Below are 144,179 nucleotides of genomic sequence, written 5' to 3'. Positions count from 1 at the left end.
GAATTAGATAATATTGGTTTGAGTGTTCAAAAATCAGAACTGATGCCCACATTTCTGTCATTGTGTCTGTTCTGAAAGCAGCAGCTGATCTTTGCCACTGGACCAGAGCTGGTGCAGGTTGCTCTGGCAACAGGAGGCACAGGCAACAAGATTCCACTCCAGGCAAAAAGTTTAAGAGGGAAATTTCCCCTCTGATATTTATAGCTGAAAAGTTGAGCACATACTTAACTTTAAGCACCTCAGGAGTCACCATTGATTTTAGCTGTCCCTTCTCACATTTACTTTGACTACAACAGAATAAAAATTGCCAATAAGAAAAATGTGTTCCTGTGACTCCAAAGAGAGTCCCTCTGCTCAGGTTAAATGGGAGGAAAATTGCTGGTGGAATTTTTTATGGATTAGTGCTAGGGCCCATTTTATTTAACATTTTAATTACTAAGCTGACACAAAAGTTTGGGACAATGCTTGTGACATTTGGTTCTGAAAGGTGGTTGGGAGACATCAGCAATGTAAAGGAAGAGTGGAATACCCTACAGGACAATTTGGATGACATTTGGAACTGGAGTAATGGAAATAGGATGAAATGTAAGAGCACAAAATGCACAACCATTCACTCAGGAATGAGTAACAAGGATTTCTGGTACAACCAGGGAGCTCATTAGCTTGGAAATGACAGAGGGTGAGAAGGACCTGGCTCTATTACCTGATCACAGAACAGCTGTGAACCACCAGTATGGCTGAGACCATGAAATGGCAAAGGTTATGTCAAGACATGGCAGGAAAATATCTCTGCTGGAGTTTGAAAATGGAACTTTTTATGAATAAAATATTAACTGTAGGGAGGAGATCTACCAGAACCTGCTCTTTTGTCCACGCTTTTTTGTTATTTTTCATCATTTAAAGATACTTTTCTTTGTCATGGGCACGGATATTTATAAAAGCATTATACTAGAGTAAAGCTACAAAAAAGTTAGCTGAGAAGTTTTACACATGGATCTCAGAGCAATGGAAAATCTGAAATAAATGCTGGTTACCATTGGCCCAGTCAGGCCATTCTCAGGGCTGCTGTGGTGTGAGAGAGCATGCAGTCAGTCATTCCTTAAATCACAGCTGGTTGCTTGAAAATAAGATGAGGATTACAGGTTAACACATGGCAAATTAGACATTCCAATACCTTCCCTGCCTTCCAGAAGGAGCAAAGATGATACTAATGCATGGCTGGGCCTTGAGTTCCCTGGTTAAATTGCTTTATCAGAGCCCCCCTGCACCCCCTGCACACACATCATTCCAGACTTCCAACAGGACTTGCATTTTGAGGACAGAAATTTCAAAGCAGATTTCATCACCACAGGAAAAGTGATATTGGAGTTGGTCCAGCCTTGCCAGAGAAAGCTCTATTCCCACATGTTTCCCAGTGACACACTGAGCATAAATATGAAGTGCTGAGTACATGAGCCAAGCAAATGATTACACCTCTGCAAATGAAAATGGTGTCTGAGAGCTGCTTTTCCCAACCCTGGCCTTCCAATTCTTGACTGTTTCAGGCTTTTATTGACACAGAAAAATGATGAACTTGGAACCAAACTAGAAGTTTGTTCTGCGCAATGTTCATGCGCTTTGAAACACAGCCCTGGTGATTATTCATTCTTAGTTTTCAGTCACAGTATTAATTTCTTTCTTTAATCTTTACAGTCTGTGTGGTGAACTTAACAAAAAACAACCATAATTGCTGAGAAATACATACTCTAGGACATATCCTGGGAAAATAAGACCACAATGAAAATAATGAAGGGAGAGCTAAAAGGTTTAATGATACAGATTCTGGGCTAGACTTCTGGAACATTAGAAGATTTCCCTACATGTGAATGCATGTAGCACTTAATTAAAGAAATGCCAGTAGATGGCAGTCAGAAGTGTGTTGCATGCTTCAATTTTGTCACATCACTAAAAGCTGCTGTTGCTGCTCATGGCCAATCTCTTCTTTATGCATTTCTTAGCATCAGAGTTAATAAAAGATTTGCTATTTAGGTTCATTCCGTGTAGCCAGAGAGCAATCAAGCATTCAGAGTGTTCTACTCAGTATTTCTATAATGACATTACTGTTCACATTAGAAACATTTAGGGCTACACATACAAACAAGTTATCTATATTTTCTTTACTCTGCTCCCTCAATTCTCACCTAGTGGCCCAAAAGTTAATGTGATTTGCCATTTCTCTAGGCTTGGGTTAATCTTGATGGATGTGTTATGGTTATATCAAGTATAACATAAACCAAATTACCAAAGCCTTCAGATCTCCTTCAGTAATTCAGTTTTCTGCAAGAAGGCATTTTATCCCCTTTGTGCATGCCATTTTTCTCAATCTCTCTCCTTTTTTTAAAAAAATAAATAACATTGGCAATGCAGCAAATGTTGACTTTGATCATTAAATTGCATTACATGCTTGTTGCCATGTATTAAGCAGCAAGATTCAGGATTGGAAACTGCTTTAAATGATGTAGAGTCACATCCAGGGGTGGATAATCCCATTGTTCCTAACCATGATTAGGGTTACAGATCCAGCTTCCAGGTAACTGGAGCCATAGAAATCTTTACAGGGCACTGCAATAACTTTGCTACTGGATTCAGAGGAGAGGCACTGCAGAAAGTGCAGCCCCAGGGCTCCATTCTCATGGCTACTGCTGCACTGGAAGAGGATTAGGGGATAAAATCCACCTCCAGAAAGATAAACCATGTAGAATACCAAATTAAATAAAGTCTTTTTGGGGCACCACCACTGCCATGACCCCCAACACAAAAATCTACCGTAGAATTAAAAGCTAAATGCTGAAGAAAAATAAAAATAATGCACTAACAGACATTAACAGATGATAATGCCTACATGCTAAACTGAAGAAGGATTTAAAGCTTGCATATTGTTCTTCTAAAAGCTGCTTGGAATGTTAACTAAACCCTTTATCACATCGACGCCTATAAAAATGTTTTCCCCCTTAAAAAATGCAGCATGAAAAGAATTTTGCTTCCTATTCACAAGTGGGGGTGTAATACAATAGGCAAAGGAAAGCCACAATATGTTCTGAATTTTTGTTGAAGAGGATCTGGGTTTTCAAAAGCTGGATCCAACATTCTGTGTGTAATGGGATCCTGCATTTCCTGGGGCTTCACCTTGTCCCAGAATTGCAGAGGCTGGAGCTGCACCCAGATCTTTGTGTAGATTGCTGACAAAACACATCAGATCCAGCTTTAATCCGGGACAGCCAGAGCACAGCAGTTCAAATATTTGGGAATCAAATAAATAAATATCCAGGGTGTTGAGTGCTGAAGCTCACATCTCTCTCAGCAGTGAAGGAGGACAAGCATGGACCTTTTTATATTTGCTGCACACAAACCCCATACCCCTAACACTAACATATAAACACCAACATGTAAGGGGAAAAAAGCCATTCTTGGGGTATCTTGAGATTCCAATCTTGTAAACCATGCAGAACTCAGCTGCAATAGAGGTTTAAAAATTATATGTTGAACAGGTATTTGAATTTGGAGATCTCAGTAATGGCTTTCACCTTGACATTCATGTAATTTTGAGATATCTTTATTGATTTGGATGATGAGTACACAAACCACCTTGTCCTGCCCTCACAGAAGGAATCTAAAGGATGGGTGGGTCCAAGAGCTCTGTGCCTGTGCTGCTGCACTGGTGGGGCTTTGTGTCCTTGCTTGGAGGGCAGCAGGAATGGGGATTACAGCAGTGCCATGGAGGGAACACCCAGCTCCGTTTTCACTGGCTGCTTCCAAAAGAGCTCTGTTCTGCACAGGGCTGTGTGCTCTGATTCCATTTCTCCTTGAATAGGTATTAAATAATAAACCTGAGCCCTCACATCCTGTAGGATTGTGCAGATATATAATATTTGAAAATATTGGTCAATTGTTCTTCTTTTAGTCAAGCTCTTGCACAAAATTTAAAGCAATTTTGCGTAATTGATTCCAGCCACAGTTTGATTTCTGCAGGTTTCAGTCAGGTAAAATATTTAGATCCTCCGTCCTCAGTTAACAAAGGAGTGAAGACAAAATAACTTCTGTTCCACAGCAGAACAAACCCATCAGCTGCTCTCAGCTCAGCTCTTAATGTGGCTTTGAAAATCATTTGTGTTATGCTGTGGTTGGATGTTGTTTCCTGATCTTGAATTGGGACCTCCCTTTGCTCCTAGTGTGCAGACACTGCAAAAAAGACTTTGTCTTTGCCCCAGATGATGCCAGCATAAATTAACCTTCCATAAAAGCCCTTTTCCTGTAATTTTATGAGCTTCAGCTCTACTTAGTCTCTTCATCATGATCATCTCAGGGTGTCTAGAATGGAGAAATGACATCAATATATCAGCTTATGTTTTGGAAGAATGCACTGAGAGGTTGTACTGGGGATATGAGGATATGAAAGAATGAGTGTGGGAGATAACTTTAAATTTTAGAGACAAGAACTGATCATATTTGTACACAAATATTGGAATAAATGTGAGTGAATATCTCAAGTACTCCATCCTAGTCATTTTAACTCAGAGAAATTGACTGGAAAATCAGCTCGTGTAGGAAATTGGGTTAGCAGCTAATAACAATGCAGATTTTAAATGTGTTTCATCATTCTGAACATGTCTAGATTACAGCAATTCTGGTTTCTCTGTAATTATAAAACTGCATTTTACCATGTTGCACATTGTATTCTGGATTCTGCACTCAGAATTCAATTCCCTCAGAACAGTGTCCATGGAAGGTGGTGTGCTAATTTGTTTTCCTCTCTCCTGAATACTGCTGATAGTGCTAAAGTTGGGGGTTGAAGCTCTGCCTTCCCCACAGCCCAGGAGGTAATGGTGTGAATATTCAGAGGGCATCAGGTCTGGCGAGACAAAATTTAATCCCAAATCCAAAATTTAGTCCAAATCACAGATTCCATTTTACCAGATGAAATTTAAGCCCCCAAAAGCTGGGATACAGGACAGAAATGTACACAAATAAATAGAACCACATAATAGAAAAGAATGACACATATTTTTTTGTGACCAGCTCCTTATTTCAGCAACTTTTTCTTTCCAGTATCCCTTCTATAGTGGAATAATTTTGCATTCAGCAGTAATCTTTATGAATTCACTTGGTATTCATGTAGGTGTCACATGTATTTGCACTGATTTTCCACCACTGTTTAGGATTAGTTAATGGGCACTTCAAACAGAGTGTTGCCCCTATGGGAGTAAAATAATTTCAGTCTTGGTGCACACATTTCCAAGTCAAAATATAAATGATGAAATTATATTGAGAACAGATCAGGCAGTTGTTGGCTTTTCAAATAACCTACCAACAGGCTGTTTAAAAAAATCTGGGGAGGGCAAGTAGAAAGATAGCCTTTTGTCTCTGAGAAAAAAAGTGCTTAGGAGTAAAATAATTGCTCAGTCTCTAAATACAGAGAGACAGATGCTGCTGTAAATCTGGCTGGCTGCACTGTGGGCAATGAGGCTGTGTTAATTTACAGCTCTTTGTGAGGAGATGTTTGCTCAGTCACTTTCTGATGGGGATGGCTGGTCTACAAGCTATTCTATTTTATGGAGAGTTCAGTAATTTCATTTGTTTTCTACCTTTCTGATTGGTGTGCATTACAGTGGTAGCAAATACACTTTACAGCCAAGGAAAATGCTCTCTCTTGTGATTCACTGATTACTTGCTATAATCTGAATTCATGTGTGATGAAAAATTCTTTTCAGGCAATGCAAAATAACTAAGGAACACAAATTTGTCTCCCACATTTTCTTAATAAATACTGTACATGACTAATAACTACCTCAAGAGTCTTGCTTTTCTATTGAATGTTACAGCAGAAAATTCATACAAAAAGTGAAACAATTCTAATGTTCTTTTGTAAAAGATTTTAAAGCTAGTTGCTTTAAGCACTGCAGATGCAGTCTTTAAATAGGTTCTCATTAGTTTTGTCAAGTACCATTTGAGACATCAATATGAATTCTGAAATAACCTTTTTAATTTACAGATTGAATTCCCTGGTGAATAGTCCAGCACTCATGATAGTAAAGGGAGAAGATGCTGGGCACTGAGACCTGCCTGAATGTGCAACCCCACCATCCTGGGCACTGAGACTTGCCTGGTGTAACCCCACCATGCTGGGCACTGAGACCTGCCTGGTGTAACCCCACCATCCTGGCACTGAGACCTGCCTGGTGTAACTCCACCATCCTGGCACTGAGACCTGCCTGAATGTGCTACCCCACCATCCTGGCACTGAGACCTGCCTGGTGTAACTCCACCATCCTGGGACTGAGACCTGCCTGGTGTAACCCCACCATCCTGGCACTGAGACCTGCCTGAATGTGCTACCCCACCATCCTGGCACTGAGACCTGCCTGGTGTAACCCCACCATCCTGGCACTGAGACCTGCCTGGAGGTGCTTCTTCCTTGTGTTGCTGTGGGCTCAGGAAAGGTTCCCCCTTGCCAAGCTCAGGGGATGCTCCAGAAAAAGAGATCAGCTTCTACTCAATTCCCCTTCCCAGCACAGGGAAAGGAATGCTGCCATGATTAGACTACACAAGTTGCTCATGGCACAAGAAGGCATCCCCAAAACTCTCCTGGGCACTCCCTGTACCCTCCCTTTGACCAGCTTCTGGGTTTAGTTTGCACATCAGGAGTCCCCACTGATGGGAATAAGGACAGGGGGAATACAAGCATTTATTAATGCTTTGTGCTGAATCTCAAACCATCCCAAGGAATCTGGCTGCTAGATGCCCATTAAAATTAATAGGAACTGGCATGCAGCAGGTCCCTGTGGTTTTGATATCTCAGCTGTAACACTGTGTTTGTTTGTTGGCTGTTTGAAGTGTGCAGACCGTGAGCTGCAGATGCTGCTGAGATCTGACATTGTTTTCACTGAGACACGAGAGCTGTTTCTCTATTTGCACTGATCTTTTCTTTATTATCACCCTGCACACCTTGGGTCAATCCTACTGCCAGAGTTCATTTCAGACCACAGACCTTTTAAGCTGACTCTGTTTTTTGACCCTTAATAGAGCAACCTGGGGATGTCATTGTCCCAGTGTTTGTTACTCGGGTCCTGTCATCACTTTAAACATTTGATAGATGAAGCTATGGAGAATTGAAATATTATTTATATTCACACCCCTGAGAGTTACAAACTGTAAATTGAGAAAGGAAACTATGAAAGCTCTCCCAAGAGGCAAAATCACTTCTTTTTACTGCTGATTATAAAGAAGATTGGCTGGCAGATGTTAATATTGGCAGTTACTCTCTGACAAATTTTCTCTGGGTACGGCTAATCAATTTTTGCTGCATGGAATGAGAAATGGAGCTTGAATATTCAGATGTCTAGACATGTAAATATATTACCTTTATAAATAGGTTTAAATGATTAATATATTTGAAAAAAAACAAACATGAAAAATGGATAAACTAGAAGTGTAGGGTGAAGATTGATAGATTATTTAGATGATAGATAACAAAATTTTTTCTATGCATTAGGAGGATGAAATTACCTATGCAGTTACCATATATGTATTTCTAGACAACACTGGTCTTTCTGTAAAATCTCTCTCAACTCAAAAACTCTTCATCCCTTGAGACAGTTTAAGTGCTGTTATTTGAAACGGACCTGTTCTAGACAGAGATATTATCAATGTAATAAGGATAATGCAATTTGATCCATTTACACTGCAGGAGTAGATGCTTTCTCTGCGCAGGGTCCTGCAAACACTCCAGGTAATTTAATAGACCCCAATGGGATGCTCTGAAGGTGAAGGTTTCAGGAAGTGACAGGAGTGATCCCATAATTGCAACATGATTATTTAATTCATAAATGTTCTTACTTCATGGCGATTGAGTACAGATCTCTGGAGGAAAAGGATGACATTTCCTCCCTGGAGATGAGCTGTGACCATTCCCTGGGGTGTTCTCAGCTCCTTTGCTCTGCCCAAGGGAGCAGCTTACAGCTCTGTGATGCATCCCCAGCCCAGCTGCCCTGGTAGTTTCACACAGCAAATCCCAGCAGCTCTGGAAGTGCGTTTGACAATCCCTGGAGAGCTGCCACAGAGCAGTTGTATTATCCAGGTACCACAGAAGACACTCCCTGCTTTCCCAGCAAATCTGCTCACTTAGCTATGGTAATGTGATTAATCTGATTATTTCTGAATCAGTCCACTGTGGCAAATGATGAAGTGCCATATGGCTTTTGGAGAATGAAAGCGACGTGTCTGTGTGGTGCAAGAAATGTTTCTGGATGGGTGAGTGAATTATGTATCATGATTCATAGTCAAATACCAACCTAAAAGAAAATTCTTTCTATGGAGACTATTTAGACTATTTCTATATTTTATAAAAGGCAATGGATCAAAGAAGAAGTCTAAAGCAGCAATGCGTACTTAATGACCTGTTCCAAGGAGTAAATTATGGCTGGAATTGTCAGGGTATTAAACTTAGTAGAGCAGAGCTTAGGCAACAGGGATGGAAATTTTCAAAATATAGTTCATTCTTTTACAGTGACACAATAGCAAAATAAAGGAACCTCTGTCAATATGATTTATTGAAGAAACTAAACAAAATATGTTGGAGTTACTGCGTCCCAAAGTCATTTAGCTGTTCTATTACTTTTAATGAATAGCCAAGATCAGGGAATATATTCAGTGAGATAAGGCTCAGTGCATTTCTGATAAGGGGAGAAAGGTAAAAAAAGAAAACCTGCATCAATTTTTCATTCAGAGGTTTATTTACTGGAGGTTTATATATATAAAATCCCAAACAAGCACCAAAATGAAACATCCTATTTTCTCTCTGGTCCTTTTATCCATTTAAAACCAAGGCTTGACTAGAGAAATATATTTGTGTGATAATGTTTCAGGAAAAGGTCAGATAAAAATCAGATGAGAGTTTCAGAAATTCACAGGTGTTTGTGATACATTTCTCTGTTCTCAATGGGACATGAGGCTGAGACAAATCATGGCCTCTTGCTTGTAGCAAATGGCCAAGAAAGACATTTTAAACAGCTTTACCTGAGCAATGACCTATGGCTTAATCAGGAAAGGACCATCAGGTTTTTTTGGGCTAAGCCTTCAGTGCCTGAACAAGCCTGACTAAGTGGTCTTGCTGCCCCCAGGTTGTGCTGTAGATAACGACCATGACAACATTCACAATCTGGGTTTATTCTGCCAGTTTAATCACTTGTCGCTTTCCCAGTGTTAATGAGGGTGAGGACATGACTTTACTCTTTCCCAGTGATGAAGGACTCCACAATTTTTTGTTACCCTAACTGAAAGGGAAATTCGTTTCCTCGTGGTGTATTTCCTTGTTTTCCTGTGTCCCAGGGAAAGGTTTGTTGCAGGTGCCCGGGAGAATATCAGGAATGAAGCATTCCTGTTGCTCTCAGGTGCACAGGTGTACTAGATGTTTCTTAAGCTGACTCAGGAATTATTAACAATGAGGTTTTTGGTGGTAAAATAAAGCTGTTAGCACTCATTTGGGTCTCCTTAAAACTACATGTGTGAATAAACACAGGACACCAATAACTGCTTTAGAACTGTTCAAAGATATGGAATAGCTCATTGATGATTAGCTTAATAAACTATGACATACTATTAATTCGATGACTAAAATCAGCACTGACCACAATTTTAGGAAGGTGGAATGGTTCTCCTTCAGACTGAAACCACCCAGTCCCTCATGTAATGACAAGTTGATCTTTGCACAAAGAGTGATGGGTTTAGTAACAGCAATGACAGCATTGTTGAGCTCTTTAGGTGGAATCAGAGTAGGGCATTACAGAAACTTCATTCACTTCCACAGGGATCACATTCCAGGCATGCAAGGAATCAAGACACTTATGGGAAATTCTGCTAAAAATCTCTTCAAGCTGGCATTGTTGGTGAAACAAAGGGAGAATATGATGACAACATGAAGATCTGAATAGACTTTATTAATAATCCATTTTAAAGCCTCATAAATATATAAAGAGCTCTGTAAGATCTAGATTAATAGACTCCTTCCTCCAAAGAGATCATTCAAGTACCTTAATTCTTCTCCTGACTGCAGCAAATGGCAAAGCTCTCTTGAGTTCATGCCCACTCTGAGACATAAAAGCCAAAGCAAGAAATGATGTTTTAGAAGAAGAAAATCCTTTCTTACCAAGAAAAAAAAAAGAGGGGCAAAAAGAATTCTGGGAAGTCAGAATACTTCAAAAAATATCTGATGCAAGGAAAGAGAGCACGAGGAAGAGTTTCTGAATCACAGGTTGACATGAAAGACAGATCGAAGGGGTAATGTGAAAGAGTTTAGGAGGCTACATAGTTTAGAAATTCCAAGCACTCTGATGCCTTTCAAGTTCACTGTTAAAATCTTGGCTAACATTTGTACTGGCAGAGTTTTTTCCTGTCACTGTGAGACCCAAGGTCACATGTTGACCAGTGTGATACAGGCTCTGACTGTATTAATGCTGTCTACTTAGAGCAGTTCATCTCCTTCAGCCCTCCAAGCCCCAGGGAGCAGACACTGTGATTATTCCAGCAGAGCTGGGACCCTGGGGCTGTTTTGCTATTGATCCTGAGCTCTCACTGTCATTAATGGGAGCTTCTGTTCATCATGGATGGACTACAGCACTCGTCTTTGGAAAATCTTGCCAATGACTGTAAAACCTTTTAAAAACTACAATGAAATAACAATAAATAATGTATTTAAGAGGCTATAAAACAAAGAAACATGACCTAAGCAGGTGAATCTTTGATCATTTATATTTCTGTGTAATGGATTACCTGTAGCTTTACAATTAATCTTAATTCTCCGTTGAGAATTGACACTGTCAGCTTGAGCCAGTCAAATGGAAGAACAGAGTATCCTGTCTGTTTAGGAAAGGGCTGGTACAGACAGTGAGGAAGGAAAGGTGTAAAAGATGTGCAGTGGGGAACAACTGACTGTGGTAATGACCTTGTAACACTGCAAGGCAGAGGCTTGAAGGGTCCTTCACTTTTCAGACACTGAAAGTTCAGTGCCTGTGCTCTTGTCAGAAGCCAGGGGTTCAATGGGTGACAATTTTGGGATCAAGGGACTTGTCCAAGTCTGTTCTGTTTGAGTGTGATTCTGTGACACTGAACAGGAGACTCCACTTCTCAGTGAAGAGCCTCCCTGGTCTGGGGCCAGCTGGGAACACACAATCTGAGAGCTCAACAAACAAGGAACATGCAGCTTCTTGTCACCTTTCCTTTAGAAAAGGCTGATTTGACTCAAACATCTGGTGGTATCTTTGGGAGAATTTGGGGTATTTCTGCAATTGGACCAAGCAGGTCCATTGCTCTGACTGATGCTGTGGTTCTTCAGCTTTTGGCCCTGGCAATGTCCTCTCAGCTCATCTGTCTTTGTACAACTGCCTGAACTGTTGCCACCAATTAATGATAGCTAATAGGTCCCTGACTACTGAGAACACTTGAAGCCAGTAATTACAGCCTGTTCACACTCCTCTGCCCTGTAGGAGCAGAGCTGCTGCTGACTCTGCTGAATAACATTTTATGACCCCTTTTAGAGACTTGGAAAGGCTGATTGAGTATCTGAGAAAATATTGATCCAGTATTTATAAAAAGTTATTTGGTAGGAGTGTGTAAAACATGTTTTGTGTCCATTTATACTCCTGCATAGTACGCAGGCTTGCCAAGATTTTACAGTTTTATTTTTAAGAAAAGGTCTGGCATATCTAAACTATGACTCTTTTCCTCCCTCTCCCAATGCATCAAAACCAAGCAGTGGTGTCTTTAAAAGGAGAGAAGAGGAAGCTCTGTTTTTTTTCCTGGGTTCTATATGTTCTATCTCCTTTCTCACGTCAGAAAGAAACATTTCAATTTTACTTTTGGTCTCGTGGGCATGCAGTATATTTTGGATTATGGATTTTGCAGTATGGATCTGAAATACAAAAAATAGAACTGTTGGATTGAAGGTCAGGGAATTTGGTGAAAAAGGAATTCACAGACAAATTCTCCCTCTGTTCTTGGTTTTACGAAACTTTCCTGTTTGCCCAGCACAATGACACACAGTTTTCTCTCCAACTTCCCTTCTAGAACAAAGAGACCAGGGTGTACTGACATTACTCCACTGCTGGTTTTCTTCCCTTTTCCCTGCCACCACTTATCCTCTCTGGAACTTCAAAACAGCATTGCCCAGCTTCATCCTCTGAATATTACACACTTTCATTCTCAGTTGCACCGTTATTATAGCCATAGTTTTGTACAAATTATAACATGTTGCCTTTGTTTTCCCTTTCTCTGGAGATCAGAACTTTGTGGGCATAAGGAAAATACTGCCAATATGCATTTATTTTACATAGGTACAGTCAGCCTAATGAAAGCAGTAGGTGTTCCTTTTCCAATTACCCAAACATGTTCTGCTACAGAGGGCTTTGCTTCCCAACCACAGACAGAGAATTAGGAGTCCTGAGGCTTTGACAACCTTTCACTGCGTGCTCTTTCCCCCCTCCATGTAATTACATGCTCCAGCAGCCCCAGTTGTAGTGGCTGTGCAGTGAAGCTGTTTCCTTCAGGGTTATTTTCTCCTGCCTCTGGGTTCTGTGAGAAGAGGCAAAAGGAAAAAACACATTTTCTCCTGTGGTACATCCTTGGTTTCTACCTCTGTGCTGGTCATAAACTCTGGTGCCCAACACTACCACTGTTCTCAGAGAAAACAAATTCTTTCTCACCTTCTGCACAGGGAATTTTTTAACCCCTGGGTACGAAATCTTCAGGAGATTACAGGCAGTAGTTCCTACTCAGTAAGTACTCTTGTAGAAGGAGAAAGTTCACAAAAGTCACTTCCAGTTAACCAGAAGAATTAACAAAGATATTCGCAATAAAAAAGTGATCTGCACTGAGGATACATTCCTTACTGCCTCAGTGCACATATTTCATTTTCTTGATTTACAAACATAGAACTTGGGGTAATGCTATGTACAGACCAGGCTGCCTCTGATTCAAACAGTTTTGGCAGATATATGCTGACTTGTAGAGACATAAACTTCAGAGAGTGGTTCATAGGTGAAAAGGCTTTTAGAAGGTCAGGGTGTTCTTGGAAAGGGCTAGAAAAGTAGATAAAAACTGGAAATAATTTTCCTGGAAGGCTGAATGGAAAGGTGCCTCAAGGTGAGCAGGCTGAGGATACTTCTCCTGTCCAGAGAGAAAAGCTATCCCCCACCAGGCTGTGACCCTATTTTTAACAGAGACAACTTTATTAAGAAATCACTAACAACTTAATTACCACTTGATCACCTCTGCTTTGCACTTACAGGAAGGATGATCAAAATGTGCTCTAGTCTGAGCTACACAAGCTCTCTAAAAGTAACAATTTATGCAGCAGTTCTGTGTGTTTTGGTGGTGTTGGGCACCACTTGGGAAGCAGCTGTATCAGCCCAAATTTACAGCATCACCAAAGCTAAAATTTCACCCTTCTCCAGAAATCCACCCTGGTTTAGGACAGGGTACTGAGCCAAGCCAGAGTTCCACACTTATAAATGATTTTCCTGCCTTCTGTCTAACTCTGCTGGGGCTCCTAAAGGCCAGCTGGGACATGAGGGACTGTGAGAACCCACCCTGAAGCCTTGTCCAAAATTCAGTGTTTCTCAAAACCAGGCAAGAACAATGTCCACAAGCCAAAGAACAAACCAGCTGTTGTACACTGCTGAAATATTTGATTTGACCTAGAAATGTGTCTCGAGTGAGGAAGAGAGAAAAGCGTCCTCTGGATTTATTATTTCTGTTCCTTAACAAAAAAGAAAGAAAAAAAGTGAGTAATGAGTACCCAAAAATCCCCATCAGTGTAGTAAAACGAAGCATGAAATGGTGTTCAGAGATGAAATCCATCTCATGAAAGGCTTTTGATGGATGTGAATTAACTGTTTAAGTTAAAAAGGATAAAACTTTGGAAGTAGTTCCTCTCATTGGATTTCTCAGTTTACCAGGTTTACCATTAAGTGTTTTTCTGGTTTTTTTAATTCTCTGAGGATCTGGTCACAACAAAACAAGAATGAAATGCCTTGTTGCCAATTCATTTCTTTCAAAGAACAGACAGACATCACCAACTACTTTATTTTACTCTCTAGAAGCCTAGTGCCAAATCAGAAGCATGTCTTTCCAAATCACCACAAGCTGAACTTTCTCTGCAAAATTCATATTTTGAATTGGGAGGTTATTTTGAGATCATATTTTCCAAAATAGCTTTATCAGCTTTGCTGCCCTTCACTCCCTTGCACGCTTGCGTTGCTGAATTGGTGCCACAGAACCCGTTAGCACCTGAAGTGTCAGGATTTTTCCCTCACATTCCCACATTTATCCAAATCCTTGGTTTTGCTAAAACACTTCTACACCCAGCTTCTATTCTGGGGAAACTGTTTCTTTCCTCCTACTATTAATAGCATTTCTATGCTGCTTATTCTAGAAATATCTGTGATATTATAAGTAGAGGGTAAAAACTGCTCTCTGAGCCTGCCAATTTAGAGCTTTTAAAGTGTCTCCATAATTCCATGGAGCTGTGTGTGCTCTGGCTGGTGCTGAGAGCAGAGAGGCAATGGCTCCACAAGGGCAGCAACTGAAATCATATTTACATCTTCAACTTCTTTAAGCTAAAACCATCAAATTCTGCTTTACAATAAATTTCCTTTGACAAGCCTTTTGATGATTATTTTGCAATTAATTTCAAGCATGTAATAAAACCTCAAGGAAGGATAGTTTTACATCATTTAGCCCACAGAGAAGGCACAATACAAATATTTTACACAGCTCTCCTCCCAGTCCTTACTGCTAGATTTTTATAAATGCAACATGTAGGATTTTTCTATGGAACCTGTGAGAACAGACAGACAAGATGAATCACAAGTATTTTCCTGGGATATTAAAATGTGTGTATCTTTCTGAAGCTCATTTAATAAATGATGTGAAAAACATCAGCTTGACTTGCTAAATGCAAATGAAAGTGGGTCTCAAGTTGTCTCTTATCCAACAGTTACTTATTTCAATGATGTGCAAATGAGTAGTTCCCATATACAAAAATTATGGATTGGCAGAAAAACTTAATAAATCAAACTGCTCCAATAAGATGTCTAGGTAGTGTCATTTGTGATAAAACTGTTGATCTGATTTACCCTTTTTAGTAAAGATTTTATGCTAATGAAATGGTAACTAAATTTGAGAAGTTCTATCTTTGCCACAAACAGGTCTCACTTTCTTGGTTGGAATCAAATTCATCCACTCAGTAATCCCAGTGTAAAGCAGTTGGAGAATCAATCCTATCAATATATTTTGAAATCCCTCTCTAGTTTATTCCCATATTAAAGTCTATACCTTACCCTGGGGAGGGGGTGTTTTCAGAGAGAAAAAAAATCTTCAGTGATTAAAGAATTATTTACTTTGTGGCACAAATTCTAACCAGGACCCCAGAATAACCTATGGAAGGAAGTAGCTCAGGCCATGACAAGGTTTTAATCCTCTTGCATTGGCAGTAAGTCACTTTCTCTTTTCCTACACATGTCCAAATTCACCTGTCACTATGGCCACTCTGCTCTGCAATGGGAAAATGCTCCCCCTGTTCCTCATTGGTACAAACCAAGGATTGGTGCCTGGAAAATCCAAAATGTGCATGACCCCCACAGCTTCTGTTGGGAAAACACAATGGGAATTCTTTGTTTCAGTAAGACATTGGGTAAGTTTGAAGCACTCTGTTTTATTTTGTTTGGAAACCAGAACATCAGCACTTTCTAATAAGCAAGGCTTTTATCTGGACGTTCTTTATTTCAGCCCAGGAGGAACATAAAAATCCTGATTTGAAGTTCCACAATGTAATCTTGCCTACAATAAAACCCTCATTAGGGCAGTGTGGGTGCACAGCAGACACAGGAACACACAGCTTCCCAGGCTGCCTGTCTGCCACAGCACCAACCATTGCCTGCTGAAGGATGTGTGACACAGGGTCATCCCGAATCTCCCTCCATTTCTGTGCAGCAGTTTTTCCACAGGGTTGGTTGTGATCTCTTACTTTGTTTTAGAAAGAAAACCCCTCTCTGAAATATTGCTTGCTGTGGGAGCTCATGTCACCTTGTCAATGCATTAATCACCATTATCATACTCCACGAGAAGATTGGCAAATTTGTTCAGCTGTGTAAGACAGATGTTATGGCATTTGACAGATGATTTCAGCACTGAGATGAATTTTTTTGCATGTGCTGTATGCTTTGGCACTCCATTATGCAGCACAAGAGTGAATTTTCTCATTGTTATCAGCCAAACAAGCCTTGAAAAGTGGGAATCATCAGGGAAGAATTATTCCTAAAGCCTGAAAATGGATTTTCCAAACACTGTGGTTTCAGTTCTAATTCCCTAATTATGATATGGCTTTGGTCACTGATTGGTCACATTCCTATTCTGACTGGCTGAAATGGGTTTAAGATGATATCTTTCCCTCTCTAGCTCTCCAGAGAAGATGGTGTTTGGGGAGGATGTCTCCTAGATCACAACTCATTTCCATAATGGGATTAGGATGCCTAATGCAGCTAATGAGGATCAAGGAGAGAAGCAGAACAGCACAGAGAAAAGCTTGTGAAGGATTCCTGCTCACAAGGAAACACCTTTCCACAGTCTCTTCTGTGTGAGACCTGAGAGAGAATCCCAGCTTTCAATTAACTAAAACAGTTTTTATGATTAAAATCTCGGCAGTGGAACCTCAGGTTCTGCAGGTTGATCCAGTGATTGGAGTGACAGCTCTGAGACCTCAGAATTCCAGCTTTGATCCAGTGCAGGATTTTTTAAACCTCAATTACCTCTGCACTGCTTTCAGCACTGCTCCCCTGCCTCACCAGGGATGTGTGATGGGGAATGCATCCAGCATTAAGTGCTGCACAGACACTGCAGGATGGACAAAAGATGGCAAAAGGACTGAAAACCTTCCCAGCAATCCTGTGAGGAAAACTGATTTGATGGTTCCTGTAAATTTGATAATCACTGTGGTGTGAAAACCAGACTATCTGGCAGTGAGAAATGACTGTCAGCTTTAGGAACGTGAAATTTGGCATTCATAAGCTTTTCATGGCTTCACAAAAACTGCTGGAGTGGGGAGAGGCAACACCTCCTCATGTTTTGTCTTTAGCTGAGAAAAATGAAAGTGCTAAATATTCCTGTTTGGCGTTGGATGATGGAGGGTGAACTCAGTTTTAGGACACCAGCTCTGGGGAAAATAGGAAGTGTATGAAAGAAAGGTCCATGTGGCTGAGCCACTCATCACAGAAATGACCTCTTAATGGTACAGTTCATTATTACAATTTCAAAATTAGAAATATCATTAATTTTTTACTGATAAGTAGCATTTTTCAGAAGCAGGATGTATTTGGAGGTAGGCAGCACCTATAATATCTGCTCATTGACATGTTTTTTTAACAGGAGGTTGTCACATTGATGGCAGATGTTCAGCCTGCTTGTTTGTACCTTACATTTTCCAGTGCAGGGTGCTCTGGCTCAAGTGATTCTTCAATTATTTTCAAGACAGAGTGTTTTGTTTTGTTTGGTGTTTTCAGCGTTCCAGTAATTAACAAACGTGGCAGAACGTTTGTCTTAATTGCACAATGAAAGCCCCTCACAATAGTAATTACTCTAGAAAAGTCCCATAAAAAAATCTACTTGGCTCGTGAAAAAGCACTTTCCAATTTAAAAAAATGATTCAAAAAATAAAAAAAAAGAAAGCCCAATGTCCATGTCAGAAAATTTCTGCGTGTGCACAACCAACTCTGTCAAAGCTCACAAATAAAAAGTGATCATGAAAGAGTGGGGGTAGGAGGTCACAACCTGAATCATAATTGGGATTCATTTTAAAAAGCTTTATGGGACTTTTGTAGCCAGAAAATGAGTATGCAGATGGACAAAATATGAAAACTAATCACAAACCACATCCCAAAAATGCAACATTACCTCAAACGTATCTGGAAGTCAAAAATTACCCCCAAATATTTTAGCTGCTTTAAGGAGTGATGCATATCACAGAGTCACTAAGGCCTCAGCCCAGAATCCTGATCTGTACTGGGGAGCTCCTGTGCTCTCCCTTATCTTGGTGAATTTTTTATCAAGAAAAATGCTAGGGCTGAACAGATAACATAATCTGTCCTGTTTACAGAAGAAATGAGGTTTTTTTAATGGATTAACTGCAAGTCTACCAGGCCTATGTGGCTTTATATTTTCAGGTAAAGGAATTTCTTTAGGTTCTGGAAAATCTTATTATTGATTAGGTAGCTGCAAGGCCTGTAACCTGAGCTGGGTTAGAAGTATTTTCCAGAATGCTGTTTCACATAATTAGATGTGATTTCAAAACAATTATTTGATATAATCTGCACATAGATCTATGATACAATCATACCTGATTATGATAATACCTAACTCTAGGTTATCAAGTGTCATGAGTCATGATTAAGATGTTTGACACACAGAATTGAAGGCTCATAACAGACTTCATCTGTACTAAACCTGTTTATCAAGTCAATTTTCCACTTTCAGAAGGCACTGTGTGTTATGTACTGAGATTATGGAGGGTGGAGATGGAATGAGCAAAACGTATTTTGAGCATGAATTATATGTGTGAGTAATTTATTCAAAGTTTTTCACTCAGCTGAAAGCCTCAGAAATCTTGTGCCAAAGATTTTTCAGCTGGCTCAAAGGAGTTACCCAGGAATATTCTCTGGGAGGGGGAGAGGTGGTCACTGAGCACTCACAGCTCTCAGCATCCTGGAAATTGGACCTGCAGATTGTTGCCTGCTGACTGTACAAGGCACTGTAGAACTCAATGGAGGTGCCATCAAAATTCATGGAACCATTCTGTTCAACTCAGTGCACTGCAGATCCGGCTGACAAGGTAGTTAAAAACTCACTGAAATTTGTAGGGCTAAAGCTACAATTTTGCATTTTTTAAGAAATGAAAATGTTGACCTGCCTGCCATGATTTTACCTCAATGTCTGGTTTTAGCAACAGAACAGTAATTACATTTTCTCTCAGAGACTGAATTTTTTCTATTAAATAATCCAAATTAACAGGTTATTCTGCATGCTCTGCCTTAACTAGCCAAGATTTGGTTCTTTTGAATGTCATGTAAACAACATAATTAACAAATCCAATACCCAAGCCCTACTAAATTGTGTTTATTATTATGTATTATTGTATTTGAGCATTGTTCATGTGCTTCCAGTCACTCAGTGCACCCAAAATCACAAAGCTTGATACATATACCTGGAGGCTAACTGGTTAAAGAGGATGGCTGTAGGTACAAATAAAAGAAGTGTTTGCCTGGGCCACACTGGCACTGGGTTTGTATGGAGCTGAGACAGAACACTCAGCAGAACTCAGAGACCCTGAAGGAGTAAGAGAGAAGAAATAACACAAAACCACTCCACACTGGTTAGAGCTCAGCTGTGTGGCCTGCCCAGGAGGAGCCCAGGAAACAGCATCAGCAGAGATATTGGGAAACCAGCAACAAACATGAAAATGGGCAAGAAATGGAAGGGATGCTGGATACTGGGAATCTGCACGGCAGCCTCTTGCCAACAGCTGCATTAGAAACACAAATTGCACAGCAAATCCCACTTCCAGCAGGATGGATCCCAGAGTGCCACAGCCTATAAGGCACAAGAAGATGAAGTTTGCAATCATGTTGATTTGTTCAGTTTGGGAGTTGCAGGGGAATGGGAAACTGCATCAGATACTGTCATGTTAATGTGGGTTTTTTCTTCTCTATAATGAACTATTAGAATTTGTCTTTTAAATAGACCTACTCTTATCAAGTGAGCACATCTGTGTTGGCTTGCAGTTGATTGCTGGCCCTTTATTAGTTCTTTCACTGTAAGGTTCTGTTCTTCACAAGCTAATCCCCAGGATGACAATATTCCAGGAGTAATGTCTGTTCGATGAGTGTGGATGTTGACTCGTACTCTCCTCGTGAGCCCTGCTTTAAGCATTTGTAGGCCTTAATGATCCATATGGTGCTGTAAAGTAGGAGGCAGGAGGATAAAATACCCTATTTTTACCAATAACTTTGCCTGAAAAGAAAACTGATTTCCAAGGGAGACAGGTGAGGAAAATGGGTAAATGATTTTAAAAGTGTTTGTCACATTGTTGAGAAACAGCAATCACAAACCCAGCTTTGGGCCACAGAGCTGTAGTTAAAATTTGTTTATGTTCCTACCAGACCTCAAAACTAGCTGCAAGAGACAACATATTTCAGTGTGCAGAAATCACAATTACAGCCCCATCCAGCAATAAAGAAAAGTTCTCCTGCCTCTGTTCCATACCTCACAACTATTCACAGCCTTAGACAAATTCCAAACCAAGAACTATTCACACATCCCAAACCAAGAACTATTCACACATTAGGTCTTGCATTATTTTTCAGGCATAACTCACAGTTTTGAAGGAGACAGAGGTAAAATTTCAGCACCTTAAGCTATGAAAGCAAAGCATTTCAATATTAGAGAAAAATATCCCCGGAACTCAGGCTGTAAATTGATATTTTGTGGTGGAAGTTAACACCTGCCCACGTTCTGTACCCAGACATTTGTTCTGCTTTGTGACACACACTACCATCTAAACAGCAATCCTGACTGTTCCTCTCCTACTTTGTGACTCTTGCATCCCTGCTGTCACAGATCCCATCTCTGTGCAAGGAAACCCTGCCAAATTCCTGGTGTTGCTTCTATGCTGCTGTGTTTCCAACCTGGCTGTAAATAGTGCCTGGTGTAGCCTGGGAGGATCAAAGTCTGCTGGTAACCGTAGCACCAGCTTCAGTGGGTCACCCTTCAGAGAGGAAACCCAAAATATTTCATGGTACCCTCAAACTGGGAGTCCTTCTCCACAACCCGTGGGGGAGCAGAGCTCAGATCTCAAGTGAGTTCAACACTTGAGCTGAAATGGAGCACAGAACAACAATCCAGAGTTATGTCAACATAACTTCCACCACAAAGTCAGAAACCAAACAAATCTGGTTGACTTCTAAAGATTAATATTAAAGTAGGTTACATTGATTTAACTGTCTTGGCATGATGGCTCTTCAGAAACATCAAATTCTTGAAAAGTTGATGGAGGGTAAGAATAAAACACAATTCTATAGCTATTTTAGCTGTTGTAAGCATGTCCTGAAGTATAGTTTTCTTTAAAAAAACCTTTTTTAATATTTATGGAGATGTGTATTCAGCACTGTAATCCCTTCCTAGACCATCAGCAAATTATTCATACTTAAAAGCCTTGCAGCTTTTTCATGGCTGATTTTCTTTTTTCTTTTTTTTTTTTCTGTGACAGAAGGAATTAATCATGGCTCTAATGGCTCTCTGGCAAGTGCCACTTAAAAGCAACAAATGCATTTGAAAAATCATTAGCTTTGCCTGTCCCATTTAGAGTTAAAAAAAAAAAGAAACCAACAAAAAAAAGGAGTAAAAAAAGCTCTTGAGTCCTAAAGTGTTTGAGAGATGGAAAACAAAAACATGGAAGGAGGGGCAGAGGAAAAGAAACTAAATTGTCCCTAACAAAAAATTCCCAGCAACTTGTGCTGTCTCTTTAGGAGTATCAGGTTCTGCTGCAGGAACAGAAAAGTTGCCTGGTTGGGGAACAGACTGACAGTGAGGTCTCCAAACAGGGTGAAATTGTCCCTACCTAAATACCAGCAATATTTGCATTTCCAGTGCTTCAGCTTCTGGTCTGTAAAATGGTACTGATGATATTTTCTGTATGAGATGTACTGATAAAAATCTCAGTATAAGGGGAAAATTCAGTGGTTTTGCTTCTGCTATTTGCTCTTACTTGCTTGTATTGCAAAAAATAAGAACCAATATTGATGTGTTTTTCTGTAGCTAAACTCCTTCAGTATTCACCAGCATTAATACAGGCAAAAGACTTCAAATAAATCTCCTTTTCTTAAAGTTTAATTCTGATGCTCCTAAATAATTCTATTCAAATGAAAGGAATATGAGGTACCAGATTTTATTTGATTAATATGGTTCTTAGAAGCCTTTACACTAACATGCCACATGAGGGAAGTGTAGATACTCTAGACTTCTCCCTCTGAAAATCAGCACCCAATTTTATTTTTGTGTTGTTAATGGATTATGAATGACATGTAATTATTTTCCCTCTGAAAATCATGTTAATTTTCGAGAGAAAAGGCCCAGCGATAGAATTAGCTATTGAAATGTGATAATGTAACACTGTTTATTGGGAAAACAGAACAGCATTTCCTAATCCTCTGTAAATCATTTCCATCAATCCAGTCCTAGGTGACACTGCTGGATTAATGAGGATGGGCTCTGCCCTCCAGGCACCACGAGCACCGAGGAGCACTGAGGCTTCTGTGTGGGCAGCTCCAGTCAGAGGGGTTCACAAATGAGTCATTTTGGATGAGCCCTTTGACTTGAGACTGGCTTCAGGAGTGGAACAACCACCTCCCCAAACTGGTTTTGTTTCTTCTGATGTGCACCTGCCACTGAAGGGCTCAACAGAACAAGGATGTGCAAATTATGGCTCAGTCTTCCTACACTGCAAATCCACACACAACAGCCAATAATAATGATAATTATAGCTAGCATCATCATCATCTGTATGTAAATCCTGCTGTACTTCTGGATCTTCAAATTTCTTGTATTTGAGCACAATGACCTGTCCAGCCCCTCACCAGAAGATTATGAAAGGAAGGTTTTAATGTTCTATCTTCAGTTACACTTGTTCACTGCCGCCTTGGTGTGTGGAAATCTCCACTGATCTTCATTTAATGTTTTGGATAAGGCATTGAAGACATGTTTTGGAAACTATTCCTTCCGAATGATTGCATGCAGTAACATTTCACAATAGCACAAATAGTTAGAAAACTAATTTCCTGTGAAGTACAGTATGTTTTCTTTATTAATAATGGTTAGTTAGACAGACTAGTGTTCTGTTTCTTTATTTTTAGATTTCAATAAACTTGACATTATTGAAGAGGATTCATAAATTTTCCTGAAATTCAATTACTATAACAATTGGTTCTTACACAGTGTCCTGACTGAGCCACTGGTAGAAGTATGAGGATTATATATTCTCACCTCATTTCACAGGCAATAATGAAAGAAGATGAGACTCAATTCCTCCTATCTAGGTCTTTATTTAAAAAAATAACTAGGGCTTGGGAAGATTTTCCTTTCCACCCACAGTTGTTTCTCTGCTTTCAGAACAATGAAAACAATTAAAAGAGCTGATTGATTAATTAGGAAAACAAATCCCAAAGGAAATTTCTTCCTATAGGAACTTTAGCTCATTTTTAAAAACTTGAAAAAATGAAAATCATAAGCAGATGGTTCAACATGTGAATTTCTACCTTTCAGAGGTAGGAAACATCTTTAAAAAACGATAATATTTTTATGCTAAATCTAAAAATTGACATCCCTCCAAACCCTTTTCTTTGTTCCCCGAGGCCCAGGCAGGACACTGAGGGCAGCTGAGCCTCCTCACTGCAGTGGGGTTCCCAGCACTGCCCCCTGAAAAGGACCTGAAATTTGCCTGCAAATTTGAGAATCACTCATTGAGCTACTCCCAGCTTGGAATGGTGACTCAATTAACCTAAACTGAGTTAATGGTGTGCTGAACAAGGGTGAGCTTGAACCTTGGCAAGAGCAGTGCCTTGTTAGCACCCAACCCCAGAGAGTGAGAGACTGGAGACAGAACGGGGCCTGACTTCCCAGCTGCTCACAGTCTGCTCCTCTTGGTAACTTGGCTCTTATTTATTTGTTCAGAGCAGAGGTTATGATCATGAACACAGTGGTTCAGTCTAGGAGGATTATTTCAAAGAGAACTGTTACTCAGTACACAGAAAAACATGCCCCAAGCATGTTAGCAACGAGGAAGAGTTAAAAAACAATAAAATAAAATCACAGTACAGTTCATCCCTAGGTATAGAAAATTCAGGCCATTATAATGTAACTATAGAGAACAGCAGCTAAATTTGCTGATTATGACCCATTTTGTCAAGGAAGAATGAGAGTCTCAGCTTTTTACCAGAAATAACTGTGGACCCCCTTAAGAAAGCCCTGAACCAAAATCTTTTGGGGTTATCTTACACTGAACTTCATCTTTACTTATTCTTACCATACAGACTAAATAAAATCAAACAAAGCTCTAGCTCTAGCATTACTAAGTGAGAGAATATTGCCTACTCTCAGCTATTGAATTAAATATTAATTTACTGTTCTTATTTTTGACATTAGATTTCATTTTCTGGGACATGTAGGTCAGAGGACAATTGTATTAATCTTTCTGTCCCCAAATGATAACTTCCCATTATAATCACAGGGCACAATAGAGCTCAGGATTGAAAAAAAAATCATTGTATTTATTATTAGGAAGCCCAGTATAATTTTTTTTTTAGAAGAACTCAAAATCTATGAGATGCTCTGTGGTACCAAAACTCTAAGGGAAGTTCATCTTTAACAACACATCTGTGTGAGACATCATTTTCTGTTTTATTAAATAAAATCTATTAACTTAGCTTTATTTTATTTGATATGGCAAAGAAGGTCTGACCTTTCAAAGCTTTTCATTTGCTGCAGTTTAAGAGAAACATTAGAAATGCCATAAGATACTGCTGCATGGGAAACACCAAGGATTCAAAGAAATTAAAGTTGGGTGTGAATACAAAAGACAACTCCAAATGTCCCCACTCCTTGCCATGGTATTCGTTTCCTATCAGAAAGCTGACATTCAGAACATTCAAGAAATATGACTGCCCTTTCAGACTTGAAATTCAGATTTATTTCCTTCCCATGCAATGTTTATTTGACCCTGTATTAATGTCAGACACAAAACTCATGTTGTGATGAAAATGAAATATGTTGTTTGACTTTTTGATTCACACATACAGCACAAATGTCATTAGAAGGAAATGATATTCCAGGTTGGCTGTTTTTCTACAGCTGTTCTAAATATTCTGGGAGTCCTTTGGAATCTAAAGTTTAGTAGCCACAGCAGTTTGGAGGAGATGCTTCGGGAGATAAATGCTACCAAATGATGATAAAATACAGAATACTAAATTAATTTCCTTTAGAGGTCTCCAAATACTTTAGGACAGAATGTTAAATCCCTGCTGGGAAAGATCCCACCAAGCATAGAGAGGAGCTCAGGTGTGGCCCATTCTGGACTCTTTGCTTGACATTTTCTCCTTGAAAATCTCTTTGAGATTTTGAAAAATCTCCTAGAGATTTTAAATCAAATTTATTATTAGAATTCCAGCTTCAGGTATTCAATGCTCTAAAAGCTCTGCGATTATGGAGCTGGCTTTTTCACATCCTACTAACCCAGGGAGAAGTATTTCAGTGAAAATATTTATTGCAAGCATCACCTTGACTCAGAAGGCTTTCAGTTCTTCATTCTGGTTTTCATTTATTATTGCTTAATAATTTACGTTACAACATTCCATTGGCATTTTTCACTATATTAATGTTCTCATCCCAAATATATGTACTGATATTTCTGTTAAGGCTACTACATTGTCACGCAATTGTTAACCACCAGCAACTAAATTCTGATAGAATAAATAAAATTACAATTTTCACAATTGCCGTGGAGGAAAAAAGACTCCTAGAAACTAGATTAAGTGTTGAATTTGCCAATTCCATCACTGTGGGAAATAAAATGCTATTCCAGCATTCCTGCTGGTATAGGAACTCTGCATTTAGATGGCTGGAATATAATATTCCAACTCATTTAGAATTTAGAATTTCTCCATGAATGGTAATACATTGAATTTTTTTCTGCATGTAACCTGAATTTTGAACCGTTTTAAACACAGGATGTGCCACTTTAAATTAACTTCTTGCTGCTGCATTTGTTGGTTTGTCAGCTGATTCTTCTTCCCCTCTTTGCCAGGTGTTTCAGCTGCCCAAATCCCAAGAAACTCCACAGAAAGCATTTGAGGTGCATAGCACAAAAGATTATAAATGGAAAACTCCTATTTTGGTGTTCTTAAATGGATAATTTACACATGCAAGCTGATGTGAATTGCACATGTTTAAAAGTGTTAATTATTACACTCTGCAAGGCAGGCAGTGCTCAGGAGATGTTGTGTGAGCCATTCTTTCCTTCCTTGAAATTACAAATTCCAACAAATAATTACCTCATAATAAATTATTATGACAAAAAAATAGTATAAATGCCATTGTGATGTCAAAATTTGCATCCAGATTAACAGCAAATGACACAAGTCATTTGCTCTGCTGCTGGAAGGGCACCAGGACTTCCCTGAGCCCTTGGTGCCCCACTCTGAGGAGTTTCATTAAAGCCATGCAGCAGCTGCTGTTCCATGTTCTGTTGATCACCCTCGGTTCCTCCCAGCAAGCTCATCAGTTATTTATGGGTGAGTGTGTGCCATGCAGATTCCTGCCTGACACCTGGCAGCAGCACTCAGCACAGGAGACTCCTGTCAGGGAGCTCGAGCACGGCTCAGACCCCAGAGCAAATCTGGGCAGTGCAGCTCCTCCAAAACTCAGCTCGTTACTTGTTCCTGTGTGGCACTTAAAAGTTCTGATTTTTGGAGTTAAATGAGCATCCCTTGCCTCCCCTCTGCCTTGACAACACATCAAATATGGGCCCAGGCTGCTGGACACGCCACACAGATAAAATTGTGCAAAAACCACAGAAGGCAGAAGAGGCACAGGGCTGAGATCTGCCCTTGTCTCCACGTCTGACAAAACTCCATCCTGCCCATTTATTTCAGCTGAGCCCCACTTTCCCAGAGCTCCTGAGATAGGCTGGAAAGCTCAAATTGTCCACCAAACTCAGGGCCAGTGCCTGTTGCCAATCTCCCCAAGCACTCATGCCCAGGTGCTGTTCCCTTCCACATTCACAAAGGTCCATGGCTGAGCTCTGCACTCTGGGATTTGGCACCTCAGCTAAGATATTTGCTTTGCTGTAGTTTGCTTAGCTAATCCCAGGGTGTAGAAATAACATCTATGCAAAAACCATGTTCCTGGGACTAAGAACTTGCTCAACTGGAAATCTCCAGGAATGCTGTGGGAAAGAGATGAAGCTTTCACTTTGCTTCAGTCCTGAGTTCTAGTGCTGGTCTCTTCATCTTCAGGCATTCTGATTTACAACTAATAATTACTCCATCATTAGTTTTGAACTGAGAGAATAAAGAAAAGGTAATTAAAAAATCTCTGGAGAAGAATAAAATAAAGAGACAGAGTGACGTTAACTGAGTGGGAGGCAGAGATACTGAGCTGCTGCAAATTAATATATCCTGAGCAACTGTCTGCTCTCCCTCCCTGGCCTGCAGTTAATAGATGGTTAATCTTCCATATAGAAAGTTCATTTTCCTTCTCTAATGAAAAATTCACTTTGTTTGTGGCAATTTCTCCAGACAACCTTTTCTTCTATCCTTTTATAAAATAACTCCAACCTTGCTGATTTTCCAGTCTCATGTTCAGAGATAAAACACTGCAGAGGGCTGCACCAGGGCTATGACAACTGCAGGAAAACTCCCAACAGCTTCAAAATATATCCAGATACAGATAAAATCCACCTTAAAACTTTAGGTGCACAACTTCAGCATGGCTATCTAAAATATCATGCTGACAAGCTTTAGTGAAAGTGGGTCCAAAATGACAAAAATCTTCAGGCTTTGCCCCAAAAGGATGGATAGAATAGAAAGTACTGCAGGAAAAAAAACCAAAACTTGATCAACTAGCAGATCAAGGAACCTGAGACTGCAAATACATTTTTTTTCTCATTGTTAACCACCATTCCCCTGAAAGATAAGTTCAAAAAGAAATGTATAATAAAAGAGTAACAGATAAATTATTTAAATGGCTAGCTTTGAAAGAAGAGAACTTCTAACCTTAAGAGCTTCAGGATCAATTAAAATGGCTTGAGGACTTTGGAACAATGACATCAATTTAACTATAAACATAAAAAGAAAGCCCTTTACTTACAGAGATGCTTACAAAGTTACTCTTTGGGTCACTAACTGCTCAGTGGTGCAATGTTTATTTAAGAAAAAGGACAATGATCATGCGGTGAGAGAAACAGTGTGATACACAAAGAACTAACAGGATGGGATATCATAATCAACCACAGCATTCTTGGCTAGCTCTTAAAACACAGGAAATCATTCACTGAAGCCAAATTAGGCCCAGGCTGCTGTTCAGCTGGGGGTGCTGATGGAGGCAGACTGAAGCCTGGGGCCAGCCCTGAGCTCAGGGTGAAGAGGAGAGCAGCCTTCAGGAGGAGAAGGTGACTCGGAGGGAAACGAGCAGCAGCAAATGGGAAAAAGCCCAGCTCGTGCATGACACAGTTCTGGAGGTGGCAGTTCCTGCACAAGAGAGGGATCTTACAGCAGAACTGACTCCTCCTATCCAAACTAATCTTTCCTTGGCACTTCTGCCCTATTAGAGCTGGCATTTCACCTTGAGCAGGAGCAGTGCCATGGTAACAGATGGGAGCAGCACAGCCTCGCAGAGCTAAGTCTGAGCATCAACTGTTTGTTGGAGACAAGATCCCCAGCCAGCACTGCCAAACACGGAGACTCAGAATCTCCCTGTGATGGAGCAAAACCAGCCTCCAGCCATGAGCCACTTCAGCAGAGTGTGACTCCAGTGACTCAGATGAAGTCACACTACTGATGGAGGGAGCCCAGTGCCTTCTTTTAGTTCCCACTGTAAAAAAATTCTCTAAATAAACTCAGAACTATGTTGCAGAGAGAGAAAGAAATTAATTTTCTTGTTCTTGGAAAAGGAGGTAAGAATTCCAATGGGAAAAAACCCCTTAACCTCCCCCAAAATATTCCTTCATCTCTGTCCCCCCAGAAAGAACCCAGCAAAACCCAAGCAATCAAAAAAACAAGCAAATGAAGTTACCAAGGAATGAAGTTACATGGATGGACACACAAATGGGACAACACTTTATAGACTGGTGGAATAAAAAACCAAAGGGACACAAAATATTGAAAATAAAAAGGATTTTAAAGTTTTCTGCTACCAGAGCTGTACAAAGTTAGATCCAACTCAATCTTAGTGGTGGGCAAGAAATTCCCCAGTGTTACACATAATCTGGTGCAATTCAGCTGTGAAAGGCAAATGCACAGCCTTGTAGTGCAGTACTGTTGCACTCCCTGTGACAGAAGTTGTTGATGTTCCAGATGTTTTTGAATTCTTTCTGCAGAAGAGCAGTGATAAACCAATCCTCCTGGCGGGTGTTGCTCTCTGGTTTGTGCAGGAGAGGTTGAGAGCAGTTTTAAAGAGGAAGAAACTGAGGAACAGTTTCCAATCCACAAATACTTGGCAGGTTTGGAAGCAAATGTGTTCCTTTGAACTGCTGGGGAGCACTCAGACCCCCAGACTGCACAGCCTGATCTTTTCGCTGACAAGAACATGGCTCTGAGAACCAACAAGAGTAAAGACAGCCAGGGAGCTTTTGTGGGAGTGAATTTTCCTCCAGCATCCTGCAGGAGAGCAGCCAGCAATGCAGTTTTTATCCACTGCAGTCCCATGGAAGTTGCTGGCTGGTTTTGTGCATAAGCTGGAGAAATGTGACATCTTTCCAGAATCAGGGCCTTGGTTTGCACGTCATCTTCCCAATGCCAGTGGGAATCATGCAGTCCTTGACAGGGTGATGACTGAATAATTTCTGCTCTACTCATTGCTTAGGCAACACATTTCAAAAGATAACCTTATTGGACAACCTGACAACATATTTTTATCATAAAATGCAAAACCAAGTTTAGGTGAGACTTTGATTCATTTTTTACCAAAACCTGCAGCAGTCTTTTAGCTGTCTGTCTAAAGTTATTTTGACCAAAAGAATCTCCTCCCTCCTCAAAATGCATAACATGAAATCATTTTGATTCCACATCTTTAAATCATGGTATTAATTCACCATTTGTAAAATGTATTTCCTTATGAATTTTATATTATTTAGATTTTTAGTTATCCTTTAGGAAACCCATATTTCATTTGATCCTTTTTCACATTGGGTTTAGATTGAAAATTCAATTATTTGCCAAGTAACTCAATCATAAAATGGTTTGGAAGGGACCTTGAAGGTCATCTAGTTCCAACTCCCCTAGAACAGACAAGGAAACAGAATTTCTACAAAAAGTGGAAGCAAAAATCTATAATTTTATGGGACAGAAAAGATAAAAAGGGAGTGAAGGTAACTGATCACCAGAAAAGTAATCAAAAATCAAAACAGCTGCATGTTTTGCAAAGATCATCACGTGATAAAACACCCATGAAGATGCCCAGCAGGATGCACAGATCAACTTTTAGAAGCAGCAGTGGTGGTGTGAGTGATACCCTTGACCTTAACTCTAGAGTTACAAGATTAGCTATTCCTTGACCAGTTTCCAGTTGAGCTTGACAACTTGGAGATAAAATTTGGTATAAAGTGTACCAGTAAAACCTTTCAAAGTTCACCAGGTGACCCAAATATCCATCCATGTACATCATGTAACTCATCCCACTGTCACCAAAGTGGCTTTTGCTCAGGATCTGCTTCTCCACAAAAAAATTAGAGCTAATCCAAATTGGACGAAGGGTGGACATGAGAAGGTCCTTTGAACAGTTTTCAGTCACAGTGAGGATTTTTCTGGTTGATGGAACAATAAAGGTAGTATCCAAAGATTGCTCCTGGATTTCTCAGCAATCCTAGGCTGAATTCCTTCCATCCCTCCCTAATCAATAACTGGTGCAGCAGTCTTTGAGCAAGGAGCTGATGTCTGGTCCAGGCTGCTGAGAGCTGTGTGCACACCTTGGAAGAGCTGTACCCACAGAAATCATATTTAATTCACCCTTTCCTGTGAGACCATCCCAAGAGCAGTCTCAGGAAGGATAATGCCTTCCCCAGGCAGAAGTTCTCCCTGTTTGCTGAGGAGACACCATCTTACCCTGTGCGCTGTGAGATTTGTCACTGACAGCAGAGCAGGGGAAGTGGTGATGAAGCCATCTGTCCTTGAGAAACACAAAGCTCCCAGGTTTACCAAAACCTGGAGCTAAAAGCAAATGCAGCATTTCCCCAAGACAAACATACTGTTTTATTTATTTTCATTCGATGTACACAAACACAGCAAATCCACTGGCACACAAATGGCTTCCAACTCCATCCCTGCAGTTCATGTTCATACCCACTTTCCTAGATTTTTTTCTCAGTTTTAGCTCTCTACTGCTCCACTCACTGGTCAAAAACTGGTGCAGCAAAGCACTAAATCAGAGCCAAAAGTCTAATTTAAAATTCCGTGTTGATCCAGCTTTAAAAGGGCATGTTTCATCATTTAGGGCATGGATGATAACAAAGTCCATTCACCTATTCCCCTTCCCATCCCTTGAGTTATCTTTAGCAGCCTGTGAGTCAGAGGTGGAACTGCAGCTCCTGCTGATGTACCCAGATGAGCTTTCAGCAGGCTTTGATGTGCCCATGTGGGATGCAGCAGCACATTTGGGCAGCAATTCTTCATGTCCAGGAAGGAAAGTGTTAAATCCAAAATTCTCTTGGCATAAAAGGGATATTGAGATGAAAGAATAATCAATCTTTCATAAATAATATACATGGGTGGGTACATTATATATTCAAAGCTACAGTCAAATGGTTGGGGAGAATGATAATTTATTCTGTTGAATTTCTTCGGAATGAATCCTGGAACAGATCAAACAAAAAAGTTATAAAATAGGAATTACAGGTAATGAAGGGCTCCTTGTTGCACAGGCGATCTTCCAACTCTTATACATAATTAAAATATATGAGGTCAGGGATAAGCTTAAAGGTGATTATGCCAGGAATCATTTTGTTATTCTTTTATTAAACAATACTAGACCTATATTTGTTTTATCAAGACATATATATACAATATGAAATGACTAGGATTGAAATGCATATTTTAAATTAACGTGTTTTGATTAAACACAGAAGTAGCAGAGAACTTTAATATTTGTGCCTCGTATCTGTAGCAGGCTTGCTCTAGATATCTAAATTATTTGCCTTATTGCAAATTCATTTCAGGAAGCAACATTTCCAAGAGGGATCTTTTGGGGATACCATCAAGTTTCCCTTTTTTGTAAAGTTTTTTAGCCATTGTGTCTTGGTGTGCTGAGAACATGATGAAACAATGGCTGCTTGGCTGAATAACTCTCATTAAACTTCCAACGTCTCCTTTGCATAGTTTTGCCATGGATATTTTTCTTATTTGTCGACCTGTTTATAGTAATTGATGCAGGATAATGATGGTGTGGTCCATGTGTGCAGCACAAACACTACATAAACCAACACACGCATCTCTAACATTATATATAATATGTAACTGGAGCTACAAGCAGGCTCAAGGGATGGTGAATAATTGTGTGTTACTCAGCCAAAATGAAAGCATGGGTTCATACTTGTTTTTAGAGCACCTAGTCATTTCCTTTAGTTATAATTAATAAACAGCTGGGAAGTTTTGAAACCTGACTGGAGTTTTGAAACCTGACAGAGGCAAGCAACTGCTGACAGTATAAATCTAATTTCCATGTGATAGCAAAAGGCCTAAAAATGAAGGCAACACTGGAAGAAACTTCTTTTTAAAATTCCACTTTTTTTTGGTCCAAACAGTAAAAAAAAGTCTTGGAAAAAAATAGGATCTATGAAAGACAGTAGGAATGAAGCTGGGGAGGGACAGAAGAGACAAGGGGAGCCTGAGTTCACACCCTCTGACGAGCAGCAACTGCCAGGAGGAGCAGTGATTATTACTGTGCACCAGCTCTGCACACAGAGGCAGAAAGGCTGACAATCCTTATCTGGTGGCAGATGTTCAATGGCTTTTGAGAGAACAGAACTGTGATGATTTGTCCCATTCAATTTTGAAGAGAAAACAAAAGGAAGAAAAAAGTTTCTAATGTGCCTCCTCTTATGCTTTCAACCTAGATTATAGTCTCTTCAAAGGCTGGTGCACACTCAGCTTCCCAAATAGTTTTAAAGGAAATATATAAACTGAATTTTTAAGATTTTTCTGCTTCAGTGTGACAGACTGTCAGAAAATTAAAGTAGCAAATTCAAGAAGGGTTTAGTCTTTGTTTTCTGGTTCTTTTCTTCTTGGCATTCACTCAGAAAAGCATAAACAATTCTCTTTGTACTGGCCACATAAGGATTTTTTTTTCTGGGTAGGAAAAAAAAGCAACATCCAGGGAGACACGGAGCTCTTGGATCCTTTTCCAACATGAAAAAGAAATTGATTTGAGAAAGAGAATCTGTGAGATAGTAACCACCTTTCCAAGTTTAATTGAATTAAATTTCATCTACAAAATATTTATTCTTAAATGCAAGTTCAGGGAAGGACCTGTCTGCATTTCAGATTTGGGTCTTGTTCTTCTGAGTCACCTGTTCCTATGTGAACAAAGAGAAGGAAAGGAAACACAGGTGGCTGCACCTTTGGAAGCTTTAAATTATTCCTGAAGTTTTGGGTGCTTCTGGAGTTCTGATAGGAAAGTATTGACTGTCAGCATTCCTTCAGAGAAACTGCCCAGGAGCGGAGGGATGCAGGGGTGGAGTCACTGAGAGAGAAAAAGGGAGAGGTAATGGAAGTGCAAAGAATGGGAATAAAAGATACATGTTACCATTGATACATCACTACAGCAGTGTTATGGAAGATTGATTCCACAGGACTCCTCTGACTTTTATATTAAAAGTTACAAGACAAGTGCAACCCTTTTTAAGGGTTTTTTTCAAACATCTGAGGGATCTGTATTTTCCTCTGTTTTTGCAATATAGAAAGGATTTGTTAATGATCGAATTAAAATGGGAAAATTAGTTTACTGTTTATAAGCAAAATGGTTTCATTTGCTTCCTAGGTGAAGGTTAACAAAAAGGATTATAAGAAAATTCTTACTTGACTTGGAACTGGTTACATATCACAATTGAATGCTGATAAACCACATTTATGTGACTAGAAGTTCCATTTTATGTTCTCTCATGCCCTACCTAAGAAGCCAGATTTCATGTACAATAAAATTTAATGTACTATTTTGCCCCATAATAAATAAAAAAATTATTCCAAAATATTTTCTAGTACTTCTACTACAATTACATTCATGGATCCACATCCCAGCCCTTTGAAATACAAGAATTCAAAGTGATTTTCAGCTTTCTTCTCCACACCTGTGTTTAAGAACTGTGGCTGAATGACACTGTAGACTCTTAACACCATTTTTGTTATTCAGTAGATAATAGGCAAAGTTGTGATCTGAAAATTTATCACAACTTGTGGCTCTGATTGTGGCACTTCTTTGACATGTCCATTAATGCGACCACTGTAATAAAATATTTAATGGATCAAATTAAGAAGTGGACATTTCATATTTCATGAGGTAAATAACCACATCAATAAAATTTCATTTAAAAAACCAGGGATCCCACAATCCTTCTTAGAGTGGCAGCACCCCTGCAGCTGCAGTCCCAGTCCAGGTTTGGATACGCAGCCCCTGAAGCCCCAGAGCTGCAGGGACTCCAAGGCACAAACCCCAAATGCCACAGTGTCAGATAAGCAGCAGCACAGAATGCAGAGAACAACCACAGAAACTATATTCCTGACATATCCTTTAGGTAGAAATGTTTCAAAAGATTTTCATGAGCTGCTCTTTAAAGGTCACATTACCTTGCTGCTGTTTATTCCCTCATCAGTTAATCAGGTGCTGTTTCCTTTTTGTAAGGTCGCCAAGCCCCAGTAATTGAGTTTTAGACTTTTTCTGAAATGTTCTGAGCCTGAGCAGAGAATGAGTGTTTCTTTCTGAGATCACAGATTACTAAAAAGTAGAAGTAGATACTGTGTTAACAGAATTCTGCTTATCTGGGCTCTCATCCTGAAAATCCATAAACATGCCTGTAATTCACATATTTGAGTAAAATTGTGCTTGACACCAGATATTAAACCCTCAGTATTACAAAAAAAATGCAATAAGAACTCACAGGGAAGATGTCTGGGAGACAACTCCTAAATGCCTCTGCAGGTCAGAAAAAAAGAACTATCTCTGAATACAAAGACACGTTGATAAAAGTGAAGGCTGTTGTGTTTTGGTGCTTTTCAGGCACATTTTTGCAAAGGATCCAAATCCCCAAATCCACCAGACGTGACACCCTTTACATCCTTGTAAAATTATGGCCCCTCTGAGTCACTTACAAATCTGTGTTTCCAGCTTCTTTCTCAACCAAACCTCACTGGTTGGTTGAGGCTGAAGAGAAAAACCAGAAACCTGCAGCACCTGACAGAGCCCAGGGAAAACACCCCCAGGCATGGCCCTGCCTCTGCCACCACTCCAAAATTGTGATCCTTTTTCAGATTTCTAGAAATTGAGAGGAATATCCCAAAATGCAGAAATTTGTGGTGATCTCTCGGTTTAAAATAGCACTTGGAGAACTAAAAAAAAAGCAATCAAAGGTAAATTTGTCCATCACTTACCATAAATTCATTTAGGTCTGAAAATCCAAGTGTCTCCTCATGCTGCACTGATTTTTTCTTGCACAACACTCACTTTATTTTGACAAGTTCTGTCTTTCAGGCTAATAACTACTGGCATCAAACCCTTTCAGTTTTCCTCAATTCACTTCTGAATTGATTCTCTCACATTTTATTTCTGACTTTTCCCTGACTTTTTTATTCTGCCTTGATTCTGATAAAATTCTAGCTCACTAGAGATTGTTTCTGAGAATTTTTCCACATTCCCTTTCAAAATAGACTTCAGAAATGGGAAGAGGTATTTTAAACTATTCTTGCTGCCCATTGCTGCTCAACAGAGCTCAAGAGTTCTAAGCTCCAATCCACTGCCCTTTACAAACTCTGTTCTGCCATTGATTTTAGTTTACGTTTTATTAAGTTTCCCTCAAGATAATTCACACACGCAAACGCACACTTAGGCACATAAAACAGTGTTTAAAAGCAGCATTTACAGAGTTTTATAGCAATTCATAGCAGGCTAATGAATTCAGCCATCTTTGGGCAGGAAGCACTGCCAGCCACAAAGTTTTTATGTGACTATCTTTGCTGCTTCAAGATAACTAGAAGGCATTTTTTAGCTAAATGATTCTGTGGTGCTCTCATTGATGATGTATAACTCCATTTACAGTTGTAATCTGGGTAACAAAATGAATAATCCATCATTGTACTATGAATAGTAAATTAACCCAGATAAAAGTGTTGAACATCCAATCAGAATCATTAAGTAAGCAGAAGACTAAGATTGGTGAGGACACATTGGAAGCAATTATAACTAATGAATACATTAACTTCAGGCTTGAGAACAGCGCGGCTGATATTTCAGTCCATCAAAATAAAATTAGGTTGGGGGCGAGCAGACACAATATGGAACAGTCTCTGAAAATAAACAATTATCCAGGAATGTAATTATTTTGAAGAGAAAGCTTCCTAGCAGTGATGTATTTTACATCACAGAAGACCTGCTGCCTCTGCTGAAGGTGGTGCTGGGTAAGTAACAGAATAAAGGCGTGCACTTCAAAATGTGCTGCAACAAAAACACATCACAATCGGCAGGGCTGGGGGAAAAGCAAAGACCAAATAAGTTAAAAATGCTTCTGCACATAAACCCAAAATCGTTGATTAGCTGCTGTGAAGATCATGGGCTATGCATGATGCTAATTACATTAGCTAACCTGCAAGGCAGTGATACAATAACACACTGATTGTAAAGTCTTGGCAGAGTCAAACTGGCTGCCAAACCCCAAAATACTTAAATGCTTTTTCTTGTGCACCTAATATATTGTGAAAGAGGATCACTGAGCCTGTATCGGAAAAAAGAAGGTAATCTTGCACAAACATTTGGAGTGTGTGATACAGCTTTGGTGTCCTACAAACAGTGCTTCAGGTGATGCCAGCATTTATCTGTTCACTGAGCCTCCCACCACACTCTCAAGTCCAGTGTAACTCCCTATTTCCCAGGGAAAACAATCATCTTGGAGATTGCACATGCAGCTCCTCTACCTACTCCAACAAGTTGTGAAATCTCTGCAGACCCAGTGGGTAACACTCTTTTGCATCCACGCTACTCCAACATTCATGGAAATTCTGAAACAAGCTCCAAATCTGATTCAACTACTGTGCCACAATTCCCTGGCAGACCCTCACCTGACTGCCCCCCTTGCAGGCTGGGTAGGGTTGAACCAGTTCCCCAAGCACTGCATGAAATCATCCCTCCATCCAATTAACCAATTAATCCTCTGATCCTTCCACACAAGTGCAGGCAACAGTTGATTTACATAAAAATCACTGCACCAGGTTTTGAAGTAATTTTATAATAATAATATTCATTTTCTCAGCATTCAAGGAATGAGGTGGTGTTTAGTTGTTTTTTATTTTAGACACTATAAGACACCTCAAAGATGGACCAAGCTCAGGGCAAGAAATAAAGCACAAACTTCCACTGGAAAAGACACAGGCTGTATCTTGATACTCACAGTAACTTAGCTATGAATTAATCTAACTTCACTTTTAAATAGTTTACAGTTGTGGCAGGTGCTGAAAATTAGATTTTATGGCACTCACAGGGAATTCTGGAGTCTTGTTATTTACACCACAAAATCACATTTCCAGCAGTTTGGAAGCTGGAAGTGCTCTCAGTGACCACTTCAGCCAGGCTGAAGTCACTGATGTTGTGTCACCTGTCAGTGGCAGCTCACTCCCAGTCAAAGAAACCTCCCCACAATCAAATTCTGGATGATTCCAACCAGATTTGGACAAGTTTAGAATTTGGCAGCCTTCAGACATCAATTTACTCCTGGAAGCAGGTCTAAAAATCTGGCTCATACCTAGGGCCTAAATAAAGTGGGAATTTCAGAAATGTTTGGTCTCTGATGCCTCCCATCTCATTGTGGATGACCATAAACTATTAACTCTTCAGTTGCAGAACCCTGCACAGTACAGTAGCATTCCATCTTTTTCAAGCCTTTTTTTTTCCCTGAATTCCAACTGAGTTTTACATCAGAGCCAAGCTGGAATTACCTTAATTAAGCATAACAGTGAAAGATTGATTTCACTTAGCTGAAATAACTTGACAACGTCTTTCTTGTAACTGGTTACCTGCCAGTATTTAATGGGCTGGTAATTACTCATTTTATCTTAAGGCAAACACTACCAATAAAGTTTTAAAAACATTGCTCTTGCAGAGCTATTTTTTTCATTGTGGGCCTAATACACAAGTAATTATGTCATAAAACTGGAAAAAAACTCTCAACTTGATACATTAGCTTATTCTGGTTTTGACAATATGATTAAAATTGTTCTGAATCTTTCTCCCCCAACAATTTACACTGAACTAAAAGTGCTGAATGTTGCTATTTATAATCTTAGGTTTCAGAGAACAAAAATGAGCTGTTTATAATACACAAGGTGGTAAAAACGTCTGGAATGAGACAGAGGTAAAAAGCTTTACTGATTTGACAATGATTGCAATGGAGCTGGAGCCTTGCAGGCTTTAGGCCTCCTGCAGAAGCAGGGATCAAAATCTTTAGGAATTGAGTCTTCAAATCTCTTAACATTTGAATCTTCTGACCTTTTTTTTTTTTTTTTTTAAGGATTTTATTCAGTCTCCCATCCCATAAGGAAAAAACCAAAACCCCAAACCCAATACCTTAGCAGATTTATTCACAAATTAAATTGAGCTGGTTGGTTCAATTGCACATTTGGTTTGTATTTTGCTCTGTGGGGTAATTAAACCTGGTCTCATCTACCTGGCTGCTACAGTCTATAGTTATGGCTTTCAGTTTTAGTGGCTATGAAAACCTAGACTTTTTAGTCTTTTCTAATCTTGAGGCTATAATAAAGAAAAAAAATTTGCCTTTTCTGCCACAGAAAACTGAAAAACTGACACAAATTCCTTTTCACTTTGTCCCATCAATCCAAATATGAAACACTTTGACTTTCAGATGAATATTTCGGTTTGTACAACTGTCAAAAATTCTTAACTTGTAAATCCTGTAGATCTGGTATGAAGGTCATAGAGAGGGAATGAATACAAGGCACTAAGCTGTCATTTTTATAGTTACTTTTCTGTTCATTACCATGTTTAAAATAAACAACCCATTGGTCATTTTTCCTGTTCTCAGCTAACACAAATTCCTCTTTAAAGCCCAGTCTCTGCATGTTTTCACTGGTTTTGGATAATAAGTCTTTTATTCCTCTCACTATTGATTAGTAACTTCAGATTTGCTGGTTTTAGAAGGCTGTTAGTATTTTTAGCCTTCCTGAAGTTTGATGAACTCAATTACAGTCTGATAAACTCAGTGACAGACCCACTAAAGTCCAGCTACTTCAGCCTTTTCTTTTCAAATGTCTTTCCCATCCAAAGGGAGAAAATGAAATATATTTCATAGCAGAGATCAGATCCAATTAGGAAACCCACATTATCCCAGAGCAGGGTAAGAAAGCTCAGCACTGAGCCCGTGCACCACTCACAAACTGCTGCCACGGAACTCATTTCCCTTGGCAGCTGGAATTAGATGTGATGGCGTGGAAGGAGGAATCCTCACATCGCTGGGAGCAAGGTGGTGTCAGTCTCCTCCTTTTTCCATGGCTCTAAGCCAGGGCTTTCTCCTTCCACAGCAGCTAATATTGAATTATAAATACCATTATTTTTAAACACCATTATTTCTACTGTGCCACATATTCGCTGTTTGCTGTAGTCAAGAGTCTTCCAGGCAAGGTCGTGGCCAACCAAGGAGTGTTTACATTTTAAAAACAAAAATGGGCACTACAGAAGATTTCTGCAGTGAGAGAAAAGGTCCACTTCAGTCCAGCATTGTGAGGCTTTGCAGAGGGATAACACTCTGTTCAAGGCTGTGTTCTGCTGTTAAAGTGAAGGGCACTGGAACCATCCACAGAGAGACATTGTAATGGCATTAAAACTGGTTTAAAAAAAAACCACAATAAAAACCTTTCTCTGGTGAAGTGAAAATGAGAAGAAAGCAATGAATTTTTGTTTTACTTTAAAGTACAAGGAGCAGACACCCTCATTTTCAGCAGAGGCTGAGCCATAGGAGATTTATGCAGGAAAAGCAAATGCAATGAAGGAAACCACCACTCCTCTAAATTCTCATTAAGGGGACCTTTTATCCCAGTTCAAAATAATGAACTATTATTTTTATTTTCCCTCCTGCAGATTACATAAATAGTGAAATCCCACTGGATTACTGCTGCTGAGACTGTTCACTTTCTTATTTCACTTTCTATTTACTCATTCTGCAGACACAGGTGAAACCTCCCCCTGGCAGTGAGGCAGCAGAACAGAGCCAGAGGAAAGGCTGGGTGAGCTCAGGGCATGCTGTGTTTGGGGATGTAACTCCTAAATTTGGGCAGCAACATTGGCCCCACTGTGGCTGGTAAAACTTCTAATAACCTTGCCACAACTAACTGAACCAGATGCTTAAGTTATTATTAGAGTTAAATTTATATTGTTTGATGGATTTTTTTAATGCTTAATTTTTAAATTATTTTTATGTTAGGTGTTAATGTTATATGGATTATTTCTGCTGGAATGATAGGTTTTTATTTTTATAAATTAGAAAGATTTTTTGTGGTAAATGCAAAGGGATATTGTTGGGTGTTGTGTGTAAAATTGAGGTAAAATTGTATTAAGATTTTAGATCTAGCCCTAAATATCAGATCCACACTGCTTTGGACTGTGCTGCATCAGGAACAGTAAATTTGAAGCTGTGCTGATGTCAATGAAAATTCTTCATTTTTCACAAGTTAAAATGAATCATTTTCAATGGACAGGAGCTCACTGGGACAATCACAGCATGAATTGCAGAGCTCTATTCATGTACCATTCTGAAAGATTTCCTTGACCTACCACAATTAAAATGTTTCTGCTTGCCATGCATCATGTAGATGTTCTGCTTGAAAGGGTGATTTGAAGCACACTTGACTCTTGCTACATAAAATAAAATGAAAAAGTCCACATACAAATAACGCCATATCTAAATTTTTATTGCAATCAGCCAGAAGACAATCAGACAAAAACCTATTTGTCTTTTCTACGCTTCTAATTATAAAAACAACCTTCATTTGAGGCCCGTAATTAACCTTTTTCTATTATTGCAATTTGCTGAAAATCAGAAAAACTGAAACATGAAACTGAGCTTAAAAATGTTCTTGCCTATGTAAAAAGAAATGCAGCACGCAGCATCAGACATTTCATTACAGTAATATTTTCCTTTTCTCTTTTTCTCCTTGGATCTTTGCCCTTCTGTAATTACACAACACCAATTCCTCCTCAAGCAAAAAGCCAGATGTTTGCAGGCTCTGAGCTCAGACTGATCTGCTGCTAAAAGCATCAAGTCCAGCATTAGCTGCCAATGGGTGTCTTCCTTCCATTAACCTGGGCACAGGTAGCACTCCCAAAAGGAGCTGCCAGCATCCAGCTTGGAATGGTATTTTCTGGGATGACAAACTATGAGACCGTGGCCAGGGTCTGGACACATTCTCAAACATTAAATACACAATCAGAGAAGATTTTTGTTTTGTTGCAAACCAATTCTGGAACAGCTAAAAGGCTGCTTCCATGAATTAATTAAATTATTACTATGAAAGTTAATTTGTAAACCCTGTTTTTCATTAAAGCAGCAGTGAGGAGGGGGACCCAGAACACAGAGATTAGACCCAGCCATTGTACACTACAGCTGTTCCCCAGGGCTGTCCCAAAGACAGAATTCCCCTTGTGTGTGGGAGCCCTGGGAGGGGGTCCCAGGGCTCTGCTGGTGACATCCTGCAGCAGAAACCTGAGGTGCAGCTGACTTTTGGTCCTTTTTCTCAGACGTGCTTATCTTACCTGTTCTGTGAGGGTCTGAGCTGTCAGACCCTCCATCCCTTCCAGGAAGGATCAGTGGGAGCGACCCCTGCAGGGGCATCCTCCAGGGAATCGGACACCAGCAGGGCAAAGGGGCACTGAACTTTGTCAGGAGATAAAATAAAGGCTCGGGCTCAAGCCCAAACACCACACAAGCATTAACTGACTGATCAGGCCTGGCAGGGGCACAGCCAACAAATCTCAAGCAGAAGCCAGACTTCCCCACCAAACCAGAACAAAAGAGCTTCATTTTCCTTCAGTACTTTCCCCATGTTCATTAGAATGGAATGTCATTTAAAAAGGGGAAATGACATTTCCACTATCCATTTTCTAGACCTTTCTGAAGTTGTGATGTATGAAACACCACATTAATAACACAGACTCTGCTAATGGCAGCTTTTTAATGCTATTCCGAGAGGCTGTTCCTGCTGCACTAGCATCTATAAATACAAAGGAATGCCTCAGAAATAATAGAAATACAAGGAAATACTTAAAATTAAACTGTAGTGGATCAAGATTAGACTAGTGCTTCTATTCCCTTTGGATATATTTGTAACATTTATTCTAATCATCATTCAGCAGTAGATACAATTCCAGACTACATCAAAGCAGCTAAAATACTGCTTTGATGGTTTAATAGTAGCTGGCAGTGTAATGACAGGTGGCCAGAACCACAACCTAATTTGAAACAAGCTGCAAGGGTGGTTGAAGACACAGCCCTGAGTTCTGTGAAGCATATTTCTTTGAATAAAGTGAGAAATTCAGTCGAGATCAGAGCACAGTAAATTTTGAGTGCTGTGCTTGCTATACCTTCCTCATTGGAGCTGCCTCAGGAACTGCTGCAGTGAGTGCATTATTCAACAGCAGTGATGTTGCTGCTTGCTTAGGACTCTTTTCAGTACTCTTGGTATTCTTTTTGAGTTAATTTAACAGGATGAACAAAAATTCTCATTGCAGGTGTTCTACAAAACACCACAGTGGCTTTCATTGCCATGCCCTCATCCCCAGACTTCTCTTAGGAAACATCCCAAGCCCCCATTTTCCTGAGAATTCATGAAAATGCATTTTCTGCAGTTACTTTGTAGTCTTAGTTCCAAAGTAAGTCTGCTTTGGAAATTCTTCTCTAGCAAAACGTGTTACCTTAACTGTAAGGTTGCCAAAACAGGAGCAGATTAATTACACTGGAGCTGGAAGCTAAAACTACAAGGTACAACAAAAATCACTCATCTTCTTCAAAGTTTCACAGTAGATGAGGCTTTCAAAATATAATGGGTTTGTTATATGAGGAAATACCTGGGGTTTTTTGTATGCAGAAAGAGTATAAATAATTTCTAAGCTTAATCACAACAAAGAACCATTAGGTAGTAAAGGCATCACTCCAACATTCAGAGGGGCAGAATTTAACACTGTGCTGTGCAAAGGAGGCTCTGAAGTCACCAGAGGTCTTTCATGATTCTTAGTGCAGCACTCAGAGCAGCTTTCTTTATTAGGAAAAGATATTCCCCCTTCACTAATAGTAGCAAAATATACTTACCTTTCAAAATATTATCTGTAAGTCTTTAAAAGACACCTGCTTTGAAATTCAGCAGCTTTCTTCAGGGAAATAGTGTAAAACAGAACAGATTAAAAGGCCCTTTCATGAAGCAATGAATTAGAGCCACTTGTTATCAAAATTCTCTGAGCATTCACGTGGCAGAGAAAAAAATTGCAAAGATTAATTGGTAGAGACAAAAACTGGGCTTAAAAAACCCTGTAAGCTGAAGAGAATCAGGAAATCAATTTCATACATATGTTTTATGAAAACAACAGGAGCATATTTGTGGAAATAAACTGTAAAGAATACATTATCTTGGAAGGTTAGGCTTCTTAGCTGGGCATTTTTTCTGGGTGTAATCATGAACTGTAAAAGGCATTTTTAAAATAAAAATAAATGCGCAACCACACATTGGTATTTACTGCAAGACAATTTACAAAGTCAGGACACAGAAATAAAGCTTAAAAATGAGTTGTCCCTAAAATTGCTGTAAAAATTAATGACTGAACAATCTCTGCCCTTTTGAAGTTCCCATATTCCTTCTATTTTGTGCAAAAGAGACAACTTGTGAGATCGAGGATCTTCACATTTTTACTGTATGCCCTACTTCATAAGGCTTCTCCATCAGACGTTTTTGTATTTTAACATTTAAAAGTTTCACCATGGAGGCCAAAACAAGGCAGTTTTCTCCTATGGTTTGATTTTGAAATTGTGTGGTTTGACATTTCAGTGAACAAAGAGTGGACTGGTCAATATCATTATATGCACTAGAGACAGTTCAGTGTGTTTTACCTTAAAACATGCTTTGTTTTGAAACCTATCTTGTCCTTCAAATTACTGCAAAACATATCACCTTTAAGTAAAATATTCTAAAGAACTTTACTGCACTGTGCTATATAATACTAAAAAAGGGATTTATTTAAAACTCTTCAAAATCCCAGTGGATGACAAAGTGCACACAACAGAGGAGGTGTTATGCTATGAATTACAAAACTTTCCAGCTCAGGAGTTTGTGACTAATTAAGAAAGCTTTAGAAGTGTAGGAAGGCCAATAACACCACACAGGATGTTAAGGAATCGATATTTTTGTTAAGAGATCAAGCTTTTCTGTGCATATTTCCAGGTTGTTGGCAATTAATGATCTTGTTCTTGCAAGAAGCCTTCAGGATCACCTAGGAATGCTGATATTCAGCTCCTGTTTTGGAGAAAACTGCCTGAACTTTCTAACCCATGACTGCACTGGACTTTGGCTGATCCTCACCTAGAATTCCTTCTCACTGGCTATTTTTATTTTGGTTTTGATGAATTGGAAGACAGGAATAAACTGGCATATCCAGACAGTTAAAAGAAGAAATTTTAACTTAAAATTGAAAAACTGAACTACTAGAATCTAGTCAAGTAGTTATCACATTTAGGGAAGTAAAATTGGCAATAAGTTATAATCTATAGCCTTAAGACAGATAATATATAAAAAGCTATGTCATGTTTTAAAAGAAGCTTCAGGATTTTTCCCTCATCAAGTACATTTGTTTGTCAGCAATGAAAACACTGAAGTTCTTGCCAGGAGACTTTCTGTTTGATTTCTCCCAGATGGCAGAAGGCTGGATGTTGAGTGACTCTGTGACACATCCTGTGCCACGAGACAAATGCTGTGGGGGTGTGGAACAGTATGCTGACATTTCTGCTTTCTGGTTTTCTTTACCCTAAACCAAAAGAAAACAAAGAATTTGACAATTGGAAGTCTGGTCCCACTAAAACTCAAGTGGTGGCACCCTCCCCTAGCAGGTAACAATGATTATCCCAACACACCACTGGAATTACAGCTCCAAAGGAACCCAATAATTTTGCAATGCCAGCCACCCCCAGGAGTTCACCACATGCAGCAGAGATCTTTAAACACATGATAAACTTTCTTTCTGTTTTATGCTGCATCTTCAAAGACTGCCACCACAGACCTGTGGAAACCTTGGGCTTCGCTTAAACTCCTGAGATCAGGATAAATGTTCAAGCCACATTTTTGATCTCTTAAAGTGCTTTACTCAAGAATGCTCAGAACTGAGGGTGAATCACAGGGGTTCTGACAAGAACTGCAGAAGTTTAATTGTTACTTAAAATGACCAATTAAAATAAAGCAGTTTCCTGAAGCCTTTTTTTTCCTCCTATGCTGACAGAATTAGAATTAATTCTGTCACGTGCCATCATTTTCAACCTGGGGACCATAACCCAGGTCCCAACCCCTTTTCTTCTGAGGTAACTCCTAGCACAGAAGTTGCTCTAAAGTGAAGCAGTGTGCTCAGCTCTTCACACACCTGTCAGGAAATTATGATGTGAAATGCACAACCTCATTTTACTGAAAGGCACTTAACGTCAATCTTACACTTCGCAGAAAAGCACCCCATAACAAACCCCAAGAACCTTGAACATTAGCTGTGTATTCTTTGCTTAATTTTCAAGAACAATTAGCAGGTTACCCTTTGTTTTGATTTCTTTCTTGAAATCTAATTATTCCATATGTCCTTTCACATTTTGTCTGATTTGCAATTGTATTTCTCATTATCATTTTGTGAGGATATGCTGCTATTTCCTCCGGTTTCATTCTCTCTTTTATGTTTCACTTGTACAAAATTAATTACATTGTACCTTCAAGCATAATTTTAACAGTGTCTCCGTTGCACTGTGCCTGCCTTTAATTAATGCTCTTCTAATGTAGGTTTTAGAGCCAAATGGTGCAATATTCTGAGCATCAAAGAAACAAAAGATCTAACAAAGCTGAAATGAAAGAACCAGACAAAGCAGCAGACAATGTATTCTCATTTGAAAAATGTCACTTCAATTTTATTTTAGATAGTAGAACCAAAGAAGATTGTTTCTACTTTTTCCACATTCATCACTAAACTTTGTGGTAAGGCTCCCTCTAATCTGGGACTAAATCTGTAACTTATGAAATGAGATTAATTTCTCAATTGTCTGCCTATCTGTTAGAACTCTCTAATCCACATCTCTCTGGCAGGATTTATTCTTTGTTTTAAAGACTCAGCAAGTCTCGGAGCTCCCCCGCCAAACACAATATTCATGTGCTCTCCCCTCAAAAATTGAGGCAAATTACACTCAAATTCTCTCTTGGCTGTCAATTCAAGAGGGCAATGGGAAAGGAATATTCTATGGATTTGGCCTAGATGCCCATTTTGTAGAAATGAAATGTTTGCTCACCATTGATCTAATACTTATCCAACCAGGAACTCGAGCTACCACAGACACTGAGGTAATAACTGTAGTTCTGCAGGGCTCTGGGTATTTTACACTCATTCTGATCTTTGGGTTTCAGGGACTTCAAAGCAAAGCCTTGGGTGTTTCCTTTTTCTATTAGGCACAAAATAGATTTTACTGAGGTCAGGAGTTTTCTTATCACATTAAATTTTCAAAGTTAATTTCCAATATGTAGCAATTATGAGCAAAATGGAGCTTTTAAAACTTTCTGATCATAAAAGCCAATTTTTCAGCTGTATACAGCTATTTACTTAAGGGAAGTGAGCTAAGTTTCAGGATCTGAAGTGCACTTTCAGTTAGACATTTAGATAAAAATGACAGTGGAATGCACTAAAAATTAATATCTTTCACAGTTGCAGAACCTATTGAGCAGCAATGCTTGTGTGTGTATACATGTGCATATATATATATATATATATATATCTCACAGTGACTTTATTATGCACAAAGATGGTGCCTGGTTTTCAATAAGACCATTTTCTGGGCCATAATAAGCAGAATATTTAGGTAGGAGATCATTATAGGTAATTAAAGCATTAGGGATTTAGTTTTGTTAGATGGAGGCACTCAGATGTAAAACAAAAGTACATAACTCAATTTGGGGATTTATGCCTGTGAGTTAAAGGGGTCAAGTTAAAATTCTTTCCACTTGAAAAGGAGTGGGTGTTGTCTGAGGGTGATTGCAATGGGATATAGTTTTAATGGGGACAAAGCCTGTCCAGGGATTCACATGAATGGCTATCAAGGACTTTGATCAGCACTGTACCCACACATCAAAAGACAGAACTAATTCCAAACCAGTTTTGCTCATTGTTTGATAAGCAATAGTTAGTTCAAATAAAGTTTGTATGCTTCAATCACCTGCCTACATTGATGTGAATTATGCAAAAGTCACTTGAAATCTATGTTTCTGGATTTTTATTGGTTTAATTTTATGAAGAAAAGCAAGCTTTGAAGCACTGTACATAGAAAAGAATTAAATAAGCTTTGTAACAGAATAAGAGGTAAAAGAAACAAAACTAGGTGGGTCATATTTAGAGCTTAGCAAACTTGACAGTGTCTTTAAGGTGAAGGAATAATGGAGTTAGGCAAAGTTCTCCCTTTCATGGTCTTATAATGTCAAGAGAACAGCATTTCAAAGCATGACATTACACAGGCTCATTCTTTTCAAGAACACAAAAACTTTGATTTCAGAAACAAATGAAAGGAAAAAAGTGACTCTGAAACAAAGCACTCCCCACATGTATATTTTTAGTGCCACGTGTTCCGACTAAAGGGCCACGTGCCCTCACATTACTTAGTGCAGGAAAAAAGGCATTTCCAAACCACCTTTGAAATTTCACTTCTTAGACAGTAAACTTGAAACTGGCCAGTAGGCAGAGGCCAGAACCACATTTTGAAACATTAAATAACTTTAAAAAATCTTTTGTATTTCAATTTTACTTTTATCCCTGAATATTTTTCTTTGAAGATTTAACAATGGACCATCTTTTTTTTTTTCTCCTGCAGCTTCAATCTAAATCCTAAAGGGGCAGTTTCCATGCAGTCAAAAATACAAAGTTCAAAACGTTCAGAGAAAATAAAGGTGAAATTTAAGTGGCTTGCACACATCATAGATGTGGTTGAATTACACTCTTTTGCCTTTAACCTCTGCTAATATTTGTTCTAACAAAGGCAATAGTCATAAGTGTTTTATCACTGTGAATCCAGAATATATTGCTTTTGCCTCAATTTTCACATAAATGCATTTTGTGCCTCAATGACTTCTGCTCTTTGTGGGGCAAGCATCAATAATTGCAAGAGGAAGAATGATGGCTCCACCCCAGCTTCAGAGCTGTCAAAGGAACTCCATAATCTCACAGTGTTTCGCCAGAATGCTCCTCAATATTCATTATTTTACCATTTAAAATTGTTTATCTTTTTGATGATGCCTATAAGAAAGAAAATGTAAGGACATTTTGAAGATCCAGGGACACGTGAGAGCAGCAGCAGCTCTGTGACATTATTCACTCCAGTAACTGAACCAGTGTGCACTCTTTGATGTGTCACCTTGACAAGGGCACTCCGAGCACCAGGGACAGGTAGGTGCTTCAAGTACTTGCTGGAATTTTTGAGAATAAAAAGGGCATTCTATAGCACCCTACTTCCTTTTATTTCTCGAGTGACTGAGCCTCATCAACAATGCAACAAGGCAACTGCCACCCAGCATGACAGAAGTCTGATTTAGGGTCCTAAAGGACACCAGGTCTGGCAAAAATCCCAATTCAGTCTTCATGGTCAAAGATGTCACAGTACTCACAACAAAATACCTACCAGTACCCAGTGATCTAAACATCCTTAGTGGTGTGGAATATTGTCACCCTTTTGTCACCCTTAGTAATTAAATTTAATCTAATTTCACTTTAATCTAATTTAAACTATTTAAACACTTGAACCCCCCTTTTTGCCTGGCTTAAATTACATGTTGGAAACTCAATTGTTTGGTAAATGAGTTAAGTTTGGTCAATGTTCACTTGCTCCAAACAGAGATGGAAATCTGTGGTCTATGAGCTGTGTTAACAATAATTTATGGGTGCATGCTATCTGTGTTAGCCAAAACATTAATGATTATGTGATGTAAGACATTAATTACTTGTAGAAGTAAAATAGAAGGTGCTCATTTGAATGCACTCACTCTCGGTTTTTCTTTTCTACTTTTTCACAGTAGCACTGTGGGTAAGCTCTACCCTCCTCCACTGAGCCTAATTTTATTCATATAGGTGTCTAATTCTAAAATAAGAAAATGAATATTTAAATTCAGCATTGAATAATTTTAAAGTACTGAAAATACCATGAATTTGAATCAAAATTATCTATATAAAAATACCTGAAGAAAAACTACTTAAAACACAAAATCTGCTTTTAATGGGCTTCTGAGAGAATTTAGTTGGCAGATGTCTGTATCCCAGAAATAAGGAGAGGTAAAAATAAATAAATAAATCAGGTCTAGGTCTTGACATCACAGCTTGGGGTTTGTTTTTTTTTTTTTTTTTACAGGTATTTTTATCTTATTATTTTACAGGTATTATAGTTTTATGGATCTGCCTTTTAGCTATTATTCTGTGAAAAAAAAAAAAGTTTTCATTGAGGCCCAGCTCAGAAATCAGCTTTGTCTAGTGCAGAAATATTACTAAGAATTTCCCTTCATCAGGCACAGCATGAAAATACCTTCTCTGCCCTCCCATACTGGTGTGAACTCTGAATTCCAATGAAGCTCTTTGGTTTTTCACAGAGCAGTACCACTGGTTTAGTTGCCATTGACTGAGAAGTGGCATGAGGTCACTGAAGGGGAAGTCAGAGGATATGGATGGCTCAGGTCATGTTTGAACATGGGCAGAAAAACAGAGAAATCAGTGCTTAAGTGCATCCCTGTCCCTATTGATCTGCTCTTACACGTGTGCATTTCAGGCTCTGTGGAATAAGACACCAGAGAAATTCTGAAAGAGCTTCAAAAACATACCACAGCAAAACACCAAAGCTTCAAAATGAGTAGCAGACTGGGTAGAGCTGAACAACTTCAGCACAACGAAAAAAAATGATGTTGGAGTTAAATCCAGTCTTTTGGCTACATTTAACTGAACAACTGTGGCTGTGCTTTGCACCCAGCTAAAATAGGGTCTTAAAACAACCCCTCAGCATGAATTACCTTCAGATAATTCCGAAAACTTACAGCACTTGGGAGTTAATTTCTAACTTTCTCACATTTAGCACGTGTACGTAAGTTCTGGTATGCTTTGATCTTTTCCCTTACAAGAGAGAGGCTGATATTACTGCACAATTTCTGAAAGAAAAGTTAAAGGAAATTTAAGGCACAACTAAAATGTGGAATTTTTTTTAATATATTATAAGAACTCAACTGGGATAAAGCATCTCTTTGGCACAAAATGGAACTGATCAATTGTTCAACAGTTGGAATTCATGCAGTCTTATTTAATGATGTGCTCTAATGGCAGCCTTTTATGCTTCATTTCCCAATGGCAATATACAATGACACAGAGGAAAAGCCATGTAATGTACTGTAACAATATCATGGATTGTTGCTAAGATTTAGGGGAAATAAAGTAGTGCTAAACTGTTAACACTCCTAAGGAAGCAGACTGATGGATGGATGGGCTGTGCAAACCAACCCTGATCCATTCTTCTGTGGCTGCACAGAGACACACACTTCCATTTGACAACCAGTTCATTTCAGGCCCCATGGATTTGGTTTTCTGAGAAGTTTTACAGACCTGGCTCTTCCCACGTGTTCATCCTCAACATGTTCACTACTGGACACATCAATAAAATTCTGTTGCCACGTTTGTGTGTTCATCTAAAACTGCTAATTGCCATGAACATTTCAATGTGAGCATAATACCAAAAGCTTGTTTATTACAAAAATACAAGATTGTGATACTTGTGGAGCATTTCCTGATGAAAGCTGAAATAAGTAACATTGCATTCAACTTCTGTTACTCTGTTTTACTCAAGACATGTAAGCTTTTCAAATAAGAGATATATGGAAAGATTTGGGCACTTCAACTTCAGCATTTGCTTCTCAAACCTATGTATAAAATCAAAAACCATGCTGCTGATGTTAAGATCTCAGCATGTTAAAAAACTTAACAGAAGAAAGATCTTTGGTATAATCCTTTGAGATGGTGAAATGTAGGCTCACTCAGCACAGAGCTCCAGTAAAACCCTTGCTCACGCTGCAGAGGGTTCACCTTCAAAGGTTTGTAGGTTCATCTGGGGAGAGCTGCCAAGCGATCTGAAATTGTGTTGTGATGACCAATGACAATACCACGTGGATGATCTAAATTCCTTCTTCTTTAACCTGAAGCTGTCATTAAAATGCATCCTCTCTTTGAAATGGCAGTGGTACATCATCCAGTCCTCCTTGTGCAACATTTTGATCTCTTCATGGAAACCAAACACTTACTGCTGTGTGCTCAGAGGCCAGGCTTACTCTGACTCTGGACAACATGAACTCTCTGCCATTAAACCAGTCCCCTCTGCAGAATGGTCCTGCAGTCCTTTTAGGGGCAGCTTTTCCCTTAGGCTCTCTCCTGTTTGTCACTGGCAGCTAAATAAAGTACATGAATTTTCATGTCCTGAATAAAGTAAAAACTCAACTTCTTATCTCCCTCTTTGAAGTAATGAAAGGTGAGCACCTTTCTGAACCCTTGTGTAATACATGCATTTATTATCTGTACAGACTTTAAAGCACATCAATCTGTACAGGTAAATGAACACCTCTCACAAGGACAGAGCTTTCCCTATAAAACTGAAAAGTTAATCATCCCTTTGATAAATCAATCATATCACATAAAGAAGTCTCACATTTTGTCTAGAAAAGTCTCACATTTTGTCTTGTTACATTTTTATTTAAGTCCTAATTGGCCATTAAGAGAAAGATACAGTCTGCTTTGTCAAACTTGCATTTATGTAACATGCTCCCATTTTAAGTCTCTCTAAAGGTATCTTCACTCAAAGTCACAGAACATTTAACTAACAGTTTCATTTCAGCCCAAGATCTAAAGGAACTAACATATTTATTAAAGCATTTTGATCCTTCAGAGACAGATTAATAAGAAGTTTGTGACAGTTCACCATGATAAAATGAGCCAATAAACAGCAATGTGTGCTGATGTTAGATATACTGATCCACAAATAATATAATACATATTTGGTTTGTCACAAAGAAAAATCACTTGAAAAAGCCATTGTCATGATTAAATACTTTCTGCTATCTAAAAATTTCTATATTCTATACAAGTTTTCCTTACAAATTCCCTCAACAAATAAACCCAGCAAGTCTTTTTGCTACAGAAGGAAATTACAGCTTTGTATGATATCAATATGGAATAATGACTCAAAATGCAGCATGAGAAGGGTTTAAATATTGTATGGATTTTTGGGGTAAAAATAGAGCACTAGATGCCAGAAGTGTTTAATGCTCATTCACTATAAAACAGATGTTCAGGCTTGCCTGACTAGCTGTCATTTACCTACCTATGAATTATTATTTGTATTATGCATTTGGTTTATGGTAACATCTCAGAAATTCAAATTTTTTGATGTGGTTGTCAGTAACAACAGGGACTCGAGGTTTAGATCTGGGATATTCTTTCCTGTCCAACAACTTTCTTTATTAGAGCTCATCCTATGTCACAGTTCCTGTTCATCCACTGCTTCACACCAGGGAAGGGTGAAGCTTGGGAAATGCACACACTCACATGCTTCAGACACATTTCTGCCACTAAACATTGAATAATGGAGTCAATTGTTTTCTCATTTTCACTGTTTGTACATCACTGCTGCCAAATGACTTTCCTGATGTCCATTGTGATTGATGATGTGAGAGAATACTAAAAGTAATTTATACTAATAAATGCAAACAGCGCCATTAACATCAATACATATCCTAATTTACACCACCAAAGAATCCATACTGGTACACTTAGAGCAATTTCAGGGTATTTCCTAATGAAGATAAAAGGTCATTGTGCAAACCAGCAGTGATGGAAAGTTTACAGCAGTCATCCCAAGGTTCCAAATGCTGTGCATAAAACTTAATGTAGTGTACTGAATTAACCACTAATGCTTAAAATAATGGCTCCTGAGATTCTGTTTATAATGATCCTGATCTAAATGTGAAAATAACTTCATACAATTTTTCCTCCAGTCATTACTTCCTAATCTGTTTTATGTCTCTTCATCCAACCTGTCAGCCTGATGGGGGCTTAGGCATGGAATGGAATGGACCCTGCAAGTTACTCCCTGCTTCTCACAACAAAATTCATGCTTGCTGCATCTGGCATGGATGTGACAGCATCAGTTAATTCTGTTACATTGAGATACTCACCACATAATGCAGCACACAGGAAGAAACAACAGCAGATTAAATTGTAAGAGAATAAATAAAACAACCCCTCAAAATAATTTCAATTTTATTTGCTAACTAATGTTTTTGACTTCAGCCCAAAACAATTGTCAAATTCACAGTCTAGAACTTCAACTTAATTGTTGAGGTTTCTTGTTTGTTTTATTTTTTGTTGTTTTTTTTTTTCCCTATCCAAGTGTTCAGAAGAACACAAACAGCCTAGAAGGTGCTGGGCTGATGCTGGCACACAAATCAAATAACCTTTCTTAAACAACTACAGGTGTGTCACCAGGACCAGCCTTTCCTGAGGGGAAATATTTGGATATATTTCTTTGTTTTCTTCCAATGGTGCAGAAATAAGACATTTTAAAATTGTGTGATAGTGTCTTATACTTTAGAGACAACTTAGAAAGTTGCTGAATTGTTACCCTAACACATTGCATTAGGAAAACACAACAGAAGCATTGATATTTCAATACTTTGTTGTACTAAATGCATTTCTTTACTTCAGAAATTCTCTTATTCATAATTTCTCTTCAGTGCACAATGTTTATTAATTCCAATATACCAGTTAGCCAGAGCCTGGTTCTCCATATGTATATTTAGGAAAGACACAGACAAAAGGGTCTTATCCAAAGTCAACTGCAGCTAATGCAAAAAGTCCTGCTGGTCCCATTGGCAATTTCTCAGCTGCACTGTCCTGGCAATTAAAAGCAGATGGGTGCTGGGAAGCCAGCCCTGATGACCAGCACCTAACCCAGGGTCACATAATGAGTCTGGCTCAGACCTGGGAATGGAACTCAAATTTGCTGAATTTCTACCCAGGGGTTTAATCACAAAACCACTATTCTTAATTTAAAATCAAAAGGTTTTGAAAGAAATATTAGTAAGGTGCAAATTTTTCACTTCAGGGGAATATATCATTATTCAGTTAACCATTTTTTTTTTTCGAATCTCAGACCAAATAAGTAACCCAAGTTCTTTGCTATGGTGTTAATTAAGGATTTGTATTCATACCTCCAAGCAATACACTAACCTCTAAATGATGTTCCAGCTGAAGCCTGAACAGGAGCAAAACTAAAGTGTAATTAAGGTTTGCAGATCTGCCTATATTGTAGCTTTTTAGCTGTAACCTTTCCCCCCTGTTCTGTAATTAGTGAACCAGCTCATAAGTTCTCCAGACACAGACATTTATGGAGAGTTCAAAGCTTCTTTGCAAACTCTGGAGGAAAACTCCAAGAAAGTGGAGTAATTCTGAGCAGTGAAGCAGCACTACCTCACACAGCTCCTGCCTACCTGGCTCCCCTTTGCAGAAATTGAGATTTTTTTTCCCCCCATTCTTCTTACTTATCAGGCCACAGCTTTCAAGTCAATAAAACACAAGGTTTTTAACCTTTGAGATTTGTCACACAGCCCAGTTCTCTTAGGTTTGTTTTCACTCCTGTCCCACAGTCAGCAGAATAAACAGGGTTTGCCTCTCTTTTTGAACATAACCACAGACAAGAGCAGCATCCCTCACACGTCAGCTCCTTCAGCAGCAAACTCCAGCAAGGACCCACGAGTCAGAATAACCTGGAATGTTCTTGTGGGGTGTTTGCTGGCCTGAGCAATGGGGGCATGTCCAACAACCCCAAGTGCAAAATGAGAATTCAGGGGTGGTTTTGGTGGGGCGCACTGGAGGGAATGGCAGTGCCAGGTTGCAGAGTGAGTGTGAGCAAGTGGGTCATGTCACTAGGGCAAAACCTGCTCTGCTTTGTCACTCTTTGTACATCATTGTTATGAAGAAGTGGTACAAGGAGGTGATTTTCCTGTCCATTTAATATTGACCCTCTGCTATTCTGAAAGGGCTCCTTGGAAGTGTTTGGCCTGTTTTACACTACACCAGATTGGTGATGTTTATATGAAATATCTCTTTGTGATCAGAACATGGCACTTACCCATAATTACTTCATAAATCCTAGTGATTAAAAAAATCTCCAACAAGCAATTCTGAAAACACATTAAAAACATAGTCTCTGTTTTTCTGTTTTGTTCAGAATAAACCTTTTCTTTGCCTTCCACATAGAGCTTTTAGAGTACACTTGAGTTATACTTTCATACAGTTCTCCAGAACCTGAGAGCTAGCAATATAAGGATTTTTAAATTGAAGTTGGGATTCTCAAATAACCTTAAGAGCCTGAGAACTGGGACTGTAGGAGAAATAAACATCACAAATCTGCATATCATGAGTTTGATAATGCTGAACAGGGATAAACCAGAGATTTGTAGGTGAATGGAATAAAGGAAGAAAGCACAAGATGAAAATTAAGATGTAGCTTTCTAGTCAATTCAGATTTTCTGTTTAACATATTGATTAGGAAAAAAGTGGAAAATTGCTGATGAGAATGTAAAGGCAGAACTGGGGCAAGTGTTTTATTTGGGGAGGTTTGTGCTTATCTGCTGCAAGTGAAACAGCTTATTATCAGTGTGGGTGAGGAGTGGGACATGGTTATAATCAAAAGAGAGCTCTGGCTGTGCCAGACTGTTTGGCTGCTTATTTGCTGCTGTTGTTTGACCACTTCAACTTCTTTTGTCACTGTGTTTGATATCCTCTTGTATTTCTGAGAAAACAAGTTCCTTCAATAGCCCTTCCTTGGGTCTCTAATTGCAAAGTACAATAGAAATCAGATTCAAGTGTGTTGAGTTTACCATGTGCCTTCAGTGTTAACAAAGGAATGAAAATTCCACCCTGATCTAGTAGAAACACATATGCTGTTACTTTCTTTGGGTTTGTTTTCTTGGGGTTCTGTAAACAAAGATAGATTTACTGAGTGGGTGGGTTTATGCAAGCTGTTCTTTCCAACCTGCCAGTGTGCCCCTTGGATTTGTGGAAAACAGGAGCACCCTTTCCCAAGCACAGCACAGACAGATCTCCAGCAGGCTTCTGAATTCTGTGTGGCCTCTAGAGCCAGGATTTTAGCATCAATCAGACCTAGTGATAAAACTTCTCAGGTATTAATGCAGCCATCATTGCATGAGGCTTGAGTTTTACAAACCCAGTTCTTGATGATTGTTCTTTCTTGGGAAACCCCCAGTTGTCTCAGCCTAACATAATTGTTTTTATGTGGCTGAAAGTACTGCTCACATAGCACTTAGAACAATTGATCTTTGGATAGAAACTCCCCAATTTTAACCATCCATGGATTAAAAGTAATGGTGAAAAATGTAAGGAGTTTTGTGAAAAAATGAAGCTTCTGTATTCTTATCACGGCTTTTCTTTTTTTAAAACTGTAAAAACCTAGGTGTTTCACTCTATGCACTTTTAGATCAGCTATTGGAAAGTAACTTGAATCTTGATAGGGTGTCCTGAGGCAAAGACTCCTGTCAAAATTGAGGGCAGTAGATGAGAACTCCCTGAGCAGCCTGGAGACAGGTCTTCCAAAAGTCTGTTTGCAGGTTTGTTATTGGTTTGCTGTAATTGCCCAGACAGATCATCTGCTTGTCACTTCACCTGACTAGAAAATTGGAGCAGCAAGGGTATCAAGATATTGCATGTGTGAATTTTACTTATTTCATTCTTTGAAAGTGCTCGAAAAGCCTTTAGCATTTTTATTGGAAGTATTTTGGAAGCTGAATTACTTTATTTTTGCTAATTGTATAACTTTATAGGAGTGATGTGCTGTATGAGACAAGCACTGAGGCATAAAATGATTTGACTTTTGCTTTACACAGATTTTGCTATTAATTTGATTATTTTCCATAACTGAACAATGTAGTTCACTCTACGTTAAAATAAGACTAAATTTGCTTGGTAGGGGAATAAAAAAGTAAATGGTACTTCAGACAGTGGCCCTGGGGTTATGCTAATTTCACAGGTTTAGTTTATATCATTTTTCTGGTAAAGTGTTTTGAAGAAGAAAAATTTTATTATTTTGTCCAGGGAACTTAATTTGCCATTGTTTTTACACCTTTAGAGTGGTTTCTAAGCAAGGAGGACTACACCACATAAAATGCTTCACAGTTAGGAACCAGCAAACACAGTGATAATATGGTTGGCTTGTGTAGACTTGCATCTGATAAACACAAATAACCCCCCTTTCAAATTAACATGAGCCAAAAGTCAACTTAGTGATCTGATGAGGAACTGACAAATTCACATCCTAACCTAAATGACATTTGTCACACTGAAGTAGAAACAATTATTAATAATTTTCATTTCATTAGGAGCACTACAATGAAATGTCAACAACTTCAAAAGTGTAGCAGAAGTGTACAAATTAATTTTGATTTTCTGAAGTGTAATTATTTTTGTAAGTACCACACTGTGTAATCACTTTTGGCGCTATTACTTGTGCAATCAATAAGACTTAAATGTACTTAGCTGTTTTCAAACATGCTTTCCTAAGGTCACCCTTTAGTGGTGTGGATGTTTCGATGTAAGGAGTAAGATGTGAGAATGTAAGGAGTCGTTTTCTAACTGGTCAAAGATGTAGTGAAATTTAAAAAAAAATAAAGAATTATTTCTGTATATTTTAATATGTTGATTGCCATAAAGGGTTGCTCGATGTCTGTGCGGTTTTGATGTGAAAAAAGCCTGTCCTGACTTTGTGGCGAGTCCATTTTTGTGCTCTGGGTGGCAGCATCAGCTCTTGCTCCTGTGCCTTCCCCACCCGGGGCTCATCCTACTTGGCAAATGCAACCTGACTGCAGAGTTAATTATATTCCCCTGAGCCAGGCAGTCAGGCCAGATTTGGCCTCACATTAGCCAGATGAATGGTTGGTAATCATCTAGAGGAGTACATCGTTCCCACAAGCTTAGCCAGTCCCCAAGTGCCAGCATTTGTAATAATTCACAGCCCTGTGATGCTCGAGTACAAAAAGAGCACAAGAACACATGTCCTGAAGGAAAGTTACTGTCACTGAAGTGATTTGAGCTGACATTCTGAAAGGTTTCATTCAGGTTTGGACAGGAGCATTTTGCTTGTGTATTTGTTCATTATTTTATCTCTTTTCTGGAGATCTCCAGGAACCTTTACAGCAGAGTAGGAGCAGGGATGGTTGGTTGCCAGTTCAGTGCTCAGGTTGGTTTCTGGGATTACCAGCAGTCCCTTAAAGGACCCAGTTTATAATGTAGCTTGAATGGCTCCTGGAGTCTCTTCCTGTAACTCAGCTTTCAACCCTAATTTAACTTCATTTGTAGAATTCAATCAATGGCTTGCCCATACTGGAAGATAAAAGCAAAGCTGAAGTAACCAGAGCAAGGAATGGAGACTGTAATTAAAGTATAAAAATTACAGATCCCCTCCATTAAAAATGAAAAACCAATAAAAATAGATAGAAATTTCCTGTTGGATTAGCAAACTATCCATTAGTATAAAGAAGTAAAAACAGGAAAACAGACTTTATGCCATGAGGAAAAGAAAGTCAGAAAACGTACAAAAAAAAAAAAAAAAGGAAGTATCATAGTCAGCAGTAATGTCTCTTGACATCTATTGCTATTTTTAATTGCCATTAAAAATAATGGTTTAGCCATTTATAGCAACATAACAGATTAGGAACAAAACAGACAAGGCATTCTGGGCACCAGCTTATTTAGAGGCTGAATATCAACATCATTCTGAATCCAGAAAAAATACATGCTATTTTAACATTCCTAGCTTTCTTTCAGTGTTATCTGAATTTGGAATCTATATGGAAGAATAGCTCCAGTAAATTGTGGGCGAGTTTGTTCTGCTATTTGGAAGTGCATGTATTACACAAGGAAATGCAGTTAGAGGTGGGGGAACTGTGTGTGTGAATGTAGCTACTCAGTAACTGCACCTGAAAATTTGTGTGAGAATAATTCATTTCATTTAAACATGTGTGTTATATATCTCGGTATTGGATTTCAGTATTCTGAGATTTTGTCTGATTTTTTGGGACAACTAAAACATTAAATTCTTTGCCAATCCTCCAGAGCCCACAGTTCCTAGGCAGCTGTACTGGAACTGTGTTACTGGGCTGGCTGCCAGGAAGCCAGGTAGGGCTTGTTCTGCTTGGAACTCAGCTACTCTGCAAAAAATGTTTGGATTTTGGTGACACAGCAAATCCTGTTGCAAAGTATTTTGCTGGAATTTTCAAACTAAGTGCAAAGTCCTTACATGGTTTTCTTTGCACCTGAATTTGACATCATTGCTGCAGATACTAATGGATGAGTATGCTTTAAGCTCTCAATGTCAGTATGGTTTTTATTGTTATTTAAGCTGTCAATATATGTGTGTTGTTCTACTATTACTGAATTAATCCTCATTATGTATTAATCCTCATTTACTTGAGGGTAAAAGAGGAAAAAAAAAAGGAAAAAAAATCCCCACCAAGCTTTCTCAGCTGTGCTCCATAGCCTTAGTTCCTCACCCATCTCACTGGATCACAGCAGAACATCTCCACACCTGTTCTGGTTCCTGGGAAGAAAAGCTCCATCACAGGTTCAACTGTTCAGAAATATTCATCCACCTAGAAAGTCTTTGGTTTATCTTGCTGAAGAAGAAAACACAGAATTAGCTTCAAGTAGGCATTTTTTACTAGTTAAAACCAAAATCAAACTCCAAACCTAAGCATCTTGCTGATTTGAAATTTCCTGATGTGAATAGATGCCAAATCCTGTAGCAGATAACAATTTTGTGTTCCTTCCATGTGGCAGAAATACTGTTCTAAGGAATTACAGCAGAATTTTCATAGCTAATCAGGTTTGGTTAGTTATTAAGACTATCTGGGATTTGGGAGTTCCTCTATAATTTAGATTGGATTTTTAATTTTGTCTAGATTAAGATTTTTATTACTTGAGTTGAGGCACTTGAGATTAATGAAAAGGTCTATGATAGATAACATGTTTATTCTTGGAGGAAAAATCTAGTTAATTGTGCCTGTCTCACGTGGATTTCATCCATTTGCTTACTTTACTTCACTAGCAGGTGACTGCTGACCAAGGAATGTTTCATGCACTGAAATTTCAGGTTCAGGATATGAGATTTTAGTGAGCAAACCCAGTAACAGTTAACACAGTTCTACCCACAGCCCACCCCCAAAAAGATGTTCTGAGCCATAGTCAGTAGATAAAACAGAAATATTGTTTGTGTGATCTGATGGGATGCATTCTAAATCCTACAAAATGGTTACGGGATGTTTTTGCCCCTGAATATTGGGTTTAAAAGGCAGCATCACTGAGCCAAAACTGGAAAAGAAGAAAAAAATGAAGTAGACCTTGCCAGCTGCAATTACATCTTCTAGTCACTGAAATATAATATAATTCAATGTCTGTATTAGCATTCAGCATTGTTAATTCATGGGCAAGTAATTTAGTTGAATTCTCAATGAGAAATTGAATTTGAGGTGACTCAGCAGGAAAATCAGTGTGTTCTGTAATTGAATGGAAAATAGTTGAGTTATCGCTGGCAGCGAGCTTGATGGAACAAGCCTTTGTGTTACATGTGCCATGAATAGACTGAATGGTTTGACAAGGATTACATTTATTTCAGATAATGAAGCACAATAAAATGTGGAGTAATTAGGTACCAAAGAAAACGACATGACCCAAATCCAGTGTGAAAGGTCCCAATTTGGGGAGAAGTTAGGAAGTATCCGTATAAGAGATGTTTATGGAAGAGTGTTTAATTTTGACAAAGTTGATTCTGCCTTGTTACAGGAGATAGTAGGCATTGTTTCTAGGTCCTGTTCAATTTCTTTTTCACATTTCTGTGGTTGTTTGATTGAAACATTCCCATCAACATGCAGCATGAATTTGAGTGGAGGAAGCAGTGTGATAAATGTCCTCTGAAAGATAACTCACCTGCAAAGAAGCTGGTAAAGGTGCTGCTCTGCTGTGGGGAGCTGCTTCACAGCACCCCTCCTCCTACCTTCTGTGGGATGTGATGCAATAATTTACAATAGGCTGTTCATTTCTGGCTCCAGCTTTCTGCTCAGGAAAAGGTGAGGTTCAGCTTTGTCTCATCCAAGTTCAGGACAACTGAACCATCCTTCCAAAGGATCAGGCTCTTAGGGCACTTATTCAGGTTTTATAGTCAGTCTCAAAGCTTCAACATGAAGATTTTGAAAAGGATTTAATTCAGGAGTTGTTCACATCAGTTCACCTTGGAAAAGTTTTTTTTACCCCAAGTGCAACTTTTGTAATCTGACTTAGGTGACTCATTAAACTTAATGATTCAACTTGTGCTGTATTCCCATCGATCGTTTTCCTCTAATATCCATGTTTTTAGCCCAGTATTCATTATCTACATTAGTGCTTGGAATGCCAGTCTCTACTCTGTGAATTGGGCAATTGTGGAAAATACTCTGAACTCCAAATATCAGAGCAAACAGACCATGTGTGACAGCTCACCACAGCTCTGCAAAGGTGTGCAGAGGAACAGGTGAGTATCAATAGCGTTACAAGAACTCTTTTGAATGTACAGGTGTCTGTGTTTTTAGTTTGTCAAATGCTTAAAAAAGGCTGCTAAAACCTGATTTAAACATAAAAGCAGATGCATTCTTTTGAACAGGGATTAGAAAGCAAATAATTAATCATACATACCTGAGGATTTATGTAAGCAGCTGCTTAAATAAGAATCATAAACCTACAAATGCAGTCTCTCCACCTACTTTGCAACTCTTGAATTAAAAAAAAAAAAGTGTGGATTTGTTTGGTAGATAGCACTTGACATCAAAAGGAAAATGCTAACATATTCTCCTGGTACCATATAGAAATGAAAATATTCCTAACAAACATCCTGTGCTGTTTTTAACTAGGTGGTAAATATTTTACAAATGCTGGAGCTTGTAAGCTGTAGTGCTGATTAGGTAAATTAGGGCTGGGGTAACTGGAGGCTGTTTGGGCCTTCTACACAATGGAAGTTTGTTTTCCATCCAGTAAAAAAGATGGGAATTTGCATGAGGGTCACGAAGGAAAGATTGGCTGGTCTGAACAGGCTTCTAAGTATTACAGGAAGTGTATCAAACTGACTGGTTTTGACTTTAAGTCAGGTGAAACCAAGTTGATTTCACAGTTATGTTTTCGAATCCACACATCAAACCAAAATCAAAAGGTCTGGATCTGAGGGAAGTGAAAGAGAAAAACAATTTTTTGCATGAACAGCTACAGGATGAGATCACCAGGAGTCACACAGCTTTAGTGTTTGGTGCCAGTCTCTACCACACATTGTAAGAAAGGTCTGTGCTGTGTTCTGCCGAGTGACTTGCTAGAAGTTCATCGCTTGCAGTGAATTCCATGGGATAACAGAGTTTTTATGAATAGGATATGTAATTCTGGCAACACTTCTGGGATTTGAGGGACCAATATTTTACATATCAGTTTATTGAATTTGGACCGAGGTCTCAGAGCTGTAATAATAAGTTTAAGCTTATGGCAATAAAGCTACCTGCAGTAATATATTTAGGCACGAGGGCCCAAACTCCTGCAAAGAAAAAAGTGACTCACTTTTATTCAAAATTCAGCTCTCATTGGATTTTCGTCCCTGTTACTTCTCTTGTCATACTTCATGAAACTTTTACTGTCCTTGCACTCCACTTCTCTGCCAGTTCAGCACTCAAGATGTAGAATTAAACTCTGTTGTAAGGACAGAGGAAAAAAAGAAGCAGGAGAGAGATGGGGTGCCTTGCCAGCCACTCTGAGACTTCCTACATGTGCATGGTCTCTGGCACTCTCTCTCTCAATTCTGCTGGGGATTGGAAATTGCCCTTTTCCTTTTCTGAGCAACATTTTAATCTTGTTGCTGCCTTGTCACCGTGCTCATGTATCGCAGCCTTGCTTTTATTGCACTGAGCTTGTTTTCATGGGTTCCTTTTTCAACATATCTACTGATGAAATTGAACACTTGGGGGTTTGAATTTGACAGCTGGAAGATGAGAGAGGGTGCCTCTGATCCTGCTTCTACAGAATTCCCACAGTGCCCCCTACACTGAAAGGCTTTAAATGTATCTCTCCTTTGAACATCTGATGCTGCTAACAGTAATGCTTCTGTAGTGTCTACAACTCACTTTATCTTGTTCCAAGAACTGACAGTGTCCCTAGAATACTTTTTGAAAAGGAGAACTTATTGGATAAATTCTTCCACTGGTGTATTTTTTCCTTTTTTTCTCCCAACTGCATCTAATGAATATATTCCTTGAACAGCATATTTCAACAGCTGTTACCTTATAAACTTTTAACCCTGTGCCTTGATGTAGTGGCCTCTTTCAGGCACGCAGGACTGTGGAGGACAGACACTCTGCACTAACTAAAGATAAAAACACTACAGTAGAGTGTGACAGGTCTCTTTTTAAGGTAAAGCTGTGAATCTCTGCATAAAAATATCAATGGGGTTCAAGTACCACAGGGTCCTGTCCTGTGGATCCACATGGATTTTTAGTTGACTTGTAATCTCCTTGGTTTCCCCCAAAGCCGTGAATTTTCATGCCTCCTCCTCAGATGCTGAGCGAGTCAAGGGTTCATCCTACCATCAAAGCTGAAAGGTTTAGTGGGAAGAGATTTGCATTGAAACATTTACAGCAATTGCTTGTGGCTCACTGCAGTCTATCGAGCCCCTCTTTAAACTTCACAGTTGTAAACCCATTTTTAAGCTTGTCGTTTGGAAACAACTCTACATGAGAAGGTGAAAGGAGCATTTTCCACAGCAGTCTGGAGTGTAACAGCCAGTGAGAGCAGCAGAATGGGAGAACTGCTGTGAAAGGCCTCAATAAGTGGCTGCTCTGCAGCAACCATTGAGTCTTGCATCTCAAAAGCTGTATCTGAGCAGCAGCTCCCACTATTGCCCTGAGCTTCATTGAGCAGCCCCTTGGCTCACAGCATTTAAACCTTTACACACACTGGAACACTCGTCTAGACCCCTGATCTAGGGTGCTTTCCCTACCTGGAGAGCACCTTTGGAATTGTAGTGTTCAGTTATGGAAGAACAAAAAAATGGGGCATGTGTTGGCTCTGTCAGTACTGGAGGGTTTTCATCAACCAAGTGCAACCTGAAAGGAGGGAACCAAATCTGTAAGAATCAAATACAGTACTGAAATAGAAATGATAGTATTTTTCATAGAAGTGAACAGGTGGTGCTTTTAATCCGACCAAAATTAACCCATGTGCAATAATTTATGCACTCAAATTGACTCTAACAAATGCTGCTTAATTATGCATTCTTGGAAATGTGCTTTACGTTTGGTTTCAAACTGGAATTTACATCCAACTATGGTTATCTTCTCACAGCAGTTTCAGCATGTAATGAATGAAGGAATTCAGGATATAAAGAATATTCAAAGTAACTTTGCTCTGAATCCAGCTGTAGTTGTCTACATACTGTAATTGTCACATTTTCCAACAATGAAAATTAAAAAAAAAAAACCCTATCTTTTAAAAAAAGCTGTTCAAAGAATGTTCTCACAAAAAGCAAATAAAAATAGAGCAGCTCATTAGATCTGTTGCTTGACTCAGGAAAACATAAATACAGGAGTCAGTCTGTGTTTGAAGTAGAAAAAAGGAGGACAAATACACAGGTTGTCAGTAATCTTTAATGTCTTTCCTTTGTCTCACTCTGAAGTGAAAACAACTGAAGCTGTTGAAAGATAGGTTTATCTAATTCATGCCAACAGACTCTCTCTTTCTTCCCCCTCGATTAGTACTTGGAATGATCTTTCTTTATTGATGTGGTGCACACTTTTTTGTGTGCCTATCTTGCTATTTTCTTCTGAAGAAAAAGTGCTGCAAGATGATCAAATATAACTTTATTGTGCAGTTTGGAGGAAACTCTGAAAATTATTTTCTTCTGCTCTCAGTGTTGACATAAAGAACTATTTAATGTCTTTTTCTTATAACAAGAACTGGAATAATATTGCAGGAGTGAATTAGCATTAGTTTTAATGTTGCCTGGGAAAAAAAATCAATCATGCTTTTGCTTTTTGTATGTAAGGCATCAATAAGATTGTTCACATGAATAAAGCCAGTTTTTAATTTTTACAAGACTGTAGCAGCACAGAGTGCTGGACAAGGTAGTAGTGCTTGTACAAGTTTTAGCGTTTGGCTGATCAATTTTCAGGGAAACTGAAATTTTCCCTTTCAGCCTGTCTTGTAATCTGTGCACTGCTGCCACATGGGATGCCACCACCTCTGTATTTGCATTGCTAAAAGTAGATGTATTTATTTTTACTTGTAGAATTGAGGAAAGGATGCAGTGGAGAAAATCAAAACCTTGGCTGAAAATCCTGGTCTCTACTCAGTTGGGAGGGTCCAGCTGGAGTGTCCAGGGTTTGAGCAGGTTTGGGATCACCCTTGTGAAATTGCTATCTCAAATTGCAGGGGGCTTGTTGGTAAAAGTAGAAACTTCAACCGGAGGAGCAAGGAAAGCTCCCCCTGAGGCTGACCTGAGGGAGAAACCTGAACCCTGAACTGAGAGAAAGGTCTTGGACAGTGCAGAAACCTGAGGGACATTTGGCAAACTGAGGTAAATACTGAACTGAAACATAAAAGTCCCAATTTTCACTTCATCCTCAGCATAAGGACAATTTTTATTCCAGTTCAAATATTGAAACATGGTGAAACATTGCTGTTGAAAGGAAGCAGTCACTGAAGGCCTTTTGCAAAAGGTCATGTGTTGTTAGCATGAGAAACAGCATCCAACCAGAAGCCTTTTGTTTGTCGTATCTTGTTACATTTTTCTGAGCATGTTTCTTTTCAGAAAGGTGAGCAAGAGCTCCCTTCTATCAAGGGATGTTTGTAGGCAATGAAAAAATAAGATCCTGGGTGACATCTAGGGGATGTGGTGGGTAGGTAGCCAAGGCTGATGTGGAAAATTAGGGAAAACAGTAATAACCTGTGTTTGCTTCTATTTGCACTCTTGTGTTTGTATGTACTTCCATACATTAATGATATGTATGAGGAAAACTGAAGGGACAGCTTGGTTTGCTGTCCCAGGACAGCTGAGGGAGAGCAGCACCACTGTGTGCACACCTCAACCTGCAACAAAACAAAAAAAAAAGAACCTAAACACTACTTTTGCTTTCACAAGCAGTGAATTGGAATTCTGGCTCTCTATTCATCTGCAGTATTTGAAATAATACCACAATAAATAACTTTATTATATAATAATTACTAAATAAACTTGGCAGTTGTAGTGAACCCGCAAAGTTTATGCTTACATTGCTTTCTGTGCAGGTCAGGGGAGGCAATTCTGCCCCTCTAGTCCACTCTCATGAGACTTCCAGCTGGAATATTCCTTCCAGCTCTGGGAGGAAGGCAGGATAAGGACAGAAGGAGTGAGTCCAGAGGGGCACAGAGATGATCACAAGCTGGGGTCTGGCAGGGAGAGCTGGGGGTGGGTGTTCAGCCTGGAGAAGAGACGGTTCTGGGGAGACTCAGAGCCCCTTTCTGTGCCTAAAGGGGCTCCAGGAGAGCTGGGGAGGGACCTGGGACAAGAGCCTGGAGTGAGAAGACAAGAGGGAAGGGTTTGAAACTGCAAGAGGTCAGATTTAGAGAAGATGTTAGGAAGGAATTCTTCCCTGTGAGGGTGGTGAGGCCAAGGGTGTCCAGAGAAGCTGTGGCTGCCTCATCCCTGGAAGGGTTCAGTGGGAACATGAGCAGCCTGGTCTGGTGGAGTGTCCCTGCCCATGGCAGGGGGTGGAATGAGATCAGCTTTGGGGTTTCTTCCAACACAAACCATTTTATGACACTCACAGGAACTGTAAAAAATGGAGTACTGGGGCAGAACAAAGGTTTCTGGGAAATGAGACTGATCACAGCTCTCTGCTGTTATTCCTGTGACCAGCAAACAGCAAATCCAACCCAAACCCCCTCGTCCCTGTAGCACCCTCCAGTTTACAGTGCAGAAGTTCAATTTTTAGAGCTCTCATGAATTGTTCAGTACATGCTGTTAATTATCAGCCAGTGTGAATCACCAAAGTCATAACCTGACTCCTAAATGAGTTTCCCATAAATCTGTTCTATTCATTAGAGGTCAAGTTGATAACTGCTAAGAAGGAATATCAATGCTGCATATCAGTTTAGAAGGGTATAATTGTAACTAAAAAAATCCCCAATCTTCCTCTCCCTGTGCTCTAGATAATTTAAGTGTGGAGCTCAAAGCCCTCAAATAACTGTTATTTCTTAAGATGCTGTGAAAGAGGAGAACAAGTGAAAAAAAGCTTGCCAAATAAGTATGGACATTTCTGAACATCTGTCCAATAGAGATGGAATGGTCTAAGCATTTGTTTTGAAAATCTTAAAGAGTTATGACCAAACCTTTTCCTAAATATGTTATATAGGATAATTATCCCTAGGAAATATTATCCATTAGGAGATACAGGAGATACTACCCATTATAGGAGACAGTTATGGACATGCTCCATTCTTGGGAAGTGGCAATAGGAGGGATTGATATCAACATCCAAGGAATTGATATCAACATCCAGCTTTACCAAGATCTACCCTTATATCATCATATTTTAAAAATCCCCGACTTTTCCTCTAATTTTTTAATGGATTAGGGAAAAGAAAAGCAATTGAAACTCACTAAGAGCATTTTAAATTAGAACATTTCTACTGTGTACACTGTAAGGTCACATCAGTTTGAGAAAAGCTGCTGAAAAAATCAAATGATGAGCTAGAAATGTAATATAAACATACTCTGAAACTAAATCATGTACCTCATATATACAATGTTTTTGGGAAGTTACATTTGTGAGCTTTCAATAAGGAATGGAATGCAGCAGAACTTTTGGGAATAACTTTAGTTTATTACCACTTACAATATGTGTTTAACAAAAACATGCAAGTTGTCTTTGGGAAAGCATTGATTCAGGCAGATTTAAGTGTCTGGGCATCAAAAGCAACACTCCAATAATCAAAAATATCTCTTTTGTTAACAGGAAGGTTCTTTTTGGGTACCTAATTTTCATGTGATGTATGGCCCCAAAAGTCAGCTGAATTTAAATTACTTGACAAAAATTAAGTTGTTCAAAAGAAACTTTTCCTGTTTATGAACTACAGTGTTTTCATTCCTGCTAGATTTCCATAGGTGCAATTTTATAACAATATGAGGAGTTTTTGGAAAATTTGGGGACAACTGCTGGCTAAATTCCATATATCTGAGCACTGCTACATGCTGTGAAATGGAAACCAAAATGGAAATATGTAGAATTTTCCTAACATTTGAATGGTGAAACTTTGAAAGTAATATTGACAAAGTAGTTTATTTTTTAACCAAGATTGCAGGATGGGAGGTGAGGCAATGAAACAAAACCAAGGAACCTTAAGATGAAGAAGAATCTGACAACTGAGGTCTACAAATTATTAATAAGATTATAGTTGGTTTAATTGATCCAATTAAATATAATTGACCTAATTTTATCAGCAAAAGTTGTTCTGTAATTAGCATAAAATCAGGACAGCACCTACATCAAAAGCTCAATATTAATACTTTTCTGATATACAGCATCTTGCAGAGGGTGCAAGTCTTCATCTGTACAAGATTGACTTTATTTGGATTGTTTTAAGATTTCTTATAACTGGCCTGATTTGGTTTGAGCCACAGGAACAAACTGTTAAAGTCTCATTTTACTGACAGGTGTGACAGTAACTGTATAAATTGTTTATTGTATCATGTTCATGTGTCCTACTCTAAAACTCATCAAATTAACTGGAAAGTCATCAGTTGACTTCAAACAGGCTTTTAAATAATGCCCACAGATAAATGTGCACACTTTGTACTGTAGGTCTTCTCAATTTTAAATTTTAATCTTTTAGTGCTGTCATGGACTGAATGTGCAGTTCTGAGATTTCAGAGCTTCTTCACCAGACACTTCTCTTGAAGATTTTAAATTAGTTTAATCCTGCAACACGAAAGGATCAGAGGCTCTCCCTCAAATTTGAACTGTGCCATTTGGGAAAAGAGGAATAACTTGTACTTTTTGATTCCATTCCTGAGTTTGGTGGGAGATGAATGAGGCATTTTGAGATTCTGTCTCATTTAAAAGAAAAAAAAAAGGTTGTGAGAGGTTCATAAATCTCATTTGTTAACTTTAATCAGTAAACTGTGAGTGCAGTTAAGGATTCAATCAAATAATACATTTTCTTAATCAACATAAAATCTGTTATTATTTAAGGATAACTTCTGTTCACAATACTTGGCTTGTCTTTTTTTCTCAGCTTCAATTACAAGTTCTTACTCTTGTTTTCTTTAGTAGTTCTTTGTCTATACAGAAAATTATAGCAAGTTTAACAAAGTCCTAGGAAAGTAATTTACAAGGCCAGATCTTGCCCTAAGTTTCGTGGTTCTTTGTGCCTGGATTTCAGCAAGGCACTTACCCTGATCCCACCTCCAGAATGTCTAAAACACATCTCGAATAACTTCATGTGCTTCTCCTCACAAAGATGAAACTTGCCTGTATTTGGAATCCTTTCTTCCCTAGGTTGGTTTTATGGCAACATTTCACTCTTCTACCACAATTCACTTCAAATTTGTCCTCAGTTTTTGTTGAAGATTACACTGACCCAGCTCCAATCTTAGAAAACCTTTTCCAGCTAAATTCTTACACCCTGAGGAAAATGTCTCTGTATTTTTGCTTTAGGCTTTTTTAGCCATCAATGGCAGGTCTTTTACAAAAGATGCTCCAAGGCCATCTTTAACCTCTTTGTCCTTTCACTCTCTGGGTGCTGCACAGCAGGTAAGGGATTTTTAAATACATGCCAGTATGTGTGGAAAAATAATTCCTGACAAGTAACTGTCTTCATGTATTCCATTTCTGTTCACAAAAGTGGCTTGCAATACTTGCCTTACATTTTAGAGTCAGTAGTTTTTGGTTAAAAGTGCATTTTTGAAACTGAGTTGGGAATATTTGACTAGATTGGTTATCTATGTTGCATGTTTTATTTTTATTCCAATTAGAAGTAGGATAATACCAGGAAGTTTTCTTTAAAAAGCAACTCCATACTTAGAATATTTTCTAGCACATACAAAAATATTCCTTCCCTATCTGTGCACTAAAGTTTTTCTAACAAATGAATAGTGGAGCCAGGAACACAAATGAAGTGAATGTTTGAAGTTTTGCAAGCATTTTACATTATCTCTTCTGATCTACCTCTCTAGCAACTTCTGTAACACAAAGCAAACAGCATTTCTCAGAGGAAAAGAAAATGAAGGAATTTGGTGTAGAGCTGTTATATGAGTTAGGGTAGAAATACATGTTTACTACTAGAGGCTCCCAGCTCTTGTCTTGCAATAATTGGTGATGCTCCTAAGGGTTTACCTCCAGGAGTCATTTAATGCCTATAAATCACAGCTTCCTTTCCAGGTAAATATCTGGCTGTCAAGGCTGCAGAAAAAAGCACGAACCCACACCCTGAAGTTAAAAACCCAACTAAACAAACCTTTAAAAACAGGTGAAGCAGAAAGATAAAAGATCAAAAGAAAGTGAATTTCCATAGTTTTAAAAACATGGCTTTTTTTCAGGTTCTACTTGTTTTCTGAGCACTGGGTTTATTAATCCTGTTTTTATTTCCATGCTGATGACCACAGCAGTTTTTAACTCTTTGAAAATGAGTCCTCTGAATTCCTATGGGATGCTATGGGTCCCACTGCTAGCAAGGGATCTTGCTTTGGAGGTGTTATAGATTGGACATTGAAAAGGAATAAAGGGCTTGGAGCTCTTGGTGTTCACATAAACTAAACTTGACTAACTGCAGTTGTTTTGTTGCACATCTTCCTAGTTTATAGTTTATTTTAAGATGTATTTTCATCAGCAGTAAACATCTCTCGTTGTCCTTCAGAGAAATTGTTTTCTCCTTTGTCAGCATCTTGTTCCTTATGTGCCTGAAAAATATCCTTAAACCTCAATCTTTTCAATTCTGTGTTTCTGCCTTGCAGTGTTTAAAATCCTGTGACTTGCCTGCTCCTCAAGGACTGTGGTGTTTTTGTACCTTCAAGCCTTCTGTTCTTCCCTTGACATTTTCATCATCCCTTCCCCAAAGTGCTTGCTCTGGACAAAGGTACAGCCTGGGAACACACATAACCCTGAAGGGTGCTGTGCAGAAATACATTCCTGCACTAACACAACACAAACCAGCAGGATAAACATGGAAAAAGCTCTGTTCTCACACAGCACTGAGCAGGGGAAAAGGTTAAAGCAAAGGCTAAAATAAACAGTTCTGCCCAATGCCCCTCTTGTCACCTAAACAGAGAGATTGGAGCTGAGCACTGGTGTCCTGTGAGGAACTGAATCATTCCAGGGGGACTTTGATGTTATCATCTAAAGGTCACGGGCTGGACAAGAGAAATAGTCTCTATCAGAACATCTGGTGTGCTTGTGGGAGCAGGGATCCTTGTTCAGGTCACCTTAGAGGATTTCTCTATTTTTAAGGCCAGTTTTGTCAATAATCAGTGTCTAACTTGGGAGATCCGTGAGGGAAGTGTGGCACTGCTCTTAAAGACTTTTCCTTGATATCAGCATTCCAAGCTGCTGTGTTGTCTTTGACTGTCTGCTGCCTAGTTTTCCAAACCCAGACCACATAACTCTGTCCAGGCTGTGAATTTGGCTCAGGCTCTGCACTACTGCTGATTTATTTCCAGTTTTCCTGATCAGCTAAATCCCTGAGATGAACCTGGACACGGCAGAGCCAATGCGAAACTTCTCCAAGTGGTAACCTGCAACACCTGCAGGTGTTCTCAGCTGAGAACCACCCCAAAAATATTGTGTCTTGGGGACTCCAGAGCAGAATCAGGAGTGAGAATGTGGCCAAATCCTGTGTGATGTGCACGAGGCCAGGCTGTGCAGAATGTGCCAGCTCTGGCCAGTGTGGGCGTGAGCAGAGCTCAGCTGAACAGATTCTCCCTAGAGAAACCAGAGCACTGAAATGTTTGCTGAGAGCACAAATCACATTGCTTAGCTGCACATAACAACCAAAAAAAAAAATAAAAATCAGGACACAAAGAAGTCTCAGAAGCACCACGTGCTGAATAAATATCCACAATATGTATTTTATAATGTATTTAAATCGACGGATCAATCTAGATTTACATTAAGTTGTTTTATCGTGTTGTGAAAATAAGAGAAGTCTTTAGAGGTGCTTTGCATGCAAATTAATGCTATTTTAAGAGTCCTGGATAGCTGGATCAGCACCGTATATATAGGGGGGAAAAATTGGGTTTTACATCTGTACATACAGAAATGAGGGTTTGATACCCTGTGATTCACTTCATTAAAGTCAGTTATTTTCAGACTTCTGTTCAGAGCAATAAAATGTGGGGAAACATTAAGTAAGGGAGCAAGGAGTGTATTAATGTCAGAACAGTTGTGAAATTAATGTGACCCTAATAATAACCCTTTAGGCAGTACTGCTCATACAGGAGTGACCAGGGCATTGCCAAGAGCCAAATTTGAATTGCACATTGTGTTACAAAACCAGTGTTCAGCAGTTCAGGTGAAGTTAATATTCCTTTTTTCCAGGAGTAAATAAAAGCAGAAACCCAAATCAGAACATTCCCCCTCCCCCCCCCCCCCCCCCGGAGCACAAATAAATTGTGGGTGAAAAAACCAAATTTTTTGTACATGTAAAACAAATAATTGTTTATATTCTGGGAAAAAAAAAAAATCAGCTTCCAGTAGCATCAGCATTATCTGTAAATGCAGTGGTAATTGTTTAACAATTAGGAAATTCCCAAAATGTAGATAACAAGTGTAATTTTAGTAATGGGAATTGAATTGCAGGTTTTGTGTATTTGTGTGCATTTTTTTTAAACCAGTAATTTCAATAGGTGGATAAATTTGTTAGTTAAAACACACACTGTGAAATTTATGTTCATCACCCGCACAATTGGGCAACACTGTTATCGCAGAATTACAGCTAAATAAAACACCAAATATTTTCTGATTATAGCTAAAAAAAATACCAAATATTTTCTGATTATAGCTAAATAAAACAGCAAATATTTTCTGATGGACACCTTTTTAGGCAGTGAGGCAACAGGAAGTGAATCTTAGTGTATGACAAAGTGTACAGAAAATTCTGGACTTTATTCTTCCCACATAAACATTCAGCCATAAATGATTTTTTTTCTTGTAATTCTTGTAATTTTTCAGGTTTGTCAGCTGCAGGTAGATGTGGGAAGAGCTGGTTTACACTGGGAACATTTGAAGTGTCTGAAGAGCAGCTTTCAGGCTGATGAGATTGTAGCTGGAACAGCGGCGTCTGCACAGCCAAGCCTCTTTAAAACAACTCAATTAAAAGCGCTTTTCTGTTGCTTATAAAGGAAAATAAGAAGTTGAGTGTAAGTCTGTGATGCTGGCTTAAAGAAGGTCACCTGCTACTGTGACCTGCATTTTGTTGGGTTTTGTTAAATAGCCAAAATACTTAATTCTTTATTTGTATAAGAATTTGATTACTGAGGTTTGAAATATTTTGGTTGCTATAATACCTCATGGAATTTGAAAATTATGGTGAAAAGAATCAGTTGAATTTGTGGAAGGGCAGCAAAGCTGATAAAGAGATTAAAAACTCCACCTCTGCTCAGTGTTTCTTCTATCAGACTTAGGAAATTTTTTTCATTCATGGACTGAATTCAGGAGCAGGGATGAAAAGATGCAGCTTTGCTCATTTCCCCTCACTCTGTGGAAAGAAACACTCAAGTTTGTTTTTCTTATTGTTAGCAAGGAGAGCCAGAAGTTGTGTTTTAGCCCACACTCTACATTTAATTTGTGGTTTCATTAGACAGATCAGTGAGCAGCATTTTCCTCCTCCCTGTTAATTCTCTTCAGCAGCTTCTCAAGAGCCACTTGTTTCTTTGCTTTTGTGTTACCAAACTGTAGAAGGCTGATGGAATTTTGAGCGAACAGTGCTTGCAATATTGCAAAAGTCCTCCCTTTACTTTTCAAGCTACTGCTCTGAAGTGTGACTTGTAAAAAACTCTGTGGGAATGCCTTCAGATCCTGAAAGTTGAAATGTTTTAAATGAAAATTCTCTCGGGACATATCTGTTTAATAGCCATGCTAAGGAAAAGATGCCAGTCCCTTAATATCCCAATCTTTGAGGATGACAATTGTAGAGGCTTTTAGGACATGGACGTGTTCTTCCCTGCTTCTGCAAAGGATTGTTGCATCAGGGAAGTTATTAATTAAGGTTTTTCACTGAAACAATGATGAATGACTTTCAGCAGCGAAAAGAAAAAGACACTTCTGAGGTACAGAGATGCTGTAAAAAAGAAATAAAAGGCACCAAAGCGATTTCCCTGCTGATAGAGTTCTGTTAGAGTTTTGTATTGTTTAGAACATACAAGAGCTAAATTGCTGTGAAAGATAACAGGAGTGTTGAAGGCCAAAAGATGGTTGAACTATTTGACAGGCTTTTTATTATTACCTTTTAGGCTACAGTGTCTGAAAAGCAAGTAGACATTATGTCATACTGCAGCAGGAATATGTTCTTCATTTGACTGAGGTAACGGTGAAATCACTTTTATAATAACCTATATGGATGTGTGTGTATACATCTTGAAGGTTTGATAATTGGGGATGTAACTACAAAGTCATCAATGGCTTTTGAAATCTCTTACATTTTAAAGAGACTGGAGAAATATAATGTAGATATTTCTTCAGCTGAAATAATAAGGAAAAACTGCAGAGAGACTTAGTGCAGAAATTCAACACAGAAACCTAAAAACCTACCTTTATTTTTGCCTGTTTGTAATACTGTTGCATGCACAAACCACATAGCCAAATTATTATCCAGTTCCTGCCTTCACATATAAACAGCTTTTCAGGATGAATATGAGCCAAGCTTTAGACATGCAGTCATCTATCCAATAAAAATAGGATAAGAAACCTCAAGTCTTTCACTAGATAATTTCATTGTATGTGTTAAATACTCTCTAGGAGAAAGGTTCAATGTACAAAAGCTTTGAGCAGCTGAAGGCTTATCTGAAACATTTCTAACGAGTTGGTAAGAGCACAGAAGGGCAGCGTGAAAATCTCCTGCAATATGCCAAGGAGAATCTCTCACAATGGAGTTTGACTGAACACTGTCAAGTTATGGACTTTTTATTTCTGTTCGGTGTTCTCTGTGCATCAGGTCTGCTCCTTCTATCCTGATTCTAAAACATTCAGCTTGGAAAATTAGTTCAGCCAGTTTTAGCTCAGAAAGTCTTTTGCTTTCACAGTTTCCCATGTTTATGCTTAGGGCAGGGGGAAGTGTGGAATTAAGCATTGTTATAGCAAAATGGACCAACATTGTTATAGCAAAATGGAATTCCCAACTTTTAGAAGTGAGTTTTCCTTCTCAGATTTTGCTCTGACTAAAAAGAATTCCAATTTGGTGTGAAGTTGTTTCCCTGTTGCTAAAATTGTCAATATTGCTCTCCTCAAGCTCAGCTGCTTGGCAGGGTAATGGGATGAAGTTCATGCCGCATCAGGGTTGTGGCTTTTAACACCTTGAAAATAAATTTCAGCTTTGTCCCAAAGGCAGACCAACTCCCCAGGGTGTTCTGAGGGAGCCTTTGGTTGGTCTATTGGACTCTCCCATTCCATTTTGCTGAGAATTCCCTGCCACTCCACAGAGCTGCCCTCCCCAGCAGCCACTGGCCAGGAGCAGTTTTCCATCAGCCCTAAAGAGCAGCAGATGAAAACCTACAAATCCCATTGACTGTCCCAAGGCATCCAATTCTCACCCCAACTCTGCCTGTGTTAACATGTTGAATAATGACATTTTCTCTGTGTTCAAGGGCTTCATTATCAAGATTAACCTTCATTTTATTCTTCATTCTAATATATAACTTCAATATTAAGTCTTCTTCAGGGATCTCTTACAATTTCCTGAACCCTCAATTTAGTAAATCCTGCTTATTCATGCCCTTCTATTCTATTCATTTCTTTTAAGGGTATCTATTCCTACCTAGAATTGTCAAGGAAACCACCATCTTTGGCTTAAACAACATCCCCAGAGCTTGAAAGAGCAGTGTTATTAGATGGAGGAATGAAATGATATTTTAATTTGCTCCCTAAATTAAATTAAATTATATATGATCTCTTTTGCTTAGTGCATCCTCTAAATTTGAAAGTTTAAAGAGAAAAAAACCTTTGTTTTTCATTACTAATTCCCTGATAATTAAGTATATACTGAGTTTGTTTCAAAAACTGTTAAAAGTTTGAAGTAGAGTCCCTGAATTGTCAGATCTTGTAACAGAGCATGAGAATACATCCCATCCTGTATCAATTATTACTTTAGTTCTTACTTTATCATAAAATGCCACTTCAGTGCTGCTTCACTGCTCACTTTGTAGGCAGGACAATGATAGCACTTGACAAGAAAATAATAAGTATTTATCTGGGAGTTCCTCCTCCATTTTCTCTATTAAGAAATTTTTCCCCTTCTTGACCCCCCAGCTGGAAAACACCATCTGTCCTTTGAACAAAAAAAATTAAAATATCAAGTTAATGCCTTTTGAAATCCTGAGAATAGATATCAAATATATTAAATACTATAAATGTAATCTGGAACAGTAGCTCTGTAGAAATAGGATGTATAAATTATAATATTATCAAGTTTTTTCCAGGCATATCTCATCTTGCTAATTATCAGCTATTTAAAGTGTGATACACGGGGAGCCTCCAGCCAGGTGTCAGCCCTTCCCTTCCCTGAACTCTGACTTGGCTTTTGAGGAGCAGGGCTGTCACAAAGGGATTAAAGAGGAATGAGCAGGGCAAGGGGCCCAAGGGACACAAAGGCTCAGGGGAAAGCACAGGAGATTAAAGGATGAAGATAATTGCAGCGACTTGGTGGCGAGTTTTCCACAGCATGAGCGTTTGTAATATCTTAGGAAGGGGAAAACTCCCTTCTCTAGGCTGAAGTGTAAATCAGAGCCTTTTAAACTGACCACAGAGGGGTGTCAAAATGCAAAGCAGGTCCTTGTGTGTTTAGGAATTTATTTTTTAATCCAGCTCTCCCTCTAATCCCTGGCTGCCTCCTGGGCTTTGCTGCTTCATCTTCATCTACAAACCATTCCCATGGTCTTCCTGGCAAAGCTTTGGGAACATGAAATGAGTGAATTTTACATTACACAAAGTATAGAAATAGAAGTATTAAAATTCTCTTGAACCCGTTCACTTGTTTGTTTGTGGTTTTTGCCCTTTTTTTTTTTATTACTTTGGGTTTGTTTTGGTTTTTTTTATTATTCTCCTTGCTTAGTGAAAGAGATTAAGAATGAAGATTTCTCACTCATTTTTCCAATCATTTGGTTTCATTAAATCAAAATGCATTTGGTCTTTAGCAAGCATCAATTCTCCAAATGTTTTGTGGAGAGGAATAATGCATTTATGTCTTTGTAGCAGCATTAAACAAGGCAAGAAAAGTGACAAACATCCCATCAGGCTGTATAATTATTGCCTATCACTCCTGCAATGTCTTCAGCTCTGTATTTATATTCTGTACTTTCTCCAATCCTCCACTGGAGTGAATAAGATCATCTACACCTACACCTGAAGAGGGAACAGAATGAAATTATAGACATTCCCTTTCAAATTTAATGAGGAGTAACATGTGTGTTCCAGAGATGGAGCCTGGATCTCGTTACCTACAAACACAAGAAATATCTTAAGCTGAAGACAAGGCTATTTTTCACATCCTGATCCCAGCTCCAGCCCACTTGGATGAATCACAGAACTACTTAATAGGATCGAGGAATGACAGGAGTGACAAGCAATTGTAGCAGTTTATTTCATTTTGCTTTGCTGATAATGCAGTAGCTGAGGGCTCCATGAAACTACTGTAGCTGTCCAGGAATGAAAAATAAAGTGTAAGCACAGGGGTAGAGGAGGAAGACTTAGGCAGTTAAATTGTACTGTTTGCTTTCCTTCCATTTCTGGTGAGACATCTTGATCCTAAAATAATATTCCCTGTCCCATTGGCTATATAGTGCTTGACTGTTGGACAAGTGGAGGGGAAAAAGGTGAAACTTAAACTACCAAACAAAAAGGAATGCTCCAATATCCAGACATTTTTCATACTTGTCCTGGCAGGATTACCAATGAAACTGCTGCTGCACAGCTGTTGTGAGCTGCCTTAAATCAAAACCAACACTTTCCTTCATCACAAACAAAATTTAGAGATTTGCTCTAAAATTATTTAAATGTTTTAACAGCAAAGTATGTACTGAAATCCTAGATAGGACATTAATTCCAAATTAATTCTTCTGGTCTTCAGTAATCTCTAGCTGCATGTCTTTATGGTTTGATGAGGTTTGCACAAAAGACTTAGAAGTTCATTCTGCCATTTAAAACATACAGAGCAGGGAGAAAAGAAACATATTTCTCTCCTCTCCAGCCTCTAAGCACAGGTGTGGATGTGGATGGTACCTTAGGCAGGTTACTGTGCAAAGCCCACACTTTTGCTTTCTGCCAATCTGGTGGTCCATGAGATTTTCCTTGGTTTATTTGCTAAAAAAAGCTCCAAGAACCAAGTGTGTGGCTGCTCCTGTTTCACTTTTGGTCCAGGGTCCTGGTAATAGGGGGCAGACCTTTCCCAGGGGCACTTGTCCCTGGCAGAGACCAAGGAAAATGCTCTGGTTCTTTCTATCAGCTGCTCTGAACTCCAGAACCTGGAAGGGTGAGACCTAGTGATCAATGAGAGACAGATCAAAATGCATGAGAAAAGAATATCATGTCAACACCCGTAGGATGAAGGAGCTAGATTTTTTTTCCCTAATTTTATCTCTATGATAATTTTCATTCTTTTTTTTTTTTTTCTTTATTATTTTTTTATGAGATGCAAGGTTCTGTCCTGAATTAAAATATCCTGGTGATGTTCATCAGCCTGGATAGGCCACTAGCCAAAGGCTTTGGATTGCCTCTACCACAATAATCACCTGATACTCTAAATTCCTGAAACATGAGAGAAAATTGCCAGGAATTAAACCCTGATCTGGCAAAGAATTGGGTGAAGCACTTCCCTAGTTGTGCCAGCTGAGCTTTTCTGAAGGGCTGGAGTTCACAGGTTGATGCTGAGAGCTCTGCAGCCCTGGCATTGGCTGCTCTGGCTGAACCCACCAGCTGCACTGGGGAGGGGCTGGGGGCACCCAGCATTTACCTGGCAACTCTGGGGCTGCTCAGGGTAATGGGGTTCTCTGGGCTTGTAAGGTTTTTGGACTCCTTAAGGTAACTGAGCTCTCTGGGTTTTAGGGGTTTTTGGACACCTTAAGGTAACTGAGCTCTCTGGGTTTTAGGGGTTTTTGGACTCCTTAAGGTAACTGAGCTCTCTGGGTTTTAGGGGTTTTTGGACTCCTTAAGGTGACTGAGGTCTCTGGGTTTGCAGGGTTTTTGGACTCCTAGTTTGTAGAGTTTTTGGTCTCCTTAAGGTAACCAACCCCTCTGGGTTTATAGGATTTTTGCTGCACCTTGTGGTACTAATAGGGCTGAAGAGTTACGTGTATTTTGCTCTCTTGTGTGTTGTTGTCTAACCCCCCTTTTTCCCTCCCCAGTCTGTTTTGTCTGTTCCTCAGAGTTGTGGCCCTCAGCACAGAAATTGGCATTATTGTGTCACAGTTTTTTGCCCAAAAGTTCTCCTGCTTTTTATGTGTATGTGGGGGTGAGTTTAGTGTTTTCTATCTGCCCGTCAGCTTTCCCAGCTAACCTATTAAATAGGCTTCTAAGTATAACAAATATTTGATATATCAATATCTCCCCTTGGTCTTCCTTATATCAGATATTCTCAAAAGCAATATCCCATCCTTTCAGATCACAATTCTCCCTTTGTACCTCCATTTCCTTTATCACTGCTATCTTAAGGATCTTTTGTATCTCCTACTTGAGAGGGTTTTTTTTCTCTATTTATCAGATTTCCTCGTTCTCCTAAGAAGGGTTTGGTGGTTTTAAATTTTCATTTATTTATTTGGTTGGTTTATTTCTGGTTTTTGTGCTGCCTTAATGTTAAAGATAACAATTTATTCAAATAACAGAAGATTTCTTGGGCCCATATCAATCTGTGGTGTTTCTGTGTTAATCTACAGCTTACAGCAACCTCAGAAAATGGATTCTTTGTTTTGCTGCAGTGTTGCCTTCTAGAATTTGCTGTGCACTTTTTCACAAATTTCAAGTTTTTTAAAAGTCAAGGATATTTCTCTAAAATTCTTAGGAATGAGTGGTTTACTGTGATTTTCATGGTGGGTGTTGATGTGGGTGTTGAGATTTTTAAAATAAAATAAAGAGAGCGTTAGCAGAAACTTTTGTGTAACAAATGCAGCATCCATTGTTCAAGGGCACGATGCGAGCCTGGATATTTTTCGTTATTGGGATATTTTTCTTCACGGAAGGCAGACAGAAAACTCTCTGAGCTGGTGGGTGGAGGTCAGAACAACATCTGCTCTACCCATGGAGCACAGTCTCTGCTGTAGCTCGGAGGATCAATTGAGCCTGTAATAAGGAGAGCTCCAATATAGACGAGATGCACAGAACATATTGATCAGAGCCTAAGTAAACCCAGCACGGAGCCTGTGCTGGGCCTGGCTGTACCTCGGGCAATTTACTGCCCATGGAACAGGCATTAGCAGCAGCTTTCCTGCCACGGTCAGGGATAAAAACATCCCAGACTGCAAAGCCTCTGTTAACAAATGATGTTATTTGTCTCAGCTCTAGCCAGGATCCTGATCGTTGTAATTATGGAGATGTTAGGGAAGGCATGTAAGTTATTAAAATATCACTGTGTATAAGGTTTCCTGGTGCAGAAGAATTGGCAAATAGAAAATTCAAGCTTCTAAGATTTTGTTATGAAAGTAATTTTTGGAAAGAGAGCTTGCAAACTGACAAAATTGGGAAGTTGGTATTAAAAAGCAAACACTTCAAAACTGGCCAGTTTTGGTAGAACTGTCTGGATCTTGAAAGAGAATTCCTAGTGTGACTTTCAGGAATATTAAAACATCAGAAACTTTAAATGAATACTTAATATTTATCAAGGACATTGCTTTTGACATCGATCCTCTAAAGTATCTTCAAACTCTCCGTTGTGCTGCTGGTTTATTTCAAACACACTTTTCATGGGGTGTTTTTGCTTGTGTTTCTATTTTGCTGGGTTTTGTGTCTTTGTTTGTTTGCTTGTTTTGTCCTGCCTTGCACTCTAGAGAAGGACTTGTCCATCTATAAGGGACAGAGGTTATGGAACAGCCTCAGAGTTGTGTGTGCTCTGCAAGGCAGCAGAGATAAACCCTTGCCTGTCACTGTCAGTGGAGCCAGACAAGCCAGTCTGGGAGGATTTTTTATTCAGTGAGAGGAAAATACCAACTTGCACATCATGCACTGCTTGCTTTTCATCTTCCTGCTGCCAAAAAAGCAAAGCATGTTAGCTCAGACTGTAAAGATGAATTCATGGGAGATCAGTTTTGGAGCAGTTGTTCTGGACAAGCAGTGTCTAATTCAAATCCACTTAATTAGTAGCAGTTTTGCTTTCATTTTTAAGCCCTGTGACTGCAGGTGGAGCTGGGAGAAGGTGAAGGCAGCACTGATCCCTGTTTGTGTGCTCCTCTGGAGAGAGGAATGGAAGTAGCTGATGGAGGCTGTGCACAGCACACCCAACTCCAGAAAATTATTTTTTTAAGCCTTCTATTTTTCTTTGTGGCTGTAATGGGTTCTTGTTACTTTAAATTAAAAGATCATCTTGCCAAATGTATATAACTGTCACTAAAGTCAAAAATGTATAACTGAAAAATGTATTCTCCTTCATGACTGCAATAAATGTCGTGTGTTTTGCTGTTAAGGTGCATTTGAAACTGTCTAATATTCTTCCTCTTCTGGATACACATTCGTGTGAATCTGCTTCTCAGAATTGCTTGCTATCATACCAAATTTTTTTGCAAAAAGAAAGAAATATTAGCTGTACTTATGTACCAAATCTGGAACATTGAAACATTATTTAATTAGTCCATTTCAGCAGCTGTCAATTACAGAATGAATTTTATTTTAATTCTCTGTAGCAGTGCTTAATTTGGCTGAAGGATTTTGAATGAAATTTGAGAGCAATAGCAGATAATGTATTGGAATTCAAAGAAAATCACCAGTGTCTAGTGTACATTATGGCTTTCTTTTTGGATGGCTGCCGAGCCTCTTTTGGGACTGACCCTTCCTAATTCCAGGGAAAAAGGTCTGCCTACCAAGAAAGGTCAGGAGACAAAGTGGGAGAGGATCCAGTGGCTGTCTCTGGCCCAGTGCAGTGAAATGAGAGCTCAGACTGTGGTGTCTCACAAACTAAACACTCAGAGATCATCACCTCTGTGTGCTCCCGGTCTCTGTGTGCACAGGAGTGTTAATACAGCAGCTGCAAACTAAATATCTGAGGGCACCAGAACATAACCAGATGTGATGTGCACTTCACAGCTATACATAAGCAGGAAAACAAAAATTTCAGCTATAGCATATAATCAAGTTGTCAGACTGTTCCCTTCTACTTCACAATTTTAGGATATGATGCAAATGAGCTTTTAAAATCGATTTGGATTTGTCAACACTGTTAATGAAAATGTTAATGCCTTGTTAGCTGTCGACTAATGATAGTGGAGGTTCTCATTCCTCACTTAATGGTGGCACAGAATGTAAGAAATCCTGATTTATGGGCTGCAAATGGAATCCCAGAGTGAGCTTTGCTGCTCCCAGCACTCCCCTCCTGCCTGAGCCGTGCTGCACGAGGTGGGATATTGATGAATGGCTTTATGACTCATTTGGGGAGATCTATGAAGGCAGTTACTTCATAAGGTGCCATTTTATCCCAGTTGTGTTCGACCCACTGCAGCTGACTCATTGATTGCAGTCAGTCAGGGGAAGCAAAAAGCCCAGACTTAGGGAATGCTGGGGAAAGTGCTGATATTTGTATCTTTTTTTTTTCTTTTTTTTCCCAAAGACTCGACTTTTGACAATGTTCCAATGATTGCTTTATGGATGCCTAATTATTCTGTCATTACATGAGGTTTTGTAATTCTGTTCAGAGTGGCAAAGTCAGAGTTTAATATCAGCAGATGCTGTTTTTCCTTTTTGCTGTTTTTTTCCCCCTCCTTCTTTGGCACTGCTTTTTGGATTTTTGATTGAAGAAATTGAACTCTGAATCTATACACATTCATGCATCATTTAGTTTGTAGACCTCTGCTCAATTACAATGCAGAGAAGATGGAGAGAGGTCTGTGTGAGAACTCCTTTCCTGAAGAAATAATACAGCTTTAAATGCTGGTTTGTGGATGTGGTTTACCGTTATTGGCAAGATGAGCAATCAATATTAAGTGCTCTGTTTGCCTTCAGAACTTCATTAAAAATATTCCAAATTAAATTCTGAAAGTGTTTTTTTAAGTTTAATATAGCAAAAACTTATTTTGGTCAGTGTTTTTCATATTGTCAGTGATAGGTATTTATTGCTCTGTGTGTATAGTTAGAATCCTCTTTTCAGCTCTGCATAACTCCTGAACAAAATCTTGCTTTTGATTTGAAAGATCCAAGTGTTTTGTTTCTTCATTTGCTTGTTTTGTTTGTGGTTTGGGTTGTGTTCCTGGGTTTTGCAAGAGTAACATTCTCTCATTCAAGAAATTAATATTTGCTGGATGTAGTTTATTCCGTAATTCCTGATTTATTGGGCTTTTCATTGCTTGTATAAGTGAACTAAATCTGAAGGTTTTTTCTCAGTTTTTAAAATTAAATATTTGGCATAAGGAGTATCAGAATTTTCTTCAGCGTGAGCAGACTGACACTCACTGCAGCAGTGTTTGAGGGGAGAAATAGCAAACTGTATTCAGGGTGTATATCCAGAACTTTCCAATGGAATCTTTATTCAAAACTAAAATTGCTCATATTTATGTTTCTCAGAAACAATACATTTAAAAATAAATTAGTAAAGAGGTGAATTTTGTCCTTTTTCACTCGTCCTTCTAAACTTGTGATCTCCTAGAGTGCTGAAAAACCAAGCAAAGAACATTTCTGTTCATGGTGAATTGATACTGAAAACATTTGATAAAAGAACTGATTTGTCCTTTTCCCTGCTGGGTTTAGATCTCAGTTAACAAAAAGCTGTGCAGAAGTAGCTGGTCATATATCAAAGAGTTTAGATCTAATAGGTCTTTGAACAGATAGTGTAAACATCTGGGAATAGAGGTTGAAAGCAGAGATGTTCTTTTATAACAAGAGGTGCCTTTTTAATCCTGGTCAGTGCTGTAAAAATGCTGTCAATAAGCAGAAAGTTGCTGTAGCTGGTGACTTTATTGAGCAGCAGATTTGATGCCCATTTTACTTTGCATGATTATGTTAAATACTCTGGAAGTACCCTCCAAAATAGAAATGGATTCCTAAAAGGGCACTGGAAAAGTCCTGAATTTTTGTTTAAACTTTGCTTCTATAGCCAATTTTACTAATATAACATGTTCTTCCATCCAGGGTTTTTTTGTTTGTTTGTTTTTCCTGCTCCCAGGTGGGAAGGAGTTTGGAGGCAGCAAAACTTCCAAAGTTTAGTAGGAGAATGAAGTCCTTACTGTTTGTAACATTGTGTTAAATTATAAACTTACTTTTCCTAAGTACTGGGTTTTCTTATTAATATTATTTTTATTCCATTGTGGGTTTATTTCCCAGCTACTTTTTGTTACTGTGACTAAAAGAAGTATTTCTATGGGAAAAAATCCAATGTGTTGTTTGTAGAACTCAAGGTTGCTTTTATTCTAGATAATTGATTAACCTTTGGTTACCTTGACTCTTCTGGAGAAAATCAGGGCAACTCTCCCTGTGCCTCACTCACTTTGTAATACTCAACTTAGGCTGAACTCTTCAGATTGAAGAGACAATTGTGGTTGGTTGGTTGTTATTTTTTAATGAGAAAGTGTTATGGTTACTCAATGCTTAAAGAAGACTTTTATTGATCTTGAGCTTCCAAAGAGGACAATTTAACTCATAAGGAAAGCATCAGATTAGTGTAATAGCAAACTGCACTTCTCAGAGGGAGCAGCACATGTATTTTCTGATTTCCAGCAATGCCTCAAATGCACTCTCTGTACTTTACTATGAAATAATTTGCTCAATACTGTGACCTAATCTTTCATTTTTCTCTTAAAGAATCCAATTTAACCTGTCACTTTAATATAACATTCTAATCAAGAACACATATACTTTGTTAAACTGGATGCTTTGCCATTTCACCCAATTCCCACAGTAAAGTGTTCCTGCCCATCTATTGAAGTTGTTCAAAGAAGTGCTGCAGGTGACCTAAGACTGCTGGTTTGGTTGGGGGTGTGTGTCTTCTGCACAAAGGTGGCCTGATTGATATTTGGAGTTTGCTGAAGAATGTCCAGATCACCAGGTGTGTGCTGGGCCCCTCTGGAAGGTCACCTGGACTGAGCTCTCCTGCAGCCCTCCTCACCTGTTCTAGAGCTGCCCTGCTGTCTCTTGGTTTTGGTGACAGTGGATTTCTGTCTCTGCTGTTTTGGCTCTCACATCTTCGTTTCTCTTTGTCTCTTACCCTGTTGTGAGCCTGGGAGAGCTGAAAAGAGACAGAGGAAATTTGCTTTAGATTACACAACACCCCTTGCTTGAGAGCCACAGTTTGAGCATGAAAATAATCTCAAGAGAGGGCAGCTGAGCCATTTGAAAAAGAACCTAATTTTGATGCAATCCAAGTGATAATCAGGCTACTCAGGAACAGCAAAGCACCAGGTGTTTGACAGTGTTCCTGCTGAATCAGGGAATGCATGAGGGGCTGAGGAAGTCCAAGACTTAACAAATGAGTTCTTCTGCTTTAGGAGAGATGTCTTGGTGGAAAAAAAACCCCAAGAAATTAAGACAGGCAGATGTAAACATAAATATTTTCTGTTATGCTTCAGAGAACTTCCCTTTTAAAGGCCCGTATTTCTAACACATTCTTATTTGTCATAAGAGCTGAAATCAAGGATTCTAACACAGCAGATTCTTGTAGAACAAAACCTTTCAGCTAATCAAGGCAGCCTGGAGATGGCTTGAATACACACATTCCTCTTAAATTCCAATAAAATGTGTGGTATATTAGCAGCAAGGAATCTGGGGCCTGGTCCAGCAGAGTGGACAAAATCAACTTTTGTAATGCCACCATGGGGTGTTTCCCCTGTTTAGAGAAGAGTCTGTAATTGCATTTTCCATCTGCTTTGCCTCTCCTTTGACTGTTACATTGTGCATTAAAAAAACACACCTGTTGACAGCTAATATTTTGAAAATAGGCTTTTATGAAATCAAAGACAGTCAGCTGGTATCCCTTACAACCAGCATATTTGGAGCTGCCTGTGTTGGGTATCATCAGATTTAAAATGTATGGCAGGTAAATAGGAATATAGAACTGATGAACCTGAAAATAAAAAGGGTTCACATGCTTTATTTTGTTAGTCAGCAAGACAGTAAAATACCAAAGAATGCTGAGATGTTGTCTCCTGATACAAAGCTAAAAATGCATCACTCATCACAGTATCCCAACAAGGCAGAGAGGTTTGTCCTGTGCTCTGTGTTCATATTTCACTGCTGACTTGACAGCACACAATTATTTCAGTTTGGCTGGGGAAAATATTAAAATCCCTTCCTTTCTTCAGATGTTTGGGCACTTAATCTATTCTCAGTATGAACCAGGTGCTGAAATACACCCTTGTGTCTGAGGTGCTGTGGCTCACATCGGCCACACTGAATGTGCAGCTTTGAATGCAAAGGTCTGATGAGGTGACACTGTACAAATCACAACCAATGTTTGGGAAGAAAGCCTTTCAGATGTTTTCCTGTGCTTTTGAGTTGTATTTCCAAGTCCTGACTTCCAGTGTGGCTGGTTTTAGGGAGCAGGTTGGCAGTGTGAAGGTGTCACTTGGCCTACCCTAAGCTTTAATTGGCAGTTAGAGAGGTCATGCATTACAAATAAGTAAATAACATAAACACTTACATGTATTGTTCACTTTTCACCCCTGAAATTCTACCTTCACCTGCGGATTATTTTTCTCCAACCACTGTAGAGAGACATCTTTTTGTTCTGCTGCTTAAGGTGAAATTTAAGCCTGCAAGATTGAACTCCCAACCACTTAAACCAGCGAAATCACCAGGCCAATAAATGAACTGTGGTGCTGAATTCACACAATTCTGCCACTCTGTCCTTCTGCCCCGAGCTCAAGGACAGCAGAGGGAGACCAGGCAGCATCAGATGCCAGGGAAGCACCTCTGGGGTGTCCATGGACATTTGGGGTGCTGTGAGTGTGGGAATGTTCTGCAGGCAGGGTGATGGATGGATGGCTCAATATGATCCACCTGCTATCATAGCTGGACAAAGTTACTTGAAGCAGAAGTGTTTTGTTTTGGTTTTTTTTCCTGTCATGATGTATAGTTCACAGGCAAAAAAAAAAAAAATATTTGAATGTTTATAAGTGGGTGTTATGAATGCTCCTGGCCTTAAACACTGGCAAGTTATTGCTGTGTGCAAACATCCTTTCCTGGAGGCAATGTTTGCTTCAAAATAAAGCCTCCCACTCTGTCTTGTGAGCAGTCCAAGACTGTCTTCTGCAGTGAGAGTGGTGATCTGAGGAATCTATGTATAGCCACAAGCTTGGTGCTGTTTGGAATTGTTGGTATTAAAAAGGCTGTAGATACAAACCCTGTGTAATTTTCTGACTGGAGTGTCTGAGTGATGCTTTCCTGATTTAATGAATTATTTAATTGGGAGAATCCCTATCCTTGAGGAGTCCAGTGACTATGAAATTTTTGACAGGCTTTGCAATTCTACTTAAAAGGCACATGCATTTAAAAAAAATTAAAACAGAAGAAAGAAGGTTTTTTTTTTTTCTTCCTTCTCTCAAATTTCCAGTGAATGCTTTGCATTTACATCTCTTATTTAGGAAAGGTTTACATATTTTGCTTAAATGCTTTTTATTGATGTGCTCCTCTCTGAGAGAACACCTTTAATCTTTGAAAAAACTGGAAAACCAGCACCAACTGGGACTGATGTTTGTTTTCCTCAAATATCATTTAATGGGAATTTAAATCACTGGATGGATAAGTGCAGAAATTATGGCAATTTGCCCAGTTGCAGGAATAGCTTTAGATTTGTCCCTAAGTTTGTTCTGGCATAATTCCGAATTCATTTGCCAGCTGGTCAGCCACACCTTTGATTGCTGTTTCTGCAGGTGCCAACTCCATCCCTGCTGCTGGTATCTCTATTTATTTCCCTATTAAAGTGTTCAGTTGCTTTAAGCCTTTTTCTCTTAGGATTTGGTACTCATTTTGCAAAGGTAGTTACTTGTGATTAGAGAGAGCAGCAGAGCCTGATTCAGAGCCCATGGAGTCCATAGGAAGGTGAATGTTTTACTCAAAATATGGATCTGTTATGATTCTTCTGGTCTTCCTGGTTAGACTAATGTTAATCTCCCAGGAAGGCTTATAAGGTTATTTTTCATGTTTGATTTTCCTTCTGCTGCTGCCTTTAAAAGGAGAGGAAAAAAATACCCCCAAATTATTTTATCTACTTTATTCCAACTTTAACAATTTTATACAGTGCAACTCCAGAGTATCTCAAGCTGCTCATATTTGAAATGAAAACCCCTGCAATTTGTAAACTGTCAAACTTAATACAACATCTTAGTGTTAATAGGATTTTATTGACTTCTACCATCAGCAGAGGAAGAGGTTGATAAAGTGCCACAAAGGAAATGAAGATACAATACTCATTTTACTTGCATCTCCAGAGCTGTGTAAATTTGATTGCTGAATTTATGGTAATCCAGCTCATTGGCCATTGCTCTTCTGGGGAAGTGGGGACACAAGAGGATTTCTGGAAATGAGAGTGACTTTACAGAGCTGCAAAACCAGACTTTGTGGAGGTTTTGTGAGAACAGTTTAAAGTCCTGGTGTCCGGTTGCTGTGAGAGAACACAAGGCTGCACTGGATTATTTATTTTATATGTTTTTGCTGATGCTCTGCCTGCTTTCCTTTCCTCTGCTCCCACAGGCAGCTTCATTTGCACAGCTATTTTTGAGTGTTGTTGATAGAATTAGTGCAGTAGAATGAACAAGACTAAGAATATGACGAAAGTGAAGCAAAGTGACAATGTGAACCTTGTGACACTTGCAAATTAAGCTGCTATTTTCCCCCCCTCTGTGTTCAGTGAAGGCACAGCCAAATATTCACAGGATTTAAAACGTGGGAGGAGGTTGTAAGTTAAATACCACACCAAGGCCCTTGGAGATTAGGAAAAAAAACACCATGAGGTGACAAGTAGTGACCATAACAGCAATCAGTTCTGTTTGGCAGAGAAAAGAAACCATGGGCCTTTGCCTTTTTAAAGAGGTCATGTATTTGAAGTGACTGTTACAGCTCTTAAACCATTCTGTAAATGTGGAACTGAAATAGCTTGGGTTTTTTTTGATAGTGAATTTTGCTTAGCTGAAAGTAACAGCAAATTTTACGACATTTTGTCATTATTTTGTTTGTTTTCTAGGGTATTTAAATGTCAAAGATTTTTAAATTATAAAGCCAGCAATACTTTAGGCTAAAGGAAATCTTTACTAATAAAATATCTTTATACGCTGATATGAGCATGTACTCTCTACTGATAACAATAACACTTAATAGACCCAGGAAAGTATTTATCTGGCTATGAGAATGGTTCATAACCCTGAGCTTGTCTTGGAGATTTGTTTTGAGAGCTCTGATGGTACCTGCAGGTGAGACATTGTCACATCCAGCAAAGCCATGGTGCTGCTGCTGCTGGCACTCAGAATGTCAGTGAGGGATGGTGGGTGAGGAACAGTGAATTTCCTTGCTTGCCTGACTATGAGGCTTAAGATTGTTCCATTTTCATTCTATGTCGTCTTTGTATTTCCCAAACAGAACAAACTTAAGCAATAAAATTTGAATTTTCTGAGGGACACAAGTTTTTCCAAAACCTGAAAAGGGCTGTTTGAGTTTGAAAGAACTATGCTGGAAAAAGATGCTGTGCTTTACCAGGACATTGAGATTCTTGCTTGAAATGCCAACATAAAATAATTACTTGTCTGAGTCCTCAGGCATTGCCAACTGCCTGGCAGCCTGTGAGTTAATCTCGTGGCCAGGGAGGTGTTTGAACTACACAGAAAATATGCAGAGGAAATTCAGGATTGTGCATTGAAAAAATGTGTCTTGATTGGCAGCTGAGCATCTAAAATGGAAAGGAATGTGTTTTGTGCCTTGCATGTGACTTCTCTTTTTAGCTGTCTGATTTTAAGATAGGATTCTCTTGTGCTATTCGTGGTGGAGCAGTGTAAACACTGTGGTCTCTCAGGGAAGTTCAGCGCTGGTGTTACAGAAATCAGTACAGCACAATCTCATTACTGGCTGCATCTGATTTATTTTTTGTGGTTTCCAAATGCCTTCTGTGGCTCATTCACAAGCTTGTCTCCTTTCATCTCAGAAAATTAGTCCACTTTAATCAGACAAAATCATGTATTTCATGAACAACAGGGTGTTACTTATCAGAATGGATTTTATTCCTTTAATTCAGAAACTAAAATGCCTAGTGAGATGTGGTTCAAGATTTTCATATAACCTAGTTACAATCTGTTTTCACATACTTTATCCACCTGGAGTGTCCTTTTACTCTGGCTGCCCCAAGTTGTCCTCTTCTTTGCTGGAGCAGTCGATCCCTGGAAAAAAAACCAAGGCTTTCTACAATATTGTCTATAATTAGACTGTAATATTGCTGTAATTATTCTGGGATATAATTTTGGGTTAAACCCCATTCTATAAAGTTTTTGCTGCAACCTTAGTTTTCAGCACTTTTCCTTTTAAAATGAAGCAACAAACCATAAAGAGAACAATGCAGATCAAGCAAAGGCACAAGTTGCTATTTCAGTCCTTTCTGTGCAGTAGCAAAAAGTGCATTTCTCATTATTTCAGGAATAAACAAGTCACCTCCAGGAAAGGGAAGAGTGAGGTGTAAGCCTGGGAAAATGAAGACTCTAAGCAAATGATTAAAGGTTAAGCACCTGCTCTGAAGTTACACAGGCAGTTCTCCCCTGGAGCTGGTTTGGCAGATTTTAGGTCGGCCAAGAGCTTTTCATCGAAAGAGTTGGTTCTTTCTCACTGAAAGAAAAGGAGTTCTTGTTTCCCTCAGCTTTTTGGGCCTGGTGGTTTGATGAGATCATCTGGCATGATCTGAAATAACCTGTGTGATGGATTCTAATTACCAGCACCCCTGAGTTTTGGGATCAGTTTTTGGGGAGAACCTCCCACATGATCAGGAATGCTTTTCCTGTACTGCAATTCCTTTAAAAGGTTTCCTGCCCTGCAATGCAGTTCAAGAAACAAGTTCCCTGTTTTTAAACTCAAAAGCATTGTGAGAAATGAAGAAAAATTTCATCACTTCTTAAACCAAGAGCTAAATGTATAACCTTGATTTATAGATTTGAAATCTCTGAAAAAATATTTATGGTCCATACCTCAGGTTTATATGAAATTCCATTGAAATAGGCCTAGCTTGGTTTTGGTTTGGTTTTTTGTTGTTGTTGTTGGTTTTTTTGGTTTTTTGTTTGTTTGTTTGTTTTTTTGAGGGCCATGAACTCTGTGAAACAATGACCTGTGTCAGGAAGGGGCTGCTGCAGTCCCTGGTAGCTGAGTTGGGGTGAACTCTATTACCATGGACATTTGTCTGCACTTAGAGAACATCTGAGAGGGAGGGCTGTGAGATTTTGTGTCAGACACAAAGCCTACAGCGAGTATCTGCCAAGTTACTCAAGTGCACACGTATCCAGTGTCTCCCACTTATGTCACTTTTATGCAGAAAAGACAAGAAATTTAGTAATTCCCAAGTTATGTTACATTTGCTGCAGTGTTTCAATTTGTTTCATTTCTCTGAGCAAGACTTTTAAAACAGAGGGTGCATATGTAAGTGTGTCTATATGCATACATTGACTATTCTCCTTTTATATAAACAATATTTTGCTTGAGAATTGAAAAACAGAGTGAATCAAGGCTTGGAACACACAGTTTGAATTTGAAATAATCTGTGGATGACAGGGTTTTTGTAAAGCATTCTGCAACATTTCCATCTGAAACCACTTGTCTGAGAGGAAGCATTTCTTTGTCTGTGTAATCAGAACCCAAAAAAGAGATTTTTCAAAATGCTGTAGTGAAAATCAGATTGTCTGCTTATGTCTGTACCCTGTTCAGGTAGTCCTGCAGCCTCATTGTTAAACAACCAGCTTGGGAAATTTCATTATAAAAATTCCTGTGTGAAAGCACGTAGTGATTCATGACATGAAATGAGTTTTTATTCTTGTACTGGCCAGAGTTTACAGGGCACTGCTGTAGCTCTGAGCCCTGAGATCTCCAGCAGGACCTGTGCTTTGGTCTCTGGGTTGTTTGGTTTCTGGCTATTGGATGTAAAGCTGGTAGCAGAGGAATTCAGAATAATAGAATAGTCTAATAGAATCCAGCTTAACTTCCTTCTCCTTGAAAACTTTACCAGGTTCATAGCACTTGCTTCCTTGATTTCAAACAGCAAAGCTGCTCAAGTAGTTTGAGGGAAATAGTTCAAGGTGAACTACTAAACATTTGAGAGCTTGTTTATGATACAGAACACATCCCAGCAAGTTTGGTCTAGATATGTCAGGTAATCAGAAGAAAATACTCTTACAGAAAAGGCATTTTCTCACGTTTGGTGGCTTGGATTTTCCTCCCTCCCTTCTCCCCTGTTTCATAAAACCAGAGCTCACCATTTGTGTGTAACCCCAGCTCATCTTCATCCCCCATCACCCCCAAAAATACACTTGTGAAACTTTTAAATAAGTAACCTTTTTCCCATTGCAGTTTTTCTGGTGGAAGTTTAAAGCTGAACTTTGTACTAAAATGGTAGTTTTGTTGAGTCAATAAGCTTCTATCCATTTTCATCTCTAGTTCTAGAGGAAACTTGTTTGCACTGTTTGGTTTACTTTGAATGTTAAATATCAAATCAGCTTGACATACAAGGTAAAACTTGGGCAACACCTCCATGTTTCTCAAAATGAGTTTTAAATTGTTTTCTTTAAGCTGCGATTAAATATGCATTGGTTTAGGTTCATTGTTCTTTATCCAAGCTATTTTTTTTCCTGCCTCAGCTCTGAGAAAATGGATTAGAAAATTTACAAAACAAATGACAAAGTTTCAGAAAGACTCCTGATTTGCATCTTGGTTCTTGTTCCACAAAGCACAAGTTGGTTTTTACGCATATACACACGTATATAAATGTCACCTGATGACTGTGTTTGATTGAAAATACTGATACAATATTCCTTAATGCTTTCATTACTATTTTTCATAAGAATATTCCTTGCTCTGGGTGTTTGTTTTCCTGGGGCTTTAAGTGCCATTATCACGTAACACCATGAACTCCAGCATAACATACAGAACACAGTGTCTCCCAACACGAATGCCTTGAAAAATGTTTATTGAGGTTATAATGTTTCACAAGCATGGGAAGCATGTATTTTCTATTAATATAAGACATAGTTAACAGTTCCTCTGATATTCAGAAATTTTTAAATAAAACACAAGAGTTTGATGAAACCCCTGAGGGGTTTTCCCAGTTACAACTGTTTAGGTCCTTCCAAGTCATCCTCTCAGCCTGAAAAAACTTTCCCCAATACATTCAGGAGACTGAAATTCACTTCCTTATTTCCACTGAAGTGCCTGATTTTTTTTTTTTTTTTTTTTTGTAAAATGAAAATTAAATCAGGTAATTTAGGAGTCTAATCCTTTAGCACTCGTGGAGCAGATCTTCTGTGTCTTAGTGGAACAAATTATCCTGCCTGTTTCAGGTATTGCTTCCTGCTCATTGAGGTTAGATGAAAAATAAATGTTGCTGATGGATGGGGAAGCATCCCTGCAGGCACAGGGGTGAGGCCAGCTCTGCTCCAGCTACCCAGACGTGGCTGTTTCCCTGGCATCCTGCCTTGGCAGCAAGGTTGGAGTTTTCTGCTGAAGAGGGGCCCTTTTTTTCTCTCTGGTGTTTCATTTGATGCATATTTTAGGAGCTCGTGTCACTTACAATACTGAAGATGGATTTCTTATGCTCTACATCTCTCCCCGAAGTGGTGAGTAGCACCAGCCCTGCTTTAGCAGTTTCCCTGCCCTCCATGAACTTCAGTGGATATTCCCATTCCAGATTGTTCTGTTCCATATCGAAATGCTCATATTTATTGGATTATTTATTGTAACATCCTAGCGCTAAATTTTCTATCAGATATTACCGTACCTTGCAAAATAATTTATGGACTCTGCATGTTTTTCTTCTTTTGAATTCTTCTGTTTCTTCTGTGCTAGCTAGGTGTATATCACTTTGGTTTATCACTGTAACTCAGCAAAGTAATAAAGCATTCCCTTGTTTCAGTGCTCTGTTTTCTCCTTTGAATTATACATCTTTCTATTTGCTTGTTCTCTTCCTAATGTCTTCACTCTGGCTTACACAGGTCCTGATACACCATTCTTTATCTGCCCACTCTTCATAGTTTCTCCCTGAATGTCTCCTGTATCCTGACCTTGTGGATTTTTCTTGATTCTTTCACTGAATTGAGGTTTGACATGGGTCAGGCATCGGCCCTTGGGTTGGTGCAGGCAGGATCTTGGCTCTTGGAGCACTGGGCCAGCAAAACTTGGTCAGCAGAACTGACTGAATGTTGAGTAAGATGTTGCAGTGCTGACTGTGATGTGTCTGAATGATCTGTAAAGGTTTTTAAAGAATAAATAAATCAGCCAGCATGAAACTGCAGAGCACAGCTCCAGCTAATTTTGTAAGACTCAATCTCAAATCTAAACGTGTGTGTAGTAAAGCTGATTTCACATCAGCAAATCCCAGTGCCAAGTGTCACTGTTAGGAGCCTTCACCAGAACATCTCAGGGTCATTAAGTTTACCAGTGCAGTAAAAGAGGAGAGGAATAGCTTGCATAATCCACCAAATATTTACTGTGATCCCCTGCTCAATAGTGAATAGCCCTGAAGAGAAGTTTTAAAAAATGGGTCAAATTTTACCTCCCAGTTTTGTTCTGGCACATGGAGTTTGCCCATCCCACTAGAAGGTAAAAATAGGTGTGGATCTCTTTTTTTTGTTTTGTTTGGGTTTTTGTTTTTGTTTTACCAACCCCTCCTTGGACAGCAGCAGAAGGAATATTAGTCCAGAAGCCAATGTCACTGTTCATGGCAGCAGAGAATTTCTGTCAGCTTCTGCAATCATCATTAGTGCTAATGTAGTGCCTAAGCAATGAAGTGATGTGAAAATACTCATGTGTGCAATTTTTGAATTGCACCAAATAAAAGTTTACTTATTTCCACAAATTTGTCAAACTGGGGTTAGAAATAATTTCATCCAAGAGAAGATGGCACACTGAGCCCTCTTACACAATTCACCTGGAAATACACCTGGAAAACAGCAAATGCTACAAAAAGGATCTGAGTTTTCCAGCTCTAGTTTAAATTCTACTTCTGGTTTGCTCCCCCAAAAGTGAGAGGGTGAGGTTACAAAGGGTGTAACTCAGCAGCTCTGAGCACTGACACAGGAGCTTTAGGAGCTGTAAATAGGCTTTATACAAGTATATATTGGTTTTTTTGGTAAATAACGGAAAGCATTCTGCTGACTCTGGAGATTATCACTGTTTATCCTCAAGCTACTTACACAAAAAATTAATATTGTTCATCAGGTTTCTTCTTTTGAATGCCTCTCAGTTGTAATTCCTTCAATGTACAAGAAACAAATTAATAGGGACTTTAGACAGCTTGATTTCTTTTGACATCTCCTCTTATATTCTGAGTAACCTGACACCTGTCTCATGGAGCTCTGTTTTTCTTTCTCTTCTTCCTGGTGACAGAAATGAAGAGTGCTAGAAGAGCATTCCTGATGTCTCTGCATTCATTTAATATTGCTGCTCTGGTCTTTAATGGTTTATTGTAATACAATCTCTAAAATTTGGCCAAATACTCCTATGCAGAATTGCTTTTAAATGTCAAGAAAGCACAGAACTGATGCAAAGCCCCAGTTCTTCTGGTAATGTTGGCTCCATCCAATTGCAGTTTGAATAACTTTTCAAAGTCAGGATGCTGTTGGGTTGTTTTCTTCCAAAGTTCAGAGGAGTAAAACAAAACTCCTTCCCTGTGGGAGCACAGTCCTTGAAGAAAACCTGTAGGATTTTTGGGAACACTTCTGGCAGTGTGGAGCCACTTCATGTTTTCACTGTGTTTAGTTTAACCCTGAATGCATAAAATATAATTTATGCACCATGTAACTGTGCCTTGAGAAGTTTTCCTAATTCCTCCCTAAGGATTTCCTAAGAGCCAGTAAAAGCTGTCACCTTAAATATGCTGAGACAGGAAGGAGGTGTCTTAGCATGTATTCATGTAATTTTTCCTCTTTTGCTTCTTTAAAAGTGTATTTTGCTTTCAAGTATTGGTTGACTACGTAAAATCATTTGACAGCAAAGGCCTGAAGTCCACTGCTTATCCTGTGGATAAGGAAATAGCTGCACATTTTTTGTGTTCTACTAATGCCAGAGGTAAGGGATTCTCTGAGTCAGACTTTTGAAGACGTTTAATGCAGCTGGCTTTTGAGATGCCCATGCGTAAAGAGGAGATAAGAAATCTTGCATTTGTTTCAAAACTAGCAGAAATATAGGATGGGTAACAGCTATTTCTATAGTGCTCTGTGCTCTCAGGGGGCTGCTGGGAGTGAACAAGGCTCTTCTGTAAGGTTGGAAATCTGCCAGCCTCAAAGTGTGCAGTGAGAGTTTTTGTAGTGCATCAGTCCCATTGGAATGCAGCAAGACCCATTTCCAAAAGAACTTAAACAACCAAAGAATTGTCACTGCTTGGGTGCCTTTGAAAATAGTACCTCAGGAAATGTAAAAGCAAACTGTGGAGAGAGAACTTGGTGGTTCAGAAGGGGAGCAGCAGGTGATGGAAGCATGACAGGCAACTTCTTCCCCTGAGGTAAAACACAATCAACTTCCAGGAAATGCTAAATGTGAATGCAGGGTTTTAATGAGAAAATCAGTTATTCCCAGAAGAAAACTGTAAGACTCAACACCTCTGTCCATTTTGGATATATTTTATCTTCTTATCTATTGTAACTCCTTACCATTTTTGGATTTTTGCATGCACAACACTTGTAGCCTGCTCCTAGTTTGAACACGGAGCTGCTGCTCAAGGAAGATGGAGCTGATTTCTTTTGGCTTCTATTAATGTGTCACTGAAATGGGCTTTAGTAGCTGTCAGGCATTTCAAAACATCCTACAAGGCTTTGATTTTAATTTAATAATAATAAGGTCATGTCAATCTGCAAACCTGAACATTTTGGAGGATGCAGCCAAAACATCTTTGGTCATGGAGTTAAATTCACCTGGGCAGTACTTTTGCATGAAATTAGGAAAGTATTTCTGTTGGAATAACTGCTATGGATGAGTTATTGGGCTTGACTTTGATTCCAAAAGAGAAGGAAAATTGGAGATGATTTTGCTGGATTTTTCCCTTCACTTTCTTCTGGAAAATCTGATTAAACCTCGTTCTAACCATTCCTCCCTAGAGGTCTCATTTACTACTAAGAAATTTTAACATTGCTTTTGAACTGCAAAAAAATTGCAACACAAGCAACATTTTAATGATTACCTGGTTATATTTAACATCCATAAAAATTCTCTTGTTTAGGGAGCTCAAAATAATTGGAAATATATTGGTTTTAAATTATGTATGGACTGTTGAAGCGGAGCACAATCAGAAGAAAGATTTCTTGTAAAACAGCTTTGGCTGAAATAAGCCTCCTGTCTACCTCAATTATCATGGGCAGTTTTTGAATGTTGCAGTGAACTTGGAGCGTTGTGCACAAGAGGTCCTTCATCAAATGCAGTAGATGCTTCTGTAGCTAAAGATAGGATTCTGTGTCTCCAAAATCCAGCCACTCAAGGGACTGACAGTGTTTGTGTGAGCAGTTAAGGGGAGAGGACAATTTTTTGGCTGCTAATGAGTGTGAGCAGAGCAATAGCACTGAGAGACCTACCCCCCGTGCTGGTGGTGTGGGGTGAGCAGCTGGAATTCTTCCCATCCCTACTGCTCTCATGTATGCACAGTTCACTTTAAACTCCCTCACCTGCGAGGTGAAACACAATCCAGACCAATGAAATGGAGCTTTCCTAAAGTCATTTATCCCCAGCACTGGCTTTTGCCTTTCTTGCACCCAGTGAAATGCTGACAGGTGCTGTAAAGCAGTCTGTGGGCAGCTGTAAGATTTGATGCCCTCTTGGTCTGATAAGCTGTTAGAAGCATACATTCTTGAGTGAATATATTCTGTTTTAACACCTAAAGGGCGTGGGAGCCACACAGTTTGACTTTGTGGTGCATTTTGTTGTGACTTGGAGGCCACATCCCAGTGCTCTGCCCAGTGGGAGGGCAGAGTTCATGGTGGTGCCTTTCTGGCCTTGCTTGTGACTATTTTGTGCTGGGGTGGCGGTGCCTCTGTCACAGCAGATGGGGTGACAGAAGTGTCTGTGCAAGGAAACCAAAGCATTTGTGCTGGCTCTGAACTCTGTTCTGCTCTGGGGGGAAGATGACAGCGAGACAGTGGCAGCACACTGACCAGGGACGTGGTGGCTGCTGGGACAGTTAATTCCAGCATGGACACACACCCAGCAGAGACTTTAGCTCAGGTCTCCCATGTCTGAGGTGTGCTAACGCTGGGAAGTCTTTCAGACTCAAGGAAAGCTTCAGTAAATAGAGGGAAGAGTGGCAAGGGTTTTGGTTTTTTGTCTCCCTCAAAGTTAGAGAAGCACAAGGTGGGTAAGATTGGAGGGAAGCACAGTGGTTCCTCTGGTCCCACCTCCCTGCTTGAGCAGGACCATCCCAGAGCCCAGGACTGTGTCCAGGCAGCTCAGGAACTGCCCAGTGAGGGACACTCCACGCCCTCACTGGGCTATCTGCTCTGGAGCATGGTCACCCGCCCTTTTTGGGATGTACTCCTGTTCAATAGGGCATTTTGCATTTCTTTCTTAGTTTGCAGAGGTGCATACAGTTTGAAACGTCTTGGGTTGATCCAGCATCATTTTAAGGAGACAAGGTTCAGATGGATTCTTTTCTCCTTGTATTTCTCTACAGACACCTGCAAGTATATATTTTAAACTTTAGAGACAAGTTCCTTTCTTGTTAAGACAAATCCCTTTTATCTATAGAAACAGTCTGTAATTGCAAGAAAGCACTTGTGTTTGACATTTTTATAAGAGGAAGCATTATACTTGAACTAAAATAACACATTGTGATGGTAACACATCGCACAATAAATAACACATTGTGGTGGTGTAACATCAACAGAGCATTCCCCCACTCACCCACACCCTGCTCTGCAAGTCCAGTCCCAAAAGATCTCTTCTTTTGATGGATGGTGAGTCTTGGAAAGCCAATGTACTCAAAGATGTCTTGGTAAATCAGAATTATCTGTTGTTATTATGTTTTGTGTGTGTTAATTTTATTTTTTATACCAAGTACTTTATAAAGGGTACTTGAAACAATTCAATGAGAAATACCTTTGGTCAGAGAGATCTGGATCCTTTTTTTCATTCACTTCTGTGACAAAATTTTCCATGACTTGAATAGATCTGAATCAGAATAAGATAGCATTAAGTCAGTGCTTTTTATGTTCAATGGACTATATAAAGGTCTGGGTCAATATTTTTTTCATATTCACAATGTTACAAAGTCTTGGCATACAAGAAAAACTTCTGGAGTTATGTTTAAAAAAAAAATTCACAGCCATCATTCCATTTCTGTAAATATTTTTAGTCTTGAAAAAATTATTTAAAACATCCAAAAAACAGCCGCTGAAATTTTTTTTTGTTTTTTAGATGCTTCTCTTTGGCCTTCAGCTGGAATGGGTGAGTGGAAAAATGATTCTGTTTTTAAATGCATCCAGGATTTCATGGTGTGGTCCTTGGGAATGCTGCTGTTGAGTTTTCCTTCTGTTTTGCCAGCTAAGCTGGGCACTGCCATTACTGTGATTTAAAAGAAGAAGTTTGTGTGTCTGATGTTAAGGAGCCTTCAAGAGCTCTTCAGGCAGAGTCTAATGCACACAGATGAAGTCAAGACAAAGTGACAAAGACAGCTTGTTCCTGAGGAAAGTTAAATATTTTTTCTGGCTAATTTATGTGACACCTAAAGGAAAAATGCAGAATGAAACATTCTGTAACAGTGGGTTTGCCTAAAACCACTGCTAATAGAAAGGGACAGTGACTTGTACACTGTCTGATGCAATTTATGATTTTATTCTGCACTGTTCAGATACAAATATGGTTTCTCATTTGTATTTTGTTTTCCTTGTGCAGTGAAACAGCACTGACAACTGAGTGGCATCTTTGAATCCTCTTTTGTTTTTTTTTTTATGGCAAGTATCAATAGCAAAGCATGTGTTGAAAGACTTGATGTCAATTCATACTTTAGAGACAAATTCTGAAGTGTTTTATCAATTCTTCCTGTAAATGATGTCTGCACAGATCTCTGCTGAGCAGAAATGCTGTTACTTGTTTTCAGAGCAGACACTGTCTGTGCTTCTGCCACCACCAAAAAGGCAAAGGGCTGACTCAAGCCAAGAGGAGTGGGAAAAGAGGTTAAAATAACCTTTGGAACTCTAAAAGGGTGTATTCACTAAAAAAGCATATAATGACCCTGTCTCTCCACCTCATCCCTGCTGGACTAGAGTTAACTATGTTGTAATTTTGCAGGATATGAGACTAATTGCAATATTCTGTGCTCTGAATACACAATCAGACACGTGAGTATTGACCAGTCAATCTTCCCCCATCTGCAGGGGCTGTATTCTCTGGGGGGACACCTTTTAGAAATAATTCAGGTCCAGCTTGTAGAGCCACTGCAAAGCCACCCTGGAGATTTGGCTGCTGCCTGGCACAGTGGGAATGCAGCTGACTGACAGGAGACCTCCCTGTGGCTTGAACCTCCCAGAGCAGCTGTAAATTCAGCAGCAAGGGGAGGTTTAAACAATTTGGGCAGACCCCGTGCTGCTAAGGGAAAAAACTGCTTTATCCTGATGCTTCTATTCCTGCCCTTCTGGAGAGGCTCCAGCAGGAAGGTGGAGAACAGCCACTCGCCTCCCCTGACATCACACCTATGCTGGGGGGATTAATGCTCCTATTTTGTGTCTAAAATGCTTCCTGAATTCATTGAAATCTGAAAATCAGATCTTACTTGTTAACTAATTGCCCTAAAATGTCTTTGAGGGTTTTTGAATTGGGAGAAAATACCTTTCAGCAACTGGGTAATAGCTGCATTTTGTACCTATTTTTCCTTTTACATTTAAATAGAACAAATTGTGTTACTGTGCTGTATATCTGGGCACAGAATGCTTATTACCAACAGGAAGCTTGTGGAAGGAGATTTTACCCTCTTTAACGGATCTTGGAAGTGGGATATCAGAATGATTTTTCATTTGTATTTCTTTAAGGCAGCACAATAAGGAATCAAAATTTTTCTTACTTGATTACTCCGAGCATTTCTAATTGTGGTTTTTGGCATCCTTTCAGTGCACTTTTGCTAAACTTGAGAGTAAGAACTGGAACTTGCTAGTGAAAAAAAAAAAACCATGACAGATTTCTCCCTAAATGCCTCAAGTGCAACCACTCAACCTGTATTTATTCATCTAAATGCAGATTTTAACAATGTCATCTGTTCTGAATATTGCCGTGCTTCTGACACAATGCAGGAGCTGTTGACAAGCAGTTCTAGGAGGTCTGTGAAAACACAACGTTGGTTCTGCCCTTTGTGGGATTAATTCCTACTGAAACAGTCCCCTTGAGTAGATTTTATTGTTTGCACTCAGCTGCTCCTGCAGCTTAGGCAGGTGCACACTCCTGAGCACACAAAACTGCAGCGGAGACAGTGGAAACAAACCAGTTTGATTTTGCCTCCCAAATCTCCAGCAGGTCTGGAGGTGACCTAAACCATTTGAGGTGCTGAAAAATATCTTCAAGGTGGGAGCAGACCCTGAGCACTGAATTATCAAAGCTGATGGACCAGAGCACACTTGGCTGTGTGCTCCTCCATCTCAGTGCCCCCTTGACCACATGCATATGGAGCACGAGGAGGATGTCACGGGCTTTCCTGCAGCTTTGTAATTCATAACTGGGCAAAAATGTGCCTCATTTTCATCTGCTGAGACACTTCAAGCCTCAGGACCAATTCATTGGTGCTCCTGAGCTGCTTGTTGTGGCACCAGCCTGGTGCCAAGCGTCACCACCCTCTGCTGGTGAAATTTTCCCTCGTGTAAAGTTTTTGCAGCCCCTCCTGAGCTGTGGCCTGGCTGAAGGAAGGAGAACCAAGCTGGGGGCTTGTCAAGGGAGCAGGGTGTTTATGATGCAGCAAAAAGTGATGCATGGGATTTTTCTGCTGGTATAAGTCATCTGGCTTTTGATTTTATTTGCTTGGGGTGGTTTTATTATTTTTAAATTATTATTAAGAAAAACCCTCATTTGTTATTGTTTTTTAATACAATCAAATCTTGGGAATCCCTTCCCTTTAAAATTCACAGCTTCATCATTCCCATTCACTTCTACCCTGGCCATCATGGCCTTAAGTCTCATTTTTAGGGAAGCTGTCTATCACCAATGCCTTATTTTGAAAGGAAAAAAACATTTTTGCAAGCATTTGCAGTCAAAATATTTCAAGTGCTCTCTTTGCCTCTTTGCTCTCTTATTCTCCAGCATTCCCTCACAAAAACCATGCGAGTACAACAAACACAGGGATGTGATTTCTACCTTTTAATTTTTTAATTTTTTTCCATGTTCTCTTAAATTAAATTTAAGCAGGTGACAAGGGGCAAACATCTTCTCTAAAGAATTTGAATTAGGGTCATTTCCATTATGGGGCCTGAAATGAAAATTTAATTCATACCATGAGACACAATCATGTTCAGATTCCTCTCTGGACTCAGCACTGTGATTGAGTGGGAAAAAATATTTAAGTGGCTTAAAAATAATTTATTTTAAGGAGGGGCTTTTGGGTGGCTTTTTTTTTTTTTTTTTTTTTTTTTTTGAGGTATGTTTTTTTGCTTGCCCTCCTTTCATTTGCAACTTCAGTCTTAACCTCCCTCTGCACTCAGATGTCTGGGGTGTGCAGAAGGAGGTTGGTTGCTCTTTGTTTCCAGATCTATTTAAGGGAAGTAAAAAAAGGAATTAAATTGTGCAGGTGTGTTGGAAAAACATTCAAATTAAGTGCTTCCATCTCAGCCTTACAAGGTGGAAGTTGGAGGAGCTGAGCAGATGGAGGTATCTGGCTCAGATGATCACCTGCCATTGACTGCGTTGTTAAATAGTGGCTGCTGGAGAATATTTGTGATAGAAATCTGCACAGAGAAACTGGTGAAAGCAATGCTTCCTGTACTTGTTACCCCATCAGGAGGAAAGAAAACCCATTGAATTCTTAGGGAAAGTCATACAGTGGTTTACCTGAACACATAAACCACTGCTGCTTTCAAATCCACTTTTTCCAGACGACAGATTCTGCCATGGATGGTTCAGTTCTGTCAGGGATTTCTTTTCTTCTCTGTACAATCAGGAACATTTTAATTATTTTTATTGTTGCAGAAAACAATACTTTTGCCTCAAAAAAAGAACAAGCAAGGGCAAATGAGACCAGACCAAGCCAAGGTACATTCCCACCTGAGCTCAGAGAGTGTTAGAGCGAAACTTTTGTTGTGGCAGGGGAAGCACAGGCAGATTTCTCCTTTCTGGATGCTGCCAATAGTTTTGGTGTTTGCTGGGGGGTATTTTATTGTTGGTTTGGTTTTGTTTAAAATCTTTATTTATTGAGATTAACTCCTGATTTTTGTGGCATTTCCCAATCAGTGTAGATCCTGCACTCCTGTCCTAGAATTTTCCCTCTGCAGAAGAGCAGCAGCCAAGGGCAGCTCTGCATTCAGGGCACTGGGCTGGCTCTGGGCAGGGCAGGGCTGGGCACCAGCAAAATGGAGTTTTGTGCAGCAGAGATGGAAGCCCACAAGGGGGAAAAGGTACATGGTGTTCACAAGACCAGTAGTTTTTAATGCTCCAGTTCATGGAGTCATGAAATTGCACAGGAAATTAGACTCTAATTAATTAATGATATGATATTTGTGACAGAGGGAAGATTGAAGTGTGTAGTAACACTTCATATTTCCTTTATTTCCTCTCCCTTTTAATCCCACCTGTTATTCTCAGACTTTTAATTCTACTTGGGGATTTTGTTGGTTTGGTTTGTTTTTGTAATGATGGCATTTTGGGGATCTTTTGTTTTATTTTGTTGATTTGGGTTGGTTTTGGGTTTTTTAAGCCATATTTGTATCTTTTACACAAGGTTTAAAAAGGGAAGAAACTAGAAAATTATTTCATAAGGGAAGTTTTTAAACACTTTCTGTACCTTCAAAGGCAATCATATTTGGCTCCTATCAAGCTTTGGAGGCAAATTCAGTCATCCCTAAAGAGATATAAAGAGGAGGATGGTGGAGTTATAGCAAAAATTCAGTTGAAAATGGTCTTACTAATGCTGCTCTGAAGTGTAACTATTCAATTAAAAGGAAAAATAATGATGTTTTTATTAAACAAAAGAACACCAGCAGAGAATATTGCTAAAGCCCAAGGACAAGTGTAACTCTGCTACCAACAATAATGCAGATTTTTTGCATATATTATGGATTTTATTCTCTTTTCAATGCACATGCATTAGCATTAATGGGCAAAAAGAAGCTAGATCCATTTGCACTTCTGCCCAGTATTAGCAGCAAAATTCATTACATTCACACACTCTCTGACTCTTTTGATTCCTTTTGAAATAAATCCAAATATTCATCATTCAAGGACTTCAGGGAATAAATTATTTTCCATTTCTAGAGTGTCCACAAAAAGATCAAAATTATTTCATTTGGTATTATAATTTACTCCACAAACTTTGGAGTTTATTTTCCTCTAATTCCATGGGTTGTGGAAAGGGTTTGCTGTAAAGTCAGTGCTGCAGATGCTGCTTGGTGAGGATTGATTTTGTAGCATTTTTTCCTTTCTCCCCATTTAATTATCCAGTGCAAGGAGAAAAGGAATTATTTTATCACATGATGCAGATCTCAGTGGGACATCTGATTACAACCTTTGGGGGGGAATTCCTTCTCTCCTTTGCAGCCAGAACAGGAGTTCAGTATCCAAAACCTCTTTATGGTATTGCTTGTGAATCTCTGTAATTATCTGTGACCTTCAGGGCTAATGGTGAAAAAGATTTTGCTGCCTCTTCCCTGTGAAAAAAAAAATGGCTTGGGTCTTAGATTTTAGTGAAACACCAGAGAAGGGTTTCTTTCTCCCAAACCAGGTGCAATCACAGGGATTTCCATGAGTGGAGCTGTGGGTTTTTCTCAGGATACTTTAATCAGCAGCCTAAAATCCTCTCCTTTGCAGTTTTCCATAGGAATGTGGGAATCAGTGGGAATTGGCACATTGCAGATGCACTTTAAATCTTTCCAGGTTTGAAGTCAGTGGGTGTCTTTCTACAGTTTGGGATCCATCTGTTACTATATCAAATAAAGTCTGGGGGAGAGAGCTGCTTGGCATGGGTTTGGTTTGCAAGGAAAGGCTTTGAGGTTGGAACATTGGAGTTGCAGAGATGAGAGTACCTGCAAGAAAAGGAAATATAATGGAAGTTTAGCTTTTGGGCTATTTAATGTTAAAAATGCTCAAAAGTATTTGGAGATAATATTGCAGATGTTCTTAAAATGAGAGACTTGCCTGGATTGGATGGACAAATATAAAGGGAAGGGATGGTGGGAATGTAGAATGGGGGTTTGGTTTTTTTGGGGGTTTCTTTCATATAATTGAGAGGTTTCTTCCTCTTTTTAAAATATCCACTGGCAGAACCAGGGAGAATTCCCTAACTGGAAATGTTGTATGAATATGTACATGTATAATCTAAAAAAAAATTATTTCCAAAAGCAGCAAGTGGAAAAAAGTGAATATTCTGTAAAATTTAATTGCTTTATCAAGGTTTCAATTTCTTCCTTACCAAAAATGTGTAATTTTAAAGTGATATAGGCCTCAGGCAATGAACACTTACTGTCAACAAATTATGCAGGATTCATATATCATATTTTTTGAAGTTTTTGCCATTCAATACAAATCTTTTTGTTCCTATGGCAACCTTGATGCGATCTGAAATGTACACAGCATTAGATACAAAGGGTTGAATTCAGGCCTGCTGTCTCTCCTGGAATGAAAGCACCTTCTTATGCAATGAGATTATTCCAAAGCAATGGGACCAAACAGTGAAATAAAGCAAATCCACTCAATTTTTGGCACATTTTTCACAGCAACACTCAGATTGGAGTAGGAAAGAAGGGCCATGCACCCAGGCTGACCTTTCTTTGTTCCTCAGATGAAGAGCCAGGATTGTCCTGGTCATGTGGAAGTGATGAGAGTGTTCTGAAGCTGAGAAGTGGCTCTGTGTTCCAGATCTCTCCAGACCTGTTGCACATCACTGTGTGCAGGCTGTGTTCTCTCAAGGCTCATCAAAAATGTAAAACTACTGAATGCCTTGTCTTGAACTCAGGGGCAAATCCAGGGCTAGATTATAGGAGTGCCTGCTCTGCCCTTTCTATACATCACAAGTTTTTAATTAGTGGATGTGTTGCTGCCATTGCCACATCGAAATACCAGAGGCAGTGTTTTCCTTGCAGAGCATGAATAAGAGGAAGGTTTAGCACTAAGCTTGTGCCTCCCTCTAATACAGATACTAAATGATTCATGTTCCAAATTTGCTGTTAGGAAAGGGAACATCATAATGTCCTTAAGTTCTTATTAACTGGTTCTACTTTCTTTAAAATGTATTTTGTTAAGCAAGCAAAACATAAAAACTTCACATACTCAGTGATTGATGACCTTTCTCACAGAGCCTGTGAACAGGAACAACTGAAGAATATTGGAGCAATTAAGAAGTTTCTGCACAGGCTGCACACTTATCAAAATGACTCAGACAGGCATTCAGCTGGATCATTGCCCCTCATGCCTTACCTGCTGTCAAATCAGCTCTAACAGCACCCACAAAGACTATTTTAGGCACATCATCAAAATGCCACCATGAACTTTGAGCAGCAATTATAGGCATGGAATAGATTGGCCTTGCGGTGATTTAAGATGAACTCCTCAATAGCATCTGTCCAGACACTAATCTCTTAGCATGTACTCCTGTTCCTCGCCTAGCTGTTAAGGAAGCATTCACATTTTCCCAGACAAAACCCAGACTTTAAAAGCTAAACCAATCCTAGTGGCACCGGAGTGCTTGTGTGGAATGTGTCCCTTTGAAATGCCAGTTACTAATGCAGGAAGCTCAATGGAATGGAAAGAAATTTAGGCCAGATGGCAGAGCAGGGAATGTCTATTGGATATTAATGTCGGTTGTTCTGGAATTGTTTTTTAAACATCTTTTTTTTAAGATTACAAGAAAGGAAGAGAATTTCAATGGGCATTGAGTCAGGCTCTTCTGCTGCTGGTGGCATTGTCTTCTGAAGTCCCTTTCTTGTGTTTACCATAGTTTCTTGATGCAGTGAGGATTTTATCCTGATTATAGAGCTATTCAAAAAGCATTGGTTTTAATACTTATAATCCTTGAAATAAAACCCTAGAATAGTTGACTGGAATGAAACTCTGGAGGTCCAAGTAGGGTTGAGACCCTACTTGGAGCAGGGCCAGCCTAGATCAGGCTGCTCAGGGCCTTGAGCATGAAGTTTTGAATATCTGCTGGAATTAATGTTCTTTCAAGTGAAATCTCAGCATGTCAATGCCAAAACTGACCTCTACCTCAAACAGATCATGGTCTCCAGTCGTGGACCATTACTCAGCTTCAGATGATACCTAAAGTCTTTTAAAGTTACATTTTCTGTGTATCTGCAATAAACTTGGAACTCTGTTTTTTTTTCCTTCTTGTTTCTTTGTTTGTGTCTCTGGGGCTTTTGTGTTTTGGTTGTTTTGTTGGTTTTTTTTTTCTGATAAAAAAAGATTTTTAGTGGACTGGCAAGGTAAGATAAATTACTATAAATTGAGATTTGAAGAAAAAAATTTTCAAGGGTACAGAGTGTTTCAGCCTGCAAAAAAGTCAGTGCTATGTATTAAGTATTAAACGATTTCCAAAAAGTTGGATGTCATGAAGTGGATGCCAGTAATGCATTTTTAAATTTGCCTGGTCTTTCTTTTTCTTCTTTTAGTTCATTTATAACACTCTTACTTTCTTTTGAAATAATTGCATGGTTTCTCCTAAAACTGCACAAATTGATTCATTATATTTGAGTGGTTTTTAAAACAGGCAAAATGACCAATCTGCTTTTTCATAAAGAAAAACAGGACTTTCAGTTTCCTTGTGGCCTTTAAATCCTTTTTCCCCAGCTGAAGTCTCATTGCAGTTTATGAAGGAATATTCTCTGAGTGCAGATGAAAGCCTGAAGTGTCAGAAAGGAAAATAAACTCTCAGCCGAGGAAAGCAAAGTCCAGGAAGGTTTTGTCTGGTGAAATTAGAGCAGATTGAGGAGGTGATCGTGGATGTCCTTGTTTCTCCAGTGACACAGGAAAACCAGAAGAAGGAAGAGGGACAGCTTTGTAGAGAGATCAGCAAATGCCAATTTGAGTAGGTGCTCCCTGAAGTTGGGGAATGAGCAGTGCCAGGGTGCCAGTGCTGCTGCCGCTGCTGCCATGGTGCACGTGGCAGCTGGGCCCTGATATTGGCAACCTTGCACATTTCTGTGCAATCCCTGCATTCTCCCTATTCCGAAGTTTCCCTTTCCATGATCCCTCTGTTCTTTTCCTACAGGGGCAAACCCACAGCTTGCACTCCTCTGTAGCTCTGTGTGGGCTGAAGGTGAAACATCTTCATCTGCTAAAAGAGGGAGCTTGCTTTCCACCAGAGACAGGCTGCTTCTTTGCTGAATGCATACAATATAAATCAAAGTATGTGCCATTATTAATAAATAAGGTGTTGGGTAGGCTTTGTCTGGAAGTCTGGTTGAAAGCACTGATTAGGATCCAATAACTTTTGAAAAATGCAGCGTTGCCTTTGGGATATTGAAGCATGGAATAATTAAACTGCAAGTTTGCAAAAGCGGGGTTGTAACCACAGAGAGGGACTATTTTCAAGAAATGATTCACTTGTAGGGTTAAATATCTTTTTTTCCTGATGTACTGACAAATATCCCACTTGTGCAGATCAGAATACAAAAGAAATTATTGAATATTTTCAGTAGATACATTTCAAAGCTGTGCTGGTTATTGAAAATCAATGGTGATTGAACCTGCACTTGGGGATTGTGGTGCTGATATTTAGGATTTTAGGACTATTATGGGCCAAATAGGAAATGACTTGACTGCTATTGAAAGGAAATTTTGTGCAGCAATGCTAAATTCAGATGCAGCATCTACTGTTTTGTTGGAATTAAACATCTCTCAATTCTCTTGAACTTTGATCATTGCACAGAAAGTGTAGTTGTGCTATAGCTGATTACAAACAGGAAAGTTATTTCTTCTGGCTGCTTGGTCTGGCTCTTACTGGGAAAGACTGGAGAAAATGTGCTTTTCTGTCTATGAAACCTTCAGGTCCTTTTTCTGTCTATGAAACCTTCAGGTCCTGCTTGGATTCTTCCTCTGTCACCAGAGAAAAGGAATCTGGTCCCTGATCCTCTGTCTTTTGTAGGATCAATCATGTGCAGCTGTGGAAGTCACAGGAGAGGGAGTCTGATGTTTTATCCAAATTCTTTTCCAATTCCATTCTTTCAATCACATCTCTGTACTTCTCTTTATACACAAAACATTTCCTGTGGGCTGCATGGGCTGAGGATAAGGGTTTCCAGAGGTGTCACTTGAACAATCTGCAAAATCTACAGGGAGCAGCTCTGCCCAGTCCCTTTGTGCTGTGATTAATAATCCCAGTGCATCTTAATCCATCACAACTTTGAGAGAGTGCATTACTGTGCCTGAGAAACAGATAATGCTGCTGTAGGACAAGGGAGGATTTAACACTCAGCAGCAGTGATAAGAGGAAAAACAGTATAAAAGCACAGAATAAAACAGTTTTCTGTCACAGCATTAAGCGGGAAGTGCATTCTGGTCTTGAAGTTTAACAGAAATCTTTAATTAAGGATGTCATTGGCACTGGAATCTTTGGGTTTGATAGCCTGGAGATTGACTTTTACAACACGTTGCACCCTGTTCTTTAGTTTGCAGATTCTCAAACTAAAAACCTTTCAGCGATGTGTACTTGTTCTTCAAATCTTATCTCAGAAGGCTGAATGTTGCAATTAACAATTCAGAACTCTTTATATTTTAGTAGCCATGCATAAAAATGAACTCAAGCAAATGTAATTTAGAATAATAATAACATGTTTTTCAAATGTTTCCCACATTAATCAAGATGAAGATGGTTACTATAGTACCACTGCTGGATTTTATTGAAAATAAAGTAATTCAGGGTGGTACATCTTCTCATGAGAACATTTCTGTGTGCTCCACAGAAGTGAAGGATGTGAGTATGAGACAGCAAGGGAACCTTCTGTTTTTTGTTGAGTGAATTCAGTGCTTAGTAACATTTTGATACAAAAGCAATAGATCAGTGTTTATTTTCAGGAAAAGGTTCTGAACTTTGCTATTTGTCGATGGATATTTCTAAAATTTCCGTACATATGAGAGGCAAGAAGAATAAAGGATGTGTACCAAGTTTTCTGCCAAAATAAATATTAGACCCAAGATAAATAGTTCACCCAGGTTATTAACTGTGTGGTAAATAAACCCATTGAAGTTTGCTTGCTGCTGTTTACCCAAGGTATTTTGCTGACATGAGGCTGAATGTGCCACCCAGAGTTCTAATTAAATGTCACTGAGGAGCCCGTAAAGAGCTTAGACTCCAAAAACACACACAGGAGTCATGGGCCAGATTTTTTTGCTAAATGTGGTTGTAACTTGTTTACAAATTTCCAGAACAGTTTATGCACTCAAGTCTTTAAGGATGTGTAAAGACTTAAGCAAAGCAACTCTCCCTATGAAATGGGCACTGCTAGGTAAGACAAGCTCTCTCATTGAGTTGCTTGAGTGAGGGTAACATTCATGATGTGGGTTTGATGTCCTAGATTCTCATAGTCCAGAGGGAATCTAATTCAGTGCATCTTGGTTTTTGCACTTTTCTGCTGGTTTGTTTGCTTCCCCCCCTCTGGGAATGTGCCTTCATCCTGTTTTCCTGCTGGATGAGAATTTGATGCACCTGTTCTCCTGCTTTGGACCACCATTAGTTGGACCTGACTTTTTTCTTACTGCTGAGTAAAGTTGAGGTTGTCACTCCAGGGCTGCCATCAACATTTTCTCATTGTAAACAGTACAGTAAACAGTTGTACCATCAATTAATTAGACCCACAGCCATTTGCCAGTGTATGGTCATAGGAAGCCATATGTGAAAAAAATTCAATGTGTTGTTAATCTCTGGCCTGGCACATACAGAAACTTTGTCAAAAGAGAGAAATAAGAGCTTGTCCTGTCTCTCTTGGCTCCTAGAGGAGCTCAGGAGAGGCTGGGAGCTGGTGTGAGAGGCAAACTGGGGAGTTTCCCTAGGGAAGGGAAGGGAAGGATTGAAGGGAAGGGAAGGGTTGAGGAGCTGTGCAAAACCAGCTTTGAGCCAGTGGATGGGACGTGGTGAGGGAGAGGAGAAGAGCCTGGGGAGGGGTGTTGGTGTGGCTGCCAGCCAGGACAAAAATAGCTCTCCTGACAGTCAGAGGGGTTTGTTTTTAGCACCAGACCAGCTGGGTAGAAGACTTCCCTCCTTCCAGTGGGTTGGCTTCTGCATATGCTGCATGGCTGTAATTTCTATGTAAACTGTTATGTAAAATTTGCAGATTTGGCATGGAGGCAAAGGATGAAGTTAACCTTACTTCCAGGTTAAGAAAGTCTTAGGTTTTGGTCTAGACCCTCGAAGTGCTAAAATTCACCTTATTTGTTAGAGAGGAGGTACAAAAGCCTTTGTTTCTTTCCCACTGCATGCAGCGTTCTGTAGGGTGAGGCAGGAGAAGGCAAAAGAAATTCAAGTGGCCTTTTTGGCACCTGGGTTATACATGAGAAAGAAGTGCTAAATCATATCTCACATCTCAGCGTTAACTGCTTACTTTGCTGCCATTAGCACATTAAATGTGTAGCACAAATATGTTTCTCTTTAGCTGCTGTGGATGCTGTAATTTGCCAAGTTTTTCTTGTTGTGTAATGTAAATTTTCTTTTTGTGGCCATATTTTTTTAAAAGTCATGCACCAGGTGCCTCCAGTGGGTGTCTGAGTCCTGAACTGAGCCTTTAATGCTTATTTAACTTCAATATGTGAAGAACACATTTCACAAAACCCACCTGAATGAATGTTTCAGGGTCAGGTGGAATCTTCTAATTCTTACCAAAAATATATCTCAGTGTGGAAATTTCTGAAAGAAGATTCAGGAGGATGCTGGGGCAATCCTGCTTCGTACTGGTGAAGGAACTTGGAACTGATTGTCAGATCCAGGCTTGTGTGGCTGTGGGCATCTCATTACAGAGATAAATTTCTATAACAGCAGCCCTGTACAAGGTTTTGTTCCTTAGTTTTGCCTTGTTTTCATCGAGCTTGTTTTTTCCTTCTGGCCACAATCAAAGCTGGATCTTTTCTTTGAAACTTTTTTTTTCAAATCCCGCAATTCACGTCTGTATGAAATATCTCTTAAGGCTCATGTCACACAGAAGCAATGCTAGATAAAAGACAAAATGGATAGATTGCAAAATAGCACCCAGAAGAAAAGCAATTTTCTGAAATTCCTAAATAAATTGTTCTTTAAATCACCAATAATGCAGTACATATTTAGGTTGTTAAAAAGAATGATTACTGAATAGAGAGCTCAGAATAAGAGACCAAAAGCATATATGGAATTGTTGAGAAAAAAATGAACTATAAAAATACAGAACTTCTAATATTTAACTGATTTCCTTCATAAATCACTTGCTGCTAAATGCAAAACAGTTTGGCATCAGAAGCAAAACAATTTATTTAAGGAAAATAACCTTCAAAAACAGTTGTGTCTATCATAAATTCTGCTTCAAATAGTGTAAATAATGTCCCTGGTTTGCATATTGGAGAACACCTCAAACTTTGCTTTTTGCTCTTGTCAACCAGAAACAAAAATTAAAAAAAATCAATAAATTGAAGATAAACTGTTGGTCCCATTTTGATGCAGCTTAACATGATGATAAATGGCACATTAGAATGCTGTGCTTTCATCCCCAAAATCTAGCATGGAAAAGGAGGAAATAGTGCTAAACTTGGGGCTTGTTGGTATAGGCAGAGGACCAGAATCAAGGAGTCCAAACACAAAATACTAAGGCAAAAATTCTGTTTTATGTCTCCTTTTTTTTTTTTCCTGAAATTGACTTTCAGATTAAAACTTTTTTTTTTTTTTTCTGTTCTGAGTTTTAAATATTTGGCCACCCACAAGAATATTTTGACACCTCAAATTTGTTTGGTTAACAGGAATTATTTCCTAACCTTATCCTTCAGATTATGACAGACATACTTTGATTACTGGTATCCAAAATACTCTGCTTTCACCAGAGAAAGCTTCTGTCCAAATAGAATTAAGACAGAATTCCTCTGAAAACTTTCAGGAAGACAGGGTGCTTCATCAGGATATGGGGAGCACAAAAGGATGAAGAACCCTCTGCTGTATTTTGATTAATCAGCTCATTGAGCAGCTGATGATTTTTGGCAAAACATTTCTGGCTTTTATGATGTTACTCACCCTGTCATTGGTGATTTCATCAAAAAGGACCACAGAACTGAGCTCTATCAACAGCCCTGGGTTGCTGTTGATTCTCTGACCTTGCTTCATCTAAGCAGGTGTTATCAAAGCATGTTTTCCTGTTTGTTTTTTTTTTCATTTCAATCCCCTTTATTGGACCCTCTATGTCTGATGTAAGAGCTCGTGCATTTTTGTTACTGGGAGGCAGAAATTTCTGAAACTCTTTGTGTTCCATCTTGTTATTGCTGCTCCAGCAGCTTTTGTGGTGGTCAATATTATATGGGTGGAGTAACAGAGACATTTTCCCAGACTCCATCAAGTGCACAAGGACACAGAGGGAGTGGGAATAATAGCAGTGGCCATCTGTGTTCTTTGTTATTGTCAGTGCAGAGACACTGAGCCCGCTCACTACTGAGAGCTTCATATGCACCATGGCAACAGAGAGATGATTATAAGGGATGCAAGTCAAAGGATATCAGAGATGTACAGAAATGAAAGGAATTCCCTGTTTCTGAACCCAAAAGCCAACCCTTAAATAGCTGTTGGTAGTTGTATTTTCAGGGCTCTCAATTCTTTGTGCTTTCCTGCCCATTCCATCTCTAGGGATAAAGCCAGGAACAAGAACTGCCTGTGGAAGCTCAGTGCAGGCTGTGTTAGCAAAGTTTTAGGGAGAGAGGTGCCTTTGAAAGGCCAGAATAAAGACAGGGTTAAGAAAAATAGAAGCTGCATTTCAAAATAAGTGAGGTATTCAACAAGATCCAATATGTAAGCATAGATTTGGCATGAGTAGAGTTGAATTTACCATTCTTTATTTCTGGTTGATTCCTATTTTTCTGAAAAGTGTAGGGTCAGAAGCCAGCACTAACAAGATGCAGTTTATAGCTCCTGATCCTGGATGATTTCTGATATAGGAAGTTCCAGAAGGGTAAGCAGAGAATTTATATAAATGTCTTTTGAATCCTTTAGTCTTGATTTGTGTTTTAGAGGAGCCCATGTTAAATCCAAGGCTTTCTTTAGGATTAGGAGCAGTCTGGCTCCCAGCCTGAATGCCTACAAGAGGTACAATCAGGAAAGAAAATTGAGACCTAGAACCAGGAATTTCAAATTTCTTGGTCTTATTTTTTTGCTCATAATAGTTGAGAGCACTGCAGTAAAGAACAGCAAGGCAACTAAAAGAGAACTTTGAAAGTATTTGCTGTATTCCAAGGAGGGTAACAGAGGCTTGGTATAAAGGGCTTCCAACTTCTCATTCTCATGGGGGATTTGGAGAAGGTTCTTGTCACTTCATGTTCCTCTTGGAGCTCCTCAATATCTTTGGAAGTTCTGTTCTCCATTGGAAAGCAAATGTGCAGAGTCTTGACAGGTAACAGGTACCAGAAATGAAGCTTTTGAATTCAGATAATTACTGATTTTTCAGGATTGTGTTTCTTATAAAAGGTCACTTGGAGTAACTTGGCTTGACTTCTCTTCTCTGAAGAGAAGAGTGCCCATAGGTGTTTCCAAAAGTTTTTCATTTTAGTATGAGGCAAGTGTTTTCTCATCAAAAGACCAAAGCTGGAAAACAGCTTTGGTAACTTCTGCCTCCTAGAAAGTGGAATGAAATTGGGCATGAAATTTCTGTAAGATGTAAAGGGCTTTGAACAAGAAAAGCCTCTTCAAGAATAAACAGTTTACTGTGTTTAATCAAATGAAAAATGTGATTCTTGGGGAAGAGGGACTTTTTAGCTGCCCCTTCCACTGAAGGTAACAAAACATTAAAAATGCATTTGCCACTGATAGGTTGAATTCATTTTAGCTGGCATAAATGGGACAGATGAGCTATTCAAATGTCTGATGAGTACTATATAATAAAATATTTATCACCTTCTCATGGTCACTGCATGAGAAGCCAATAATTTGTTTTCTCTCAGCACTGGTATTTTGTGGTACTTATAATAAATTATACATTGCAAGCTCCCATCCTTCACCTTCTTTCTATTTACCTATCTAGTCTGAGATCTCATTCATCAACGTGTAGCTGGGTCGGGGACAAAAATGAGGCTATAAATTCATGTATTCTAGAGAATCATGGAATTTGTAATGCATAATGGTTGGGGGCAACATGGCTGGAGTGTGACTGCTGGGAACAGGGGACATTTGGAGCTGTAAAGTGGCAAATGAGTGAAATTTTTAGAAATATATAAATACTTACATATAGATATATATATATATGGGAAGATGTTAGCCTTGGCCTTGGTTGTGCTGGCTGCTGATTTGGATTTAGGATCCAAACACCTCTAAACAATCAAAGCTGTCCAAATGTTGGCCCATTACCAAGCTCAAGCTGATGCCACAGATTCAATTCTTCTCATGACTGTCAAATACTCTAAAGCAACTTTTGATGTCAGAGATATAAAACCTTTTATTTGCTTTGCACTGATGCAGAGTTTTTAAAGAAGGAAACATTAGGATGGAAAAAGTATCCCCAAATGACAATCTTTATAGCATTTAGGTACAAAGTCTTCAATGTTAAAGGGGAGGTTTTATGTCAAAAATTGAAAACTTGACCCTGGGATTACTTCAAAATATGAAGAAAATTAGAACCTTTCATTCTCAAACTTTTTTTTTTTCCCCCCCAGTGTGGAGGGGAAATAAAATTTGTACTTTGCATTGATAGATTTTAGCCAAGGTCTCCTAGTTGTAATTCTTGAGAATTCCTTCTGGAGACATTCAGATGGAACTGTGCTGCTGTACAAGAGAGTGATGAGGTCTGATGTATTAGAAGGCAGAAATTTTTGTCTTTTATTCTTGCTGCTTCCAATCAGAAATCGTTTGACCTCAGCACAGAGATAAGACCACCACTTGCCTCACTTATTCAGGAAACTAAATCAGTCAGTGTTGAGGAGGATGGCAAAGTTCATTATTCACTGCTCAAAAAGTCTTTAGAAATCTATCATTTCTGCAAAGTCTCTAAGCCTGTAAATTAATTTCTCATGACAAAATCATTTAAAATGCACAGCCTAAAGGATTTTTAAATGACCTTCTACGAGGATGATACAGGGAAAATAAACCTAGGGCCTTTCTCAATCAATCCAGTTCAAGTCCTGTGTACATTTTGGTCCTGGGTACAACATTTGGGGTTGTAATGCCTGAAGACACATGAGATTTGATTCACATTTTGTTTTAATGTGAACCTTTGGCATCAAGTTTCCTGTGCTCCAGAACTTGGTGTTTCAGTTGAGTAAAGTCTTTGAGGGGTGAGGATTGCAGATCTTGGAAAGCCACACTTAGAGTTTAAAATTCCCAAATTTTTTAAAGGCACATTAGGGTTACTGATCCAAGCACTTTTGTAAGTTGATATAACCAAGTTTAAGGTCCATATTTCAATTTTTTTTTCTTGGAATAATTTCCAGGATTTTCACTGAATAAGGGTTTGGTTCCTTTTTGAAAACATTGTTGAAAATGCAATATACCAAGAAATGTTCCTCATAGCTATATGGAAAGATTTTTCTTAATGCCACTTTCATTGTGTAGAAAGAGTTCCACAAAGATTTTTGGAATTAAATCTATTCTATGAAGCAAGCAAAGGAAAGGAATGATTAAAAAAAAAAATCTGTTATCAGGATTCTTGTGTACTGAATAAACACAGAGACAGCATGTGTGTTTTTTGCATATTTTATTGATACATAAATTAGAATTACTTTAATAACTTTCATGGAGTGAGTGGAACAATTTTTTGCAAAGAAATTACCCAGTAAAATACACTTTTCCCTTTAATTGCTTTTGTTTGCATATACATGTGCAGATACATACATACAGGCATAACTGCTAAATTTGTTTGTTATCTCTATAGATGAATTGTTCTATCAACAGATTTTAGCCCTGCTGTGTCTGCAGTTCAGGGAAGGATGGGATTAAAGGGAAAAGAAAAGAGTAGCTCCACTGTCACTGACTTTCAAAGCTGACTTGTCCATGATGATTTCAAACCATTCCCTTTTTCCATTCTACTACTGCTTTCATAATCAGTTCCTTAGAACCTCTGCCTGAATTCCAGTTTGGGGGGGTTCTGTTATTTTCAGGTGAATAGTAAATTATGAGTGATGCCTAATCAGTTCTTGGAAAATTTATGGAGGTAATGATGAAAATTTTTGAACAGTCATGTTGAGCTCAACTAAAATGTTAGGTTTACTTCACACAACAATGTGCTCATGTATAATTTTTGCAGTTATGCAATTTTGGGTTTTATTTCTCTTGTTATACATGGAATAATTAATTTAATTTAATAATATAGTAGTACATTCTATAATTGAAAAGAAGGTATCCTAAATTAAAAACTGGGTTTTGAAACTTCAGTCTCTTAAAAAGTTTAACATGGAATTTAAATCCTATAAATAGCTGTTTCTTTTCTTAGTCTGGATAACAGAAGTTAGTTTAAAATACAACAAAATACAAGTTGTCAGCTTGGCCTTAGTCTTGACATCAAAAGGTATTAAAATGTTTCTAGGAAACGAAATGAGAACTAAAGCATTATCTTAATCAGTTTTAAATCTTGACAAAAAGTAGGGGAGATAAACTGGAATTTGAAAAATAAAGCCAGATGTTTGCATATAGAAAGGTATCAATATAAAATAAAGGTCTTTACTCCTCCAGTAAATATAGAAAGAAGTAAGTCTGGAAGGATTACTTGTTAAATTATTTTCTATAAAATATTCTGTTACAAGCAAAGGACAATATTTGTAAGACTATTTTTAAATCTTTGTGGGTTGTGTGTTTATGTAAAAAGAACCTTAATTTCTTGATGTAATTCTGACTTCACTTTGTACAGCTACACACCTGTATACTCTTTTTTGTTCTTGTACACTATTTAAAATACATATTGCACTATTAAATGATGCAGTCCCTTCCTGACTGTTTCTCAAGAGCAGGTCTGCTGGGAGAGGGAGGCTCTGAGGGAATTCCCTCCTGCAGTCAGAGTCGCTCTGTGCAGCCAAGGCTTTGATTTATTGCAGTGACCACTAAGCTGCCATCCCCCTTCCTAAAACACATCCTCAGGACTGTGCAGTCCTGACAGATTTCAGTGAGGAATTTCCACAGTGCTCACTCTGCTCCATAAACACCTGCCCAGGCTGGGCTGAAATCTGTATTTCCAGCACAGCCTCCTCTCAGGAAGGGGAGCAGCTCTCCTCAAGCACAGCCTGGCAGATTTTCCCTTTTCACTCTGGGTGCAGTGATGGAAGAGCCTTGCAGTGTGTTGTGCAGTTGCGCTGATAAATTATTTAATGGCAGAAAGGAGCTGACTACTTGAACTTTCCTCTTGACCTCAGCTGAAATGCCAGCCTGGGTGAATTTGTGTGTAAGGCCATGTAAACTGAACTTCTTATCTTATATGCAAAGCCAGGATTTCCTAATGCTTGTCACTGTACTAGGGAGGCTTCCTGATCCCTTGCAAATATTTGTGCTTGTTTCTGCTGCTGTAGAAGTTCCAATATCCGTGTGTTCTGCAAATCCATCCTCTTGTGGGAGCTGGGGGTGAAGTTGTCAACAGCTTGGCAAATGTGAAATTACTCAGAGTATGCTACAAATAGTAGAGGGTGTGATGATACCTGCAGCAATAAAGGCTGGGTGCAGACACGAGCAAAGATTTGTAGAAGGGAAGCTGATTTTCAAAATATATTTCTAATTACAGGTATATTTTGCACATATAGATAGGAAGGCTCTTTTGATGATTGGCTTGTGTGTGGTTGGACAGATATTGCTTATTCCTGCTTTAGGGGGAGAATGTGCTGCCCCAAAGCAGCAAAAGGAAAGGTGTTCCTGCCCAAATACAGTAAAGGCTGACTGCTAATGAATCAGCACGCTGTAATTTTGGTGATATAAAAGTTTAAATACCAACGACCACTATCTTAAGTGATTGTGAAACTTCAAAGAGAGCAACAGGATGCCAAAGCACTCACTCATATGTCAGGGGAACTCTCATTTGCAGGAGTACAGCAGAGGGAGTAAGTAAAATATGAGACTGTGGCTTTGTGGGATGTCACCCATGTGCTGGTTTAACAATTTTATACAAAAAGTGGTTTTAATTAAAAATTGTCTTCCTGTTTTTCTGAAAAGATTATTGTTCCAGTAGAATTAATATTAAACTGTTCTAGTTATAAATTATCACCTCTCTTATTATTCTGATGTTTAAAAATTGCCAGACTGTTTTCTATCTGTTTTTTTAATGTCCCTTACTAGCAAGTGTATGTGATTAATGCTAAAATTTACTTAGGGATGAACCCATCCAGCCAGTCATTTCCAGGAGCAGTTATTATCATGTTTTTTTGTATTGAAAACATATTAAAACTCTAAGAGTTCAGAAGCATAAAGCAGGCACAAAGCAAAGCCTATTATGGTACTGTTTACCAACAGATTTATAATTAAAAAATAAATTAAGCATGAAATGGAACACTTTTCATTTTCTGCCAAAATAGTATGAAATATTTGATGTTACTTTACAGATTATTCTGGAATAGCTTTGAAAGTGAATAATTCTGAAGGTTGTCATGGTATTTTAGTGGAACCTAAACATATCTCTGTTAAAACACCCATGTCCTTTTTCCTGCAGATAATCAGAATGCCCCAGGAAGGGGGAGAGGCTATACCAGAACTCAGTCTTCCAATCAGAATACTGATAATGCATAAAACAATTAATTTCATAAGAAATGCAGAATGTCAATGTTCTCTCCCTCATAAATATCTGAAATTATAACAGCAATACAAAATAATGGAATGCCTTTGAGTTGTTTGGGGTTTTTTTAGTGGGAAAGCCACATCTGAATGCCTCTAGTTCTGTGTGCCTACAATTCTGATTGGGTTCTGGACCTTGAGGAAAACAGTTCACCAAACCTGGCCATTGAAACTTTGCATGAGCCAAATGTCCTGCCTGAGCAGAGCAATTTCTGGATCTCTGTTTCTCAGCATCCTCTTCAGCACCACATCCTGCATTCCTGCCCTTCAACAGTTGCTTTATTTTTATCTTTTACACCTTTGAGAAGAGCTTTAATGAACATCCTTTCCAAGGCTGTTCCTTGGCAGCTGATCCTTAAGAGTTTGGTTTGTTGATTGGGATAGAAAATCCCCAGCACCAGTGATCGGAGGCTTGAAGGGGACCTTTCTGTTCTCTCAGGCTGTAGAACCCCTCCCAAAGCTGGGGATCACAAACACTTCTGCCAGGCTCAGTGTCACCCTGATTTTCTAAGACTTTGCTAAGCCTTCTGATGTTTGCATTCTTGTAACAAACTTTCTCACACACAGTTCTGTAAACAACTTAAGTTTTGCATTCTTTCATGGAGGAGGAGAGAATTGATGGACTCTTGGTCTGTCCAGTGTCATTGGAGAGGTGGCACTGTCACCCTCCAATCCACTGTCACTTTTGGAAAACGGTAAATGTTGGAGTCAGAAAATAAAGGTCCCTCTTTTTTGTTCACCTGGAGAGCAGCAGTGTCCGTGTCGTCTTTTCGTGTCCTATTACGACAGCTCAGGGCTGTTGTGTGAATTGTTCACCCCCAGACCCAGCAGGGATCTCCCCCTAACTCTCCCCCAGTGTAAGTGCTTTGAGCACCCACCAGTAACCAGCACCCCATCAGGAGCTCCTCTAGCCTCAGATTCCTGCCTTCCCAAGTGTGGGATGATCCCTGCTCCCCGGTGTAGGCAGCAGGGTCATTTATGTGATTAATGCCTGAGCTGGACTCCGAGGATGGGCTGCAGGAAAGGCGAGGAGGGTCTCGGCGTGCGTTTGGTACGTGGAAATCATCACCTGTGGGCTGCAATTTGAAGAACTTCTTTCTCCTTATTTTTCAACAAAACTAACACATATGTTTCACACAGAGGAAGTCTGGCTGTTTTCCCTGTTTCTGCCATCTCCTGATTTTTCATTTTCCAGCACTCATTCCAATTCAGGAAGATAATGAATATTCAAGATTTCATCTCCTGTTAAGCAGTAGGATTTTAAAAACCTAAATGGTGTTTGTTTAGTTGGTTTGGTTTTTTTTTTCCTCAACGGTTCCAAAAATGCATTAAATGTCTTCAATTTTCATAAGAAGGAATCTTCTAATGGGCTACACCACCTGAGGGTGTTGCTCAGCATTTACTCCTGCTATCCCCTGGCAAAAGCTTTGTTCAGGGGCATTTTCCCCTGTGTAAGTGTCTGAGTGTTTGCCTCCAGAACTGGTGGAAATTTTCAAATCTGGTGTTTTGAACTCTGGTGGGTGACAGCAGCATTGCCCAGCTCAGTGTGAGGCATTGAGGAAGCCTGACCCTGCTTTGCAAAGGCTGCTTGGGAACCTCTGGCAAGGAAGATGTGCTCCTCTCCTCCTCTGTGCTCCTTCCAGCTCTCTGCTGTAAGAAATTTAGCACTAGCAGGGTGTGCTGCAGCCCTTACTAATGCTGTGCTATTTTTCCTTTTTCCTTGGATTCTAGTGTTCGTTTTTTACCCTTTTTTTTCACTTTGATTGCAAGATCCTTGGCCTGGGAGTCTTTGTGCTGTGTTTGCCTGACACAACGGGGTCAGCTCCATTCCAGCCTGGTGGTGACTCAGCTGTAGCCAGGCTGTGGTTAAATCAGATAGTGGAACAGCTCTCTGTGCTCTTTCTTGGACTCTCTGGGATTTAGTTATCTCCTTGTCAGGATTATTTAAGTTGGACTGGCCAGTTGTTGGAGCTTAGCAACTTCTTTTGTTAAATGTAGATTTACTGCGAGGATTCATTGCCATAGCTGTCTCCCACAGAGATAGAACAGAAGGTTGTAAATCAAGCAGATTTTAGTGTAAATTATTCAGGGTTTTTTTCTCTTCATTGTGTAAGACTCCCTGCAGAATATCATGGCCCAATGAGGTACTGCTGATTATTTCTTGAGGTCCAAAACTATATGTAACTCACATATATTATATATATTCCTTTAAAATCAAATGAGAAGGAACATGTTTGACTCTGTCCTCTCTCTAAGGAGACGTGCATTAATGAATCATTAGCATGCAGTGGAAGCCTCATTGCTGAGTTAATAAAATTCAAATATTTTGAGAACTAAGACTATAATACAGCTTGATGGCTCTGCATCGTTGTCATTTTTTAGTGGGTTTAGTACTGTAAAACTTTATGTGTGAGTAGTTGCTGGCTTCATAATTGAAATACTGACTTCGACTTATACACAAAAACACTTCTAGGATCTGTCTTGGTTTTTTTGAAGGTGAGGCTTAACTAGGAGACACAGAAGGTCCTGGTGCTTTGTTTACATCTAAATTTCTAAAGTGCTATTGGCTGTAATTACTGAGTGGGAAGAAGAGGCAGTTTAAGAGTCATTGCTTCTTAGGCAGGAAAATGTCCATGTGGCTGAAAACTAAACACAGCAGTTCAAAATTATTTGACTGCATGGTTTCGAGAAGATCAAAGTGACAAAAAAGAGTAAAGAATGTGCTAAACAAGAATAGAAGTTGCTGCAACATTCTGGATGCAAAATGGAATTTCAAGTTGCATTTAAAAATATTCTATCTACCTCTTTTAGCAAGAAGAAAAAGCTTTCTGTGGTGATATTTTAGAATATTCTTATTTGATTATAAAACATCTACATAGCTCTTCCAATTTGTCCTTCAGACAACTAAATTTGAAGTCGGATGCTCAGTGATGTTCAAGAACACAACTTTGAATGCATGCAGCAAAATTATCAGGTCTGGTTCTTTGTCTGAGGCAAACCCTTTCCCCCAGAAATACTGGACTTTTAGCTGCAGAGGGAAAGGGTCAGGATTGGCATTGGAGTTTAAAAAGTGGAAATGTGCTAAGAGGCAGTGAGAAGGTTTCTGGTGCTGGTTTTTCCTTCTGGCACTCAGCAGAAGAGGCTGCAGTGAGTGGCTCTCAGCACTGAATGTGTCCATCCCGAACATCAGTCTTGGAGGAGAGAAAATGCAAGGTGGAAAGATCCTTCCTGTGTACAAAGGGAAGGGTAAGAGAAGTGTTTCAGCACATAGTAGGAATCCTGCTGGAAGCTGCAGGCACAAAAAAAAAAAAAAGTAGTTCCATGTGGGAGAGGCAAGAAGGGCCACCAGACCTCACTTATTTGAAAAGAACAAGCAGAGAGCCCCTTGGCCAAGGTGGGCTCCAGGTGTTGCATCTGAGTGAAGTTTTATTTTGCAGGTCACTGGGGCAGCCTTTGTTCCCTGTCCTGCTGCCTCAGCCATCTCTTTCCCCTTCCCCTCCTCTCATCCCTCTTTTCACTGCTGTGCTCTTCAGTCAGTTCTTTTATTTTTTCCCCAGGCCTTTCCAACTCCAGCGCTACTGAAAGGTTCTCCTCCCTTGATATTCCTGCTCCCCATGCCCTTGTTATGTGTATTTCATGTTATTTAGTCACCTCTATCCATGTTGCAGTGAGCTGCTCAGCTGTTCTTCAAATGACTTTGTTTCTGCTTTCTGGGACGTGTAATGTGTGTAGTTGGGTGCAGAATTTTAACTCAAAAATAGAACTATGAATCAATTAAGGAAGAGAAATTACAAAATAGGAATCTCTGCCTCCATACTAATTAAACCTGTGGAAAAGAGCCATATCTCAATCTGCAGCTACATTAAAAAATATAATTTTTTTATTTCCTTCTCCCAGGGTTCTTATTGCTTTCTCTGACAAGGGGAGCACACATTCTGCTGCTGTGTGGCAGTTAATTCTCCAGGTTGGTTTTTCACAACCATTAACATAAATGGTGTGTTTACAGTTGGATTATTCCTACAATTTGTGTTTCAGATGGGGAGCTCCAAGTCATCTCCTAGGAAGGAGACTGGGACTCTCTGCCAGAAGGTGGGAGAAACAAAAAGGTGCTTTGCTTGAAAAATGAAACCTAAATTTCTCATTTAAAAGCCAAAGAAGAACATGGAAGTAAAATAGTGATACTGAAAAGTAACAACTAAGCTCTTGATTGAGTCAGATGCAAATGTTTTCAATAAACATTTATCCCTTTAAATTATTTATTTCTTATTTTAGTCCAGATGTATGCTTTTGGGGATAGAGTGTTGAGCTAAATCATTTTAAACACAATTGCAAAGAGGGGAGCTGAATATTTCCTTAATGAATGTGTGTGTGATGCTATTGCTGTGATTATGGGCACTCGTGACTGGAATGGGAGTTACTCCTCCCCCCAGACCTGCATCCTCCACTTATTTCCCATTGTATTCAAGGCACCTGTTTTTCCTGTTGAGAATGCAAAGTGTTAGCTGAAATAAGGAATGTATGAAAAGCAGCCACCTAGCATGATTTTAATAATTCTGTAGCATTTATTACATTCTCTGTTGAATCACTTCTTGATATTGATGGCATAATTTAAAGTGACAGAAAGGAAGGAACATGACCTTTAGTGTCATGACATGAGTTGTCACAAAAAAGGAAGGATGAGCTTAATTCAGCCAAATGGCTTCCCAGGAAGTCTTGATACATAATAAACTGAGATTTATCTTTGGCTGAGATTACACAGCTCAAGCTGTGATTTTTCTTTTAGATGAAACAAACTGACTGAAGAGAAGATGAAAATATTGTTCTAATTTCGATCTTCCTATTGCATTACAGCAAATTAATTCCGGTTTATAACAGGGAACATGTAAAATATGGTAGCTTGCAACAGAGGAAAGCTACATATAGTGATTGCTAAGGTGTTTTCCAGAACAGAATCCAACGTTCCTAAATAACAAAGTGGTTATATTGCTCTATAAGCTTTGTCATTAGACACAAATGTGCAATCAGCTGTCTAGAGGCACCACATTTCCCTTCTGCTGCTTAGAGTCCTCTTGTGCTGATCATTTTTTGTAGTAAATCCCAGAAGAAGGAGCACAGATGTTTTCAGATGTTGTCACCAATGATGTCCAGTTGGTTTATGACTGTAGCAGTGAGGTGAGTCACCATTTAGCGTTTAAGGTGGGTGGCTTATGAGGTTTTTTTTGGATGAGGAAAAAGTCAAGGCATTTAAAAAATAATTACATTCCCTTTGCAGATATAAAAAAATCACTTGGAATTTGCTTCCAAAATATGTCTTCTATTTTTAATCAAGGTTGCATAGAGAGTCAGCATAATAGGTTTGAAAGAGAACATATATTCTTCCAGAGGAGATCATATGGCAGCATCCTAAAAACTTGTAAAGAAGCATGTGTTGAATCAACTTTAAAATGTTGTCCCTCTTGATCCTCTGTTTTGGCTCAGTTTGATACAGGCTGCTCCAGCACTGTGTTTATATGGAACTCAGAGAACAAGGAAAGGTCTCATATGGAACTCAGAGAACAGCAGGGAAAGGTATCACCAGGCCATTGCACCAACCTTTTATCTCTGATGTTGTTGAATTTTGGCCTGAGTGTCATCTGTCTCAGCCTGGGACAGTCACATCTGAGCCTCTGCTGGTGTTTTCTAGATCTCAGCATGCTCTGTGCTGGATTTAAACCGGAGTGCATCACTGGCAGAGCCTCCTTCAGGTTTTCCATGTTAATGTGCTTCTGGAGTTAGCTAAGCCTCGAGGATTTTTGGAATTGGTCAGCAGGCTTTTTGTCACAGTCTAGAAGGCCAATTTCATTGTAAGGTTTCCTTTGATGCGAGCAGACGTCAGCAAAGGCCCCTGAGCTGCTCTCAGGGGCTCCATGCACACAGGGTGGGCAGCCTGGCTCCTGCTCACTGTCCTGCTGGCACTCCAGGGAATTCATTAACAGCGATTCCTACAGCCTAACTGGGGAACAAATGAGTCCATTTCAGCCTGACAAACTCTGAACAGAGTGATCTGCTCCAGATCAGACCCAGTGCTGTATCAAACTAGCAAATCCAATCGTGCTGTGAGAATTTATGAAAGTTGTAATTATTCGAGTGGATAAACTGCCAAAAATTTATACAGGGGGCAGGGGACATCCCTTATCTGGACTGAGAGAGTGTGAAACACAGGCTGAAGTTTAATTTTCTGTGAACCTCATTTATAAAATAGTAGTATCTATTTTGCCATGCACTGTTCCCTAAAGAACAGTATCACAGGGAATACTGAGGCATCCATCTAAGTAGAATTCTTTACTAATTACTGGTTTTCTTTTCATTAAAAAATCCATTAAGAATAAAATGTAAAATATCTTTATGGATGCACAGTTACCAAAAGCAAGTGAAAATAAAAAGAATATTCCAAAAAAGTGCCGTTTAAAAATAAAATACTATGTTCTTAGTATTAGAACTTAGGCAAAGTAATTATTTGGGGATTTTAGGAGAATTTCTAATTTACATGTTGCAGGATATTAATACAATTTTTCAATTTATCAAATATTGAATAACAGTATTATAAATTAAAATATGAATATAACTACTACCTATGTAAAAATAATAATACAAAAGAATTAAAAGGAAAAGATGGCTTGAGGCAACAAGAAATGCTTCTAAATGACTTTGTGAAGCTTCTGGATCATGGTCAAAGAGCTTGAACTCAGTTTGAAAGCATTTTTTGCTGCAGCAAGTGTGACTACTTCTGTGAGTACCATGGTTTCAAAAGTCATTGGTGACTGAAAATCAGAAGAACTAGAATATATGGCTTTGTTTCAATAGTTTGTTACGTGCCATAGAAAATCATCCATCACACAGGGCCACAGGTCTTGAAATAGTCCCAGAATCAATTCATCCATCAATAGAGTCACACCACAGCCCCTTATTTCAGAATGATCCATCATTTCCTTAAGCAGGTTATTGTTTTTTGAGGAGTTTATCCTATCAGATGGCTTTTTTTTTTTTTAATCCAATTATACCAGCACATTGATGAGAAAAGTAAATTGCCAGCTGAAATCCTGGCTAGTGTGCGTGTGCTACAGGAGCATGGCTGGATGCTGCTTGGATTTCTATATCATTTTAAGAACAGTGCCAAGAGCTAATGACTGTGATTTGATCCTGCATTAGCAGGGCCCTCGTTATTGAAAGGATTCATCATGCATAGAAATTATTTGTGCTCTAGCTGGAGGCCATATTCTGTGCTCTCAGCACTCAGTGTGGAACATGCTGTCTTCATTTCTACTCACTTACCCGTGAAACAAATGACAGAAGGGAAGGGACAAATGCAGCCTATTTGTCATCTTTCCTCTGTGCCTCCTCTCCCCCCAGATCAATAGAAGAAAGGAAGGAATAAAGAGCAATCCTGCTAAATGCAAAACTAATGAAAAAGTGCCAAGTGTGAAGTGACCTTTTTGGTGGTCTGCTTTTAAAAAAGGCCCAAGCCACAAAGCCAAAGCAGTTTAATTTCACTCTGCTTTCCAGGCCCGTTGTGAATCTGTTAGCACTGACTATTAACAAGGGAATTCTAGCTCTGCTTCCTGAAAGCTGAGAAATCCTAGGAAAGTTCCAATATCCTCATGCTGTTTGAGGGCAAAGCTTCCCATGAGAGGCCAGCTTCCACTGGCACATCCCTGGCAGTCCCTGCTCACGTTAAAGGGAATTCCCTCACGATCACACACTGAGCCAAGAGCATTCCTTCTGCAGGAGCAGGGTAAGGAGCTCCTGCCACAGAAAAGCACCAGCACAGCCTGGCCTTGGGACCTCGGCAGCTTAGGGACACATCAGGGGTGGTCTTGGCTTGGGAACCTCCACCGTTGGCAGTGCACTTTCTGTGGATCATAGGAAATATGAGAGATGAAATTTTGATATTTATTTCCTCCAGGGGACATTCAAAAGTTGTTTTAGTACAGCTGCAAGACCCAATTCATAAGGAAATAGTGTACTCAGAGTACAGGTATCAAATGTTTCTCATTTATTTTTAGTGATGTGAAATAAGCTAGGAGCCAGAGCATGTAGCAAAGTTCCATTTAAGCAAGCTAAATTAAGCTGAGGTGTCAGCAAAGCTTCTCTAGACTGGATGAAATGGCAGGTTAAGTAAGTAAACTTAATAAAAAATTGGCACCTTTTAAGTGCAGATGAAAAGTGACTCCATTAAGTCACCCAATAATTCATCATACCCTTGCATATCTACATCATACTGCTATTGCAAAATTTGTTGTTGGAAATAAAAATTTAAATCCTTATTCTTTAGAAAGGACTATAATCTTTTCCTTCCTTTAAATTAACATCACAAGGTAGTATAAACTCACATTTCACAGTAATTCAGCCACAGAATACATTCTGCTTCTGTGTATGAAGAGTTTTAAGTACCAGGCAACTGCTGGTAGTACTTGGTAATTTTTAACACTTTCTTCTGAATATCAGGAGAGTTTCTGTTTCAATTTAATTGACAGGTGAGCTTGTGTTTTAATTGAATCCAGTCATTCATGACTAGAACATAAATGTCTTTGTGATAAGGCAAGATTGATGAGAAAACAGGAGCTTTAGTCCACTGTGTATATCATGCACAAGGAAAATCTACGTTCTTTATATAGTGTGTCTCCAAGTGACTTGCTGACATTTTTCCCATTCTAATTTTCTGTGTAATTACTTCCATACATTGAATTTTGAAAATATTTCCCTTAATCAAGCCCGTATTTAGGCTTATTACTTGTTCTTGCTTTCAGTAAGTTCACCTTTGCCAAAGCAAGCCCTTGCTGTCATCCCCTACCATGAGTAATTAGTTCTATCCAGCTAAATCTTGTTACCACTTCATCACCATTTGTTTTGTCCCTTAGAAATGTTTAGATTCGTGCTTTCCCCTTGCTCCAGAAGCCACACTTCTCTGAAGAGCTCTCTATTACACACTATATATTCTCTGAGCTCTGAAATTTCTGCTTTGAGCCTCAAAATAATATCTGAGATCCCAAACAAGGAATAATGTTGGAAAAAAGTGGATTTTAACATTGCCATTTGGCATCCATTGTAGACCATGGGTGTTGTTTGTGCTTTTGGGGTTGTCCTCTGTATTCAGGAGGGAAAGTTATCCCAACTTCTCAGATCTGACAGTGCAGCAAGAAATGAGAGATCTTGGAGGTAGTGCTGCTGCTGTTTTCATGTTTCAGGTGCTTTGTTCTGAAGAACTGTAGTTTAAAAAACGCAGTCTTTTCTCCCTAAATCTTGCAATCTCAGGAGAAGAAAAAGACCACAGCTGCTTATGAAGGAGCTTGAATAGCCCAGGAGACAATATTTCTTAAGATGTAAAGCAGGAGTGTCGATCCTGAGCTGTCCAATTCAAGCTGTCACTGTTTTTGTGGCTCCATTACAGCACTGGAGATTAAGGAGGGCTGTAAAGGGAACGAGCAGTGCCTTTGCAGATGTTTACCAATGCTTCTGTTCAGGTGAGCAGCATGGGAGGAAACAAAAGCTTTTCTGAAAGTTTAATAATTGAGTCATGAAGGCTTTGCTGTAGCTTATCTGGGACTGGCAAAGCCTGCAAGGTGTGATATATCAGCACTGCTGTTTCCACACCAGCCTCATTTTTGATGAAAAGTCATGTCTTTCTTGCCACTTAGCTAAAAACCAGTTTATCTAAATACATATCTGAGAATATTTTGTTACAGCTCAAATTTTGAGAGGTTTGGGTTGTTTTTTTTTAACCTGTGTATATGTTTTCCAGCTGATTTTATTTTCTTGATTCTGTGCAGGGCTGAACTTCAGGAGAAAGGAGCTTTTCTAAGTTTGTATCCATGATTTCTTCAACTTTGAATTGAAGTACTTGCTTGCCCCATTAAGCAAAGCTCCATGGAATTTGCATTTATTCAGTTACTTGTTAAATAGGGACATGTTAAATAGGGACATGATTTGCTGGAGGGGCTCTAAGAGCTTCCTTTTCTAGAGGGGCAAAAGGACATTATCATCAGCAGGTTCTTTTTGCATCTTGTGAAAAATGAAAGATGCTGCTCAGAAGGGAAGGAGAGAGACTGATGTTTAAAGGATAAATCTATTTATGGAGGCACTTTTCACAAGCCAAATCTGCAAGCATTAGCACACAAACTCCTTCTGGGTATGGTCTAGAAATGGTACCAGGGATGTAAAAGTACAGAGCCAGAAACATTGGATATTTGTTAAAACACACCCATTTCTATTGCAGCTCCTTCTCTTCTCACAATTATTGTCATCAGGAATTGGAGGGCAAGAGAGTGAATATTCCAGTATTGTTCTTCTCCTGTTCACAAAGATTAAGCCAGAGATTCACCATGAATCCAGCAAGAAAATGGAATAAAGAAGTGTAAAGGCAGGAGGAAGTAAGAGGTAAGCAATGCTGAAACACCACACCATCCCTAAAATCCACCAAACACAAATTAACCCATGTTTTCTCTTCCAATCTCTGGCCTTTTGGGTTATTGAGTACAAAAGCTTTCCAGAAAAAGAAACCTTACATGGTGTATTTCTGTAGCACCAGGGTACTGTGAGTATTCAATTTCTGTTAGGAATTTTGGGTGTTATGGTGTTAAATGCAGTGAATTATGTGTTATTTGAATATCGATAATTGCCATTACGTCCTGCTGCTGAACTCAGGACATTTGAGGACAATGTCACGAGGTTTTCTCTGTAAAAAAAGAAATTAAAAATGCTTGATAAGTCAGAGGAGCAACCCAGCTCCTCTTGAGCTTTTTGGTGCGGGCATCTCCTAGAGCTGCAGAACAAAAAGAGCTGTTTCCATGTTACTTTAACAGAATTATGGCCTGAAGGTGCCATAAATCCTGCTGTTCCAGATGTGAGCCTAGTTAGGCAGTAAAGTCAGCCAAATGGAAGTGCACCTCCTCCCCATACAAAGCAGTGTCCTCTTGTAAGTCATTAAAGGATTTGTGATTTATCATTTGTTTATATGAGCATTTATTGGGCCTTTCAAAAAGAATTATAATGGGGATGCTTAGAGCAGATTGATTTACATGGGACCACGAGTCTTGCAATGCCACAAGCTGTTGTTCACTTCTCTGCTGTAATTCTTTGGACACAGTTTACTTGAAGTTCTTGAAGCCAACCTTAGTGCTCCTGAGTCCTGGAAGAGAGAGGAATACCCAGTGCAAATCCTAGAAATGCTAGCACATGATGGAATCTGGAAACCCTGAAAATAAGGTCACTCTAGGTTTAATAACAGCCAGTCTATGAGATGACCCAGACTCTTCAAAAATATAAAAATATTTTTATATGCAGAAATTCCTCTCAGATCCACTTGGAGCCAGATTCACATTGCACCAATTGTTTTTAGGTGCCATGAGGGACTTTGCTACAAGAAAGATGTACATGGAAATTAAGTGCTAGTTATCTAAATGAAAGGCCAGCTATCTTGACGCTCTGGGAAATACCCTCCATATTTCAAGTGCTGATTTATTGTTCCAAACTGGAGCTGATGCAGTGCTGTGACCAGAGGTGTGATTACAGCACAAGCAGGAAACCTGGGCCAGCTTTTATCTGGCAGCTTTGGAAGTGCTGGGACAGCCTGGATTTCAGAGTGGAATGTCCAGGGGTGTCAGTGAGGCATCCTGGACATGAACTGAAAGGAAAAGCAATGAGTGAGGTCTGTGCTGCTGCAGTTCCATTGATTTCTGGCACTCTAGGTATATTAAAGATAATTCAGATATGGCTACCTCTGTGGCATTCTCTGCTTGTATAGCAGCACACCAGATCCTAAATAGAATGGTAGCTTGTCATATGGAGATAATGGTTATTATTCAGCATATCTCCTCTATAAAGATATTCAGGCAGTGTCTCTCCCCTTATGAGATATTCATCTAATTCTTTCCTGAGGCTGTGAGTCATAGAACATCAGATTTGGGTTTAAAATTCAGAACCAACTGTGCTAATATCATATAGTGTCTTTCTGGCAAACACTGCAAATTCTCAGAACACACATCTGCAATTCTAAACATGCTGGAGACTTGGGTTACAAAGTTGAGTTTAGAAGGAAGCTGCCAATATCCACAAAAAAAAAAAAAAAAAAAAAAATTACTGCATCACAGGAGCCATCAGCCATTTCCTGAGTGATTGCCAGTCCTGCCTGAAGTGGCCTAAAAGCCTTCATGCTCATCTTACCTGAAAAGGAAATGTTATTTTTCAGTTATATTCCAACAAGTCTCAAAACAAGATTCTCTCCAAAGCCCTCATCCCACCAGGGCACCACAGAGATTTTATATGACACATTTTACCAGATGTAATCTCTGTGGTAAAAATTAATCCTCGTGGATTAGATGTTTGTGTTCTGCTCCAGAGCTGCTCAGATGAAGTATCTAGGGAAGATACTCAAAAATTAATGATCCACTGGTTTTTGTACTGCAATTATCTGTTAAAATTGTATTTATTGAGCACACAGAAGAAAAGGAGACAGGAGATGCCCACGTCCCTCATCTGGACAGCAAAATTACAGCACTTGTGTAGACATGGTGGAATTGTAGCAGGTTTTGGAAACTCTGTCCCTGAAGCACCAAGAGAGGCATCAGGTTCATGTCCTTGTTACCTGGGCTGTTGCACTTTGTAAAAATAATTAAATATTCATCAAAGGATGTGTAGGTGGGATCAAAAATATTCTAGGGAAAGAACTGAAATTATTTTCACCAAATTTGCACTATTGTGAAACACTACTCAGTGACTTAAAAACAACAATTGAGTGTCAGGCTCCTAATAACCAGGAATTCAAATAAAATGATGCCACTCTGTGGAAGGCTTCACCTTCCTGCACTGACCAAAAGGTGAAGGCCACGACCTGACCCTGGAGCAGCAGTTTGGCTGCTGGAATAACTCTGCCTCTCCAGTGACCTGTGGTGTCCCTACCTCTGAAGCAGGTTGATGTCAGCTGTAATGTGGATCAAGTTGATGCAAATGTATCTCCATATCCCTGCACATTATATGTATGATCTGTTTAAATGAGGGCTTTGTTCATGCTCCAATTTAAATGAGTGCTTTTTTCAAGTTCTAATTTTATTGATGAAGAGAAAATACACACAGCTATGTCATAACAACAGGATAACCATATGCCACTCAATCATCTAATTTACATTATGAAAACAGAATCAGGGTTTTCTGAAAACTGTCATTTTGGGATGGCTCAGCTCACAGCTAAGTCATTCTTATCACATAGTAAAGCTCCCCAGCCTGGAGTATTTCATCAATGACACTTCAACTGAAGAATTTTTAAAATATGCTGATTTGTTTGAAGGGGAAAAACTTGTTTAAAAATATCTGCAAAAAGAAGGTTTGAGGAAGTTTTAAATTTGTACTTTAAATACAATATTTTTGAACACATTTTTGGGTAATTGTCCTCAGAATCTGTTTTATAGATGGGTGGGGCATGTGAGTGTCTAGAAATATGTAAATATGTGTTTATGCAAATACCACTTATAGAGATTACACCATAGAAACCATCACCATGGTGATGCTTTTACACCATAGAAAGCATCAAAGTAGGGTTATTATGGGGTTTTGGTCAAGATCCACTGATCCATCTCTGGCTTTCTCGTATCTAAAACAGCTTCATAAGCAGAATGGATCCATTCCTGGTTTATGTCCAGCCCAGGGACTGCTTGGTCTTTTATCAGTGCTTTGAGGTGCAATTAGGGTCTGCTCAGCCCATGAAATCAGCAGCTCAGGAGCTGCTGCTTTCCAAGGAGAGTGGGGAGTTATTTATATCAGCCTGGTTCTCTGCAAGACCAAGGAAAATGTCCCTCCTGCTTCCAAAGCAAAGAGCAGCTGCAGATATTTATTGGTTGTTTGTACTGAATTCCCTTGGACCTTGCACCTCCCACAAATCCTGAACCCCCTCATGGGTCTGGCTCCTTCCTGGCTTCCTTTGGGACCAGACACTGGGTTCCAGAGCTTTGTAGGCAGGGATTTCAGGTGGGAGGGGTGTGCTCCTGGGCTTTTTGGAGATGTTCAAGACTGGAAATGTTGGTCTGCCCCTTTATTGCACCTTACAACAACTCAGGTTGGTAATTGTATTTCCTGCTAGTGAAGATCTGCCCCACATCTCCTCAAGCAAAGTGTTTAACTCATGGCCTTGTTTCCAGGAGCTGGAATCCCTTAGCCAGGGGAAAGTCTTTCAGAAATATTGCTGTAGGGAATGAGTCTGTTCACTGTGTAACGAGAAGAAAGGAGGAGTAGCTACAACAGCACCTTTTATATGGGGCACTCACCTGGCAAGGAAGAGACCTAAATTGAAATGCTAGCTCTGTCTTTGCACCCGTCTGTAATGGCAGGTAGTTGTTTGATTGTTGTGTCTCACTTCTCCATCACTAAAATGGAGGGAATGGGCAGTTTACAGGGAGATCTGGAATAGATAAAGACAGAGAACAATCAGAAACAATGGGAGAAAGGCCCACACAAGGAGCACAAACAGGCAGATACATCATCATTATGGATTTTCCCCTCACAGCCCAGTAAGGTGGCTCTTTACATGTATAATCCCCACAGTAAAAAATCATCCAAGTGAATTAGATGTTTGTGTGCAGTGCCAAGAAAGGCTCCTTATGTGAGAAATCTCTACCTAAATAAGAATCCTCTGGAGACACTTAAGGTACAAATAAAAAATGGTTATGTCAACTACTGTGTATCTTTTAAGCAAGAGAAATGTTACTTTTTTCACATTGCCTCAGTCTTTCTCCTGATTTAACTGCCAAAAAGTCCTCTGATCACAAGAGTGCTGTTGTATAGCTTGACCTGCTGTGCTGAACCTAAGTACTGCAATATATTTTAAGGTGGAATGAGCTGTGAGCATTTTAAATTAGGTTATGTGCCTTAAGGTGGCAGTTGCTGCTCCCAGGCACAATTAGAGTAATGAAATGAAAGCTGATTTAATGGTTACAATAAAAGAAATAAAATAGAGAGGTTTGGCCAGACCAGTTTTTATTCAAGTTTCTATTAAGAAAGAATGGAACTCATAAAAATAATACCAAGCTGGAAATCATGATGGTTTTTTTCATATCATGATAAAGATTGGATATGTTCTTGCTGAGATTTTTTTTTAAAATAAATTATTCTTAGCTTATAATCAGCACCAGAAATGTATTTCAGGGAATGTTCCTCCAGAAGAAGACTGGCTTACATTTATCTGAGCTACATTTTTCTAAGAGAGTGGTAAAAATATAGAGAGAGACACACCTGGAAATATCTAAATGGACTATTTGTCCATCCTATCATCTCTGATCTGCAGTGAGAGGGATTTTCAGTTGCTGATCTGGAGAATAAACACACACAGGAGCACTCCCAGGGTTTCTTCTCCCCCAGGAGAGGCTCTGTGGCTGCAGTTGTGCATTGAGCACAGTCCAGCAGAGCTGGAGCTGTATCCTGATTTCCACCCTGGGTGTTTTTTCCAGCCAAATGTTGAATCAGTGGAACTCTGTCAGGTCTGGTCCTGTGGCCCCGTGCACCTGGTGCCAGGCTGGAGAGGAATCCCAGTCTGCAGGGAAATCCTTTAAGATGGTTCATTGCAGAGGGAGATGTTGTGTGAGTGACAAGTGGGGATGATTTCAGTTGTTGTTATCCTGGGACTGGGGCCAGAGGCAGCAGGTGCAGAAAAAGTCTGGAATTCTAATTTATTACCCTTTACATTCTGAACATCAGATGTCTTTAGCAAAAAGAAGTACAGCAGTTTCTTTCATAGTGAAAGCTTTTCAGAAATCAATAAACCTTTACTTACACTATTCTCTGGGAAAATATAAATACATTCCTGAGAAACATGGATTCTAATAGTGCAGAAAGAGAATGGTGTGCTTTTCATGGAAATCTTTACTTCCTAATCTACCTTTCCCTTGAGAACCAGGAATGGATCACTTTTCTTTCAACAACAGACACAGCGGCTGGATAGTTTTGGGAATTAAACACATCCTCACATCTTTTACCAGTTTTGCTAGATAATAAAAAAGCAGCCCAGTCAGGCCAACTCCCAAACATTGCTGCTGGCTTTCAGATATTTGTAACAAGGATGGAAATAAATTAAAGCTGGGAGGGAAGATTTTACATGTATCTTTGTCTATCTAGAAGCTATATTACTGTGAAACTGTAAAGAGAGGGGCTGTTATAAATTAAAAAAAAATATTTAGTGTAATGATTAAAACTCTGACATTGACTGGTTTCCAAAATACATGAATTCAAGGGGAGGGTACTTGTTGGGTTTTCCTTCCTATATATTTGTCTGTTTTGGTAATGTAAGTTTTCTTGTTGTTTATTTAGGCACAGATATTGCACTAATAGTGTACCAGTCAGTATGCCATTAATACACAATAATTTGGGATTTGTGTCACATTTGACCTGAATCATAACTAGCCATGAACAAACTCTACTTTTAAAGACAATGAAGAAATAAACTACAGGAGCTGCAGAGACTCAAGGGGGCTGTCCTGTGTCATACAAATGTCTTTTAGGACAGAAACTGTGTCCTACAAGCAGGTGACCACAGACCAAGCTGTGTCCCTATGAGGGTTGTTGATGGAGGGTCTCCTTTGTCCTTCAAGGAAAGCTGCAGCCACACTGCTTAGCTCAGCAGTCTGAAGTTCATGCAGATAAGGAGACCTTTTCTTGCGCAAAACAAAGTCTTTTAAAGTAAAATAATAATTAAAATCCACATTTCCTACAGCAGCAGTGCTAGGAAGTATTACCATTTGTAATTCCAATTCACTGTGGGCCACATTTATCTGCCTTATGCCTATTTTACATTCATCAACATGACAATTAGGTGTTTTAAGCAGCTCAAAACATTTCAGACAACTAAATATTATTTCTTGTGCAGAACACCTTAGCCTTAAAAAGATTAGTGAAGCCTAAGCTGCAAATTATACCATTTTTTAAAAAATCTGCTCCTCTCACAGTTGTGATGCCTTTAGGGGAATGATGGGCATCAAACAGAGCACGGCAGAGCTGCACTGCTGAAGTCAAGAGAAATGCAAACAAAACTGCTGTGGGTTCATCCAGACAACAGGCAGAGAACTGGTTTAGTGTGGAACCATCCAAATATTCCACTGTCAACCAGGCTGGCCACATTGGATTCAGCATATTCATACATTTAGACATCTGGCATTTTAATATGATAGAGAAGGGTTGAAATATGCAGTATTTTTACCCTGACATCTCTTTATTTGTACGCACAAGTGCAAATACATTTATAATTTACAAGTGATTTCATAAAGAATACCTATGGTATGACTTCAGTGATCCGTAAGTTAGGTATTGTGCACGTAAAGGATCATTTTGTGTCTTGTTTAGTAGTGCAAATCCTCTTCCGTGATCTTGACCAACAACACCACCCACTCATTTCCATTCAGATTATTGCTGCTGAAATATTACCTTATGTTCTGTAATTTGTCTTCTCTAGACCAATTTTTAACCATTTTCCCTTTGTAAAGCCATATCCCACTTTTTCTAGGATGTAGAGGTTGTAGCTTGACTTTCCCCCAGCCAGCCTGACAACTGCCCCATAGATCACATGCAGAATTTTGGTGCCTTTTCCACGTTGCCCTTGAGGCTGCCCCTAACCCTGAGTGAAACAAAACCATTTCCCCTTTAAAGCCCTCCCGAGGGAGTCAGGCTGCCAATGTGCTGAGATCTCTGCCTAAAGTGCTGACCAAAGCTGTGCCATGTTTCCTTGAACTGTCCCTGCTTTTGTCTGTCTGTTGTCTGACATCTTCAGTCATAAACCTTGTCGGTCAAGGACTTTGATTTATTTTCTTTGCACAGTGTGTTAAGGCCACAGAGTGAGACAATTGTTTTTCCCCAGTAGTGCAAAACCTGAATGTCTGAGGCAGGACTAAGCCATGCAGGTCAATACCCTTGAAATCAGTGTTCCCCAGGACCTTAGGTGGAACTCCACAAATAAAGTTTTAACTTAAGAAATGCATTCTGATATGTAGGAGAACTCATCTTGCACCCTGTGCGGTTACTGTGACCTCAACTCTGCTGCCTTTAATGAGAGTTTTTCCAGTACCCCTGGAGAGTTCTGCAGCAGGTCCTCAGCACAAGACCTGTGCTTCTTCTGCCTGGTTTTAGCAATTAAGAGATGATCTGATTTAATTGGCATCATCAGGAGGCAAAGGTTTGCAAGTGCTCCTCCTCAGTCTGCTTTCACACTTCTTCCTGAACTTTGAACAAGCTTTATTGAAAATGTGAGTCATGATAGCATATTAAATATTTAAACCAGTTTAAGATTTAATCCCAATTTATAGTGCAGCTTTGTCTAATTTACTGCATATTACACAATTTCCTTTACAGATAACTTTTAGTGTGTTATATAAATAATAAATCAGTCTCTCGTGATTCTCAATTGTTCTAATATGGTTTTATATTAAACTTACATTTGCCATCATTTAAATGTTGCTAGACCAAATTATTTTATTTTTTCTCCTTTACCTATTCAGATTGCACATTAATTCTTTTATAATATTATAGGTTCTATGCAGAAAATTACAGCTATTCAAGCATTTGAAGTTCTTTGTTATCTTTTCTTTTAAAGCAGGATGGAGACAACCTTGGCAAGCAGAAATGACAAAGCAAAAGCACAGGTTCAGTGGGTCACAGCAGCTCCCCCCTAGTGAGTGACAGTAATTCTGGTGTCAGTGTGTTCTCTGTTCTCCTCACACAATCAGCTGAGGGATCCTCTTCTTGCTCCTGCTTATGCAGCTCTTTGTGTTTGGTATTGAGAATTTGCAGCTAGTGGGGACACTTTTCCATAGTATCAAAACTTTGGGGTTTTATAAGTGCCCAGATGAGAATTTAACATTTTTACCTAATTTCACCAGGCATTTAAAGGTTTGGTGTGGTACCTGTGACCTGTGAAACTTTATCGGCAATGTCTCTTTTTCTCTGGTGGATATTATCAAATGTTTCTTTCAAAGACATGAAAGAATCTGTTTCTAAGGCTATTTCATAAAGGATGAAAAAAATTTTAATGAAGAAAAAACTAGGAATTATTTAACCAGCCTTAATTTCTACATAATACAAACAAGAAAGTAAATATAAGGGAAATCAACACATTAAAGACAGAGTTTGGTTGTTGAAAATCATTACTGAATATAAAAACACATTGTCTTTCAGGGAAAAGAAAAAAAATCATTTAAACTCACTTTTCTCCCAAATCAGTTGGGAGAAACTCTGAAAGCAAAAGGAAGAAATAATACATTACACAGAGGGGTTACGGCCTATGGCTATCCTGAGTACAAAATTTAGGACATAAAGGTAGCCAGCAAGAAATAATGATGTGTTTAAGGCTTAACATCTTGACAGCTTTTATTTTCTATTCCCTCCCACTGATAGCATGTACATTAATGTTTTATTTAAAACATTCCTTCAACTTGAGTGTAAATTGGGCAGGGGGATGATGTTAAATATTGAACACCACCTATTCTGATAAGCTCCTGCTGAGGGTCTGTAAACTTTTACTCTGTTCAGACATTCACAGGAGTGTGACCTGCTCAGAGCACCAAGGCCTCCTGCCTGCCCCCTGCAGGATTTTTGCCTGGCATCCAAATGGAATTGGGATTCAGGGCCATGAAGTTTCTCAACCTCCACTGCTCTGTACAGTCAGAGCAGCTGCTTTCACCTTAAGAAAGGACAGTTTTTAATTTGTAGAAAAATCTGCCCTGAGATGTGATGCAAAGGTCTAAATAGGTTTTAGAACCTGTGGAATAAATGACCTAAAGAGGTTTATTGAGGGAAGCACTGAGTATTTTTGGTTGTTATGACAGAATCTGATTTATCAAGGTTGATGTTGCAATGTTTAGAACAACTGATGCTGTATAAAGTAAATTTTGGGCAGAATGAATGAAATACCTCATCTTTCTGTATAACTGTAGCATGGGATTATGAGCTCTGTAATCGGCCCAGAACTTCTGGTTATCATGAATAAAACAGCAAGGCCAAACCAACTCTAGGGAAGGATTTAGAGTTGTTCCCACTTATGGTCAAGATTTTAGGTTTGACCTTCTAAGTTTAGGAGTATTCTTCCTGTTTTTTAAACAGTGTAGATGGAAAAGGGACTGGCATTGCTCCAGCTGGTATCCTTAAAGGTGCAAAGCTTTTTGTAACTGAATTAATAATATTCTTGAGGACAGGTCTCTTCCAGGGACAAACTTTCCCATTTATGAAGAAGTTTCTCTGTACCTTAGAGTTCTATCTTTTTATTATTTAAATAGAAATATTATTTAAATAATTGGTTAGTATTACACAAAATTTATTTACCTTTCTTTATTCTTCTAAAATATCCATGGAATTGTCATGTTTTCTGTGGGTATCTCATGCTCAGCTCCTCTGGCTGCCTCTCCAAGTGGTCTGCAAATTGATCAATAATTTTTTATGCACCAGAGTAGGAGCCAACTGCAGCAATATCACAGAGCTGAATTCTACTTTTATATCAGCACAAAGTGTGTGAGTGCTGATCATGCTTGTTTGAAGTCAACTTTGGCAAACCTTAGAAGGCTGCAGGATGAGAGGCCAGATTTTCTAATAAATGCAGGCTTAGACTATGCATCCTTCAAAACACAGCACTGCTGGTCTCTGAAGGGCTGTTTTGTTACTGTCTTGAGCCAGAAGACACTTTAGGGTTAGATTTAAGCATGGCTGTAGCAGTGCTATGCTGGTATTTGTGTTTATAACCCCCTATGCAATGTAAAAAGCACCATCAGGTTCAGTGTGAGCGTCTAAAGAAATGAAACCCATTTGTCAGCAATCCCTGCTCCTCCTGCCTGGGCCCAGGGAGTGTTTCTGGAGCTGTTTGTGGTTCCTGGGAATCCCTTGCAGATTTTACTGAACTGCCAGCAGAGCCCTTGGCTCTGTGTCTCTGTAATCTGGAAATTTAGATATTAAGATTGCTTTTAGTAGATGTTCATTTGTAATTGCTGAGCCTAGTGCTCCTGTTTAACTCCAAAATTTCTCTTGCTAGGAGGCATTCCAGCATCAGCCCATGGAGCTGATCTGTTCTCTGTGGACACCCAGCTCCAGAGTTACCAAATCCTGTGTGGGACATATCCAGCAGCCTCCCTACATTTCTGGGTAACCATAGCAGGTATTCCAGCCACGTGAAATCTACTGTGAACATCCTTGTAAAAGCTTTTAAGCAGCAACTCACAGTGTGATTGCCTCTGATCATTCTGAGGGAAACTTTGTTCAAGATTTTTCAAAGGCTGAACATTGATCTGGTGTATTATTTGTGATGCAGAACAAGTGTGTTTACATCTCCATGCCCAGAGGAGACTGAACTCCAGCTAGATCCTCTTTAATGTATCTGCTATATTATTTTCACCTTTGAAAATACATATGCCATGGATTCTTTTATTTGGATGAACCATGGTCTTATTTGAAGTCTGTTGATTTACACTGAGTTGGTTTGTGCTCCTTCCTGAGTAGATCAGCCATGAAAAATTGGGGATAAGCAGGGTATGGGATTCCAGGACAATCCCAGGAATGCAGAAAATCATGGGTCAAAAACATCATATAACAGCATTTTTATGGGTTTTTTTCCTTCATCTAAACTGTTGTTTCCTATATGTTGTGGTGGCTCTACTAATCAATCCCCCTCATTCAGTTTCTTACCTTATTTCTCTCTCCAGTAACACTTGCTGAGAGACCTTCAGCAAAATAATTCCAAACATTAAAATCAATGTCCAAAAAGATGCATCTAAGTGGTTCAGCAGGGTCTTGAGTCAGCCCTCACCACCAGTGGAGGCAGAAAAAATATGTATTAAAAAACCCAAGGACTCTACACTGCCTTTCTGAGTTCCAAGCCTTGGAACAGCACTGTGTTTATCCCAGGGTGGAATTTAAAGCAGCCTTAAGTCTGTTCTTGTTGCCCTTTGTTTATGGAGTTCCAGGTAGGGATGAGGTGAGGGTGTCTCAATAGCACATGGGCTCATTCTATGCAGGGCAGGAAAGCAGATCTCTTGTTTGGTTGGGGTTTTATTCCCTTTATGCCTGCAGGACTTCTCTAGAGATTTCTGTTGAAAGTTTTCTTGTTTTATAGTGGGCTAGTAATGTGTAGAGAGCATTGCTCACCGTGAGTAAGAGGACAAAAAGCAAAGCAAAATTGTATAACATTAATCTTATTTTTCAACTTTATACATTTTTCTTATCAAGTATTCACACTTTGCTTCAAGTGAAGAACAGTATGATAAATTCATTTTTGTTTTGTTTCCTTTATAGCACAGCACTTGCCCTGCAGGGAGCATCAGCATTTCTGGATCACTTGATAGCTGCAAGTGCATTCATTTGAATTTTACCATCGATCTGTTCTACCCTATGACTCACTTTTGTGGTGCTTAATTTCTAACACGCTACTTATATACTCCAAAGAATGTTGTTGTTTTTTTTCTCTTGCCCACCTTAATCCTTCTCTAATGAGTAAGTTCAGAGGCAGGCACTGTCTGTATGGATCAATATTGTAAGGAGTAATTCTGCAAGCAGACAAAATGGAATGTTTCTGAAGGGTAAACTGGTGAAATGGTGGCTACCAGAGACAGAATAGAAATCTTTTCCTGGGAATTGTTTCCCCCCAGCAGGGGACATAGGACATGACCAGTTTATGGTGTAGGTGCACAAGGTTTGGTGGTTTTACCCAGAGCTCTCCAGCCTTGTTGCTGTGAGTGTAAAAACCATCTGAAAACTCAATGGTCTGACACAGGAAGGCACTTGTGATGCCTTGAAATGGCTGACCTAGAGCAGAGGCTGGAAAGAGTTAAAGAATAAAGTCGTGATTTATTAAAAAGCCTCAACAGATCCACCTTGGGCGGCACAAGAGCCCAGCCAGGGCTGCACCCAAGATGAACCGAAATGGTCACAAAATGCACGAGCGCTCACGGGGTCTCTCATGTTTATAAGTTCTGCTCCATTTGCATATTGCAGTTATTTGTCCATTTACAGCTTTAGGTTATGCAGTCCCATCCTTCTTGTTTTTCTCTCTTCAGCCCATGTTGTTTGTGCTCTTGGGCCTGAGATTTGGATCATTTACCCTTGGTCCCCAGCTAGGGAAGGAATTGTTTTGTCTCCTGCTCTGTGAAGAA

The sequence above is a fragment of the Motacilla alba genome, chromosome 20 (assembly GCF_015832195.1).
Source record: "Motacilla alba alba isolate MOTALB_02 chromosome 20, Motacilla_alba_V1.0_pri, whole genome shotgun sequence".
Classification (NCBI taxonomy): Eukaryota; Metazoa; Chordata; class Aves; order Passeriformes; family Motacillidae; genus Motacilla; species Motacilla alba.
Note: the sequence above shows the minus strand (reverse complement) of the source record.